A 144179-nucleotide genomic window follows, 5' to 3' on the forward strand; every position below is an offset into this window, starting at 1 on the left:
GCACATTTACTGGCACATAGGGGCACTTCCATTAACTTTTGAGGCTAGGCCTAAGGTACATATATTCATCACAAAAGTATACGTGGCTACATCATTTTATTTGATGTATGTATATTTGAAGCCAAGATTCCAACCCAGTGTGGTTGGTATCCACCATATGGACCTCCCTGGCACCACCAGGTGAAGTGTTCTGGAATGGAGAAATCAGAAGTCAATCTTACATCCGGAGACAACTAGAGTTGAAAGCACAATCTCATTTCATAATCCATTTATTCTTGTGTATGAGGCCCACCCTGGAACTGAGTCTCTTCTGACACAAGATGCAGGTAGTTGTCCAACCCTCCCCAGTGGGGGTTTGTGGGTAACATGTTGCTAAGTCCTGATGGGAACCACATGCAGAATGAATGGGGAGAGGTGCAGGTGGATGTGGCTGGAAGGGGGACAAAGTTCCCTTATATGCTTTCAGGCGCAACTGGTAAGAGACTTCTCAGAAGGGCAGAATATGAAGGGATACAAGCTAAACCTGAAGGAGAAGAGCACAAATGTACTACAATTGAGACCTAAATAAACTAATCAGCATTTTGTTTTGAATCCTCTTAGTAAAGAATTTACCTTATTAACATTGAGTACAAACACCAAATAGCAAGATAATATATGCAAGGAAACACTTATAAAGCAACACCCATGATAAATAGTAAAAGTAACACAAGCTAAGAAATAATGACCATTCAGTTCTTTTGAGTGGTCACTGCTAGTGAAATAATTTCTTTTTGTTTTTTAGTAAGATACTCGAGAACTGGTGATCTAGAATGCATCACAAAGCTTCATCATTAGAAAGTTATTGAATGTCTGCATGTTCACATTCTTGACACATCTTTAGGTGTCATAGTGTCTAATGTTTCTAAGTCATATGCATTTTTCAAAAGTGCTGTAATAAGCACTTGAGACCTATTGTCTTAAATTCTAGGCATTCATTGGTTTCCTACGTGACTTCTTTAGACTGGTTATCTATTTTAGGACCCCCTGTATTAAGAATCGATTTTGTTATTCCAGTATCTACTCTAGAATTTGAATTTTGAGTCGTTTCTATTACTTCTCATTGCAAAGTATATGATGACACACTCTTTTATACAAAGACCATTATCCAAATCCTTCCAAAATTGCCCTTTGTTTATAACATTGTCCATGGAGAACATCAAACATTGTTTATTGGCGTTTTTTTTTTTAAGTGGGATGTGTGAGTGTGCTAGTACGCAAGAACAGGGCGACAGATGTATAAGTGGATATGTGTACATTCAAAGATCTCATGCAGTAGTTTGCCTCTATGCTGGTTCCTCTAAAAGTCCTCTGTTAGGAAATTTCATGATGGTCCAGGAATTACGCTTAGAATGGGTGTTCTAGCTTCATCCAGGTGGCTTCCGTTAAGAACACCTTATAGTTAAGGACACCTTATAGTTAAGGACCATATTTTCTCCAGTTTTCATCTTGGACTTTGAATGAAATGTTGCACTCCACTAGTAGTTTTATGTTTTTAATTGTTTTTCTTTATTTCTAGCATAGGCATTTACCGTAGCATCACATTTTAATCCTAACTTTAAGTCACCGATTGATTTCCCCCTACCCGAGGCTGCGTAGCACAAGTGTCACCAGCACTTGGGTTTAGGTATCTGATCAGAGGTTTGCTACTGCAAGTGCGATTACACATCGTTAAAACATACCTACCTTTGGTAGATTTGTTTTGACGAATTGCATAACATAGGTGCAAATGTAATTCAGAAAAGCAAGGTGAGTACAAACACAATTGTCTACATCAATGTGTGAATGGGTAGTAGGAAGATGCAATATTTATTGTAACAGTTGCCTTGTAGTTCTTGTATCGGACCATCATGTTATGAATGAAAGGTTTCCAAAATCCAGGTCCCTCCATTGTTTATCCACAAAACGTTAATGAATTTACCATTAAGAGCTGCAGATGAAGTTGTGCTATCACATTCCCAATTAGGATGATCTATTATTACCACTTCGTAGGCGTTTTTGGGAGAAATCCAACATGTTCGGGTTATACTGAAAATCCATTAACAGCAAAGCTCCCCAGTTTGAGTGAGTAGCTCATCCAGTCAGGTTTTTTCTTTCACACTCAGAAACTTGTAGTCCTGAATGTATAATATTATGAATAGGACTACAAATCCCAAAATGCAAAGCAAAAGTCTGAACTGGAAGAGCATGGCTTGGAAAACTTAATTGTTCTGAATTAAGGATGCATTTGGGGAATTTTACAGTAATACGAATAGGCATAAAGTCTCACTGCCAAGTTTCCCTGTTCCAAGCCTGACTATTTAGTCCAATTCCCTTTTTGTCTTAGAATTGTGGTTCTTGTAGTCCTGGGTTTATACTGGGACACATAAGACTGCAAGTCCCAGAATTCTAAATAAAAAAGGGACTGGATTAACTAGTTACGCATGGACCTGTGAAACATGGAAGGTATGATAAAGTATGATCACTGCCCTCTTCATTCTCTTAGAGGTCCTCTTTTTTCCAAAGACATTTTGTCAAACAGAACTAGGAGAAAGTAGGTGTAAAGGGGGTTGGCCTTTAGCAAGGGCGGGCGGGACACATGCCGAGGGCACCAGTCTTCAGGTTATGCAAAAAGCAGTGCCCCTCTAACTTGGTTCCAGTGATGACATTTAGGTTGCTTTTAAAAGCTTTTTTTAATCAGCTGTGCAATTGTTTAACACCCCACCAATCCCCTTCCTTCACCTCCATCTTCTGCTCAACCCCCTGCCAAAATGGTCCAACAGCTCCCCGGTCCCCTACCAACAACTTGACACCAGTGCTGCAGAGCTAATAGGTTATTCAGGTGAGTTGGGGGAGAAGTAGAAATGTTTGTGTCCAGAGGTAAGTTACTGCCCTGATGTAATGAGCTGAGGCCTGACCAGACCCACAGACTGGTTGTGGTCTTAAACTTGCCCATGCCCATCTCACCGGGCTATGCATGCAATAGTCTGGCCCCACGCCAGATGTATCCACCACACTTACGCTCACAGGTGTGTACCAGGTTTCCCCCCTTGCGCAGCATACACATAGTGTTGCCCAACTTCCGGCAACACTACATCTGCTGCCTCGTTTTATTCACTGTGCAGCAGTCAGCCAGGGTGCCAACACTTCTTCTTGCCCAATTTGCTTTCTGAGTAAGGGACGTCTCTGCGTGTAACAGTAAAATGAACTACTGCACATCAGTGGAGTCAGGTGGTAGAGAGAGAGAGATGGGCACTACCCAGAGATACTACGAAACTGACTCCTGGCTGCGCAGACTCTATTTTAACCACACTGGCATCCCTGACCAAACCATAATGGCCTGCTTGCAAACTGGGACATGTTACCACTAACATAACACCACCTCTCCCTGGAGCCAGTGGGTTCACACCACTGGGCGAACTGGCAGTGGTGGACTTAGAGTTGTCATCCTTGAAATGTCCATGAACATTAAATTGAATCAAAGATTCTTCACAAAAAAGAACATTAATAAATGACTTACACAAATGTTCCAATAAAATCACCAGCATTAACCTGGTCTAAAACGTTTGTCTCTTAAACTCTCACCTCTAGGTCAGACTGTTCAACTGACCTGTGAGCAGGTGCCTGGAGCTCTCCAACAAATCGATGCCGGCAACGGACAGGTGTTCGGAGTGAATTCAAAAGATGACATTTACACCCTCTACAGTAACGGCTGGACACAGATCCCCGGTACTCTCAAGCACGTCACAGTGGGGCCTGCTGGAGTCTGGGGCGTTAACAGAAACAACAACATCTACAAACTAGTCGGCGGAGACTGGGTCCAAACTGATGGTAGGTGTAAGTCAAGGTTAATGCTATTGAATGAATTAATAAATTAAGATGGGTGGCTCTTTCGCGAATCCCCCATAACCTGCAAAGCCTTAAAGTGCTTTCTTGCACGAAGTGGAGCAGAATATGCAAAAAAAGGTAAGGTCCTAAACTTTTATGCAAAATGCTTCTCGAGCAACAAGAAAACAAGTTACTTACCTGTAACTGTAGTTCTCCAGTATTGGAAGCTTTCATAGATTCACATGCCTGAATCATTCCCTGTCATCGAGACGGCAGTCTCCGGTATATAAAAAAGCAATGCTTAGTTGCATAGCAAACTGAAAAGAGGCCTAGGCCCATTTCCCCATAACCTTTGTTATGTAAAAGAGACCAAACTTGTTCCTGAACGAATCAGAACCCCTCTCCCTCTAGAACACTCCTGAGAGAACCTTTTGCCCCTCAGATTTTTGTGGACTTGTGCCTTAGACACATTTTTGTGCTAAATCCAAGGTGAGCCTCTCAGGGGACAAGGGTGAGTCGCATGTGAATCTATGCAAGCTTCATATACTGGAGAACTACAGTTACAGGTAAGTAACATGTTTTCTTACTCCAGTATTGGAGCTTTCATTGATTCACATGCCTGAATCAGAATAGCGAGCAGTAAATCTAAGCGCATTTTTTGTTACCTAAGACCTGAAACTAGGCATTGTATGGAGTTTGATAATTGCAGTGTTCATATATAAACATATATATATATAGCAAAAAACTTCACAAATTGCATATAATACAGCATACAACAATAAAATGTGCATACATCACCAACAAAGGAAGTAGGGATTATAAAGAGGGCTTACCATCACTGGAAAAGGTTCCTTAGTACTGCTTATCCTACTGCCACATCCTTCTCAGCAGGTGCATCAAGGTAGTAATGTCTGGTGAAGGTATGCGCACTCTTCCAGGTAGCAGCTCTGCAGATATCCTGGATAGGTACTCCCGCAAATAAAGCAGTGGAGGTTGACACTGCTCTTGTAGAATGAGCACGAACACATGCATTCAAAGGCTTCCCCGCCACCTGATGACAATACTGTATTGCACTCGAAATCCATTGGGCAATCCCACTCTTGGACAAAGGAAACCCCTTCCTAGAGGCACTATAAGCAACAAACAGTTGGGAAGACTTGCGGAAAGGTCTTGTTCTTTGCAAGTAGAAATTCAGACAGTGTTGAACATCTAATGAATGAAGAGCTTTTACCGCTGCTGTTGACAGTTGAGGGAAAACCTCTTTAGGATAGCGGTTCATTCAGATGAAAATCTGTTGGCACTTTCGGAATGAACTTCAGATTAGTTCTGAGAACAACCCTGTTGTCTTTGAACTGCAGAAACGGTTCCTGTATCATGAGAGCCTGTATTTCCCCAACTCTTCTGGCTGAATTTTAGATACGCCCTGTAAATTGGTTCGAAGGACTGCCTCATCACTTGAGATTACTGTTGAGATAATGTTCAACTGCCAGAGAGGAAAAGTTCGAAATAATCTTGTCATAAATTGTTTGATAATTCTTTGAGACTACAGTAAAGGACCCGAGGAAGTTCTTCTATATCGAGAAATCGCGGACAGATGTACTTTAATAGAGCCATGGGCCAAGCCAGCTTTTGCCAACATTAATATATATGGAATAATTTCATGTGCCGCTGAGTTTAGAGGATGAATATTACGTTCTTGGCACCAAAAACAGAATCTCTTCCATTTCATCCTATATGTCCTATTTGTACTTTCCGCTCTGGCATTTGCAAGTATATCTCTGCATTCTGCAGAAATATCTAGGTTGAGAAATTTGCAGTATTCAGGAGCCAGGCCGCTAAGCGCAGGGATTTCGGGTCCGGATGAAGTACTTGTCCCCGTGACATTGTCAAGAGTGAAGGTATTGATTGCACACGAATCGGATGATCCTCCGACAGTAGGAACTTCTCTGTCAACCAGTGTTGCCTGGGCCACCACAGAGCTATCAATATTACTTTGCATGGTTATTTCTTTATCTTTGTGAGAATGCGTGGCAGGAGGGGGATCGGAGGAAAGGCGTAGGCAAAGACGCCTGACCATGCCATCAAAAACGCATACTCCCAAGATCCCCGTTGGTGATGCCAACTTGCGAAGAACCTTCAAAAACTAAAACAAAAAGCCAGTACTGAGACCTAATGCAATAAGGAACTTTTTCAACGACTAAAACAATGAATTTATAGTCGTGATTTGGATTTAACCCATCGAGATTTATTTTTATTTACAAACTTTCAAAGAAGACGAAATACAAGCTATTTAATAAATATGTGTGACACCTACAATAATTGAAAAAACAGAAGTGCACAAAAAATTGCCATATACTAAACTTGATTTAAGCAGCCTCTTTCATACTCGTTACCTGAATCATAACCTAACTCAACTCACACTCACATTGCCATTCAAACCTTCAAACTCCCAAAAACAGACATGCAACAAAACAAAAAATTGGATCCTATGTCGAAGAGTGGGACAATTTCAATTGTAAATAAAACAAGTTTTGCAGGAATAGGTCTGGTTTACAATGTCATCCTGCATCCCCAACACTAAAGATACACTTTGAAACAGACCATTAATAATACATATTCGTTTTGGCACAGGATACAACAAAAAGGTCGCTGGGGGTCGCGTAACTAGAAGAACCAGCATTTTTTGTTCTGAGCTGTCACCAACAGAGCCACTGTCGGAACTCCCCATTTGAAGAAGATGCTTTGCAATATGTCCTGGTTGATCTCCCACTCGTGGCAGGTCGACTTCTGTGTGCTGAGAGTGTCCGCTTTGACATTCTGATCTCCTGGAAGATGTTCTGCCTTTAGACATACTCCGTGTTGAACAGCCCACTTCCATATCTTTTGTGCTTACTGCGACAGGGAGAGTGATCTTGTACCTCCATGCTTGTTGAGATAATGCATCGCAGTTGTGTTGTCTGTTCTTACCAAAACAGATGCTCCTTGAATTCTTGGTAGGAAAGCCAGCAATGCCAAGCCTACCGCTTTGAGCTCCAGCAAGTTGATGTGAAGCTGTTGTTCCTGCAATTTCCACAGACCGCTGACCTGTAGGTCCTGAAGGAATGTCCTTCATCCTTCCAAAGATGCATCAGTGGCAATTACCAATGGAGCCGGTCAGGAAGGAAAGTCCCACCAAAATGTTCCTTTTGTGGGTCCACTATGTTACTGCTTGACCCATAGCTGGCGTGATCTCCACCTTGTTGTCAAAGGATCCCTCTGCCTGGTGCCATTGGCAATCCAGTTCTTCCTGTAATGGAAGCATTTTTAGTCGGCATAAATGAATGAGAGGTATGCAAGAGGTCATTGTCCCTAGTAGCGACTTGTACCTGCGTACTGAAAGGCACTTTTGTCTTGTGAAGTTCTTGGCAAGAGACATGAGACCCAGTTGCCTCTTTATGGAGGGAAATGCCTTGTTTACTGAGGTGTCCAGAATCACTCCGAGGAACGTGATCTCCCTTGAATGTTGAAGGGATGATTTATCTATATTCAAAGTCAGTCCCAGTTTGGCAAACAATTGTATGCATGCCGTAGTTGATACCTGGGTTGAAGTTTCTGATGGTGCTTTTACCAACCAGTCGTCCAGGTATGAAAGTACCTGGTGTCTTTGCTTCCTGAGCAAAGCTGCCACTGGCGCCAGACACTTTGTAAAAATTCACGGGGCTGATTTGAGGCCGAATGGTAGTACTTTGAACTGGTAGTGGTCTTCGGCTACTGCAAACCGAAGATATCGTCTGTGGGAAGGATGAATGGGAATGTGAAAATACGCATCTTGTAAGTCTAGAGTGGTCCTATGACCCCCTGGTTTTAAGAGCAGCAGGGTGTCTTGGAGGGTCACCAAAACATTCCGCTGCTTTTTGCCTCATAACTATTGTCTTCTGGGATGAGGTCCATGTATGGTGCCATATTGCAACACATCTGCCTGTCACATCTGCCCAGAGCGGCAAGGGCATTTGCTGCTTTAACCAGGAGAGCAGACATGGATGAAAACCTCTTTCCTGCATTGTCTAAGCGTCTCCCCTCTTTGCCAGGAGGTGCTGATATAGACGCAGAAGGATTCTTAGATTTCTGTTGCGCCGCTTGAGAAATCACGGAATCTGGCATAGGATGGCCCCGTAAACACGCTGGTGTGTTCAAAGGAGCTGTATATTTCTCCCTTAACCTTTTGAGCACAGGTGTAACTGTCGCCGGTGTCTTCATGACTTTTAAACCTTCTTCCCACACATGGATAACAATCGGGATAGCCTGAACTGAATTGAGTTATGGCTCTTTAAAATCATATAGGAACCACTCTGTTTGTGTTGTAGACATTGGAAGCTGGAACCTCTTCGCAGCTCTTTCTATTAAATTATGGAATCCGCTGATGTCCACCGGCAGAGACTCAGCAGGTACTGGTGAGGGAGATGCTCGTGATGGAATCATGTAATCATCCCATTCTTTGTTGGGATCCGTTATTTCTCCTTCCTCCTGGTCATTATCATCACTGGTGACAGGATCCTGGTGGTGTACTGTTTGAGGAGTTGTAGGTGTAACGTCTTGTAGTGACTCCCTGGAACGTGGATGCAAGACAGGGATTTCCTGAGAAGCTGGTGTCGGCAGAAATCTCTTTTTATAGTCTGCTAGCATAAACTGTATATCTATCATCATGGACGTTGCCATGCCAAACATCTCTTCCTGGTACCTTTGGTGATAGTGTTGCTGTGGAGGATATTAATACTCCCCGTAACCCTTCTCATAGTCATCATCTTGACATTTCACATGTAGTTGTGAGGAACTACTGGCATATCCAAAGGATCCGTCATCCTCCTCTTCCTCTGAATCCTGCTCTTCTAGTACGTGTGATGGCACCAGGGGAGTAATTTTGCTTGGGGAGGTGATTTCTGGTGTAATTCTTCTCTTCCTGACAATTTCCAGCTTTTTCTGGAGTTTCCCTCGTCGACAAGATCGCCGTCAACACCCCCATCGTTGATGCCGTCGACGACACCAGTCGTAGAGATTTATCCGTCGATGACGATATAGTCACCGTCGTCGATGCTCCCATTGACGACACTGTCGTCATCACCGTCGACAACGATCCCATCAGTGACATTGTGGTCATCACTGTTGCAGTCATAGTCGATACCGCCGTTGATGTAACCGGCGTCGACGATGACGTCGGCGGCGGTAAGGCAACTGTTATAGGCAATGATGGCGTCTTTGATATGAGCTTTACCTCAGTCTTTGTCGTCGACAACGATAGTTTCTTCGTCGACCATCTTGTCGATGATGCAGGTTTTTTAGATTTTACCTCAGGAGGCATAGAAAACGGCTTCCTGAAGGGTTCATTGACCTGAGGAGGTGATTTTGTCAGCTCAGATCTCGTCTTTTTCAGTGGTTTTTCTCCAGAAGCATGTCCTTTACTCTCCTTTTCCACAGAGGGAGGAGATTTGGAAGGACTGCACCCAGAAGACCCATGAGTGGTCTTTTATAGGGCCTTCTCAGGACGTTCTTCTTAGGAATGAGTATGAGGAGATTTTCTTCTCTTTTGAGTTCTCATAGATGTTGAGGAGGAAGCCTCATCACTATCACTGGAGATAACCTTCTTTCTGGCCTTTAGCTTTTGAAGCCATATCAAAAGGCTCCCTTCACGATCTCTCAGAGTCTGACTTAAAAAAGTCAGACATACCTTACAGTCTATGGCCTGGTGATCCGGGTATAGACAGTAAATTCAATCAGTATGAGGGTCATCAGTATAGAGCCTCTTCTTGGAACAAGTGGCACAGGCTCTAGATAAACCCTTCTTCACCTTTCCAGACATTCTCTAAGGAATGTATTCGAACACAGTCCAGAGTAGTAAACAATCCAGATGAATTTCTAAGAACAAAGTTCTTCAAAGAGGTTGAAAAAAGCAGAGTTTGAGCAGAGCTCAAAGGAGACTCCCTAGCACAACGTCTGGTAGAAAATCTGAGGGGAACAACGTTCTCTCAGGAGAGTTCTAGACGGTGGGGGGCTCTGATTGGTTCAGGAACAAGTTTGGTCTCTTTTACTTAACGAAGGTTATGGGTTTGCTATCCAACTAAGCATTGCTTTTTTATATACCAGAGACTCCCGCCTCGATAACGGGGAATGATTCAGGCATGTGAATCTATGAAAGCTCCATTACTGGAGTAATAAGGAAGGCAGTGAGAACTGACAAGAAATAAGAGGATATGGCCAGCACAGTGTGTAGTTCATGATGCAAGCCCCTTGTTTGAGCAACAATACATTTTAATTCTGTTCTATAACCCCTTCCCAGGACTAAGATATGCAGTGCTACCTACCCCTTTTACTTTCTCTGATTGATATCCCTACAGTAGTGACAATGCGTGCACCACTAACATACAAACTTGTCTGGAGTGAGCACTCTACTGAACCCCGCTCCATCACTAGCCTTGATTCATTGGCAGAGAATGACATGAAACAGACTTGCCATGTGGAATCACCCTGCAGTGGTTGGAGTCAGATTAGTGTAGACCCATCCAGCCTTTGGGTGCGGCAGGGTTCTGTCTTGCCTCTTCCCTTCCCACTGTGACTTTAAAAGGCCGCTTTCTGTTATCTTCAGCCCTTCTTCAAGCATGGCACAGGTTCTCCAATCTGTGCGTTACTCCGTCTCTATTGCTCCTGATGTTCTCAAAAACTCTGAAACTAAAAAAACTTTCCCACTTCAAGCACGATTCAATGAATCTTCTGCAGGCACAACCAATCAACCAGACCACGTGTGAACTGTGGAGTCTCCCCATGTTCCTCCTTTTTCTGGCACACCTGCTCTTTGCAGGCAGAGTACTTGGCATTGAAACATACTGAAAGTTCTTGCTGTAAGGAAGAGGTCCTTACACCCAGATTTTTCTGACATTGTTAAAGCTCCCCGGAGTACCAGAGCAGGCTTTCTCATATTTACACTGGGAGCAAGTCTTCTGCAAATAATGGAATTGATGTCACAGTGGAAAAGGTTCCATTAGCAACAGTCAAACGAGGCACATAAGCAGCGGTCTATAACTTATGCTTCCTCTTACCAGTAGGAATTTGGGAAGGTACTTACAAAAGTCTCTTCTGCCCACCCTTGTTCACTGTTTGTAATCAAACTGCAGCTACCTCAAAGGGAGTGGTCAGGCTCCTCCTACTGCCACTCCAGAACCATGGGGCTTAGCGAGACACCAAGAAATCCACCAGTTGTCTGCACCTGAATGTTTAATTGGCTCAGGGCACTCAGCCCTTCAATTTCTTAAAGTGCCCATTCTAGGAGCAGCCCCAAACCACTGGCTGAAAGGCCCCAAGCCTTCCTGACGGACATCTGACTGCTTCCACTCACTGGTACGATTTGCGGATATTTCACTGCATTGAAAAGACCAACAAGTGGGGAGGAGCAAGATGGCGGGTTGACGCCGCCGGGAAGACAGGTAACCTGAGCAGCTCCCGTAAACCCAGCTGTAAACCCCTATGGTTTGTTTAAATCTGCGGAATTAATGTGGCGGAACCGAGTCTGAATTGAGACTTAAGACTTTCCCACTTGGTATTACAGTAGCAAAGAAGAATACTTGCTGGCGTTCACTATTGGCGGCAGTACTCTCAGGCGGCTTCACAGACTTCGGCTGATCCGTTGACTGAGCTCGGTATTCAGCTGGAAGTCTTTGGCTTCGGATAGAGGAGACAAACTCAGGATGACCCAGCCGAAGGCACCAGCTCTGTTCAACGCACGCTGGAAGACAGCTACCTCCTGTTGTAACGGGGGAAACAGAGCGGACTTAGGACGCTGATGCCAGTGCAGGGTTGGCAACCGTGAGATCACGGGCTGATAACTCTAAGGTTGGTAAGCCCATACTCGAGCTAATTCAATCAAGAAAAGCTGCAGAGCTGTTCTCGTTAAATTTGCCTATTGAGAATGGTGGTAGTCAAGATATTGTGGGGATTCTGATGGGGGCTTTTCCTGACCAGCAAATATGTATGGAAGAAACTGCTGGGCAACAGAGAGGAGATAGGACCCCTACAGGAGGAAACACTCTAGTACAGGGGGAAAATGAATTAAATAAGGAAACTTTGGAACCGACTGATGGTGATATGTGCAGGACTATTCCTCTGATTAGTTTAGTAGTGGTAACTGAAGGTGGTGTTGGTAGCACGACTGTTACAGTTGGTACAACTGACCCAGTTAGTGAGAATAACACTGTTAATGTGGTTGATAGCTCTCAGTCTCAGCAACAGATCTTTGAACGGCAACAAGAAGGTGGTGATAATTGTCCGGCTAGGTCAGTCTCACTATCCATTAATAACTGCCCTGAAGTTCAAATAAACTCTCAATCCCCTTCAAACATGAGCTCATCGGAGGAAGGGGAGATACTTCAAAATGATGTAGGGGGAGGAAAAAAAGTAGAACTAAATACAAAAAAATAAACCAAAATCGGTGGTCAAGAAGAAGAATGCAATCACAAAATCTATGTATCCAAGGGGTAATAATAAGAAGACACCAACCAAATCTGACCAACAAGATAGTGTGTCACGCAATAAAGAGATACTTAATGATACCTCCCTCCGTCGGGTTCAAACAAAAGGTGGGGTGAAGTCTTTGGTCACTATTGTGGGAGATATGGGAAAAGACAGATATCGTCTCTACTGCCTCTACTGCCCCTACTACCTCTATGCAATCAGCATCATTTGATATCACGGAAGTCTCTGGAACTGATGTTGGGAACTCTGATTTAATGTCAACAGAGCAGTCCAGTTTTCAGTCAGAACCGTCATTGGCTTTAATCTTTCAATCTCTAAAAGATCAGAGACAAGAAGCTCAGGAGCACTACTCGCAACTCAGAACGGATAACCAAGGCATCCAACAGGCCTTACAGGCAGCAACACTTAAGGTCGACTCTCTTGTAAAAGACATTGTAGACCTCCAGCAGCGTGTGGCAGACACTGAGGAGGCTGTGTCACAGACAATCGAACAAACGCAGACTCACAACATTTCAATCAGAGCATTGCAGCTCAAGGTGGAGGATTTAGAGAATCGTCAATGCCAGCAGAACTTGAGACTATTTGGTGTTCCAGAGGAAAAAGAGAGCGCAGACCCCCGGGCATATTTGGTACTGCTCTTTCAGAAAGCTTTCCCAGATCTGGCTGACTGGGGCTGGGATAGCCAGATACAGCGGGCACATAGACACTCTCTTGGGCCTCAGAGACAAGGGTCTCAGTTTCCTAGGCCTCTGTTAATTTATTTTGGCAATTTTTTGTTGCGTCAGGCTGTATACCTAAGAGCCTGCCCAAACTCTCCTATAACAACTGATACTGTTACTTTTTTGTGTGATCAGATTTGTGTAAAGCTTCAATGGATAGGAGATGGCAAATGAGGCAGTTAATTGAACCTCTGAAATACTTAAATGCACAAGTGTTTTTCCAAGATCCAGCACGGTTGAAGGTTTTGAAAGGTGGTCAAATGCATTTTTTCTTCATTGTCGAAGAGGCTAAGGAGGCTATGAGAAGGGTGGGAAGAAATGAGTTGAAATGAACACTGATTAATGATTAGTCGGAGATTGTTACATTTTCACGGCTTCAGGCGCGGGGTTTTCGGGTGAGTGCGGTGTGTATAGGGGGACCTGTCTTCCTTTGGCTGCCTTTTTAGCAGCTTCTTTAAGGGGGTAATTTCTCTCCTAAGGTACGAGGGTGGGTTGGCGAGTAGGTTTTTGGAAGGGTTAAGGTGGGGGAAAATATGGAAAATAAAATCAACAAGACAGCTAAAGAAGAATTAAGAATGAATTTGTTTATATCAGAGGAGGAAAATGAATGGAAAAGAACAAATGTTAAAAGGTGGAAATGAAATATAATGGACTACATGAAAGAGGAAAAAAAACATTTTGATGATGGGTAGAATTAAGAGTATAATTTGGAATGTCGCAGGTCTAAATAGTAAACTTCAGAGGCAGCTGGTACGGGAAGAGTTAAAGAGACATAACCCTCAGTTTGCTCTGTTAACAGAAACACATCTTTCTTATAAGGATCGTAAACTAAAGATCGTAAACCTTTAGTACAATTGAGCTATGAAACTATTGTCTGTACTTCGCAGTCTTGCTCTATTAGAGGAGCGGCTATATTGAAGCAAAAATGATTTTTGTCTGTGATACAAAAAACCATGAGTGATCAGGCTTAGAGATGGGCAATTGCACAGGTTGAAATACGAGGTAAAAAGTATGTCATATGTGGTATATATGGCTCAAATGTAGATGAACCATTCATTTTTTATGCTCTAAATATGGAATTATTAAATTGGGAAGGAGAGAAGTTGATTATGGGGGATTTCAACTGTATTAGTAGACAGACCCCCGCCCACAGAATGTCTAAAACAAGAGCTGTGATAGTGGAGTTGGGCCGTTTACAGTTGGTGAAAGATCTGTGGAGATACTTATATCCTAACATTGCAGGATATACCTATTATTCATCTCCAGATAATTCTTATTCAACATTAGATATGGCGTGGGTTTCAAACTGGATCGCTACTACAGCTGATTTAATGACATACCCACGTATTACCTCTGATCACAATCCTCTTATGGTAATATTTCAGGCTATAGTAGGAGAAAAGATACGTAAACCTTTTACATTTCTAAAATATCTACTTACAGATGAGACATATACAGAAACTACTAGGAGGCCGCTTGAAGTTTTTTCCAGGAAAATATAGGATCAGCTACACCTATTATAATATTGGATACTTGGAAATGCAGTTATTCTAGGAACTACACTGCAATATGTACTACAGCAAAATAAAGAAAGCAAAACCGAACAGAAGAGGGTATCTTGACTATAAGACAGGCTGATATGGAGCATATTAATTTGGTCCGGTTTGGACTATCTAACCAGGATAAGCTATTATGAGAATTAATTGATTTGAGGGTGGCTGCCAAAAAGGTACTTAAGGAAAGAAAGGTCGCAAGATATAATAAGTATCGTGCTTCACAGTACGAGTTCGGTGAACATATGGGAAAAGTCATCGCTCACAAGGTAGCTGACGATCGGGCCAAAACTTATATTAAAGAGATAAAAGCGGCAAATGGGATTACGTACACAGAGCCGAAAGAGATTCTAGGACAATTTTCTGTTTTTTATCGGAAGTTATACACTCCCAATACTGTAACAAATGAGGAAGATATACAACAGTATCTTCAAAACATATATCTGCCATAGTTGAAAGAAGAAGATACTGTTACAATAGGCAATGATATTAGTAAGGAGGAAATATTGTTAGCAATATCAGCACTTCTCTCGGGAAAAGCAACAGGGAAAGACTCCTTACCTCTGGAGTTTTGCAAAATATTTAAAGAGCAGTTAATTGAACCATTTAGAGGGGTAATACAGTAATACAATACATTGGTAACCATGGTACAGTACCTGAATCTTGGAATTTGACACAAATAGTTTTTAAAAAAAAGAAAAATAAGCCTTCTAATGAGCGGGGCTCCTATAGGCTTATTTCACTTATTAATTCTGATGCAAAAATATTCGCCAACATTCTTGCTACCCGATTGGCACCAGGTATTTCATATCTTGTCTCAGTCCATCAACATGGTTTTATTCAAGGAAGGGAGACTACAGCTCATATAAACACTGCCATCTCTGCCATTGATCTGGATAAAAAAATGACATTCCATTAGGTATGTTGCTCTTAGACGCGGAAAAGGCATTGTTGATTGGAAGTTTTATGGGCTGTACTGGAAAAAATGGGAATTGGCAACATTTTTAAACAGTGGATTCAGGCTCTATATGGTAAACCACAAGCAAAATTAATATACTTGGGGATACAATCAGAAGTATTTTCAATCTTTCGTGGCACGCGACAGGGAAGTCCACTTTCTCCGCTTTTATTTGCCCTTTATATTGAAACGTTTATTTTTTCACTACAATCCAATCTTCAAATTATACCACTACGGCAGGGTGTAAGCTCATTAAGGGGAACTGCCTGTGCAGACAACATAGTGATTTTCACAACTGAACCAATAGGAGCAATGGAAGAAATTGAAAAAGAAGCAGCTGGGTTTGGAGTAGTAGCCGGTTATAAACTTAACACTCATAAAACTCAGACACTTTTACTCCTAAGGAGTCCATAAGGGGGGTATGCACTGTGGCTACGTATCTGGAGGTTAGATTATCTTCACAGATCAGTCAAATAGTCTCTCTGAACTATGATTCGTTGCTAAAGGAAATGGCAATTTTTGTTAAAAAAATGGCATAAACTTCCCATAGGCATCGTAGGCTGGGCTAATATCATCAAAATGAAAATACTTTTAGGTCCATCCCTCTGCGGGTCCCTAATAGTTTTTAAAAACAATTAGATGGTCTCTTTAGTAGTTTTATTTGGGGCTATAAGAGGGCACAGAGAGCAATGGATTTACTGAAATGTCCTTTCGATCAGGGTGGTATAGATTTCCAGATTTTAAGATGTATTTCTGGTCTGCTTTCGGAGTTTATTAGTTCCTAAATGCACCACCTTTTTTCATCAATTACTATTGGCAGAAAATAGCTCGATGTATCTGTATAAAACTACTGATCCAAATGATATCAAGCGTGTTAAATTTAAGACTTTACGGGACACTATCTCTATCTGGAAAGCTAGTTTGATCAGATGTGATTTATCATACTATCATGATAAACTTCCTTTGTGGGGGAACCCAATTTTTCCTGAGATTTTTCAGGACACTATACTTAAACGATGGGCTGATTTTGGTATTTTAACATTCAGGGATTTGTATGATTATGGTGGTTTTGCTTCATTTGAAAATTTGCAACTTTTGTTTAAGTTACCAAGGCATATGTTTTTTAAATATCTGCAAATCAAGGGTTATTTGTTGACACATTTAAAACTGACAAATTTAACTAAGTCGGAGATATGGGATATATTTATCAGGATAAAGTTAAATCCATGATCAGTTCTATGTACAAATTTTTCGCCTGCTTTAGAAAAGGGGATGGTAATAAATTAGCCGAGAAATGGAGTATAATATTGGGGGAGGAGGTTACGGCAAACAAGATAGAGCAAAGTCTAAGGGTAGTTAAGAAATCTGTACATGCTACCAATATACAAATGTAGCAGTTCGGTACTATCTGTACCCTTTATTACACACCTGGGCAAATAGTTAAATGGGCTGTTTTGGGGTCAGCTAGTACGCGAGTAAAATGCCCTATGTGTGATCTTTTTGCTGCAAATATAACACATATGTTTATAGAGTGTCCTAAACTTGATGACTTTTGGCAACAGTTAGGCCAAATCTGTTCTCAGAAGTTAGGGATAGATTTTTCCTCTACGGTGAGGGACATCATGTTGGGGCTTTAAACTTTTAATCATAGACAGAATCAACTATTACTGATTTTGTTGGTAATAGCTAGATTGGTGATTGCCCGAGTTTGGATCAGTCTGAACCCTCCAAATATCAGTGATTGGTGGATGTTGATGAAGGAAATATATGCAATGGAATACATTCTGGCGAATGCAAGGGGAACGCAATCTTTGAATAAATTAAAATCTATATGGGGATCTATATTATAATGTATGATAAGAATTAGGATCGAGGGTATTTGCAAATTCACTGCCTTTGGTTGTCTTTTTTTCTGTTAAAGTTCTTTTGTTTGTGATATCTGTAATCCTACCTGCGGCCTACTGTAAATGTTGACTTGTTGATGAACAAAGATATTTTAAAAAAAGAAAAGACAAACACGCTCTTGATACTAGTGTTTGCCCCACCGTGATTGCCTCTTGCTTTCATATTTTTTAGCGGGGAGTGCCCCCACCATACCCCTGCTCCCCTACAGGCATTTCTCCACCTACAACCGCATTACTATTTAACTAAGAGCTGCAGTGAAAATGGAAAAGTGTCAGTTGGCAAAAAAGAACGCTGCACGAAATCCGCAATCTATTCTATTATTCGAAATTTATAGAGAGCATGGTACCCAACAGGCCTACACAGCCCTGGTAACAGGCATTAACAAATAGTACTGCTTGCATGCCCTGAAAATAAAACAGGATAGTGTTATATAGTTCCTATAAAACCTATACAGGATCTGCACAGTCGGATAACATACACTGTAGGATTGGTGTCGGACTGATTCTGAACACCCCCACCGGGTATGTTGGCCTTTTGTATCAGCTAGCTCACAATGCCACTAGAATATCCTCTTACCAAGGAGAGAGTAGTTCTTGGCAACCATCGATCATGACAACCTTGATCCCTCGGGACCTTGGAAAAGCCATACTAGTTTATGCTCAGTCACTCGTGCTTACTTAGTCTGTCTTAGAGAGGTACACAGAATAAACATGCTGGGCATTTTCAAGAAGTATTTATTGAACAGTTGCCATTCTGGTGTAAAATACATGAGCTGCAACAACTGTTAAGCAGTAAAAGATATAAATGATTAGCAGTACTATGAAAGTAAATGGATGGTATAGCTCTACCATCTTGCAGTAATCATGAATATATACAAGTACATAAAATGCATGATAATAAAAATATGCGTACTCCTACGTAGCAGTACTATGAAAGTAAATGGATGGTATAGCTCTACCATCTTGCAGTAATCATGAATACATACAAGTACATAAAATACATAATAATAAAAAGATTCGTACTCCTACGATGTTTCCCTAACTAGATGTACCTAAGCGTACCTAGCATGTGAGTAGGTGTTTAGGCCAAGAATCCCTCTAGGATAGAGTCAACCCCATTACCTGAAGAGAGAGACTGTGGGACCCTGTCCTGGTCTTGAGTTGGACACCGCACGAGGGATGTCTGCATACAGGAACCTCAGCGTCTCTGGTCAGTGTGTCTGACGGGAAGTCCTGGTCTCCTCTCCCTATCTTAGCAAGATGTGATGTATATATACCCAAAGGTCTCCCCAGGGGTCTGACCTTGCTGTATTACTGTGTTGGCATAAGAATGACGTCGGACATGAACTTTATACACAGATATTATACAGGAGATGGTAGTCCTGCTATGCTTCCAAGACTTCGAACCAGGGAAAATCAGCGTTCTGAATGCAGTGTTGTATCTTGGTAAAAGGTCAGTCTCTGTAAACCGTTATAAGTGTAATGTAGGGAAGAATATAGGTGAAGGGTAATGAAGTATCCTGGGTCTATACTATGATACCTATATGGAATATAACAATAGAAAGGTTTTCAAAAGGCTTTCTGAAGCTAAGCTCTGACTGGTCTAGTCTAATATATGCTGAAAAAGCGTTCCAGAGCTTGTGTGACAGGATATGCAAAGGAACGTCCTGCGCATCTTGCACTCTTGATCCTTGGCACCTGCAGTAGTTTGATACCCTTCTTAGAGTATAAGGAGTCACCAGATGCTGAATAGCTGCAAACCTTTCTTATGAATGGCACAATGAATCGGTAACTAGTGTAAGTCTTCTAACGCTGGTGCAGCTGATTGGTGCTTAGAAATTTTGGAGAGAACCCGCACGCTAGGATTCTGGACTACCTGAAGTCATCTTGTCACTTATTTGGGGATGCCTGAGTAGAGGGAGTTCCTATAACAAAAGGGTGGAGAAGGGGGTACTGCATGAGGATATTTACGGAAACATATCAGACCAAATATTTCATTGGCCAGGTATTGATCAGGCACGGCACAGACTGTCTGTTGCAATAGTTTACAGAAATCCAGCTTCAGCAAGAATCATGAGCCAGGATTTGCTGCATGAATCCTGGAAGCTACAAGTAAAGGTAGAGACAGGGGTCAGCAAGGCAGAGGCTACCTTTGCATTGTTAAAGTGTCGTTATGGACAGGTCTTGCAAGGGGAAAAAGGGCCACTTTGGGAAAGGCACATCAGTAGGAACCTGAAGAGATCCAAAGGACTTACTCATGCAGCTGTTATTCGCACTGTGGACATCTTCCACTGAGTGTATGTTTACCAACTGATAAATGTAGTCATTTCCCTACAGCCATACCATGACGTTATCTGGGATAAGCTGCCTTTAAGGGACTATACTTGAAATACTTGGAGCTACTTAGCTCAGCAAACATTTCATGCTTCTTGTGTAATGGTGGCAAAATCTATCACAATGTTTTTGTTCAGCGGATCCTTCTGATTTTTTCTAGCCTATAGCGATCGGTCCAACACAGAGATTACCCTTTTAACAACCTCATATATATGAAATTTCTCCGAGTAGATCTCATGTTTTATTTAAAGTTGAACAGTATGACCCTGTGTTCAAACTCTTTGACGTGACCAAGTCTGTAAGTGAACACCTCAAGAAGTACAAGAACGTCATCAGACTTCTCAACATTTCCAGCAAACACAGACATGGATGTTCTGCAGTTAAAAGAATCACTAACATACCCACGTCTCTCAATCCATGTATGCTCTGACCTTCTTTGCTACATATTTTCTTGAGTTTTTTAATTTCACTATAAATTGTGCAACCCTCGCAATATCCCAACATATCTTTGTATTTATCAAATGTTTTTGGATTCATATCCGACGCTCTAAAGTTTACGTAGGTCTAGTGCTCCCATTATGGTTAATCATATATAACATTAATAGGCTTGTCAGACTTAACCAAAGGTGCTTTGCTTACTAAAATGTAACCGTTGTATGACAGAACCACGCATGCATTACAACACATTCCTTAACGATGCGGTCATTACAACGAGCGCGTCTTTACATCGCATGCCTTTACAACGCAAGCCTTTACAACACAAAAGTATTTAGGAGGTAAGTTTAAAGCTTTTTAATTTTAAAAAATATATACATAAAACAGCTTTATAGTTATCTGCAAAATACTTACATTTTCTTTAAAAAGACATACATATATATATACATGATCCCCGTATACATATACGTGCACAAGGTGCGGCTGCACCGAAACGCGTGGCTTTTGACAATTTTGTTGGAATAAATATACCACGCTGTAAGGATCTGGGCTCTAGCTTTGCTTCTTTCACGAAATTAGCACTTACAAATATATATACATATATATACATATATCTTCTATACTACTATTATAAAGAGAGAACACAAACCTTTTGGCAAGGTAAACTCGGGAACCACAGCGCCAATCCACACACCCAATACATTGTTGTAATCCTCAGGGTGTGCAGATGGACATGGGCTATAGAAAATTTAAAAAAATCGTAAATTTAAAAATATGACTTAAAAAAAAAGAAGTGCCCTGAAAGTAGCGCCGGCCGCGACGCTGACGGCCACGATGTAGCGCTGGCCGCAACGTACGTGATGACGAGGAGGAGCGGCGGTGAAATGAGGAGCTCGGGGAGGAGCGGCGGCTCAGGTAAGGCTCTGGGACACGGGGCGGGAGGGAGCAGGTGTGGGAGGTTGGCCCGGAACAACTGCGGTAAGGCTCAGGGTCTGGGGCAGCATTTCAGGCTTGCGTGCACTCCGCCCCGGCCCCCGCCCGCCACGACATTGTCCGGGACACAGACAATGTCGTGGCGGGCGGGGGCCGGGGCGGGAGTGCACGCAAGCCTGAAATGCTGCCCCCAGTCCCCTTCTGCCCCAGGCAACGCTGGGGCGGGCTGCTAGTATATATATATATATATATATATATATATATATATATATATATATATATATATATATATATTGTTTAAAACGCTCAACACTGGATGGCAATTCCACAAGCTCCTGGACGCCGCTGCAGCAAAGAACACGAGATCCAAAATTCAGGTGAGTTTTCTTATTTAATCGGCACCTTCGTCAGCATAACGTTTCGGCCTGCACAGAGGCCTTGGACACATGACACATGGAGAGCGCGATCTGAATTTAAAGTGCAAGTGCTCAAATTTTACATCATTCGATTGGACACAGACTAGTCTTCAAAAATTAATGTAGAAGACAGACTTAATTGCTACATCTCCCGGGATAATCCCCAATATTTATAACAATTCATTTAGTTAAAAGTGACTTGTGCATTTCCAATTGAAACCTGTTATGATTCATCTCATTTGTAATTATAAGACACGAAAAAAATGCCAGGTTAAACCGTCATTACCAAGAGATATTCTTCGGAATAGCACAAACTTATTAACTGGATAATCCAATTATTCAAATGATGGAAAAAACATTTACCATCACTAGTTTCTCACCAACCTATATGAACTTCATACGTTCACTAATCACTGTATATATATATATATGACCCAAACGTCGGTCAGCTAACCGTAAGAACAATGGGCACTCCTGGTAGTCTTTATTTTTCCAAGATTAACGCACTGACGCATTTCAGCACAAGCCTTTTTCAAAGTGCATATACTCCACCCATCATCACCAGTGTAGATACGTGTTTGACAGCAAGACAAAAAATACTGTTTTACATGAAAGATGTACTATAAAACCTCAAGTACACATTTAAAAACAATTCAAACTATAGATAAAAAGGCACAAATCCTTTTATCTATTTTCTAAACTTCATTTCTACCAACACTCTGCTGTGTCAATTCAACACCAGTCAGTGTCCACTTTACTGCCCTCATGACAAGAAAAATTCACAGTGTTTCCCTCTGGTCCAATTTTGCCAAACTTTGGAAGAAATATGTCACTTTCATCACAACTCTGCTCACATTCCATTTTATCTAAATTTGCCATATGTTAGCATTTAACAACCCTTCTAGGGTTCCACACTTTACCATCTTGTGTAACAACGCTGTTGGTAAATACTAATGACATTCATTACCTTCCCATACTTGGGCCCACCTTTGTGGAGTATACCAGGTTTGAGAATCGTCACCTAATCTCCCATTGGTTCTTTAAAATTCCATTTGACATCATACAATTTTTTATTCTTCTTCGGCTTCCATTTAACTCTCCTGCTCACACTATCCACATCATACTACGCCTGCTATTACCACAACTTTTCTTGAACCAAGATGGACACAACTTGGAAACAGGATCTCTTCCTTTAAGTAACTTGAATGGACTCACTTCCATAACGAAATGAGGTGTAATGCAATACATCCACAATTTCTCCCTTAGCACATTCCTCTATTAACAACCACTCTTACGTGCCTACACCACATACTCTCTTAAAACATAGTTGAATCTCTCTACTAATCCATTACTGTGAGGTTCCTGTTACGTGGTAGTGGCATGCTGTATTCCACACAGTTTGAGAAATCTTTCCATTTCTCTCGACTTAAGCTGGGTTCCATTATCCGTACTTAGCCGTAATTAAAACATCAGGACATCCTTCTCTAGCAACAGTCTCCTTAAAAAGCTCAATTACTACTTGGGCAGTGTTTGGCGCAATACATTTTACTACCAGTGACTTGGAGTGATAATCTATCATCACTCAAGCAAACCTAGCTTTTTGAGGTAAAGAAGAAAATGGACCAGACATTTCCAAGGCAATTTCAACCATGCAACTGGTTTCAAAGGTGCAGGATTAACCTTTAAGGTTTTCTCACCATTACTACGTTGATCACACTCTCTTACTACCCTGTCTGGCATCCTGTCCATACCTGGCCACCAAAAACACGTTCTGATAAGCTTCTTCATAGCCGACATATGAATATGCTTTTCATGAGCCAGACACAAAATCACTTTTCGCATATCAACTAGAGCAACACACTTACTTGATTGAATAATAATCCACCTTCCACATCCAACTCTCATGAAGCCTTCAAAAATGGTAATCACTCTATAGAAATCAACTCCTTAGGCCAACATTCCAAGACACACAGTTCCTTACCTGTTCCCATAATGTATCCCTCATTTCACTCTATGCTCACTTATCCTCTATAATGGCATAAAAAAGTCACAGCAACAACATCTTTCATAGTAGCAATCATGTCCACTTAACTCAAACTTATGTTAATATCCTCCAACCAGCAAGGTGGCCTTCATAAGCAATCAGCCATCACATTGCACTTCCCAGGAACAAATTCTGGTTTAAAATAATTCTCTTGTAGTCTTGAAGTTAATCTAGAAATGCGTGCAGGGGCGTTCCATCCCCCCACCAGGTGGTAATATGTTCACCAGCGGTTTGTGTTTCGCCCTTAATGTGGATAGACTTCCCCACATGTCATTTCTGAAATTTTCAATAGCCTATAGGAATGCCAACACCTTTTTTCAATCACTGCATACCTCCTCTGAGTTTCATTTAAGGTCCTGGATGCAAAAACTGCATTTCACTCTTTTTTACCATCCCTTTGTGATAACACAACCAACAATAAACGAACATTGGGAGGAGGGTCCTAGGGCTAGATTAACGACCCATCCAGACACGTGCCCAAATACTACGTTATGATAACAACAAAAGTGTCTGTCGGTCAAACGAAAAAAAGGGGGGGATTCAACTGTGTTTACTAGTGTGTAGTGCAATCAAGGCAGAATAACTGAGCAAATACTGCAAAATGTGCAACCAACATCACACAATTCCTGAATTTGTAAAAGGTGCCCATCAGTTCCCACACGGAACCGCCCTATTCATCATCTGGGCTCTCCATAACCCAGAAGAAAGTGTGGTCTATCACTAGTTATTATTGTGACAGACAGTCAACCCAAGATGGGTAAGAAGTTGTGTGGAGGGTGGGACCGGAAATGTTTGGTACATCAGGGTAACTGAATTGCAGTGCATAAATGTGTGGTGAAATTTAAGTGTATAGAATTAGGTAGAGATTGAGTAGAGATAAGCAATTTTAATGATTTCTCTCAACTCTCCCAACATTAATTTCTTCCAGGCGATTCTGCGCCTGTGCGGAAGTTTTATGTAGTGAGCGGGTTCATGACGAACCCCAGCCGTCATCAGCACACGAGCACTGTAGTGCATGACGGCTGGGGTTTGTCATCAGCATGGAAGGGGTTAAAAGCAAAATGATAAACTAGCAGATTTAACAAAATATCTGCAAGCTAGTAGGCTCAGCATGTTTCAGCATTTGTGGCTATGGATACGCCACTGCTTTCTTCAGGACCTAGATTTTAACAGCTACTGCAATAAAATAGAAAAATATCACCTGTGTAGTTTCAGGTTTTGCTCAATCTGCTCCAACGTGCTATTTGGTAGGAGGAAATAACATCGCCCCACCTGGCTGCAGCTCAGGTGTGTGGAGCACCGCTCTTTCCGTCGGTACATCGAGCGTCCCTCTGATTGCTCCGTTAATGAGTGCACGGGCTCGGGGGTTGGTGTAGAGAACCTTGATAAAATGGCGGAACAAGGGATCAAAACCCATCCTGTCCAGCACATCTTGCAGGTATTCCCAATTCACCATGTCAAAGGCCTTTTCAAAGTCTATGAAAAGGAGGGCCAGGTATGGGGTTAGCTGCTCCCGGCGTGCCAGGACTAGGTGGAGGCGACGAATGCAGTGGCGGGTACCTCTAGCCGGCATGAACCCGCATTGTTCAGGGTGGACCAGGTCCTGCAGGAGAGGTCGGAGTCTCTGAGCCAGAACGGTGGTGAAGAGCTTAATCTCCATGTTGATCAACAAGATTGGGCGGTAGTCCTCACAACTCAGAGACGTCGGCCGTGTCTTCGGAATAACCACTATCGTGGCCAAATCCGACTCAGGTGGGAATGTGCCCGTCTCTGCCACATGGCGGAAAAGATCCAACAGGTGTGGGGCCAAAGTATCCCGGAAGGCCGCATAGTATTCCTGCGGGTACCCGTCGGGCCCAGGTGTTTTACCGGGATGTAGGAGGGAGATGGCATCCTGGACCTCCTCCAGGGTGAAGGGGCGGTCCAGAGTATCCACAGTCTCCTGAGAGAGAGAAGGCAGCTGGGTACCAGTTTCGTCCATCAGAGCAGTCAAAGGAGCATCCGGGGGTCGCTCACCATAGAGCTGCGCATAGAAGGCAGCAAAAGTTTGGGCTGTGGCCGCAGAGGTCACTTGGGGGGTCCCATCGTTCGAACGGACCTCAGGAATAATACGCTTGACTTTGGTATAAGACACAATGTTATGGAGGAGATTTCTGTTTTTGTCTCCCCACCCATAGATGTGAGCAACCGACGGGCGCCAAAGCACTTTAGCCGATTCCAGTGAGATTCGGCGGATCTCCTCGCGGACCGCTGCCAGTCATCAGAGAGTTGGGCAGCCTCCAGCTGGAACGCTTGGGATTTCAGCCGTGCGAGTTGGCCATCTGCTCCGCACGCTTCGCGTGAACTAATCCTCTAGCCACACCACGGACAACAGCCTTGCCCGCCTCCCTGGTAAGGGAACCGATCCCGCATTGGTGGAAAAATAGTGATTGAGTTCCTGGCCGAGTGACTCCACTAACTCCGAGTCCTACAAGAACCAGGTGTTCAGCCACCAAACCGCTTGTGGACCCATCGGAGGAGCCCCCAGCCGGAGGGAGACAGGAGAGTGATCCGGGATACCTCTAGGCAGTATCGCGGCATCCGAGACCAGCTGACAATCGGCTGCCGGCAGCAGGAGAAGGTCAATGCGGGAGTGCGTATGGTGGGACACCGACGTATGGGTGTACTGATCGTCGCGGGGGTGCCAAACCCGCCAAGCGTCACAGAGACCCAGGGCCGAGGTTCAGCTTGACAGGGATTTAGCGGAGGTGAGGCGGGCCTCGGATGGGATCCCCGTCGTATCACGCATGGGCTGCAGAATAGCATTAAAATCCCCCCCAACCACCGTAAGACCCTGCGGAAGAGAATACATCATGTGTGTGAGGTGGCGAAGCATTGGAGGCAGAAGGGCAGGGGGAATATAAATGCTCAAGAGGTTCAGGGGGCGTCCCTCCATAGTACCCGAGACCACCACATATCGGCCCTGCACATCTGTCTCGGCGGCACCCAGGGTAAAAGGAAGGCCCTTCCTAAGTAAGATAGCCACCCCTCGGGAGCCCCTTGTGAAGCCGGAGTGCCAGACCCTGTCAAATCCGTAACGGGCAAGGAAGTTACACTGTGTACCCAGGAGGTGTGTCTCTTGAAGGAAGAGGATGTCCGGTGTGTGGCGATGGGCAGCGCGAAGGACAGCTGTGCTTTTGATGCGGGCCAGAAGGCCATTGACATTCCAGGAAAGGATGTGGATGTGTGGAATTTTAGTTTGTGAACTGAACATCATCTGCACCATCTTGCCCATTCCTCAGACTTACGTATGAACATACACGACAGCCATTTTAGGTACCATGGTCTCCCTGTTCACAATCGATCATCAGCGCACTTCCCTGACCCTGCAAGCATCCCCCATGCACCCTGGCTGCCCCCGCGCTCACATGCACAAGTCATGAACCCTCCTCTTCCGCATGACTCTGTCTTTAGGAATCACACCCCGCGCCTGACCAACACCTCCTTTCCTTCCATGAATACCCCTCTTTTGATAAACCCTTCCTCTATGCTCGATTGTCCACACCGATCCTTTCTTTCATGAATATCTCTCCTTTGATGACCCCTTCCTCTGAGCCCGATTGTCTGCACGGACCGCTGGTCATCCCTTGGCCTGAGGATACAGTTTATTGCCCACTACTGTATGCACTCGCCCCTCTTCAAAGGAGCTACTATTGATCATGACCTCCCCACCCCCTGAGATTCGATCAGGCGCACACATTCCAAAGGAATCGGCGGAACACTCAGCTGCGTGATAGCCCCCCTCCTATTGTATGGGGGGGTGAGGACCTCTACTGTAGCCACGTGTTGGAATAAGCCGGAACTGGGGGGGTGCCGGGGATGTCATTTTTCGTTACTTCACAATGTCTTTATTGTAATAAAGAGCGGTCACATGTCGTAAACCAGTGTATAAAAGGCCAGGCCTCAGAGAGGCTGCTAGAGAGCACCTCGAGACGATACCTTGTTGTCCGATCTGATGTGTTCTGCTCCGTCGGAATAAACTTGTTTCCTGTCTTCCTGTCTCCAGCGCCTGCCTCTTTATTTGATAAACTTCGTATGGTATTAGAGGCGTTTAACGCCGGGCAAAATTACTTAAGAAACATCGACTAAATCGCCTGACCATTTTCCTGACTTTCCTCAATTGGCGTCCCAAGTGTGGGGCCCATCAGCGACACGTGGATCCAGTGGGAGAGGTCCCGACGACAGAGTGAACGACTGCAACGATCGGGAGCGCTCCTGTCCGATAGACCCTCGTCTGACAGCCAATCATCCGAACTTCACTGGTTCCAAGCAGACCTCTCCCGAGTGGTCTACGGTCCTGACTGGGAACCATCAGGAGTGCCGCGGTAGCAGCAGAGAGTAGAGGACGATCGGGCGCTGGAAGCGGAAGACGAGAAACTGTCCATGCGGTCCGGGTAAGGTCGTGACACACGACAAATTGCGAATTGATTGATTGTTTGATTGATTGAAATACTAGTATTTGCTTTGTCGCTCTTTGAGATATTCGCTGCCTGCAAACGGGGAGGAATAGGAATATTCTATCTCCCTTTGCGGATAGTGAAGGGTAGGTAACGCGGACTTTTGTCCCCCATTATAATCTGCCGTACCTATTTTTCTCCACACTGATTGATTGTCCGAACATAGATTGTTTGGAGTATAGTTCTTTTGAGGTTCTCTGCTTGCAAATAACGTAGAATAGCAATATTCTGTCTAGTCTTTGCAAATAGTGAAAGATAGGTAGTGCGGACCTTTGTCCCCCGTTGTAATCTGTCATGCCTGTCATCTCCCCACTGATTGGTAGTTGGTACAACCCGGACCGCTTATTAGAGATGAACCATCCAGCTCCATTGGAAGGCACCCCTAATAAGGACATGTTCACTAAACAAGGACTAGTCGCTATAGCTTATAGTAAGTTATGGCATAAATATACAAAAAAGGACCCCGAAAGTCAGTGGCCACTGATAGGTTTTGTTGATGCTTATAAAATAAAAGCGCTAGAAGCAGCTGTTAGAATAAATAAGGCAACACCCACCATGCTCGATAGTATCGGCATGTGGCGCAAAGAAGCAGAGCAACAAAGGAAAAGAGAAGAAGCAAGAATAGGGAAAGAGTTACGAAAGGCAGCCCACCTGGCCGCTAAGGAACTAGACGAAGAAATAAGAAGGAGAGAGGAAGTTAGACAAACGCAAGAATCAGGGTCGACAGGCCAATGCCCTGTTAGGACCCCCTCTACGCTCTACCCGGAGATGCCCTCCAAACAACGGGCAAACGACGAGTTACTGCTAGGTCCTCCGATTATCTACATGCCCCCTCCTTATGCCCCCTGTCAGCCTCTAGCACAGCACCTACCAGTTCTGAGTGCGGGCGAGGGTGACTCTAGCGCTAGTGCCTCGGCTCTTACGGCCTTCGCACCAGCCACATTGGTAACAACATCAGATGAACTCGAGACTAGCAAGCAGCTAACGGCCAGACCAAATAGGTTGAGCAAAGACGAGCGGGATGGGATTGACAAGATAGCAAAGACACTGGTAGAACGGAAAGAGAGCGAAGAATATACGATGGATATGCACAATTCACATGCCGGTAGCCACAGACGGCATTTCATTTTACGGTTCAGCTACCACACCCTGAACGCATATGAGGATAGGTATCAAACTAAGGGTCCTGCTAAGCTGACGGCTCTATATAGAAAGGTCGATGTTGGAGATGGGACTGAACGCGATGTGACGGACCTCTTCATGCAAACGCTTGAAGTCTTCCGCCACCTCACGGAACAGAAACCAGAGGTTAAGATCACAGTCCCTGAAACGGCTGAGTCCCCATTAGAAGTAGCCAACACTATGATGCCTATCAGAGAAGCCACCCCCTACTGGGTTCCCCCAAGAGGTCAGGGAACAAACGACGATATCAACCACGCAGATGCAAAAGGAAGGGTTGTGTACAATTGGGTTTACCAACCCTGGGATCGACAAGATATTTTAACCTTTAGGCAAACCCTGCCTGATTTAAGGAAGAACCCGACAGCATTTTACACCGAATTAGGCACGGCCTTGGGCTCAACGATAATGACTCTAGCAGACATTGATTTGTTTTTCGGGTTATGTCTGCCGGCTGACGTGTAGAAGCAAATCCGGAAAGCCGAACACACAGATCTGTTCGGACATACCTGGAATCAACTCAGTGAGCTAGATAGACGACGAGAGCCTGGAAGGAAACCGATAAAAGACATACTGGAACTTCCGGACAAAATAGTTCAGAAGCTAAAAAACTTGGTCCCAGAGAAAAAGGTAGATTGGTCAATAGTCACGGCTTGCCGTCAGAAACCCCAGGAAGACGTATCAGAATACTTCTCCCGATTTGAAACGGTGTTCTCCGACTACAGTGGCCAAGACATGACCACCGCAACCGGACAACACCTATTTGTGCAAAACTACGTAAAGGGTCTGTCACGAGAGGTTTCCGAAAAGTTACAAACGAGCGAGAGTAGTTGGGGGGCCTCCAAACCCGCCGCTATCCTCCAAATGGCTCAGTACTACGAACACCAAAAGAATGAGAATGATAGGGCAACCGAGAGAAAGAAGAAAGATTTGAAAGAAAGGGTGATGATAGCCCAGATACAAGGGGTGGCAGTCGGGAAAGAACTACACAGGGGGAGCTACCAATCGATCGCCCCTAGAAATCCACCCCCAAAGGACCGCACACCCACTCCCTACTCTGGACGAAGGGACATAGAAGATAATCAGTGTGCATTTTGCAAAGGATTCGGGCATTGGAAGTCACAATGTCCGGCTCTTCTGGAACTAATTAAAAATAAAGAAACGAGGGACATGACGAATGGCCCCAGGACTAGAGGACAGGGACGGGGGTACACAAACGACACCAACAGCGACAGACCAGGAAGATCGAACACATTTGACCGTCCCGACAGAACCAGTACCAACTATCTGACAGTGAGAACACTCCCGACTTCGCATAGGACTGCCAGGGGCAAGGGAGGGATCCAGTCGAGCTCTGTGTTGACCAGCAAGGTCCTTACGTCACCGCTAAGGTCCTGGGTACAAAGTCTCCATTCTTGGTAGACACTGGAGCGACACGTAGTGTATTATCAAAGCGACTGATTCCAAGGGCACCCTTGTCTGGCTCACACATTACATCGATAGGTTTCGATGGAACGCCCTCCACTAATCCCCTGTCTGTACCTATCTCCTTTGACCTAGGAAACAACCCCACTGACACAACATTTCTGCTCTCCTCCAACTCTCCTGACGCCATTATGGGTATTGATTTACTAAAACATTTCCGAGCTACTATTAGGTGTTCCCCAGATGGAGTCCGAGTCATCCTGTACGACAACCCGAGCATGTCCAGATCCCGCCCCGCACGACATATGTACTCTATAACTGATGCTGACCTAACCTTGCTCGACACCCTACCCCTGTACCTATGGGCCAGAAACGACTCGGATGTAGGACGAATGATGATCGACCCTGTGCACATAACTGTTCGATCAGATGCAATACTCCCGAAACTCCCACAGTACCGGATATAGCCCGAAGGCGAGAAGGCATTGGTAGCAATTATTCAGTCCCTGGTAGATGCAGGAGTGGTAGAGGAAGTGGTTAGTAATGTCTGCAACAGCCCTATCCTACCCATTGTTAAGAAGCAAGGTGAGGGAGATGAGAAAGCGTACCGCTTCATCATCGACCTGCGAGAAGTCAACAAAGTGGTGGTGCCACAGTACCCCGTAGTCTCAGACATCACCACCATTCTGACCCTCATCCCGTCCACTGCCACCACCTTCACCGTTATTGATCTCAAGAATGCATTTTTCTCTATCCCCATCCATCCAGACAGCCGTTATCTCTTCGGCTTCACTTTAAAAAAACGTTCGTACCGATTTTGTAGAGCTCCCCAGGGCTACACTGAAAGTCCCAGCATTTACAGCCAGGCTCTCAAAAGACAGCTGGACGCCGTCCAGCTACCAGATGGAGTGGTGTTGATCCAATATGTCGATGATATATTTTTGGCGGCCGACACCACTCCACTTGCAATCACGGCCACTATCCAACTCTTGCACTTCCTTGTGGAGAATGGCCACAAAGTCTCCAAAAAGAAACTGCAGTTCTGCCAGCCTCAAGTGACATACCTAGGCCATCTCCTGTCCAAAGAAGGGAGGAAACTTACACCCGACCGAATCCAAACCATCCTAGACACCCCCATCCCAAAAACACAGAAGCAAGTCCGTTCATTGGTGGGCCTTACCTCATTTTGCCGACAATGGTTACCAAATTTCAGTCTCATTATAAAGCCCCTACTTTCCCTGTTGGCCAAAGATGTTTCCTTCCCACTCCCTTGGACCCCCGAATGCCAAGCGTCCTTTAAGGAGTTGCGGGATGCCCTTTGCTCAGCCCCCGTCCTAGGGACACCAGATTACTCCAAGCCCTTCTCCCTCTTCACTCACGAAAGGGAGGGATGCGCATTGTCTGTTCTAACTCAGCCCATCGGCTCCAAACAACGCCCTTGTGCCTACTTCTCTGCCACTCTTGACCCAGTCGCCAGAGCTTTACCTGCCTGCCTTCGAGCAGTAGCCGCCGCTGCTGTCTCTATCCGTCAGAGTGAGGGAATTGTACTTTCGAACTCTCTCACGGTGTTAGTACCCCACGCAGTTGACACCCTTTTGAACCAGACCAAGACCCAACACCTGACTAGTGCACGACTGACGGGGTACGAATTGACTCTACTTGCACCCCACATCACTCTGAAGAGATGCACAACTTTGAATCCTGCTACACTGTTGCCCTTGCCTGAAAATGACCCCGATGTGCCCCCTATACACGACTGTGTGACCCTCACGGACGAACAGACTAGGAGTAGAATTGACCTCCGAGACATTGCTTTTACAGACCCTGATGGAGAACTATGGGTAGACGGCTCTTGTATCAAACTCCCAGACGGCACCACTTCAGCTGCCTATGCGGTGACGACAGCCCGAACAGTAGTTGAAACAGCCCGCATCACGCAACGATCCGCACAGGCGGCAGAGCTAATTGCCCTCACACGAGCATGTATCATAGCAGCAGGAACCACGGCGAACATTTACACGGACAGCCAGTATGCCTTCGGGGTGGTTCATCATTTTGGGCTCTTGTGGAGGGAAAGGGGATTCCTGACGTCCCACGGCACGCCCATCCTTCACGGAGATCTAGTCTCCGCCCTGATTGGAGCAGTTCTCCTCCCCAAACGATTAGCAGTGATCAAATGCCAGGCACACAAGAAGGTGACGGACTTAGTTGGACAGGGAAACGCACAGGCCGACATCACTGCCCGAACCACAGCTGAGAATAGGACGACGACACGCATATATGTGACCAGGTCACAAGCAGAAAAATGGACTGACGCTAGGGAAACGATTAGGGACATCCAGTCGGCCAGCACACCTCACGAACTGACTGAATGGGCACGGGTGGGTCTGAAGGACGATGAAGGCTGCTGGCGGACAAAAGACACAAACAAATGGTTGCTGCCTGACTCATACTTGATTCCCATACTGACTATGGCACACTCCCCTGCACACATAGGTTCTGCCCCCATGATTGAACTCATTTCCAAAGTCTGGCACAACAACAAAATCCCCGACTCAGCCAAACGCCTGGTCCAGCAGTGTCTTATCTGCCTACAACACAACCCCGGGAAAGGAACTGTGGTACCCCGGGGAGGGTTTGGGATCCCGACCACCCCTTTGAGGTCCTCCAGATGGATTACATCCAGCTGGAGAGATGCCAAGGCCTGAAGTACGTATTAGTCATTGTATGCGCCTTCAGCAAATGGGTGGAAGCCTATCCAACCCGTGATTACACTGCCATGACTACTGCCAAAGTATTACTGAAAGAGTTTTTCCCTCGCTACGGCCTTTGTCAAATTTTATGGAGCGACAATGGCCCCCACTTCATAGCTGAAGTTATCCAACTAATCTTGAAGGGGCTGGGGGTAAAGCAAAGGTTACATGCGGTCTTCCACCCCCAATCCGCTGGCCTAGTTGAGCGACACAATGCTACACTAAAACTGAAACTGTCAAAAATAGTGGCCACCACAGGACTTAAGTGGCCAGATGCCCTCCCACTGGCATTGCTATCGATGCGCTCCACTCCCACTAAGCACCACTTGACCCCCTACGAGGTTGTGTTTGGGCGACCAATGAACCTCTGGACTTCCCCCAAACCGACCTCCATTCACGACGTCCCCGACGTCCTGCTGTCAGATTATTTGTGCAAATTAACTAAAACGTTGTCTGTCATTCATCAACAGGTGCAGCAGGCCATCCCCGATGCTTCCAGGGGTCCCGGTCACGATATCCAACCGGGAGATTATGTTTTAGTCCGGAATTTTCAACGGGCAAAGAGTCTGGAACCCCGGTGGACGGGCCCCTGGCAAGTACTGATCACCACTCGGACGGCTCTTCGAGTGGAGGGAAAAAGGCACTGGCTGCACGCACACCACTGCAAGAAGGTCTCCTCGACCCTGGCCACGACAGAAAACATCGACACCCAAGAGGAGCTCCTGAATAAAGACCGGCTGTAGGAAGGTTGACCCCTGACTATGGTTGCCCCCAACTTTTTGCCTGGTGTTTTGCTGGTTTTCTGACTTAGTTGACCTGGGGCCCTGCTATTCAGGACCCCAGGCCTACTGCTCTCTCTGTAAAATGGATTCCATGTACCTTAGGTACATATCTAAATTGGATACTGAGTCACCTTACCAGTCCCTGTACAGTGTACCTTAGGTACCCAGGGCATAGGTGTACCCAGGGCCTACCAGGGGCTGCAGCATGTATTATGCCACCCCTGGCTGGCCATCCAAATCTGACACAACTGGCTGCTTGACAGCTGGGGCAAGGTGGTGTAATCACCCTTTGCTTTAGATATAGTATACCTATATCTAACCCTAAAATGGACACACAGATCTCCTATCAGTCACTCCTATGGCAGGCCTTAACAATCCTGAAGGCAGAGTGCTTGGAATCGTGTGAGATGGTGCTCTGGCATGAGCTGAGCCTGTCTGCGGCTTTCGGGATCCATCCCTTAGCCGTTTCCATGATATCGCATACCATATACTCTTAAGTGCATTATAATCCTCGCGGTTATGTGCCAACTCTGGTATCGCTTTATCAAAACATGTCGAGTAAGGTGTCACACGAATTGGAATACTAACCCCTCGCCAATTCTGGCGACGGGGTTAGCATTCCACCCTTCTAGAGGGACACGACATGCCTGTAACCTATAACCCGGTTAAAAGTCAGACAGAGCCTTAGCATCCACAAAATGGATGCTGCCACCGAGACACAAGTCTGCCCTCCTGCTGCTGGGAGTCCTCCCAGAGCAGGAGATAAGGACAAAGGGTTTCCTGCCAGGGGCGGTGCCAGCACCGTCCCAGACAGGGTTTTGTGTATTGTAGGTAGGCAGGGCTTTAGAGGAAGGTGACTGCAAGTGGCACCCCGGTGCTCACTGTGCATAGGCCGGCTGGAACCAGTTCCAGGGGCACTCCAGCCCCTGGCCTGGGGAAAAGCCCGCCAAGGAAGTGGGTGTAACCACCCCCCTCCTGGTCCCACCCATAGGGCAGGACCTAGTCGCGTGCCAGCCCCCTTTTACAGGATAAAGGTAGAGACTGGCCCCCTTCCAAATCAGATCATCTTTGAATCCTGAAACTACTTTCTGCGAAAGGAACTCAAGACTTCTTCCTAAGATTTCTCCCTTGTGACTAAGGAGTAGTCACCCTGCATCCGCAGGCACCATCTAAGAACACTGCGGTCTGCTGCAAGTCCTTCCTCCGGAATCCGACTGCCCAGCTCGACGAGAACCGGCTTCCCTGGCACCTCTGACCTCTACCTGCATCATCAGTCACGCTGAGATTCGTGGGTGTGACGAGACCTCGAGGGACCGGCCATCTTCAAGACTGCACGACTTCTTTCCAGCAAGCCCGCCGAGTGAATTCCTGGTGAGTGCTTTGGGGTCCGAGAAGCCCCCACCCTGAGCAGCTCCAGCACCGAAGAGCAGCCCCCCAGCATCTCCACGATCTGCGTGGGGCCCTTCTGCTTTTTGCTGCTCACCGCGTTGTTTGGCTACTAGCCCGTTGGCTTGTGGCCTTCCTGACGACGCCCGACGACATTTCTGCTGCTGGTCTGGTTGCTCCAGACTGGCCCTTGCTCCCTTCCAGAAGAGGAGCACCCCGGACCCTCCTGGTCCACTCAAGACGCCATTTTGAGTCCACCGCGTGGGCTTGAATTAGCCAAGGCTTGTTGCCCAATCCTGGGTAACTTCGACGCCAACGACTTCATCCTTCGTGGGACAGCTCGCACCTCCATCCTGGTCGCCGACAACGCCTCCTGGTCCGAGAGACTGCAGAGCCCAGCAGCGCCCACTCACCTGACTGCGGTGACTTCGCCCGGTGCCATCCTGGTGCCCACTTAATCACTGGCTAGTGATTCAAGAACTTGGTCCCCTCTGCTTTCAGGTTTTCTTCTTCCTTGATCCAGGCTTGGATCCATCGAACTTTCCTTCACTGGTCGCCTGCCAGCAACTTCTTCCTTCCAGGCTCCTGGTCCGGCAACGAGATCCCCGACGTCTTTTCAGACCTATGCAGCTGCAGCCCCTGGGCTAGGTAACTTCGGCACTCCGGTGTCCCAGCATAGCCTCACTATCCAAGGGTCAGGATCCACTGTCTTTTTCTCCCTACCAGGTCGGGTTCGCCCGTGAACACTAACTTTGTGAATTCTAGCTTCCATAGACTTTGTCCCGCATCCCGCGTGAGAGTGCACACTCTGCACCCGAGTCCCCTGGGTCTCCTAGTAGTAATCTAACGATTCCCTAGTCCAGTCCTAGCGATTCCAAAGCCTATTAGTACTGTTACTTACCTGCTAGTAATTCGCATTCCACTTTTAAAGTATATGGTTTTCCGTGCCCCTCGGGCATTTGTGTATAACGTGCTAACTTAAAGTATTTTCGTAAGAGTTTTGTTGTGTGCTTAGCTCCCTGTCTCATAAAGAGCCAGGGTAGTCTTGTTATAAATAAATACACTGTTTATTTTCATAACAACTTGTGTGGTGTCCTTTCACTGGGTGTTCAAGGGGTAATGTGATGGTAAAACAGCTGGCTTAACACGCCCTCTAGAGTCTTAGCCTTAGACTGCTCGTATCCACGCTACTAGGATAGCTGGTCTATAAGGTTGACTTACAACCAATCATCAATAAGGGTTGTTTGGACTGATATATAGTGATCACTAGAATAGTGAGCACTGCACATCAGGCCAACTTCTCACATTGGTGAGCAGCGGTTGGGATTTGAGCTTGCTGTTGTTTTACCACACATATCCTAAGAATATCTTGTGAAAGATCACATAAGTACTAAAGGTACATATAACTTAGCTTAGAATACTCTGAGTTCTACTGAACCAGCTGTTGTAGCTCCTAGGGCCTAGCACACCCTAAACTACAACTCTAGCAAGGGATCAGTAGGCAAACATATAGTGTAGGTAAGTGCACCACTTACACCTCACTAGAAAAGCATGTCGACTCAGGGGGACTCTACTGAGACTCCCCTGGTCAGTGTTGACCCTCCACAGGTCACTTCAAGATATGCAGCTCTCAGTTTCCATGAGATGAGACAGATCTGTGTCTCCAGAAAACTGAAGCAGGGGTCTAACCCCACCACTTCCTTTCTGATAGGTCTCTTAGAGACATATGATGCCAGAAAGCTTTCTCAGTTACATGAGAACATGCCAGCCTTAGAGGGAACCTCTGGGGATCCAGATCTCCACAACACTGATTCAGCAGTTGAGGAGGAGGATCAGGAGGTACTCTCTGGGGATGAGGTAGACAAGGGTCTTGAGGTAGTCAGAAGGCTAACTAGGACCAACTTAGACTTACTTGGGCTAGGATCTGGGGGCCCCCCAGTACTGACCCGAAGTGGGCCTAACCTTGGAGTTAGGAGAGATAGATCTCTTTCTAGGGACTCCAATAGATCTCTGCACTCTAATGCCTCTTCTCAGGGGAGAAGGAATCCTCCACCGAGGAGATTTACTTCCCCTCAGAGAAAGGAGCATGAAGCTAGGATGAGACAAGCTGAACTGAGGATTGAAAGGGAAGAAATTGCCCTGGCCAAAGAGAAGCTTGCCCTGGCAAGAGAGCAGCAGATGAGTGGGCTAGCTCCCACTGGTGGCAGCAATCTCCCAAGAGATAGAGAGAAGGGTTTAGATACTAAACACCTGACTAAAATAGTGCCCCCCTTTAAGCAAGGGGATGATATCCAGAAATGGATGGCTGCTCTGGAGAGGGCCTGCACTGTGCAGTGCATTCCCCAGAGTCAGTGGGCAGCTATACTGTGGCTCTCCTTTGATGGTAAAGGTAGAGATAAGCTCCTCACTACAAGAGTAGAGGATGCTAACAATTACCAGGTCCTGAAAAATGCACTGGTTGATGGGTTTGGTTTAACCACTGAGCAGTACAGGTTGCTGTTCAGAGACACCCAGAAAACTCAGTCTCAGGACTGGTCTGACTTTGTTGATTGTGCCACTAAGGCTTTGGAAGGCTGGCTACTGGGTAGCAAGGTTACTGACTTCACAGGATTATATAATCTTATTATGAGAGAGCAAGTCTTAAATAATTGTCAGAACCAGTTATTACACCAGCACCTGGTAGACTCTGATCTGACCTCTCCACAAGAATTGGGTAAGAGGGCAGACAAATGGGTCAGAACCAGGATTAGGCCCAAGAACCAAGGTGGTGACCAGAAAAAGGAATCAACCAAGCCTCAAGAGAAGGGTGGGAATAAATCTCCAGATCAAACCACATCAGGGCCCCAAAAATCCTCTGAGGGGGGTGGGTCCCAGAATCCTTCTAATAACCAGAAGAAACCTTATTGTTATCCCTGTAAACAGGTGGGTCATTTGAAAACTGACAGCAGTTGCCCAAAGAATAACAATAAGGAGAACATACCCCCAAGTAACATTCCCAAACCTCCTGTTACTACTAGTAGTAATCCCCCAGGTGGTGGGAGTGCCCCCAAGAATTTGGGTGCATTTACTTTGGGAGTTCCTGGGGACTCTGGCCTAACCAGGTCCCCAAACTTAGATACTCTTGTCTGTGAGACTGGCATGGGGTTTGCCAACTTCACAACTTGTCCCAACACTTTGGGCAAGTACAGACAGGAGCCCCTCATCAATGGTATAAAAGTTGAGGCCTATAGAGATACAGGGGCTAGCATCACTATGGTGACTGAGAGTCTAGTCCCCTCAAGGCAACTTTTACCTGGTGCCACATACCAGGTGACCAATATTGATGGAGTACAGAGAGATCATCCCATGGCAGTGGTCAATCTCAGCTGGGGAGGTGTCACTGGCCACAAGAGAGTGGCAGTGTCACCAAACTTGCCTGTAGATTGCCTACTGGGGAATGATTTAGAGCTCTCAGCCTGGGCTGAAGTAGAGCAAGAAACCCATTCTAGAATGGTGAACATCCATGGTAAGGTTAGTGGGGCAGTGGTAGCCACAGCCCCAGTCCAAGATATCCTCCCTGAACAGGTCAGGAGGGTTGTGCCAGTCACAACCCAATCTCAGGCAACTTCCTTCCCAGAACAGGTTGTCAAGGCTGTGATGGTCACAGCCCACACCCAAACTGAGCCCCCTCCTGAAAAGGTTGGGAGAGTTGTGATGGCCACAGCTCAAACTCAGACAGATGATAGTGTTGTGAAGCCTGAAACTATGGATCACTCCACTCAGACAGAGAGCATTGAGGAGGAAGAGAAATCTCCCTCCCACCAGACTTTAGGAACAGATCAGCCTCCTCAGGGAACTGATCTGACCCCTTGTGAAGCAACTGCCACAGAGGTAGTCAGGCCTAGCCTGGCAGAACCCCTGATGTCAGTGGACCCTTCCAAGGTGGGACCCAGTCTGGAGCAGGTAACCTGCCCCTCTCTACCCTGCCTCAGTCAGCCCAGGGCTGTAGAGGTCAGGGAGGCCAGTGTTGGACCCCAAAGGGCCCCCTGTCCAAAAGAATTTCCCAATCAGCAGATTAAGGGCACTGAAGCTAGTAGTCCTAGCCAAGTGAAAATAAAACATACTCCTGAGGGATCCCCCTTAAAATTAGTTAGGGACCTCCCACAGATGGACACTGTTGGGCACAGCCAAACTTGGGACCTGAGGGCCCCAGACCTGACCTGTCCCTCCAGTAAGCCAAACAGAGGGACCCAACCTCCAGCTGTAGGTAGCCAGAGGTTGACCCTGAGAGCCCAAAACAACTCAGTCTTGGAAAGAAAGGCCTATATGGTGGAAAATGATTGGAGGAAGCTGAGCCCACAATTAGTGGAGCCTCACTTCAGTACTCCATTTCAGCACCAGCCTTTTTCTTTGACAAAACACACCACAGGTAGAGATTCCCTATGGTGGAGACCCTCAGACACCCTTAGGGTGAGGGATTGCTTAGTGGACCATGACATAGGGGGTAACCATGCCAGTGCTGGTACTTCCTTAAATGGCCACTTAGGCAATATAGGCTTACCTGGACAAGGATAGCCTTATCTCCTTTCGTTTGGGGGGGGGGTTATGTAGGAAGGTTGACCCCTGACTATGGTTGCCCCCAACTTTTTGCCTGGTGTTTTGCTGGTTTTCTGACTTAGTTGACCTGGGGCCCTGCTATTCAGGACCCCAGGCCTACTGCTCTCTCTGTAAAATGGATTCCATGTACCTTAGGTACATATCTAAATTGGATACTGAGTCACCTTACCAGTCCCTGTACAGTGTACCTTAGGTACCCAGGGCATAGGTGTACCCAGGGCCTACCAGGGGCTGCAGCATGTATTATGCCACCCCTGGCTGGCCATCCAAATCTGACACAACTGGCTGCTTGACAGCTGGGGCAAGGTGGTGTAATCACCCTTTGCTTTAGATATAGTATACCTATATCTAACCCTAAAATGGACACACAGATCTCCTATCAGTCACTCCTATGGCAGGCCTTAACAATCCTGAAGGCAGAGTGCTTGGAATCGTGTGAGATGGTGCTCTGGCATGAGCTGAGCCTGTCTGCGGCTTTCGGGATCCATCCCTTAGCCGTTTCCATGATATCGCATACCATATACTCTTAAGTGCATTATAATCCTCGCGGTTATGTGCCAACTCTGGTATCGCTTTATCAAAACATGTCGAGTAAGGTGTCACACGAATTGGAATACTAACCCCTCACCAATTCTGGCGACGGGGTTAGCATTCCACCCTTCTAGAGGGACACGACATGCCTGTAACCTATAACCCGGTTAAAAGTCAGACAGAGCCTTAGCATCCACAAAATGGATGCTGCCACCGAGACACAAGTCTGCCCTCCTGCTGCTGGGAGTCCTCCCAGAGCAGGAGATAAGGACAAAGGGTTTCCTGCCAGGGGCGGTGCCAGCACCGTCCCAGACAGGGTTTTGTGTATTGTAGGTAGGCAGGGCTTTAGAGGAAGGTGACTGCAAGTGGCACCCCGGTGCTCACTGTGCATAGGCCGGCTGGAACCAGTTCCAGGGGCACTCCAGCCCCTGGCCTGGGGAAAAGCCCGCCAAGGAAGTGGGTGTAACCACCCCCCTCCTGGTCCCACCCATAGGGCAGGACCTAGTCGCGTGCCAGCCCCCTTTTACAGGATAAAGGTAGAGACTGGCCCCCTTCCAAATCAGATCATCTTTGAATCCTGAAACTACTTTCTGCGAAAGGAACTCAAGACTTCTTCCTAAGATTTCTCCCTTGTGACTAAGGAGTAGTCACCCTGCATCCGCAGGCACCATCTAAGAACACTGCGGTCTGCTGCAAGTCCTTCCTCCGGAATCCGACTGCCCAGCTCGACGAGAACCGGCTTCCCTGGCACCTCTGACCTCTACCTGCATCATCAGTCACGCTGAGATTCGTGGGTGTGACGAGACCTCGAGGGACCGGCCATCTTCAAGACTGCACGACTTCTTTCCAGCAAGCCCGCCGAGTGAATTCCTGGTGAGTGCTTTGGGGTCCGAGAAGCCCCCACCCTGAGCAGCTCAAGCACCGAAGAGCAGCCCCCCAGCATCTCCACGATCTGCGTGGGGCCCTTCTGCTTTTTGCTGCTCACCGCGTTGTTTGGCTACTAGCCCGTTGGCTTGTGGCCTTCCTGACGACGCCCGACGACATTTCTGCTGCTGGTCTGGTTGCTCCAGACTGGCCCTTGCTCCCTTCCAGAAGAGGAGCACCCCGGACCCTCCTGGTCCACTCAAGACGCCATTTTGAGTCCACCGCGTGGGCTTGAATTAGCCAAGGCTTGTTGCCCAATCCTGGGTAACTTCGACGCCAACGACTTCATCCTTCGTGGGACAGCTCGCACCTCCATCCTGGTCGCCGACAACGCCTCCTGGTCCGAGAGACTGCAGAGCCCAGCAGCGCCCACTCACCTGACTGCGGTGACTTCGCCCGGTGCCATCCTGGTGCCCACTTAATCACTGGCTAGTGATTCAAGAACTTGGTCCCCTCTGCTTTCAGGTTTTCTTCTTCCTTGATCCAGGCTTGGATCCATCGAACTTTCCTTCACTGGTCGCCTGCCAGCAACTTCTTCCTTCCAGGCTCCTGGTCCGGCAACGAGATCCCCGACGTCTTTTCAGACCTATGCAGCTGCAGCCCCTGGGCTAGGTAACTTCGGCACTCCGGTGTCCCAGCATAGCCTCACTATCCAAGGGTCAGGATCCACTGTCTTTTTCTCCCTACCAGGTCGGGTTCGCCCGTGAACACTAACTTTGTGAATTCTAGCTTCCATAGACTTTGTCCCGCATCCCGCGTGAGAGTGCACACTCTGCACCCGAGTCCCCTGGGTCTCCTAGTAGTAATCTAACGATTCCCTAGTCCAGTCCTAGCGATTCCAAAGCCTATTAGTACTGTTACTTACCTGCTAGTAATTCGCATTCCACTTTTAAAGTATATGGTTTTCCGTGCCCCTCGGGCATTTGTGTATAACGTGCTAACTTAAAGTATTTTCGTAAGAGTTTTGTTTTGTGCTTAGCTCCCTGTCTCATAAAGAGCCAGGGTAGTCTTGTTATAAATAAATACACTGTTTATTTTCATAACAACTTGTGTGGTGTCCTTTCACTGGGTGTTCAAGTGGTAATGTGATGGTAAAACAGCTGGCTTAACACGCCCTCTAGAGTCTTAGCCTTAGACTGCTCGTATCCACGCTACTAGGATAGCTGGTCTATAAGGTTGACTTACAACCAATCATCAATAAGGGTTGTTTGGACTGATATATAGTGATCACTAGAATAGTGAGCACTGCACATCAGGCCAACTTCTCACACCGGCCATCACTGAACTGCTATCCTGATACCGAGGCACTTGAACTTGCAAAATTCCCTGATCCCACTGTGCCATCCCGGGAAGGGTATTTCCTGCGTCGAAAGGAGGGAGCTTCGGCTAAGTAGACCACGGACTAAGTTGAATCTCAGAACGGTGGCCTAAAACAACCAAGGGTTACCCGGAGAGAAGCTAAACAAAGTCTGTGGTTCTGCCCACTACCGAGCACCTTGAAGATGATGGAAGCGCCAGATAAGAAGATGATGGAAGCGCCAGATAAGAAGATGATGGACGCAACCGGAAATACCCACTACAGGAACCCAAAGGCTGACAATTTGCACAAATCAAAGACAATCGCCTTCTTCATTCTCTTTCTCCTTTGCCTCCTCCTCATGACTTCCTTCTGGATCTTGGAGGACAACACACCCGCTCATCAGATATTGCTGACCACTGCACAGCCAACCACCATGAAAGAGCATCACCTGATCTCCCTTTCGCCTCAGCTCCGAGAAAGGCGTAAGGAGTTCTGGAACAATTCCTTCGTGCAACTATTGCACCAGCACAACCTTGCTGCAAATGCCACAAACTGCTGGGTCTGCGGGTTGCTCCCGCATGCCACTGGACACTCCATCCCCTTCATCCTTTCTCCTTTCTCAGTTCACGGCTCCTGCCTCGCCTGGTTGATCCTCTTGCAGGAAAGCCACAAGGACAATGCCGCTTCTGGTCAAACAGTGTCACACTTCTACTATGGGTTCTGGCTGAACAAAACAGGAAGGACGTCTGCCCCCTTTTGTCCTGTGACCTCAGGTTCCTCCTTCCATATGAACATCCCTGCCAAAGAACGAGTTGAAATGCAAGTGCTCCACAATCCAGCTAGACCCACCTTCTCCCACCTGCGGAAGCGAACGGCTGCCACTCTGACTGTGGCCCTGTCTGTCATCAATGTCACAGGTCTCGTGTGCCTTAAAGGCCAGGGAACACAGCTGGTGGGTCACAGTTCCTGCCACATCACCAGAACATTGGTCTCAGTTGACCCCCCCTCCTTTGTTGCTTCTCCGAATATGTACTTTATTTGTGGCATCAAAGCTTACACTTGGCTTCTGAAAGGTTGGAGGGGTACGTGCTACATCGCCTTCATTCTTCCCCCCACGTATGTGGCCCCAGCCTACCATCACCGGCAAAAGCGCGCCGGAGACATTGGACAAGCCGACTCCACCGGAGCACAGTTCCTGGATGCGGTGAAGGGACTTGTTCCTCTGTGGGGCCCAATGGCAAATAGCCGCGCTATCCGACACCTGATTCAGGCAGTAGAAACAACCATTAACATCACGGCTGGCATCCTCGCTAACAACACGGCTGAGCTTCAGGCAGTCCGCCTGGTGGCTCTTCAAAACCGCCTTGTTCTAGATGTGGTTCTGGCCGACCGTGGAGGAGCATGCCGCATCATCGGCTCAAGCTGTTGCACCTACGTGCCAGATAACTCGCCTTCAGTCTACAAAGCAATCGAACACCTCCACAGACTATCCTCAGAGGTTCACCAGGAGCAAGAAGGATGGTCGCTTGGAAGCTGGTTTTGGGACACTTTGAAGGACTGGGGATGGAGGTTGTTTACATTTATACTGATACCAGTCGTGATACTGTGTGGGTGTTGCTTAGGTATTCAATGTTTGCCACCTTTGTGTTCACTCATTTCTAACTGTATGTGCCCTAAGACCTTGGACTTTAGAACTGAGCACATGAGTCCCCTCTATGAGATAGAAACACGTGGTCTTATGGGGATAGATCCGAATTGACAAGCTGGCGAGACATGTTAAAAGGGAGGACTGTGGAATTTTAGTTCGTGAACTGAACATCATCTGCGCCATCTTGCCCATTCCTCAGACTTACGTATGAACATACACGACAGCCATTTTAGGTACCATGGTCTCCCTGTTTACGATCGATCATCAGCGCACTTCCCTGACCCTGCAAGCATCCCCCATGCACCCTGGCTGCCCCGCGCTCACATGCACAAGTCATGAACCCTCCTCTTCCGCATGACTCTGTCTCTGGGAATCACACCCCGCGCCTGACCAACACCTCCTTTCCTTCCATGAATACCCCTCTTTTGATAAACCCTTCCTCTATGCTCGATTGTCCACACCGATCCTTTCTTTCATGAATATCTCTCCTTTGATGACCCCTTCCTCTGAGCCCGATTGTCTGCACGGACCGCTGGTCATCCCTTGGCCTGAGGATACAGTTTATTGCCCACTACTGTATGCACTCGCCCCTCTTCAAAGGAGCTACTATTGATCATGACCTCCCCACCCCCTGAGATTCGATCAGGCGCACACATTCCAAAGGAATCGGCGGAACACTCAGCTGCGTGATAGCCCCCCTCCTATTGTATGGGGGGGTGAGGACCTCTACTGTATCCACGTGTTGGAATAAGCCGGAACTGGGGGGGTGCCGGGGATGTCATTTTTCGTTACTTCACAATGTCTTTATTGTAATAAAGAGCGGTCACATGTCGTAAACCAGTGTATAAAAGGCCAGGCCTCAGAGAGGCTGCTAGAGAGCACCTCGAGACGATACCTTGTTGTCCGATCTGATGTGTTCTGCTCCGTCGGAATAAACTTGTTTCCTGTCTTCCTGTCTCCAGCGCCTGCCTCTTTATTTGATAAACTTCGTATGGTATTAGAGGCGTTTAACGCCGGGCAAAATTACTTAAGAAACATCGACTAAATCGCCTGACCATTTTCCTGACTTTCCTCAGATGGGCCTAGTGAGAGTGTATGTTATCAGAAGGGATGGGATGGGGAGGGACGGATTACCACGGGGGACCATTGCCGGCTGGAGGAGGATAGCCACTCAAATGTAGGCTCAGAGAGGGGGCACCGGAACTGATGATCTGTGCATCACTGACGAAGACCCAAAGAGAGGAGGGGGAACGACTGCCAGCAGCCATTTCCGGTGGTGGCCCGTAGGCGGCTAAAAATAACAAAGTAGTGAATGCAATGAGTTGTGTGGCTGCTGTGGACCTGCCCATGAGAGAAGGCGATTATGGAGAACTGCAACCAATAGCCCGTAGGCAGCACAAACAACGGCCCATAGGCGGCTAAAAATAACAAACTTGCGGGAGACAATGGTCCCCCCAACCCACACACCCCCAAATCCCCCCACCCTACACTTCTGAAGTGGAAGCATCTGTCACCCTGTACAGCCCCAACTTCCAACTACCCCACTAAAAGGCGATGCACTAATCTAAAACGGTTAGCAAGAAAAACAAACAAACAGGATCGTGGCTAAAGTGGATCCCCCTCCATGTATACGGATGAATGTCAACAGCTGAAAAAACAAAATGCAGAACTCGATAAGCTGCAGGTGAACACAATGAAGTAGTCTCGGCACTGCATTGGAAGGATGAACCTTCAATCGGGTCATCCAGTGGAGCCAGGTAGGACCCCGCTCCCAGGGTCAGGTGCAAACCCACGGTGGAAAGTCGAGACATGTGGAGTGCTAATTGTCCAGTGTGCAGCGTCAGCTACACTCCCTCCTCTCCACCAGAGCTATGGACCACGGGACTTCCAGACAAGTCTGAGTCCGATAAAACCTTTTGCAGAGTGACGTCCGGCCCGGGGATACTTCCCATATCAATCAAGGAGGAAGTTAGAGTTGAGGAAGAGGCGTCCTGATTTGTGGGCTGAGTCTGGGACCGCAGGTGTTGCACCCCCGGCGAATGGGAACCCCCTCCTCGACGGCTGCACTTTCTTCGAGATCTGGTACGGCGCCTCTGAGCCTTGGGCGCATCGTGAGTCAGCTGCACTAGCTGTCTCCGGGCAGGGGAGGTAACCACGCGAGGCAGGAGGGGACGCTCCTCCGTGACCCAGGTCCAAGCCGCCAGGGGGGTGTCAAAGAAGTATGTCTTATCCTGGAAGAACACCATGAGACTTGCGGGGAAGAGGAGGCCGTAGCGAAGTCTCATAGCCTTGAGTTTTTGCTTGACCTCGTCGTAGGACCAGCGAGTCTGAACCTCTCTGGAATAATCCGGGAATACCATGATTTTGGAGTTCTGTAATAGCAATGGACCCAATTCCCTAGCCTGTCCCAGAATTGCGTCCCTGTCCCGGAAGTTAAAGATTCGAAGGATGATGGGACGAGCTGTGCCCCAGGAGGGGGTTTAGGAGCAAGAGAGCGGTGAGCCCGTTCCACCGCGAACCAGGGGGAGAGTTTCTCTTTGGGCATCCAGGAGCGGACCCAGGCCTCAATGAAGGTGTCGGTGCGGTCCTTCTCCACCCCCTCCGGGAATCCCAGGAGGCACAGGTTGTTTCTTCGGGCCCTGTTTTCAGCGTCCTCGGCCCTGCGGTGTAACTCCGAAGCCTGCGTCTGAAGGCGGGCCACCTGGGACACGGTGGAGGGCACTCACGGCGTCCTCCACCGTGGAAATGCGGGATTCCGCTTCTGCAACACATGCTGTGGCATTCCGGAGGTCCTGCCGAATCAGGGCCACGTCCATCCTCACCTCCCTGATCCTACTTTCCACCGAGGCCTGGGACCTACTTATCGCCTGCAGGATAGTGGAGAGATCCCCCTCGGTGGCCCCAGGGGCAGGCGGAGGCCCAGTCTCTAGATCCTGGACGGACATGGTGAATTGATCCATCTTCGTTTGGGTCGGGGAGAGGGGGGTCTGAGTTTTGCGATTCCTGCCCATGGCTCCGAAGAGGGAGGGGGGGGACCAACGTGTGTGTGGCACCAGACATGATGGCCGATGCGGAGCGCAGTTCCTTGTCCTCAGACAGTGGAGAGATGCAGGCCCTCACAGCCGCGAGCCCGGGACAGGGCGAAGAGCCCTTGGGATTATGGTCGGTGTGATCCACAGCCCAGGTAGCAGTGAAGGTAGCGAGGGGGCTGCGCTGTGTCAAGAGTTCTGTGACTCACCTCCAAAAGCAGCAAGACAGTTACAGGATGGGCGCCCTGTTCCACTCAATGAAGGTATCAGCGCCGCACACCCCCAATCCGGCTGGCCCCAAGTCACACAACTGCAGGTAAGAGGGCACCCAGCTAGGGTGTCATGCAAGTGCGAGGGAGGGCGCGTAGATCGCACCCCAGTCTGCGCAGGGCTTCCAGTCACAGGAGGCAGGACGGCAGCAGCCACCCCGGGGAGGCGCAGGGTCAGCCAGGCCCTCCACCACCCCCAAGCAGAGGAGCAGGAGTCACTGCAGCATGGGGAGGTCAAGCTCCCCACAGACGTCCTCCCAACCGCACCAGCAGTTTCACACCAGCGACCAGGGGGGGAGGGGCGGGGACGCAGCAGCTCAGCCCACCACCCGACGAAGTGGCCGATCCCCCCCTCACACCGCAGCTAGGACAAATGAACAGGAGCCCCACTCACCGGCGCATCGTCAGAGGTCCAGCCCACAGGACGGGCATGGAAGAACACCTGTGGCCGGGCCGAGGTCAGGACAGGTCCCCGCCCATCACCGGGGAATTCAGAATGGCCAAAGTCCACCTGGCCCACACCTACGACAAAGCCAGCAGCTCATCGCGCCCCTGCGCCATTTTCTCAAGATGGCGTAGGGTGCGAAAGTTCATAACAACCAAGAAGAGAATGCCGCCTCCTGATGCAGCCCTTCACCAATCAGGATGGAGGATCAGATGACTGTAAGGCTCCTGCACCCTGGCTCCCTGGGACAGCCCGCTTCTCTGGGCATCACAGCTTGGGCAGCACACATGTGGGGCCTCAGCAGCCTCAATCAGGGTCCGGGGAGGCAGCACAAGGCCGAATCTCCTTTCTCAGGTCACCCCGCAGGGAAGGCGGGTTCCAGTGCAGCAGCGGCCAGGCAGGGCCCACAGTCAGCCCCCCAGGTCAGGTGTCACCTCCGCAGCGGAGCGGCGCTCACTCACCGCCACTTCCGGTGATTCCGGTGACACTCCCGCGGCGCAGTCAGCCCACCGGATCAGGCAGACTTGGCCTTCCCTCACCGCCTCCCCGGCAGCAGCGGCGCAGTTGGAGACCATATCTGCGCCACGGACAGTCCCGGGAGTCGGCCCGGCAGCCTCACATGGCCACCACTGCCCCGGGGGGACCAGCGCACCCATCCTCGCCGCGGGGCGCCTCCACCGCCTGCAGGGTTCGCCTCTGCTGCTCTCCGGGCCTGCCGATCCGGGGGCCTCCACAACAGTCCCAGACTCCATGGCGAGTCCGCCGGTCCCCAGATTAGCTTTCCACCGCCAGGTGAGTCATCGGCAGCATGTCAGGGGGGGGGTGCCGGTCCATTCGGGAGGGGAGTGCAGGGCCTAGGACGGGAAAGCAGGGGGGGCCGCCATTTTGAGTGAGCGGGGTCTCAGAGGGAGAGAGGCTCAGCGGAGGCAGCGGATGCACCGGGCAGTCCCCAGGGGGAATCGGAGTGCAGCAGGATAGATGAGGAGTCACTGTAAGTAGAAGCAAGGACCTGATGGCAGCTGTGAGTGGCGCATGACGGAGGGGATCCGTAGCACTCTTAGAGTGTGACCGCCATCTAGACGCCTCAAGCCGCGGCCCGTGTGCTTTTATTTATGTATTCATGTTAATCGCTCGTGAAGGGGCTGTGATTAACACGAATACTTAAACTAAAGCACACAATATGCCCCGCACTGCGCTTTACTCAAAAGAGTACAGCAAGTTTAAAAACACAGCACGCTGGAGGTTACACACGGATCTCAGTGACAGGAGCATCACATTAAACATAGCTCCATGGGCACTTAGCAGTGCTAAGGAGCAACCGACGGGCTCAGTAGTCAATCACAGTGCGATAGATACCGACATTAACAGCATCATTTATGTGCATGCCTGCCAAGGGCCACGAATCAGGCGTGGGACTAACGCATTTCAGTGTGGTGATCCACATCACCGCACTGAAATGGGAAGTCACGCATTTTAGGTATAGCGCTTGGCTCGGTAGTTAAGCCGTAGCGTTTCTATGCTGAATGAAACTAGCTGGAATGCCATCCCTGTAGGCAATAAAGTATTGTTTCCCCATCTAATTTCTTGCTAATGGTAGCAAACTTATTGTGGATCGCTGCATTTCTATTGCACCCCCACCACCCTGCAGGCTGGCATATGTGAATCTCCCTGCCCCATGGACCAATGCAGCAGCCTGTGAAGTTTAGCCTACTTCTGACTGGCACCTGTACATGCGCAAGACTTCTGACATGGCTGCAGTGCAGTGTGTAAATAGTAGGAACCCAATGTACTGGATTCAGAGACCTAGCTTGTGTGATGGTCACTGATCAGATTTTGTCAGTACAAACCAATGAGAAAGAAAAATGTCTTTCTAGTGTCACCTCACTCACCGGGGTTTCCCCACGGTGACATGCTTCATCATTGGGGCCATGCCAGTTCTCTACGAAAAGGGGCGTGCTGCGACTTTCGAATTACGCAGGAGCACTCAGTTGTGAAAGACTATGTGTGGTGTAAGTGAGATAGTGATGGAGTGGGTGTGAGTGATTAAAAATACTGTGCTAGTGGGCCTCAACTATTTTATTTAGCTCCTAGGTTGGTATATTAAAAGGGGTGTGACACTGCAATTCAACCTTTAATGAGGGCTAAATCAGTGTGCGGTCAACATGTTTCAAGCTCCCCAGGCTTTTCATCAGGACCATACAGGGACCAGCCATGTATTTACCACTCCTATGAGCCCCTATTTAGGGTGTGCACATTTTATAAAAAACATGCAACGCTTTTTACTCTAAAACATGCGTGTTATACATGCGTTTGTACTGATTCGTTACATATGTAATGGTGCCTATTAGCTCTGCATGGTCTCTGGTAGGGGGCAGGATCACCTTATGGAAACATTGTTCCTTCACGGTGAAACCGCACCGAATTACCTAGTCGTTACCCCTCCGGACCGCATCTACCAGAGACCATGCAGTGCTAATAGGCACCATTACATATGTAATGAATCAGTACAAACGTATGTATGACACGCATGTTTTAGAGTAAACAGCGTTGAATGTTTTTAATAAAATTTGCACACCCTAAATAGGGGCTCATAGGAGTGGTAAATATAGGGCTGGTCCCTGTATGGTCCTGATGAAAAGCCTGAGGAGCTTGTAACATGTTGACCGCTCACTGATTTAGCCCTCATTAAAGGTTGAATTGCAGTGTCACACCCCTTTTAATATACCAACCTAGGAGCTAAATAAAATTGTTGAGGCCCACTAGCACAGTATTTTTCATCACTCACACCCACTCCATCACTATCTCACTTACACCACACATAGTCTTTCCCAACTGAGTGCTTCTGCGTAGTTCGCTAGTCGCAGCACGCCCCTTTTCGTAGAGAACTGAGATGGCCCCAATGATGAAGCATGTCACCGTGGGGAAACCCCGGTGAGTGAGGGAACACTAGAAAGAACATTTTCTTTCTCATTGGTTTGTACTGACAAAATCTGATCAGTGACCATCACACAAGCTAGGTCTCTGAATCCAGAACATTGGGTTCCTACTATTTATGCTACATTACTTGGAGGCCGACCTAGCCTTGTTTATCCTCCTTCTCCCTCCCCTTTTTTTGCATTTGCAGTGCAGTGTGCACACCCAAAGGATGCGACCTGAGGCGACCGGAGGGCCGCACTATTCCCTCACTGCTAGGCCCCGCTTTAACTGAAGCTGCTAGCAGACGCCGCCTGGGGACCACTCCCACCACAATGTCCTGCAATGCATTGTAGGGCTGGGGTGCGCCCGGGGTGCATCCCCTAGCACTAACAGCACCAGAGTCTACCCCCCCTACCTGCTTGTAGTGCCCGTGGGCCTGCAACCACAAAGACACGATCATGGCGTGGGGAAGCATAAAGGCCTGTAAGGCTGGGGGGGGATCACAACATGCTAGGTGAAAATGCACCAAAAAATAGTCATAACCGTCTGATGAGCACGCTGGAGATACGTGGGAGCACTGAAGCTGACGAGATGCTCACTGACTGAGGCCAGCAGCATTGATAACCACTAGTGGAGTGGATGGGCCGGTAAGAGCGCTGCTTCTGTACAATAATAGCCTCATGCAGAGCCAGCTACAGATGGAATTTTCCAGCATCACTGGTGCTTTGCAGAGATTTGAGATCTTAGAGTTTCTGGCTGCTCAAATAGGTGTCATTTCTACTATTTATATGTCTCCCTCATCTTCATTGCTTGATGTTTGCTCATGAGACGGTGTCACTCACAGTTGTTTAATATCACTCAAAATTGCACAGAATTTATGAAAATGTCACTTATAGCAATCTGAAACCTTGGCAGCTATGTATGTTTTTGCGGCTCTACACCGCATTAAAGAAACGTGCACTGTTGCCTAACTGCAATGGGGGCTCACGGCTGCTGCTTCAAAAGCAGAAAGGATTTTGTTGACCTGGCACCCAGTCCTGCCAAGTATCACGCATCACGTGTGTGACACAAACGCATTTCAGTGTGGTGTTCCGCATCACCACACTGAAATACTTTGTCACACATTTTTAATGCCACTGAAACTGGCTACCACGCACCGGCTCTGCTGTTCCAGACGTGCTGTTAACTATCTCTCCAGGACTGCAGCAGCAGCAGGTTCATCTCTCTGGTCCAGCCTCCACTGACCACAGCACCTTGATGAGTCGAGGCTACAGCATGCATTATACAGGTCGGCAGTGCGAGCAGCGGCGTGCTCCACACCAGTGTTAATCGGCAGAGAGTGTGGGCTAAAAGACAGCTTGGTGCGCGGTGCCGCGGGCAGCCCGGAAATTAATTAATTAATGCAGCCAGGCTGGCATGCGGCTGAGGCTGCAAATGTAACATTGTATTACTGCAGCCAGCACTCTCAGTGACTCACTCAACCAGGGCTGAGGAGAGCACAATCATTTTTAACTGTTTATGAGCCACACTGCCAGTGCTTGCAAGCAGCCCCGCTTAATGAGTTCGTTCGGGTCTTAGCTGCCGGAGTCGAGTTTGGGGCCTGCAGCCTCTCATAAGCTTGTCTGTTGTACCGTGGCTCACTCTGCCAGTCTATTAACAGGTAAGGTAAATCCTAATTATTTTTTAATTTTAAAGTGTCATGAGCATACGTGCCGAGAGTCTGTTACAGCTCTGCTCACGCCCTGTCTCAGTGTCCAGTGCCCCGTGTGCCACCAGTTCGATCCTGACTGAGACTCGTGCCCGTCGGCCGTTCATTTCGGTATTGACCGGGACTCCCTGGCAGAAAGGGACACATCGGCATAGTATTGGGGAGCAGTGGTGGTGCCAGCTGATACCGCCCACCCACATTGAATCTCAGGTGACACAGGCCAAAGCACTGTTAGGTTACCCGGTGCAGGACAGAGTTTGCAGCTGTAAAGTGAATGCACACTACACAATTGCAGCAGACATTCAAGCACTGAGAGCAGCAGATCGCTCCTCCTGACCCCAGAGCTGCACAGCAAGGAAGCCTGTGCACTGGTTGGTGGAAGGGGTTGTTTCTGGACCGGCCACAATGAGAGAATATATAGCTAACTTGGCGCTGGATGGGTGGGCTGCCCGGAGCTTCAATGAAGCCTACACTGGCCTCAAGATTTTTGTCAGAGCAAGAAAGGTAGAGCTGAGACCCTGGCTATTTTCCCCCTGAGATGAGGTTGCAACTATCTCTGTTCTGCTACCAGTGCTTTCCAATCTTGAGGTGGCAAGTCAGGTCAGTGTTTTGTCTGTTTAAGGGCTTACCGAGCTAGGGCAGGACTGCAAATTTTTCGAATGAAAAAAAAAACCCTGCTGTAAGCTTAAAAGGACGGAACCTGACATGCAAAAGCTATGAGGACACTCTGAAACTGTGTTTGCTATGGTGTACGTCCTGATCTTCTACTGTTGCACTGACTTGCTATGCTATATAAAATTGCTTTTGGTGCCACAGTCACCTTGCTCAAATGGGTGTAATTTCTGATATTTATGTTTCCAGCATTTTCATTGCTTGGTTTTGCTTGCAAAGAAAGTATAAAAACACAGCGTTTATTTTCAAGTACACGCTGTGTTTTTAAACTTGCGGTACTCTTGTAAATAAAGTGCGGTGCGGGGCACATTGTGTGTCTTTGTCTAAGTATTAATGTTAATCACAGCTCGTGAGGGGCTGTGATTAACATGAATACTTAAACTAAAGCGCACAAAATGCCCTGCACCGCGCTTTCCTAACAGCCCCAAACCCCAAGCCAGACAGCCAGCCATACGTGCACTCCAGAGTCCAAACGCCACATCCAGGAAGTTTTTTGTGCCGCTCGCTTTTTTAAAGTGGCGGTGCAAACTCTCTCGGGATGTCCGGTGTGTGCGAGCGCTCCACACGTCAGTGCGCGCTCGCAGAAAGAGAGGTGCGCGCACGCACCTTAAAGGGAATAGTGGATATAACCTTCTTAGTGTTACAGTTGATATGATGGTGTGCTGTGTATGTACGACCCACATGATCAAAGTTCCTGCCGTCCATGTTAAGTTCACCAGCCTTGCACCGCCCACACTTAAAATGCCTTACAAGTGGAGGGAGATTCAGTTGTGAGCGAATGTCAGAGTTCTTCTTGGGTTTCAAAAAGGAACTCACCACATAATCACATATGTTTTTGTTCCTTCTGAAAGCAAAGAGAGGTTTCTTGTGTGTCATTCTCACTAGGCAAAGGAAAATGCTAACTGCAAGATCTGGGAAAGCTTAGACTGTAGGAGGTCCACATTGTTGTCCATGCACCAATCAACACAGTTACTATATCCTCCTGAGTAAGCAGACTTGGTGGAGGGGCCTTGCACTGACAATATGACGTGCACCATCTCTGGTGTCAGCTGAGAGGAGTTCATATGTACACACTCAGTCTACAGGCATGGAGGTGGAGGCCTCCGGTCTGACTGACAGCTTGAGTGGAAGACAAATGGAGACACGCAGAAGGTCTGCGTACAACACCCTCCTTTGCCAATCCAGGGCAATGAGAATGACTTACTCCAGGTCTTTGTGAATCTTCCTCAGAAAGGATCAAGGGTATGGGGTACCATGTAATGCAGCTAAAAGTTCCACCTCAACTAAAACACGTCCCTCAAGGCTCCTTTCAATGGATACTGGAGGGCACAGAACCTCTTGCAATGACAGTTTCATGAGGAGGCAAAAAGTCCACCTGAGGAGTGCCCTAATGGTCAAAGATGTTCTGGACTAAGCACCTGAAGACGATATAGGGGAGCTGAAGCAAGGTCTGGACTGACGACAACTACACCTGTTGTCTTTGGCCTGAGCCATAAACAGCTTGGCCTTACACTTAGGGTGCAGCTTCTGCAGGATTCACAGGAGCACAAGTCATGGTCTGATGAAAGGCACCAGAGTCAATTTGAGGGGGTGTGGAAAATTAGTGCGTTTTGGTGAACATTATCTGCGCCATCTTGCCTCTTCCCCTGATGCCACACTTTTGTCGTGCGCGCCCGCCATTTTAAAATGCCCCGATCAGAACAAACCCTTTTGCATGCCGCTGGCCCCTGACATAGCCCTTTGCCTTCGCTAAGCCTGCACGCTGACCAACCCCCTGCTTGCACCTGCCTTGAGTCATAAACCCCTCTTCGGCGCTGCTCTGCCCCAGGCCCTCATCCTGTTCCCAGCGCGACACCTCCCTGCTTTCCTTTCATGATCTCCGGCCCTTAGATGCAAACCCCCTTTTTCCCCGTGTGCCCGTTTTGTCCTCCCCGTTCCCAAGCCGACACCCAGCTCTGCCGATACCATTCCTTGCCCCTCCCCGTACAATAGGAAGCTTCCCCCATCAAAGGATCCCCGGGTTGATCAAAGCCCCCACTCCATGAGATCCGATCAAACCCCCCACATTCCGTGAATCGGCGGAATATCCAGCTGCGTGATACTCATCACCTGTTATGACTAGGGTGGGGATTTCAACTGTAAATGTGTGTGGGAACGGGCCCCAAAGGGGGATTCCGGGTATGTCTTTCCGTATATCAAAGCTTTGTCACATGTATGTAAACTGTAATAAAAACCATAAACACTGTATATAAGAGGCCAGGCCTCAGGAATACAGTTAGAGCACCTCAGAACGATACCTTCTGTCCGTTTCGTTGTGTTCTCCTCCGGAGAGAATAAAGAAAACCTTGTTTCCTGCTTTCCAGTCTCCAGCGCCTGCCTCTTCATTTGATTTAATAACTAGAGGGTCACAGAGGCAATACCGCCGGGCAAATATCGATTGTCCCCGACCCGATTGAACTTTTTACAATTGGCGTCCCAAGCGTGGGGCCCATCAGCGACTCGTGGATCCAGTGGGAGAGGTCCCGACGACAGAGTGAACGACTGCAACGATCGGGAGAGCTCTTGCCCAATAGACCCTCGTCTGGCAGCCGATCATCCGAACTTCACTAGTTCCGAACAGACCTCTCTCGAGTGATCTACGGTCCTGACTGGGAACCATCAGGAGTGCCGTGAGAGATACGAGAAAAAGAGGACGATCGGGCGCTGGATTCGGAAGACAAGAAACTGTCCACATGGTCCGGGTAAGGTCGTGTTGCCACGACAAGTTGCGAAAAAAAATTTTTTTGCTTGCTTGATTGTTCAAAATACTAGTATTGCTCTGTTTATTTTTATTTAGAGATTCACTGTCTGCAAACGGAGAAACAACAGGCTCCCTCTCCCTTTGCAAGCAGTGGAGGATAGGTAGGGTAGCAGCCGTGCTTGTTCTTTTTCTCCCCCACTCAATAATTGCTTGAAACTGAACTGTTGTTCACAAAACTATTGTTTCCTGGAGATTCCCTGTCTGCAAGCAGGGAAGAGACCACCCTTTTTGCAGATAGTGAAAAGGGTAGGTAACGCAGATCTTTGCGGTCCTACTCATTCTCCCCATTGTTATTTGTTGGTCTTTTGGTTTTTGATCCATGAGGTATTCACTACCTGCAAACAACGTAGAATAGAAATATTCTGTCTAGTCTTTGCACCTAGTGATAAGATAGGCAGTGCTGACTTTTAGTCCCTCGTTACGAGCCGTCATGTCTGTCTTCTCCCCACTGATAAATAGCCTGTTTAGCCCGGACCGGGTGCTAGAGGTGGACCATATAGCTCCACTAGAAGGCACCCCTAATAAGGACATGTTCATAAACTATGGGTTAGTCACCATAGCTTATAATAAATTATGGCACAGGTATACCGAAGATAGCCAAGACAAACAGTGGCCACTGGCAGGATCCTTTGACCTTGATAAAATAGAAACGTTAGAAATAGCCCTTCGAAATAATAAGACGACGCCAATTATGCTTGACAGTCTCGGTATGTGGCGCAGAGAGGCTACGAAACGACAGAGAAAAGACGAGGATAAACCAAGTAGGGAAATATACCGACAGGACAACCCCAGGACACCGCTACCCACAACTTATCCCCCGACACTATGCAAAGGACGACCAGACTTAGGGTCAGACCAATGCGCTTTTTGTAGGTATGTCGGACACTGGAAAGCCCAATGCCCGACTCTACTGAGCGTGAGTAAAGGCAAAGGGCCGACAAGAACGACAGACCGACAGTACGAGAAAAGGCGCGAGACAGAGAAGAACCCGACTTACATAGACAGACCAGACAGAACCACCACGTTTGATTATGCCCGATGGCACAGATTTCGCCAGGAAAATCTCAGCGGCATGCTCAAGTTCTCCTAGGTCGGGCAATGTCAAGACGGGAACCCAGCCTCGTTTAAAATTCACAGACGGAAAGAGATAATTATGACCAATAACTGTTTTTATATTTGTCTTGGGTCTTTGTATGTCGTACTTGTACTGTCCCCCGTCTGAGTTCGTGTGTATGTAATGTACAAATCTGCGTCATCCCTCTACACGTGTTTCCGTGTTACTCAACCCCTGTTAGCAGAAACTTAGCATAAAAGCAACCTGGAAAGAAAGAAATGATAAAACAAAATCCGTAGACCATTAATAAACTTGAACTTTTAATTTAACACAACAAACAAGGAATAATAACGATAAACTGTAGAAAATGCCGACAGCATCTCCGCAGCCTTGAAGATCATACAAAGGTCCCCGGCGGAACCTTCGGCCTTTGCAGGTTTCCGGTAAGGGACGGCTGCCTTGATCGCCAACGAAACAAACATGACATTGCCACACCTTCTGTTAGCGTGAATTCTAGAACTGCCGAAAAGGACTCTGGTCCAAACTGCCAGTAATGGAAACATTTCCCCCTGATGCTGCTTCCGGACTGTGCCGGCCCCGCCCAAAATGGCGCTGGTATCAATCGGAACTTACGAACACCTCGTGGTGTTCCTTCGCACTAATATAAACTTGATGTTCTGAGATTTTTGTGATCCTTTGTACACTTGGCTAGAAAAGACAAGGAGAGCTCACTCGACGAACAGTATGAAAGAATCCCCATTACAAATGCTGATTACAAATGTACACTGTATTATATTTTTATAACCGATGTAAACCTCATTTACGACGCACACGTACGGTATGCATATAGGAAATCTGATTACAACTATTATGATTATGCTTCTAAATTATGAAAATATATGCCCCCGAACCCCCAGCCAATTAATAGACGTTTTAGTCTCTTACAAATGAATGAGTAAAACTTTCCGATGTTTTTGTTGTTGCAAACGACACCCCCCACTGTACGCACTTTAGCCATTGGCACGACCGGCCAAATACGACCGCACCCTCATAATCCATATGCTGAAATGATTTTGCAAAATAAAGTCTTTGAAACTATGGACGGGTATTGCATGCTTTATTTTATAAAAAAATGTGGGATCGGTGGGAAAGTTTTTTCTGTGCACCCTACTCTGCTCTCTCTTTAAGGTTAAAAGAAGATGGTTGCCCAGCCCTGGAGGACGGATCGGATCGACAACACGACACCCCGCCTTCAAAAGTACGCGACTGACTCATGAACTCTCGCGTAGAGGAAGACCTTGACTTCCAAGGATGGGTAAAACGAATGGTGTAAATGAGGGAATGTAAAAGGAGGGTGAAATGAAATAATGTAAATATTATAAAGTACAACGTTCCAAAGTAGCAGGGACCCAAGAACCGAAGAACTTTAGAACGCCACGGCGTTGAAAGAGGTTTAAGGATCCCGATAGTGAGATATACCCTTTGACTAGATACCTCGCACTAGGCACCTCTGGTTTCCTTTTTATGTTTCCCCGCACACGCCCTACATGAACACACTACCCCCCCCCCCTCGACTCCGGAAACCATATCCCCGGGGACCCTGCCCCAAGGAGGAAAGACGAGTAAGAGGTAAGTAAAGGACTTATGAATCCATGTATTTGAATGCGCGCGAATGCTGTCTCCCCCCCCCCCTTTTTTTCCTCCCTCTGCAGGTTACATCAGAGATTACAGCCAAGGTGTGGCGAAGATCTGAGACCTTGCCATGTCTAAATACACGAAACGGACTAGCGCCGCAGGGTGGTGTCTAAGCACGCCTGCAAACTACTCACGTATCGAACAGACCCGGAAAATTAGCACAACTTGATAGAAAGTGATCACCCTTAAACCAGACCGGACGAATGAACCCATGTCACGTATGATGCGAAACTGTGAGGGAATGTGTGTGTGCGTGACTGAGGCGTTGACCCAACTGGTCAAAGGACCGAGAATGCGAGAAAGTGCGACAAAATGGTACCTCCTTTTTCCTTCTTTCCCTTTCTCAAAGCACGTCCCCTCTACCCTGTCTAATGCTCAAACTGCATGATTACAAGATTCTAACGCGGACTCGTGAATACCCTTTACTGTGTAATGCCCTAAATAGCCTTTCTTGAATACACTGCCACCCTCTCTGTTGCACGTGTACTATTTAGCCTGCCGTTGCACTCTCTCTCTCTCTCTCTCTCTCTCTCTCTCTCTCTCTCTCTCTCTCTCTCTCTCTCTCTCTCTCTCTCTCTCTCTCTCTCTCTCTCTCTCTCTCACTCTCTCTCTCTCTCTCTCTCTATTTTTTTCACTACCACTCTTCCGAGTGGTTAGCCCCGAAATTGGCAGATTGCCACCCCTAGCACACCACCTAATTGGCTCCAAATACCGTCAGTATTTGCACAAACGCTCGTCTTTAATACAATCACCCTGAGGCCGCGTCATTACCTCTCCTTTTCCGCTAGAAGTCAATGAACCCAGGTTGGGCCGTAAGGGAAAGGACAGGTAAGACGACAGAGGTTCCCTAATCTGACCCGAAATAAGGGAACTACATGTCAACGGCTCCTATAGTATAAAACAAGGACCTCAGAATACGCGACCCTCCCCTCCCCGAATTGTCGCAATACCCAAACCAGAAAAACGATCACCCCCGTTACCTCCCCTGTCTATGTCCCTGGTCGTTTCCCATAAAACCCCTGTCCTTCCTAGTTAAGTAACCGGGCTGTAAAAGGTTACGTAGGATCCAGAATGATGTTTCACAAGGTTAACAGATTAGCCCAAGGTAAAGAAATAACCGAAATGAACCCCGTAGTAGTTGAAAAGCAGGATGCACCGATAGAAAGGAAATGTTTAGCCATGTTCGTCTCTCAGCAAAATACCTGTGTAGTACCATGTTGACGACTCACTGTACCCTTTTGTAAATGTAAAACTCTAGAGAACGGCATATCTTTGCCAGATTTGTCTCCCGAAGGTGGGTTACCATCAGATGAACTGTCATGCCTGTAATAAATAATTATGAAGGAAAGTCATAGTAAATCCAACAGGTCCGCCACCGGTCATTCATATGCCAGTTGTGAACATTAAATATAACGGACATTTTCATTCTTTGCCTGGAGCTGGGAGAGAAATAGACTTTTTGATTATCTTCATCTGCAAATTTTCTAAAGACTGTCTTTTCAAACTTGTTTAAGGGTACTGCTGTTGGAGGAGATAAGGACCGGATGTGGGAGCACGAGGCCTGACTGCAGACTAAGGAACACCTGCGACATTAGCCAAGGCGAGACCACGACTGAAAAGAGCTGCAGGACGAGGCACTGTTTTCGACGGCATGAAAGGAAAGGGGCGACCTGATGCCCCTGCTCGACGTCCAGTGCCTGTCGACAAGTCCCCGCTCTCTGAGTTCCGTCACACGCCCGCCTATTTGAAGTCTCTCGTTCCCCTAGTTTGTTCCCAATTTGGCCTTGCTCCATCCCCCTTTTTCCTCTGACCTACCCTATGGACTGTTTTGAACGCTCTTCTTCCATCGGAACTTTCTGACAATCACCTCAAAGGACACAGGGCGAAAAGGACCTTACCGACCAGAAACGCGAGGAAAGGGTCGTGCCCTGCAACGCAGAACTTAGAACAGAGCTGGACTCGTAGCTCCACCGCCGGTGCTCAACAGTGCCAACGAAAGACCACAAAGAACAATGAGAACTCGTAAAACTTCGAACATTTGACATCCACAATCACCGTTTTTGCTATGCCTCATTTCTCTCCCAGCCGCCATTGTATTGATCCTGCTCCAATCCAAATCTGAAATATGTAATAACCTGCCAGTTCACGTTATGATATGTACTTGCTGCTCGCTACAGAACCGTTTTTTGTATTACATTCCTATGACTTTCCTGCTGAACAAGTTTATCAAAGTTTATCAAATAGACCCGCCTCCTGAAAACTAGAAATGTTAAAATGTATTGTTTACAACTCTTTCCACCTAGGGTTCTTACCGTTTTCTCTCTCATGCTCACCACAGTAGAACCGAATAGAAAATGAACCAGCAAGATGTCTTGAATATGTTAAAGGGAGGACTGTGGAAAATTAGTGCGTTTTGGTGAACATTATCTGCGCCATCTTGCCTCTTCCCCTGATGCCACACTTTTGTCGTGCGCGCCCGCCATTTTAAAATGCCCCGATCAGAACAAACCCTTTTGCATGCCGCTGGCCCCTGACATAGCCCTTTGCCTTCGCTAAGCCTGCACGCTGACCAACCCCCTGCTTGCACCTGCCTTGAGTCATAAACCCCTCTTCGGCGCTGCTCTGCCCCAGGCCCTCATCCTGTTCCCAGCGCGACACCTCCCTGCTTTCCTTTCATGATCTCCGGCCCTTAGATGCAAACCCCCTTTTTCCCCGTGTGCCCGTTTTGTCCTCCCCGTTCCCAAGCCGACACCCAGCTCTGCCGATACCATTCCTTGCCCCTCCCCGTACAATAGGAAGCTTCCCCCATCAAAGGATCCCCGGGTTGATCAAAGCCCCCACTCCATGAGATCCGATCAAACCCCCCACATTCCGTGAATCGGCGGAATATCCAGCTGCGTGATACTCATCACCTGTTATGACTAGGGTGGGGATTTCAACTGTAAATGTGTGTGGGAACGGGCCCCAAAGGGGGATTCCGGGTATGTCTTTCCGTATATCAAAGCTTTGTCACATGTATGTAAACTGTAATAAAAACCATAAACACTGTATATAAGAGGCCAGGCCTCAGGAATACAGTTAGAGCACCTCAGAACGATACCTTCTGTCCGTTTCGTTGTGTTCTCCTCCGGAGAGAATAAAGAAAACCTTGTTTCCTGCTTTCCAGTCTCCAGCGCCTGCCTCTTCATTTGATTTAATAACTAGAGGGTCACAGAGGCAATACCGCCGGGCAAATATCGATTGTCCCCGACCCGATTGAACTTTTTACAGGGGGTTCAGTAATTGATATCTGTACCCTCCCCGTCTCTGTAGGGCTTACAACTCAAGTGCTTGGACATAGTACTGCAAATATTTTTCTCTGTGAAGAAAACTTGATTAGTGAGTTCCTGATCCTCGTGGAAGGCGCTGAAAAAAGGTAACTGATGTTTTGTGCCGGGGTGGACGCTATATGGCTGCTATTTCTGGCATTGACACAAAGCCAGCCTCACCTGCTGGTGATGGTAGACCTTTAAAGTTCCAGAAGGGGAGACAACCTTTACAACGCAACTTTTACTACGCAGTGCCATTACGACGCAACTTTAACAACGCAAACCATTACAACGCATTTCGCTGGGGGGCACTCTAGGATAGGGAATAGGTGTAATTTACTATCCAACACCTTCCCAACTATCCACGGGGACTGGAGTTGGAATAGTAAATTAAACTATTCACTATCCAGCGCCCCAAAGCACTATGCGTTGTAATGGTATGCGTTGTAAAAGTTGCGTCGTAATGGCATGCGTTGTGAAAGTATGCGTTGTGATGTCATACATCCTTCCAGAAGCAGTCTAGCGCTTGGAAAATTCTACAGGTGAGGAATCCGCAGGTAGACACATCAATCAGAAATTATATATATATATATGTGTGTGTCTGTATAGATGTTTATGTAAGAATATTAAACTATGTTTACAACAACATACATTTCCACTCAAAACCAAGTTAAAAAATGTTGGTTACAAAACATAAGGAAACTATGAAAATTGGACACTTGTGTCTTACTGTGCAAATATTAACGTCCTCAAAAACTGTTCGAGACCTCACTCCTGTCAAAGATGACATGATAAATGTCATCATCTGTGGCAAACACTGTTGACATCACTTCTCAATGTGCGACTACACTCAACACCTGTGCACTCAGATACTGGTGTCCATGACCTTCAGCAGTGAGCAACAGGAGATGGGCTCATGGCCTGGCCAACCCACTGAGCAGCCAACTACAGCTGCACATGGTCTTTTGCCATAAACGATGGAATTGACCATAGGGCTTGGCCTATGGCTAGACCTTGCAGCATACCCGGTGTGTGGCTAACATACCATTGTGCATGGTGAAAGGCCATGTGCAGTGTAGTTTGCTACAGATCCTGCGCTCTGCTCTGAACCTGTCCTGCTGCCAACCTCGGGTATTCGCAGCCTTTGGCTGTAACCAGTTCCTGCAGGCAACCTTCTATTTGGCCAACCACACCTGCACACTGCCTTTGATTTACGCAGCAGTGTTTGTCCACAGGGTGCGGTCAATCCACTGTGCAACCTTACGCTGTGTAACGAGGGTTAGCAGCAACTGGCCCTGTGCCAGACCTTTTCCACTTCAACCAGATGGATATGCCCTGTGGTTACATTGACTTAAAAATCAGCATTCACAAATTTAATACAAATAATGTACAGGATCTGTGAATTCCAAGAGAAAACCGTTTTTTATTTTACTTTTATGAGCAGGATTTGCCCGCATCAATCTCCAAAGCATCCTCCTTTGGGTGAGGAGATGCTACTATGCTCCCCGTATCCATCAAGGCACTTTTTTCAGGCTGCAATTTCAGTGTCTGCCATCCAGTAATGGATGTGGCAATACATATGTTTACTTGCAGTCAGCCAATCGAAGTGTCAGGATTTGCGCATCCTCTGTAGTACAAAGAGAAACATTTTCCCTCATCCAATCAGTTAAGTTTAATTTTCAAAATTAGCACCAGTCAAATTCTCTGAGGATTCTGATCTGAGGCGAGACCTCAAATTAATGAGCCAGATACAGCTCTGAGCCCCAATCACTCTTTTATAACACAAAATATCCAAAAACTAGTAAACAGATTAAACCCGTAACAAAAAACTGCTGTCAATCAGTTTTCGAATTTAAAATGTTTAAACATGTATTTATGGCTATGCTTCAGTTGTTTTTGAGATCCAATATCAGAGCCAATAATTAAAACATTTAAGTTCACAGTGAAACTCCACACTGCCGAAGGACCACTCAGTGCATCCAGTGAACAAATCTTACAGCCAAATGATCAAATATAGTTTCATGGATTGTAAAGTAATTAGAAGACAAATAGCATTGGTTAAAAAGTCGAATAAACTCCAAATAAATCTTCAGTTTAAGGGACAGTATTGTTATGAATCAAAGCTCAAAAAACACTGAAATGCACCAGAAAGGGAACTATAACTCATCCTCTCCTCTCACCCAATTCACTGATCATGACCTGACATATGACAGATAATGCTGGCCATGGCTGAACGCCATGCCAACTCATTCCAGGAGGGTACAGTACAGGGCCTGGCTAAAGGGCGTGCCCTTCATGCAAAAGTGTCTGGGACACTCATGATGAAATTGCTGGGGGGGGGGGCGGGGGTTGATCTCTTTTTATTACCTGTCCAAGCCACTGGGTGCCCATTTACCAAATTTAACATGAACAGAGGGAACATGGCTGGCCATTACGGCCCTCATATGAGTGGCCCGGGAAACTGGCTATTTTTTCCCTACCTCTGAAATTAACATTATCTGCATTAAATGGCCATTTGTAGTGAAGGCATTTGGGGCTTGCTGTTACTCTTTCAGAATCTTTTCGAAATATGCAGTCTTGGCCAGCATTATTCATGTGGGGGGTGGAGGCTAGCACGGGGAGGGGGTACATTTAATAATTAATAAAAAAAACGCACCTGCCTGTCGGCCGGGTCCTGCATTATCTCAGCTCCTGCTCCGGTTCCTGCTCTGCTGCCTCCGGCAGGAACAGGTAGCAGGCAGCCTCTCTCCCCTCCCCTAAGCCAATCACAACGGATTGGTGGGCACGCCGGCAAGCCAGGGACTCATGAGGAGGCTATTTTCGCAGTGTAGGCTGCATTGCAGCCTCCATGGAGAAAGGGCAGAGTGCGCATGACTGGTTTGGGCGGCCCCAGAAGGCCAACCAAACCAGTCATGCTCACTTGGGGGTTGGCACACCATTTCTCCCCTGCCCAGCCCTGTTCACAGTGCAGCCCCATCAACCAAACCCTTCTACTTTCTCGAAGTGCAAGAAGCAGAAACATAAAATGGTAGTTATTACCATTTTATGTTTCTGCTTTTCGCACTGCGAGAAAGCAATGGGGCGACACTCTGCCCTAGTGGAGGAGCCGCCACTGGTGATGGAAAACATCTGCACTCCAAATTCTTATTACGGACTCTGATCTTTGTATATTTGTGCATTTGTAATTTTTGTTTCCGAGGATTGTTAGTAAATATCAGATTTTAGAAAATAATCTAAGATTCTGAATGGTTTGAGATATGTTATTTGCAGATTCCCACCATATATCTGAGGCCCTACTTGAACGCGATTTTTATGCCATTTGATCTTGATAAATAAAAAGTTTTGTAACGTAACCCACATTGCAGAAACAGATTCCAAGGCAGTATGTTGCAAATCTACACAAATACTGGCCAATGGGGACCAAAGCACACTTTGGAGGAGAGGAAAATGTCCTCAAAGGTTGGAGGGGGAAAGGAAGTCAGCCAGTCCATTCTTTCTCTGGCAGAGAGGTAGGAATGCCATTGCACTAGCAAAATAGTCTAACATTGTCACCCACCTCAAATGCATTCCAAATTGATGCAGTCAATGTTTAGTTGGGGAGGGAGGGGTGCGTCCACCTAAACCTCAGTTGCCCTCACATATTTTGTTCTTCATTTTACTTCCAGGGCTTCTAAAGCAGATTGACGCAGGTGGAGACCAGTTTATCTCTGGTGCTAACATGAATGATGACATTTTTTGCCTTCACGACCAAGCAACAATGTCCACCAATGATGGGTCGACTCTTCCCTGGTCCCATATTGATGGGAAGCTTAAGTACTACAGCTGTGGCCCTCTGGGCTGCTGGGGAGTGAACTCTGTTGATGACATCTTCTATCGATTTTCTGTAACACCAAGTTCCTGCAGTGGTTCCAGTTGGCAGCACGTGGAAGGCAAGCCCTCCATGATTGAAGTGGGCAGTGATGGCTCTGTGTACGGTGTGAACAGCGTGGGGGATGCATTTCGCAGGTATGACAAGAAACATCTTCCAAGATCTGTTATTGCAATTGTTTTTCTCCCCCAAAAAGCTCAAACTTTAAGTGTTTACTCTTGAGATTGTGCCTTTAAAAGCTGAAAGTAAAGTCCAGTGCTGTATTGCTCACTGCAGCAGTACTCAGGCCTCACTTCTGCAGTGCAAAAACATGCTCAGTCCCAGTGCAGACACTGCAAGAAAGGTGGCAGGCGCTGGTCAATTAGGTTGGAATTAGAAATTGAGCAATAATTGGCAGTGCTGATTTGAGTACAAACTGCTCTTGAATCTTTTCGTGTAAATGACCAATACAGTAGTGTAGCAGCACAAAAACATCATGGAAACCTCACATCTCCTGAGACTTTCATGGCTACCACACTTCTCCATGAGACTTCCCAGGGTCCTTGCGGGTGCTCTGCAGGGAATAAGCATCATGTCCGTGTGGCACACATCTTACTACACATGTTCACATTCTCATAAATGAATGTAACAAGAGAAGTGTGGTCAATAAATACAATAAGTTAGAGGCTCAGATGTAATGAGAGATATTCTTTGGCCTTTCCTGTTCCGTGCTATCAAAATGCGCCTCTCAAAGTAAAAACTTCTTGCTAAAAACAGTACCTGGTTTTCCACTCTTTCTCTGTGACAGTGTTGCTCTCAGACCTACATATTAAGTATCACTTTGTAAAATAAATTTCTGTGAGCAGACCAGACAGACCGGGACTTGGTCTAATCTAAACATATTAGTTATCAATGATATGCAATACTGATTCCGCCTCACTAGTCTACACTGTAGATTTAGAGGTGATTATTTGATTACATTTATGGCTCTCCTTGTGAAACATAGTATGAAAATCCATTATTTACTAGTCTAGCCCTAGAAAGAGTGCCTCTCCTTTCTTTTAGATGACACGGAAAGCTTCAAAATGGTTTTCACTTTTTCCACCTGTCAGACATGGGGGCCGATTCCGATTCGGTAAAATCCAGTCCGAATCGCCGTACGGAGCATTTTTCCCGTTCAATGCATACGCAGAACAGTACCTGTATGTACGATGTAGTACGATGTGTCCTCAATGCTGTTCTCCGTACGAATCGTACAAAAGCCCGTACGATGCAGGAAACCGTACGGATCGCACTCGGAACACGCAGTGCGCGATGTTCACACGGATCGTAGCATCTTTTTACGACCCAGCAAGTACGATTCATGTGGACACCACTCCGTACGACTCTTTTTTTACGGGAGCTGAAAACGTCCGGAAAAGATGATTTCGCATCGTAATGCGTATGGAACGGACCCCCCGGGTACAGTGCGTACACCCCATGATTGCAGGGTACGGTGCGTACACCCCTGGATTTCCGGGGTACGGTGCGTATGTCCCCATGCGTATGCCCCATGGATGTCGGTGTACGGTGCCTAGGGGTATGGTCTGTACCCCCCAAGGACGTAGGTGTACGGTGCGTACACCCCTTGAATTCAGGGTTTCGGTGCGTATGTTATTTTGTGGCTCTCCATACGAATTGCCTATACGCGTCCCCGGTCCGGATCGTACTTGGCCTGTCGTACGGCATGTTTACGAATCGTATGGTTCACTGTGCGGGTGTATGTCGTACGGATTTTCACTTGTTTTTCGTACGGTTCGCAAGGATTCGGACGGAGCTTTGACCTACAAATCGTACTACGCGATTCGGACGGATTACTACGATTCATACGGAAACGGCTACGAATACGATTCGTCGTACGGATTAGTTTCCCGAATCGGAATCGACCCCTTAGTGTTTTACAGGGCTGTTGTCTGTCACACTTAGGAGTGTTGGCTACTAGGTTTGCCCCAATGCCTGGATGACAATTCTTGCACATCTGAAGAATGGGTTCCACTTTGAAATAAAAGCCAACTACGTCATACAAATAGGCTGCAGCTTAATCATTACGTATTTTCACTGCTCACTTTGGGATACTAGGTTGGCTTCAATACAGAATCTTATATTATTAATTTTTATTAAGTAACATTCTTTATTGTTTGATAATAAAAATAATTACAAATAAAACAGTGATGCCATGTGTAGAAACCAGTTCATTAATGATATGGAATTTAAATATGTCAGTTAAATAGAGCCATTAGAATTTCCATAACCGTTACTCACTATGCAACGAAACACAAATTGCTTCATTAGTTACATACCATACTGGGACATTAATACCACATATGCACACCTTTATCTCAGCGGTAGACCCATGACCACAATAAGCGTACCATGTGGTTATTGAATTGATTGTACCAAAAGACAGTTTAACTAAACTGTACTCAGAATAAGTAAATGACTGCCCATAGGACCATAGTATGTATTATTACTTTACAAAACAAATGTTAAATATTTTTACTACACTCCATGTCAATTTATATAGATTTTAAAATCAGAATTCATCTAGAAGGATGAACTTAGTAGATTGGCCAGTCAAACAAATTGATCTTCTAGATAGACAGAGAATTATGGCTTGACGACATGTTCTCACTCCATGTTCTATAAATAGTGGTTTCAGCAAAGTTTCCGTAAATGGAGTAATTGAGGGCAGGCACACACAGTGTGCAGTACAGATTCTTTAGAGAAACTGCAAAGTCTGCAACTGTTTACTGACCGTTGTTGAATCCATTTAGGGGTGCCGTCTGTGTTGGATATCTGCCAAATCTTAACTTAAGAAATAAGTCCCTTTTATACGGTTGCAGATGAGCCTGTAGATAGGGTTGGAACTCAAGTTTCTCAAATGTATTAATAATGTTCCAGGATTGTTTTATTGCTGCTAAGGTCTCTTTGTCCTGCATTAAAGATAATACATTTGTTGATCTGTTTTAGGCGATGCCTAATCAAGGCTTTACTTACATCCAGTTATTCAAAAGGCTGAAGAGTAAAAGTATGTAAGCGCTCTGTTACATAAATCCTCCAAACATTTATATAATCATATTTTGTAAGTTCTAGCCAACACAAATTGGAAGGGTGCCATGGTCGGATAAAAACAAAGAATATCAACTTTAAAAAAATGCAGATTGTCTCAACACATTTTGCCACTTTTTGGCTGGTCAGGCCAAATTCCATTCAGGTTTCTAAATGACCGATGTTTCTAGGAACCTTAAAAGTAGATTTAAAAGCTTTAATTTCAAATCAAATCAAATCAAATCAAATCAAAAAAGCTTTATTCGGTACATTATACATGACCATAAAAGCATCCTAAAAACATTAATAAAAACATGTTACTTACACTTCCTCACAATTATTCATAGAAATTCAGTCCATTTTTAGTTATTAATCTAAGGAAATCAATGTAGTAAAGGTTCATTAAGATCTTTTAAAATCATTAGTCTTAAAAAACTTCTCAAAAGTGCATATAGTACGTTCAATTCCATATATAATACATTTGGGATAAAGGGCATTATGACTCCAACTTCAATCATCATAATATTCATAAGTTAATGCCTCTGAATAGGAGTAGGTCTTTCTTTTCTTAATAGACATTTGTGTAAAGTTGCAAGCAGCATTCATGGTGTTATCATTCTCCAAGCTACAGATAAAGTTGAAAGCTTGTTTATAATAATACAATTTATTTGCAAAAAAAAGAGGTTTCAAAACAAGTTTGCGACTGTCCCTATAAAAATTACAAAATAATAAAAAATGCAGCGTGGATTGAGGGGATTTTCCATCACAAGGGCAATTTGTAAAATATGGTACCTTTTCCTGGAGCCCGTAGATAGGGTTGGAGATCAAGTTTCTCAAATGTATTAATAATGTTCCAGGCATGTTTTTTTGCTGCTAAGGTCTCTTTGTCCTGCATAAAAGAAAATACATTTGTTGATCTGTTTTAGGCGATGCCTAATCAGGGCTTTACTTACATCCAGTTATTCAAAAGGCTGAAGAGTAAAAGTATGTAAGCTCTCTGTAAAATAAATCCTCCAAACATTTGTATAATCATATTTTGTAAGTTCTAGCCAACACAGATTGCCAGGGTGCCCTGGTCGGATAAAAACAAAGAATATAAACTTTTAAAAAATGCGATTGTCTCAACACATTTTGCCACATTTTGGCTGGTCAGGCCAAATTCCATTCAGGTTTCTGCATGACCGATGTTTCTCGGAACCTTAAAGGTAGATTTAAAAGCTTTAATTTGTAATTCATCCAAGAGTTTGGAGTCCTTGCTGTAGGAGAGTAGGGTCTGCTATCCTATGGTCACCCCAAATTTTTGATTTTTGCTTCACTGGTTTATAACTTAATGTGGCTGTGGGCCTGCTAATCAGACCCACAGACTGCTGTTCTCTCTCTAAATTGTAACCCATGTACTTTAGGTGCATAACGAAATTGGAACTGGTTCACCTTATTGGCCCCTGTAACAGTGTACCCAGGTACCCAGGGCATAGGTGCTTCCAAGGCCTACCAGGGGCTGCAGCATGTATTGTGCCACCCCTGGCCTGGCCTCCATATTTGACACAACTGGCTGATCACTCAGCTGGGGTAAGTCGGTGTAACCACCCCTTACTTAGGTGTAGTATGCCTATACCTAACCTAAAATGGACACATATGTTCCTATCAGCCACTCCTATGGAAGGCCTCATCAATCCTGGAGGCAGAGTGCTTGGAAATATGTGAGATGGTGCTCTGGCATGAGCTGAGCCTGTCTGCAGCTTTCGGAACCATGTCCTTTAGCTGTTCCATGATATTGCCATACCATATACTCTTAAGTGCATTATAATCCTCGCGGTTAAATGCTATCTTAGGTTTGGCTTTATCAAAACATGTCGAGTAAGGTGTCATACGAATTGGAATACTACCCCCTCGCCAGTTCTGGCGACGGGGGTAGCATTCCACCCTTCTAGAGGGACACGACATGTACCTAACCTGAACCCCAGTTAAAGTTAAACAGAGCCTTAGCATCTCAAAATGGATGCTGCCACCACAGACACAAGTCTGACCTCCTGCTGCTGGGAGTCCTTCCAGCGAGGGCAGCTTGGACAAAGGGTTTCCTGCCTGGGGAGGTGCTAGCACCACTCCAGACAGGATTTTGTGTATTGGGTAGGACAGGGCTGAATAGAATCAGACATGCCTGGGGCACACAAGGTGTCCCTGTGCATAGGCCAGTTCAAACCGGTGCTGGGGCTTTCCAGCCCCAGTCCTGGCGCGAAACTGGACAAAGAAAAGGGGGTGTAACCACCCCCCTTCCTGGTTCCACCCAGAGGAGGGACCTAGTAGGTGATCCGGCCCCCCAGATTCGAATAAGAGTGGGAGCTGTGTCCTGAGACTTCAGATCATCCTGAATCAACTTGAAATACAGAAGAAGACTGGACTTCGACATTCTGCTGCTCAGAAGACGGAAGAGAATCTCCCTTGTGGCCAAGGAGTGACCACCCTGTGAACACAGGCACCAACCAGCAACTCGACGTCTGCTTTGCTGCCGCCTCCCGCCGGAGCCCGAGCCCAGAGCCTGACAAGACCCAGACTCCCAGACTTTTCACAGCCCGATCCACAGTCCCTGCAAAGAAGGGACCTGTGGAGGCACCGAGAGACGTGGGACCGGACCTCTTGGAAGACCCCCCAAACGCTGACTGCGCAGCATCAGAGGCACCCTCGATGCTGTGCTTTGGGGTTTGAGAAGCCCCAACCTCGAGCAGCCCTTGCACCGACGATCAGCCCCCCAGCATCTCCACGGTCTGCGTGGAGCCCTTTTGCATCGTGCCACTCGACGCGCCTAACCGTCCACTTGCCACGCGGCTAGTGGCCATCTTGGCGACAAAACCTACAACTTTTACTGCAGGTCTGGTTGCTCCAGACTTGCCCTTGCTCCTGTAAAAAGGAGCCCCTGCTCTGACCTTGCTGGTCCGAGTAACAAGCCTTTTTCGATTCCTGCGTGGCTTGCATTAGCCAAGGCCTGTTTGCTTCAATCAAGTTGCCGACACCGCCAACAGCGAGAAGCCTGCGTGGGACAGCTCGTGACCGACTCCTGGACGTCTTCGACCCCTCGTGTCCACGTGGCTGCAGAGAGAAGCTACACCTCGACGCCTGTTTGCACCCGACATCGCCTGGTTCCACTCTGGTTCCACGGTAGTCACTGGCTAGTGACTTTGAACATTGTCCCCTCTGCTTTCAGGTCTTCACCTCTTCAGATCCACCCTTGGATCCGCCGGAACTCTTCACATCGAGCCGCCTGCAGCATCTTCAGCTCCAAGCACCATCGACCTGCGTGACGAAACCCGACACTACTTCGACCCTATGCACCCGCTTCCTGTGGGTGAGGTAACTCAGCTCCGCCGGTGTTCCCACACTGGTACACACCTCTAGTGTCTGTGTCTGAAGTTTCATCCTTCTAGGTCACTCGGAAGGTTCCTTTCTAACTAACTTTGTAATTTTTACGCACCATAGACTTTGCATTGGTGAGTGCGTGCACTTTAAACACTGCACCGAGTCCCGCGGGCCTTTCCCGACTTCTTCACTGTTAGTCCCGAACAGCTCCAGCGATTCCCCAGGCCCTAGGCCTCTTCACTTTCCCCATAGTGGTTCTTATACCACTATTTTAGTATATGGTTTAGGTGGCCCCTAGGGCTCATCCAAAATTGTGCAACTTTTGTATATTTTAACTGTGTTTTGTTTTAACGCATTTGCTTCTGTGCTCATAAAGAGTATCAGGGATATTTGTAGTAATAAATCCATATATATTTTCAATATATATCTGTGTGGCGTCCTTTCATTTGGTATTCAAGGGATTGTGTATGGTAAAACAGCTTGCTTCACATGCCTTTACAGAGTTTAGCCTAAGACTGCTTAGTCCATGCTACCCCTAGGATAGCTTGTCTATAAGGTTGACTTTACAACCTGCACCATAAGGGTTGCTTGGCATGGTACAAGGTGATCACTAGAACTAGTGAGCATCATATACCAGGCCAACTTCTCACACTTGCCACGAAAGCTTACTGATCCATAAGCCAAAGAAGGAATCGGCTGTGCCTTCATGATCTTTACTAAGTGTTCATAGCTGGGGAATAGAAGCTTATCATGCAGAGTTCTAAAAGCAAATGTAAGTGAACTTGTTTTGCCTTTAAATTATAAAAATAATGTTTAAAAGACACTCTATCATCAAATTTAATTCCTAGATACTTATAATACTTTACCGATTCAACCACTGTTCCACTAACAATCCACTCTCATGTTCGTGATTTAGATTGGCCTATTGACTTGATTTTTGGTTTTCTTTATATTCATTTGTAATTGGTTTAAAATGATATAATTATTAAAAGATGTTATGAGCTGTTGTAAAACTATTGGCGTATGACTTAGTAGTATTGTTAGCATATTGTAAAAATTTTATGTTGCAGCCTGAAAGATTAGGGAAATGAGCATTAATATTTTGTAGATGGAGAGGTAGATCAGCCTTAATGAATACAAAAAGACATGGTGCTAGTACACAGCCTTGATTTAAACCGATTGATGTTTCAAAACGATGTGTCAAATGGCTGCAGTCCCCCAATTTTACCGCGACCCAGGTGTTTGTATATAGGAGAATTATCATATCTAGTAATTTCTGCGGTACTCCCCATGCTGCCAACTTTCACCATATCAAGTTACGAGGGACAGTATCGAAAGCACCACTCAGATCGACAAAGCAAATGTATAACTTATGGTTTTTATATATTGTCCTCTCTGCCATCAGTGTGAAGGATAGCAGATTTGTAATTGTTAACTGTCCACTTCAGAATCCTGATTGATGCACTGGTATAATTATAATATTTGATGATGTTGCCCATTCTTCGAGGTCTTAAGCAGATAATATGCAAAGGCCTTCGTATTCACATTTGCTATAAGATGTGGGTCCCTTGCTCACTTTGCCACTGGATTCAAGCTAGCCTGGCTGATAACGGCTCATTAGCCAGAAACCAGTCCCAAGATGCTTGTTTCCGGTCCAGGGAAGACATGGCTTGGCAGTTCGGGCTGGACTGTTCCCATGAGGCACAGGGTCAGACTGATTTGCATATGGTCATGTCTGAACTGGGGTGGTGGAGTGAGCTAAAGAATGATGATGAATTAAATCCAGATCAGTTGATTGGGCGTGAGTGTTTGATTTGCTCAAATGCTCCGTCCATCATCCCCTTTTGTATCGCTTTGTTCGCCTTAAGTTGGCAGGGTATGCCCAGTTGTGGGTCCCTTGCTCACTTTGCCACTGGATTCAAGCTAGCCTGGCTGATGACGGCTGATTAGCCAGAAACCGGTCCCAGGATGCTTGTTTCCGGTCCAGGGAAGACATGGCTTGGCAGGTCGGGCTGGACTGTTCCCATGAGGCACAGGGTCAGACTGATTTGCATATGGCCATGTCTGAACTGGGGTGGTGGAGTGAGATAAAGAATGATGATGGATTAAACCCAGATCAGTTGACTGGGGGTGAGTGTTTGATTTGCTCAAACGCTCTGTCCTTCATCCTCTTTTGTATCGCTTTGTTCGCCCTAAGTTGGCAGGGTTTGCCCAGACGTGGGTCCCTTTCTCACTTTGCCACTGGATTCAAGCTAGCCTGGCTGATGACTGCTGATTAGCCAGAAACTGTTCCCAGGATGCTTGTTTCTGGTCCAGGGAAGACATGGCTTGGCAGTTCATGCTGGACTGTTCCCATGAGGCATCGGGTCAGACTGATTTGCATATGGCCATGTCTGAACTGGGGTGGTGGAGTGAGCTAAATAATGATGATGGATTAAACCCAGATCAGTTGACTGGCGGTGAGTGTTGGATCTGCTCAAATGCTCCATCCATCATCCCCTTTTGTATTGATAAGACTATAGTTAGCTGGATTATCTGGAGTGTCATTCTTATATATAGGATGTAAAATACTCCATTGCCATGATTCTAGAGCTGCTTTTGTTGCTACTACCTCTCCGAATAACAGAGTCAATACTCTTGCCAACAGTTCAGGGTTTGCTTTAAAAACTGCATTGGCGATGCCGTTAGGGGTGGGTGGTCCTTTTGACCTAATTCCGTCTATCATTTCCTCATTTATTATGCCTATTAGTTAATAGCCTTTCTTTATAAGGCCTTTCACTCCCCATAGGGTGATAGTTTATGTCACATGAGGTGGTTATCATGTTCTACTGGAAAGATTTTTCTGAGCGTTTTTCAGTGCAGGCCCCATACAGACCAAATACCCCAACTTGATTCTGAAATATTTACACTATATGCCCTACTGCAACTGTTCTGCAAATCATTAATGGTTCTCCAAAAGGCTTGAATATTGTTTGTTTTGCAAGCATAATGTAGTCTTGACCATATTTCCTAATGGTAAGGTCTTTTGGCCTTCCAGTTCTCCTGTTTGTATGTCCTCCTCAAAAGTTCAAAGAATGCTTTCTGTCATGACTGCAGTTTGGGTTTGTTTGCTTATATACTGCCCTTACTACTTTGTTGAGAACCTTCTTTTGTAAATAGAGCTTATGTGAGTACCTCCTATTATAAGTGGATTTAATGGGGTTTCCCCTAGCTGAGGCTGGAAATGTGTCTTATTAAGGATGAACATAAATAAGACCACGTATCTGTCATTGATTTTCCATTTTGAAATTCATAGTGGGCCTAGCCTGTTTGACTCTCCACAAATTTCAGTTTTTCCGGTTGATTTGTTGATTGCATATCAGCCTTTTCAAATTAAAAGCAGTCAGCATTTGTTTAAAATTATTGGACTTTGGTTGATAATGTGCTGCTAGCACCAGTTTAATGATTTGAGGATTATGATTGCTTTACAATCTCGGAATGACATCATATCCATCAATTCCAGACACCAAGTCCTTTGAAATGATAGTGTAATCAAGTATAGAATGGTGCTTTATTTTTTTTAAATTGGCACACTTTTTGAAATATGCAGTCAGTGTTCTTGCAATATCACTAGCCATATTTTTGCAATTGTGCACAGCACAACTGTATTATGTCACTATTTGAATTATCTGAAGAATTTCTAATGACCTTGTGCATATTAAGGTCTCCTGAGATAATTAGAATGGCTGTTGGATATTGTTGTGTTAGAGTTTTAATTATTTCCCAAAGAAAGTAATCTGGGTTGTTTTGATCAATGTCTTTGTACTCTGGTGTATATTGAATAGAATAATTGACATCTGTAAATGAATTTTGATACATAAAAGCCATGGCAATTGAAGATCGATTTCTTGAGGCTTGGCATCTAGTTCTAGTGATAAAAAAATTTAAAACCCAACTTTTTCTCGACCACACGAAGAAAAACGTGTTGAAAGAATGAAGAATTCTTGAAAGTAAATAATGGCAGTAAGGTCATTTTTCCAAGTTATCTGGAACTTTAAAATTGCATAGTTCTGTAAAAGGTCTGTTGCATCTCGATCTTCCAGTAATCGTGTAAGGCCATGTACATTCCAGGAACAGAATCTTCAGATTTAGGTATATTTCCACAGAGGAGCCCAAGGCGCTTGTGTAAAATTCTAGAATTACTTGTCTTAAAATATTCTGCCTGGTTTGTCAGACTACCTTACCTTGTACCTTAGGTATGGCTTGTGGATTGACATCCTTCTTTGGTTCTCTTAAGAGATAGTGTAGTATTAAATGGGAAAACATCAATGTTACATTGGACCAATAATTCACTATTTTTCCCCATCCTCCCCTTAGAGGAAACGGAGGGGCTGCAGTATAATAGAGGCAGGCTTGACTGCTAAGGTTGTGTACCATGTACGAGAAATTGAAATAGAATTGGATCTGCTGTCCATTCCGATGACCACACCTGCAATGTTTCTATTTACTATTATTATTTTTGTGACATTGTTGGGACCTCCTGCATCCACTTTTTATTTTTAATTAAGTGGGGGCTCTCCTTTTTATTTGTAATGAAGGGGTCTCTCATTCTCTCCACTGCTATTTGTTTTCCATCTGGTTTATATCTGCATGGTGCTGTGGATGAACTGGTGATAAAAAGTCAGCAAGACTTGGAGGACCAAGAGTGGCATTCTAGTTTGGTATTATTTTCCCAATTCTCCTTGGCTTTGTCGCCACTATTTCTGGTTTGCTTCCCAAATACCAGCTAAGAGAAAATCTGTGGATGCTTGATGAAAGCTGGAGGTAGAGAACAGTATTTTGCATAAACGTTGATTTGCCAAAATACCATGGTTAGTGGAACGGATGTCATACACCCTTGTCTTGTGGTGACATCATAGGGTTGACTCTTTCTCCAATCTTTTACCGCTCAACCGCATCCTATTTGAGGGGTCAGGGGAAAAAGAAAGTGCGATAACTGTAGAAATGAAATGGATCCCGGTTTACTTTTGTTCCTACTGGTGCATTTGTGCCCCACTCTGGAGACCAGGGTTAACAAGTGCAGTGCCAGGTCTACCAAAAGGCAAATAGCACCTGCTTCCCTTAGATATTCTGAGTTTACCTCCATGATTGTTCCAATTTTCCCAAATTTCTCTCTGCAAATGTGGAAGTCAAAAGTAAAGTACATGGAATCAGAATTGACTCATTTATTCTCATTTTTGTCTAGTAAAAAAACCAGGAGACGTTTTGGCTCTACGTTGACGCATTAAATAACAAAAATGTTGTAAGCAACAAAATGTTTTAAATTTGTACACAACTTATATGTAGACCCAGGCTCCATGGTTTGCCATGGTGTAGCTGATATGTTGAAGGGATCAGGCCTGGACAATGAAGAGGTGGCAACTGGGTCTACAATATTCAATCAAGACTCCTTATCTAAAGTCATTAATGCGATGAGAACCAATGGGCCCCAGGTCCTAACAGGCTGCCAAGCGCACTATTTAAGTCTGATGCAGAGTTCTGGCTGTCCGCCCCACTCACCTGTATGTGGACTATTTCCAAAGTGCAAAGGTCCCATAATCCTGGAAGGGATCTATCCTTCATCCAAATCATAAAAAGGGGTGACATGTCAACACAGTAAGCTACAGGCTAATTGCGTTGCTGTATGTAAAAGCTAAAACATACGCAAATATTTTACTCCATGAACTTAAGACATGGGTGGCTGAAACTAACAACATACCCTTCTACCAAACTGGTTTTAGACCACATTCTTCCTCCACTGACAATATAGTCACAGTGTCATATCTGACACACAGCGCTTTCATTCTTTCACAGCCGACACTGTTTGAGTGCTTTGTGGATTATTCCGCTGCTTTAATCTGTCAGGCTTGGGTATACATGACAGCCTACTTAGTGCTGTTATTGCATTGTACTCTGGCACGTGGGTCTGTGTCCAGTCTATAACTCAGGGACTAAGCCAATTTCTACCACACGGGGCCTAAAGCAAGGGTGCATCCTGGATCCAATGCTGTTTAAACTTTACACACCACAGACAGAGGTCTTTCACTAACAAGGGCAAACTCAATCCAACAAAGATCAACTCCATTAGGCTTCTAATGATTCAATATGCAGATGATATGCTTACACTAGCTCACAAAACAATTGGTCTGCAGCGTGCTCTCAATGAGCTTTATTCTTAGAACACAGCGAACAAACTGGTGGCGAACCCAGATAAAACAAAGGTGAAGATTCTCAACAGGTATAAAAATAAGAGGAACCCAGGATGCAGGCCTGGCAACCAATGGATTACAGCAAACATCTAACTACAATTACTTTGGTGTCTGGTTTATGGATACAGACTCTCCACTATAAACAGATTAACAGGAAGTCCCAGGCATTACCTATGCCTTATGCAAATGATATCACCAGTTTCGCTCCCTAACAGCAGAGGCCATACTGAAAGTTACTCAGGCGAAACTGCTACCTAACCTCTGATATGGTCAACATACCTACCCAGGGGGATTTATTTTTAGCACTGAACAAGGCACAGTGCCATGCTTGTAGGAGGCTGCTTCATTTTCCAAAATATCCTTGATGCGCGCTACTTCGCTTAGAGTTTGGCATGCATGGCTAAGATATTGAAAGCAAGGCTGCCTGCCTTAAGTATTACTACGCAACACAACGAGTAAACCAAACTCCTTAAAAAAGGTTCTCCAAGTGCTTTATACTGCCTCTTCTACTCCATGGTCCTCATACCTTAGAAAGGCAGCTTCTGATCTAGATGGCAATTTGGAAACACTGATACCCCTAAACGCTCTTTACTCTAGCATACATGCTATTTCGAGGAAACAGACTGCATTCACTCAAAGAGAGACAATTTGGCAACTGCCCTCTCTAGTATCTATACTGCTCCCATTTTAAAATCATAGGAGGACACGAACCTGCATCCATATTTAAAGTCGGCATTAACCAAGGAAACCAGGCACTGCATCCTCAGAGCACGACTCATGGTTCTCTGAATTAATGAATTTCATCCAGACTAGACCGGTACACCGGGGAGCATGCCCTGTAGATTCTGGGAGTACAAAAAATTATCCATGTTAAACTTATTATGCTGCTGTCTGGAGTTTTTATCTGATGTTCAGGTCAAATGGGGTCTCCACCTTTAAGGAGACGCTGGAATGTTGCATGACCACTTCTGTGCCTATGCATCTTGCTCGCTTCAGCAAATTTGTCAAAATAGGTCTTTATTGACACCTGGAAGCGAAGGATCTGACTGTGTTTGCCTCTGCCACTGTCGAAGCACTAATGTCAGAAAGTCTTATTATTTGCTCTGCAATGTTCATGATTTTATATCTTGGTTTAACCTCAGATTGATTTTAAATTTTCCATGATTTTCTGTGATTAATTGTATTGATTCTTATTAATTAACACTAATACACTTCCTTCAATACAACTAATAATGAATAACATGATAAAAATCACAACCACACCGATTTAAACATTAAAACCCATATTAGGTTAACATTTTTTACAATTATCACTTATAATGACAAAATCTGTATATTTCTCAGGTCTTCTCAAATCCGTAGCGTCTTCTATTCTTGTCCTTTCATTGTGGAACTGTCTCAAGAAAACCTCTTGATTACCACCTTTGCATTTTACCACTCTGTTTCTAAAGATCTTTACTATCCTCAAAGGTTTGCGGAACTTAGAAGACCTACTAGAGCTTTGACTCCCACTAAATGTCCAACATCTGCATTGGATTTTCCAACAGCTTTCTTATGATCCTCATATTCATTACTCACTTTCAACTTTTCTACTTCTCTCACTCTTCACCCTCACTCCCATTTTCCACATTCTTACTAATATTAGTTGATGCAGAACAAAGCATGGAGTTAGTGTTTCTGGATCCATGGTACTATGAGGTGTGACCTTCAATCCATTTCATACCTTCCACTTTCCAACTTTTCCCACTATACTAAATGGTTTGTTTAAATGTTTTGTGCAACCTCTTCACCCTGCCTTAGACTTCTGGATGGCATTAAGAGCATGCCAAGTTTCCATCTTATTGGCATCATACAAAATTCCCCCAACATTCCACATTATGCATTCCTCCAGAGAATGTGGAATGTTAATACTCTGGAAATACCACACCATGCTGTAGATGCTCTTATATAGCTGGGCAGTGATATGTGTTGCCATGCATTTAGAGTCTGGGTCAGGCATTCACATGCAGCCAGCACGTCCCAAGCCTAGTCCCTGAATCTGTTACCTTACCCTAAAGCAGAGTGTTAGACATTTCAGCCTTGGGGTGGTCTTCCCTCAAACATTTTGCCTATTCCTCTCCTATTTGTTTTTGTGTCCCTGGGACCCTGTGCACTTTACTACTGCTATCCTGTGCTAAAGTGCCCTTCCCTAAAACATGATAAAATGGGCTTACACCTATTGGCAAATTAGTCCCCAGTAAAGTGATATACCATATACAGAGTGCTGGTAAACTAAATGCTAGCAGTGGGCCTGTAGCATTCATTGTTCTACCTACTTAAGTAGCCCATTAAACATGTCTCAGGCCTGCCATTGCAGCATGTGTGCAGTTTTTAACTTCCATTTCGACTTGGCAAACATAACCAATTGCCAAGCATAAGCCTCCCTTTTTATTATATTTAAGTCACCCCTAAGGTAGGCTCTAGAGAGCCACAAGGCCCGGGTGGATTGTAATTAAAAAGTGGACATGTACTTTTACATTTTACATGTCCTGGTAGGAGAAAACTCACAAATTCATTTTTCACTACTTTGAAGCCTACCTATCCTATAGGATAATGTTGGGTTACCTTATAACACTTAAAAAGTGATAACTTGGGGAGGAGGAGCTACGCGTCGAGCAAGATGGCCGCTTAGGACCTCGGCTCTGCGTTACCTGCCTTCCAGCTCCAATATCTTGCACAGCATCCTGGCATCGGAGCCCACCCTCTGATAGGGGAAGTGCGTCGGGGCTCCCGACACCGACTCTGGCCCCGCTGTGACACCGGGGGCCAGAGAAACATTGATGGGAAATTACGGCCTGGGGTGCGGCCGGGACCAGGAGCTTGAGTGGGCTGGTGGCCGTGACTCAGTGAATCAACAGCGAGCCCGGAAACCGGAAGTCGCCAGTCTGGCCTGCTGGAAACAAGCCGAGGTGCTGTGAACTTATTTCGGGGGCGGAGCTGTGTGGCGGACTTGCGAGGCACCTGCTTTGAGGCCCCCACCTTCTCTATCGCAGCCCCTGGACGAGCATTGATCATCCTGCGGCGGAGCCCCAAGGACTGGAGGTGAGGCGGCGGGTCGGACGGGCGGGGTGCTGGGGGCTTGCGGAGGACTCTTGGTTTACCCCACCACCTGGTGGCGTGGGCACCGTGAGAGGCTGGGGCTGACCCCCAGAACCGTGGTGCTGGGGGAGATCCTGCTCAAACAGATATTCTGTCTCGGGCTGCCGTGGTTCAATTGCCTCCGTTGTGGTGTGGGGGCTACTGGACGATCTGCCTACTGAACGACTGTGGAGGGGGCCCAGGAAGTAGGGCCACACCCTTTGTCTGAAGTAAATCCTGCCGTGGACTGGTGTGCACCTGTCCATACCTGTGGCTGGGGTGCACACTGTGAATCATCTGTGTTGCGGCATTGGGGGGAAGAGGCGGTGCTGGGGGTCCCCCGGGCATGCACCCCCTGGTCTGCTGTGTTGTCTGGCTGCCACCGCCATTGGCCCCCGCTTGCATTGTACACCCCATGGGGGGTCTGATTGGGTCTCCGGTCTGTTGGCCCTTCGGTGTGGGCAGTGTTTACCTCTGGGGCCACGGTGAGTCCGGCCTGTCGTGAGGGCCGTGTAGCCGGGGGTGGGCCTGACTCACACCCGTGGACTTGCCCCTCTGGGACTGTAAGATGTTTTGTCTCCTGGGCTGTTTGGTCACAGAGGCCAGACCTGTCAGTGACGTCATACGGCGTAGCGGTGGAGACAGTGACAAGTGTGGTGGGCCCGGCCTGGGTCGTTGGATTCCCTTACAAGAGCTGGGTAGCGAGCTTTCGCTTTGAGGATTTCCCAAATGGCGGCCAAACCAGACACTGACAGGCATCTCCCTAGATCCTCTAGAGGTCCGAAACATGTGCAATCCAATTGGCTGGACCGCTACACCATATCTAAAGGCTCGCCTATAGACTCAAAGTGATCCCAGTCGAGGGGGATGACCCTTTAGGAACACCGACAGAGCTGACGCTGCTGGATGTGATGGCAGCTATCAAAGGTGTCCAATCTTCACGGGGATAGAAGATGGAATCACTGGATAATAAGCTTGATACGGTCACGATCGAGGCAAACCTCATTTGAGCGGACCTCACGAAGGCAAGCGAAAAAGTAAAATCGTTAGATATAAAGACTGCTAGTTTGATAGATGATGTCGCTCTTCTCCAGCAGGAGGTGCGTGACCTCAAGGCCTCCCGGGCTCTGACCAACAAGAAGTTGGATGATTTTGAAGGGAGGGTGCGGCGCAATAATATTCGGATCCTTGGGGTCCCGGAGAAAGCGGAGAACCCGGCCCCGGACCTGTTAGTCGAGGACATCATACTTAACTACCTCAAGCCAAAGGTTTTGAGTAATGTCTTCAATTGAGTGGGCGCATAGGGTCCTTGAAGGTCGGCCTAGGCCTGGGGCGCCGCCTCGCCCGATGATTGCAAGGGTCATGAACTTCAGGGACAGAGATGTTATATTGCAGGCGGCACGCTCGGGAGACCCCCTCCGCTACGAGAACGCCACCCTCTCCTTCTTCCCTGACTTCACACAGCTGGTGCAGAAGCAACGTCAAGGCTTTCATGCAGTCAAGAAGAAACTTAGAGACAGGGGCTTGAGATATGCAATAATGTTCCCGGTGCATCTGAGGGGGAAGCTGATGGAAGAGTCTGGTTCTTCAATAATCCGGAAGTGCTATCGGACTGGAATGACACCCATCCATTGACTGCACCGGAGGGAGGCGACCATGTGGGAGAAGAAGAGCAGCAGAGGGAGAACTGATGGAGGCAGAAGTAACAGTGGGACTCTTGTGTACTGCCGGGTAGAAGGGTTAGACCCACAGGCGTTTTTTATCCTGTCTTAGAATTGGGACAAAGTCAGGCCTGTGGATTATTCCGGGTGTGGGTGCTGGAGTTGGCTGTGGACCTGGAGGGGGCGGGTTATCGACTCGCCTCCTCGTAACTACTTTTAGTTAGTTGTAGAGTTAGAGTGTCGGGCGACAGGCACACTGCCAGTTGGGGATGGTCGTAAGCCATGAGCAGTGGTGCAGGGAGGGGGGAGGGGTCTGGGGTTGGCGGGGCTCCGGGCGGTCGGAGCCACGCCGATTTTGGGTTCAGTGGATTGTTTGCTGAATTGTTTGCATTGTGTATTTTTTTTATTCCTTTTTTCTCACATCAGGAGACAATGCTTTAACTGTACTGCTTCCATACCAGTTAAATGTCAAATGTTAGATGGGGATCGGGGATGACTGTGCTTAGTTGGAATGTTAATGGCCAAGGGGACAGAATTAAGAGGGGAATGGTGAGTCAGTTGGTCAGAAGGCACTCCCCAGACGTGGTGCTATTACAGGAGACACATCTCATTGGAAATCTTTGCATGGCTCTACACAGAGGGGGTTATAAATTGGTAGCGCATGCTGGATTCACCACTGGGTCGAGAGGAGTTGGTGTCTTGATTAAAAAGTCCTTTCCCTTAACAATTCAGGCCACATGGTCTGACCAGCGAGGTCGATACATCGGCGTATTGGGGCAGTGGGAGTGGAGAACGGTCACCTTCATCTCCATTTGACTAGGCCTAACGGCTAGGGCGCTCGACCTCGGTTCGAGTCTCGGTAACGACGCCAAAAAACCTCCTGTGATTCTGGGCAAATCACTTAATCTCCCCGTGCCTAAAATGAATGTGTGTCCTCATGTAACGTAACTGGTGCTATGTAAAGCGCTCTGATACCTGATTCAGTTCGGGTCTAGTTCCCGCTATATAAAACTCTGCAAAAAAAAACAACAAAAAAAAAATGTATGTCCTGCCCGGCCTCCAATCTGACACGTTTCGAGATTTGGGTTCTATCTTCCTGACTCTTCCGTTGGGCCTTCTTGTGATGGGGGGGGACTTTAACGCGGTGGTGGTGGGAAGGTGCACCGGCACCCAGCCTGAGTTCTGAGACCAGTGCAGAGGTGGCTCCTTGACTTCTTAGAAACAATGGGGCTGGTGGACGGTTGGAGGGTTCGTAATCCAAGTGGAGTGCACTATACTCACGTGTCCGCCGCACACAGTATCCTGTCTAGGATAGACTACGTTTTGGTGCCAGCTGCCCAGGCAAATGCTATCCGGGAGGCTCGCCACCTGGGGAGTGGGATCTCAGACCACTCTCGGGTTTGGCTCCGGCTGGAGTTCGATCAGTTTGATGTAGGCAGGGTTGCCCCTATTCATGCTTGGCACCTGAGGGACCCCAACACCAAGAAAGAAGTTGTTAAAATCACGGACAGGTACTTCCAGGAAAATGCAGGTATGGTGGACTCGGCACAGACTCTGTGGGAGGCATATAAGACAGTCATTCGGGGAGAGGCCTTATTCTTGGTTGCGGGGAAGAAAAAAGAGCGGCAGGCGGAGATGGAGAGGGTAGAGGGGGAAGTGTTAAGATTGGAGGCGGAGGTGTCTAGGGCAGTGACCACGGAGGTGTTACATCGGCTTAAATTGCAGCTGGATGAGTATAAAAGACTTGCTAGGGACAAGGCTAGAGCGCAGAACTACGAGACTCAAAGCAGGGTTTACGAGCATGGAGATAAGGCCGGTAAACTGATAGCATGGCTAGAAACGGGTGAGTGGGCATCGCGGTTGGCATCAGAAATACAGGGGGAGGATTCCAGCATGCTTACTGATCCACAGGCCCTTGCAGATAGGTTTGCGGAATACTATAGCGGGGTGTATACCTCGGCTGGCAAGAATATGGAGGCGTAGAATAGCGCAATGATAAAAGACATCCAAATGCCCCTGTTGTCGGATGATAACCGGGAATATTTAGAATCCCCACTCACAGACGATGAGGTGGCGCAGGCAATCAGAGGAGTGCACTCCGGGATGGCCACGGCCCAAACGGAATTCCCATAGAACTATACAAACTTAGTTCCAATAAGCTTGCTCCATTTCTACGCTCCATATTCACAGAATGCAGAGAGGGGGACAGCTCCCATACGATCAACGGGTGGCAAATGTAGTGGTCATTCATAAAGCGGGGAAGCCTAAGACACTATGCTCCACATACAGACCTATTTCGTTGCTGAACGCTGAGCCCAAAATATTGGCGAAGTTGCTGGCAACGTGATTGGCAAAGGTTATCACTACCTTGATACATCCGGATAAGTCCGGCTTCATGCCGCACCGGAATACAGCCCTTCATGTACGGCGGTTACACGAGGTGCTAGGTAGGACCCCGACGATCCAGGAGCCGGGGGTTTGGTATCTTTGGATGCCACCATGGCATTCGGCAGGGTTGAGTGGCCATATTTATTTGCAGTATTGGGGAAGCTTGGTTTTGGTCTGGGGTTTGTGAGTTGGATACGCCTCCTCTATGCCCAGCCTCTGGCGAGGGTAGTTGTGAATAATCAGAAGTCTGCTGACTTTCTCCTTGGCAACGGCACGAGTGAGGGTTATCTCCTGTCCCCGCTCTTGTTTGCCTTGTCCTTGGAGCCCCTGGCGGCGTGGGTTCAGTGGGACCGTGCGATCTGCGGCTTACTGTGGACATTGGAATGAGAGGACAAAATTTAATTATATGCTGATGAGATCCTGCTTTACCTCACCAATCCGTGGGGATCTCTTATATGTTTTTTAGACATGCTTGCCATTTTTGGGAGGTACTCTGGCTTTGCTATAAACTGGTCAAAGTCAGTGCTCTTCGTTCTTAGGGGTGACCCACTGGTTCTTCCACAGAATTGCCCGATACAGATTGAGCTGATCGGGTTTAGATACCTTTTCATTTACGTTACCCTTGACCCGAAACTACGATATGCTAACAATCTCGGCACCCCTTTGAGTAGATGTAAAGGTGATGTGGCGCGCTGGATGGCCCTTCTCGATTCTTTTACGCGCTCCAGAACTCGATGGATTTGGTACCCACATCCTACTTTAGGGAGATAGAGGCCCTCCAGAGGCAGCTTCTTTGGGACGGCAGGCCCCGTATAGCGTTCTCCAAACTCACTCTCCCCTGGTATGACGGGTGAATAGGCCTGCTGGAGCTAAGGAAATACTACTGGGTCTCCCAGTTGGCTGGGGTGAATCATGCAATATACGGGCCCCCGGGGACCCAGGGTATGCTATGGACCGCTGGCAGGTTCCGGGCGGCAATTTCACTAGAGCGCTCTATGCTGTACCTCGTTGGTTTCCCCTCGCGGGACCAACGGCACATGCCGATCAGGTGTGGCACGCGGCAAATAGGCACCTTAAGTAGGAAGGGAGCCTCACACTGGCCACCCCGCTGTCGAACTCGGAGAAGTTGGGGAGCCTATGGAAATCTAAGAGATTTGACAAGTGGGATCTCATCGGGATTATGCAGATTAAAGATGTATGGGAGAAAGGCACAGTCCTCACCTTCAGTTCACTTCAGCAACAATACCATCTCAAGGATCGTGAACATTACCATTACCTCCAGATCAGACATGCCCTACTTGCGAATATCCACAAGGGCACATCGCTTCCCGACACCTCCCCTCTCGACGGCCACCTCCCTGATAAAGCAATTTCACTAATATACAAGAAGCTTATTAATCATATGGAGGATCCGCTGGTCCTATTAAGAATGCACTGGGGTGATGATGAGTTAGAGTTGGATGATGAGGACTGGCGGGAGGTGGTTTCCTCTCCACGGATGGTAGGGATACAGATGAGGCTTCGATTAGTACAACTAAAGATTCTCCATGGGTCATATGTCAAGGGGCCTCATCTGGTCCGTATGGGTCGCTCGGAGGGCGGGGAGTGTAGGAGGGGGTGCGGGGAGCTTCAAACGTTCATGCATATAATGTGGCATTGTTCTGGGCTACAGGCATACTGGGAGAAGATTCACGATAAGCTACTAGAAGTGCTGAGTGTGGAGATACGGCCAGAGGTGCGCAGGTGTATTCTGAACGTTTGGGAACCCACGGATCTGACTGCATATAGGAAGCAATGGGTTACGTTGGCCTGCATGATAGCCAAGCGGAATGATGCCCAGTTGTGGGGAGCCAGCCAGCCGCCTCGGGTCGAGAAGTGGGCGGAGGACCTGGATTGGTGCATGTTCAGGGAGGGGTCGGTATATGGAGCTAGGGGGTGTCCAGCAAAGTGGGGAAGGTCTGGGAGGTCTGCAATCAATATCGCGGAGATATTTGTGTGCCCCCGATGTGTTCTGAGGAAGTGGAGACACAAGCGTCCCCTTGATCCTTTACCTACATTCTGTGTTCATTATTTTGAATGTATGGAAATTTACTTATGTAACTTTCAAGAACTGCTAATGTCACCTGATGTGCTTTTCTTTGTTGTTTTGTTCATAAAAATAATTTTTTGAAAAGTAATAGCTTTTGTTTGGGAACAGGTAGAAATGTCATGTGTTGTGCGTAGATAATTGTTATTTAAAATCAATGTAATGGTAAAGTCAGATTTTAAGTAACAATTCTGAAAATGCCACTTTTAGAAAGTTGGCATTTTCATGTTCTACCATCGGCATAGTTGGCCCTTGTGTATTCCTTCCAGTCACACAATAGAAGGTTCAGTATGTTGGCAGAATAGGCCACCGAATGCAGGATGGGGGGCTGAGCTGTGCACAGCCCTACTTGCACTTTAAAGACACTGTCTCAGCTCACACACAAATAATTTCACACTAGCCTATTGTTACTGCAGACCCACTGGGACCAAGGCAGGGAGGCAGAAAATTCCAGACACTTGAGTAGGGGTGTGGTAAATAAATAAATAATACCTCTATTTTTGAATGAATATATGAATAACAGATAGCTCAATAAATAAGAGTCAAGATTCGAGGTAGTAGGAGTTTGCAGGTTTAATACAGCATAAAGGACAGGAACAGGACAACCTGCACGGACAAGATCTGGGATGGCTAGCTAGCACAACTTTAATAACAGTGCACAAGTATATATACTAAAACAATTGCATTACAGTGAATTACAGTAGGCGGAGCAGTGGGTGTGGTCAATAGCAGTCGCGAAAGATAAGGGTGAAAGTGGGTGTAACAAGAGGCGTATACATAGACATGTGATGTAAACGTAACAGAGTATGTCATAAATGGGGCGGAAACATGGAGGGGGCTACCTAAGGAGCCGGGACCTCTAACCTAATGGTGCGCGCAAACTGACAATGACGTGTTACTAGGAGAAGCTGGGGGCTATGAACTCTGCGCTAGGAGTAGAGACTGAAGTCTGGAGAGTCAGGGCGACATGTACCTAAACCCTATCTAGTATCTGATGTTTAGAGAACATGTTGATAGAATCCAAAAGTTATCGGGGTAAAGGCTAACAGACTCTAAGACTGGAGCATGCATTATTCTACATGTAGTGCGTTGAAGAATATTAAATGACCATTAAATGCAGTATTTCTCTTACATGGAGACGTAAAGGCTAGACAATGACGGAAACTATTGATGCGATTCAGTAGCTTAGGAATGCAGAGAAGGAGGGCTGAACTGATAACTAGAATCATAACATACTCTTGGCAGACTCGTAGGCAGAGCCAGGCCGAGCCGGGCACTGCGAGGCAGGAAGTAAGTGAAGGGTCAGGAATACAGGTGGGGGCTGTATCGCTCCTCAGCGAGGGCTCAGGAGACAGGAGCTGAATCTGGTGTCCGGGCCCTTTTGAGGCCTAGAAACGGGGACTTTTCAATGAAATAACGTGCACACTGAGAAACGTGGCAACGCAACTTTACATAGGCCTAATACTCGTAGCTTTCACGAGAACTGGAAACTGGCATACTAGTGATGGACACAACTGTAATTGCGTCTTTAATCAAACATGGGGAATACATATGCATATTAATCATGCACACATAACATAAGATGGAGGACACGTAGGGACACAGAACATGGCAAAATTTACTTTTCCACATTCCCTCCTTGTCACTACGTTTCCATCAGGAAACATCAATATTCATGATACCATCTATCATTTCATACAGTATCATTTGCTCGTCTCGAATTGTCTTGGAACTGGATTTAGAACGGGACTTGGGACTAGGAATACAAGAGGTAGCACAAATGCCGCAAATCGCAGGGCCACATTGTAAACAGAGGCAGCAACTGAATATGATCGCTACTGCAATACCCAGAAATGACAATACTTTCCATCCCCAGGCAGAAATTGTATTCCAGAACCAACCGGACCATGTCCAGGTGCCTGGATTTTGGTGTAACATATGGGCAATATTATGGAGTCTGGTAATAGCTGAATAAACAGACGGTGCGTTATTAGGAATGAAAATGCAGCAACTAGATCCGATGACTCTACATGCCCCGCCCCTATCGGCCAGTATGACGTCAAGGACGAGACGATTCTGGAGCACGACAATTCTCATAAAGGATTGTTCTTCGGTTAAGTTACCTAGAGCAGAAGTAGTCTCAATCACTACTGCTTCAAGTGTTCTGGTTAATCTACGTATCAGTTTACTATTTACAACAGTACCTAAGTAGGGGAAGACACCTTTATTGATATCTATGTATTGCTCTAGAGCAGTTTCAGTATAATCGACAATCGGGAGGTCTCTCTTGTGTCTCGTATGTACTAGGTGGGAATTCCTATGATAGTCAGGTGGGGCTAGAAAAACTGGTGGCAGTAGGAAGGCAATGTAACAGGTTCCCTCCCAATCGAGGGGCAGACGAACATATGCGGTCTGACCACAAACAAAATAAGAATGACGTGAAGCTTTGAAAATAGATTTCCTACTGTCACTATACTTGACAATAGTAGTACAATCACTATGGCCTACATGTACGGAACCATTATTTCGGACACATAATTCGCCTTTTACTGGTAATACTGACATAGCAGGTAAGTCTGGAGTAGAATCAGACTGAACATTCAGGACCATGAAATTCGAAGAATAATTACCCAAGTTATAAACTTCATTTTCTAGGTCTAACCCTGTTCTGTGGGGAAGACCTTGCTTGTCTGGAAAACATGTACTGTTCAGAAAAGACATATCTGTTGAGGATGACGTTAACGTGGACCATGCTCCACACGAACCATTATGGGAAAATGGATAAGGAAACAGTGGCAGAACTCCCTTCGGTGTCTGGAAAGGGGGGAGTCGACCACACACCCAACAATTAGTGGCATTGCTGGTCTGGTGTGAATAATGTAACATGCGGATAAAGGAATTATTACGCATAGCAAGACGATATGAGAGTTCATGAGGAGGCAGATCACTAAACGTGTGCTCTACTGTAACATTAGCAGACTTATTTACATGAGAAACTGGAAAACACAAATAAAATGCATAACATGTGCAGGTAATCATAAGGCTGAGATATAGCAGAAAACATAAAATAATAGTGCAACTTTTAGAGTTCTCACTAACTCTCTCTCTGTGGGGGTCTATTATATACATGTCAGAAACCGGTCTAACCGTTTCACCTAGGGGAGGACTTAGACAATCAAACTGGCTGACTTATTTTACTAGACCTTAATTTAAGCTTATACTCCTGCTGCGGAGTTTTTTCTAACGGGGAGGAATCTGTATCATTGTCTTTTGCGGGACAGTCCTTAAGAATAGTACTTTGGCAGTCTTTACAATCCTCGGAAATGTTCTTGGAAACAGGTTTTAGTCCAAAAAATCTTTTCACATGTGACAGGTGGACCCAGCCCTTCCTGCCTTCCAACTTGACGGCAGTACGGGTGGCCAGGAGGACCTGTTTGGGCTCCTTCCAGCGGGGCTCCAGCGGACTTGAACGATCAAAATTCCGGACAAGAACCATGCATCCGGGAACGATTTCATGCGGTGCCACCTCGGTATTGTCTGGAAATGCGGCGGCAACCTGTGAACGACAAGAGTGTAGGGCAGACATCAAGGAAGCTAGGTAATCTGTCAGCATATTACTTGAAACATCGGTAATACTTCGGGGTCTAGGTGTACCACACATGTTAGGGGGGCGGCCGAATACGACCTCGTACGGGGACAGACCTGATCTGGAATGTGCGACCATGCGCATATAAAACAAAGCGACTGGCAGAGCTACTAACCAGTCCACACCTTTCTCTTTACATATTTTGGCGATGCGGATTTTCAGGGTCTGATTATGTCTCTCTACGAGACCGGCTGCTTCAGGATGGCGTACACAATGAAACTTCCACTGGTACCCTAACAGAAGGGAGACATGTTTCATGAGCTCAGATGAGAATGGTTGGCCGTTGTCAGAATATACGACTCTAGGGAGTCCATAACGGGGGAAGAATTCACGAACCAACTGCTTGGCAGTGGTCGCGGCTGTGTAATCTGGGACTGGATATGCTTCTGTCCACCTGGACAAAGCGCATACAACTACAAGGACATACTTGAAACCTCGACATCGCTCCATCTGAATATAATCCATCTGGAGGACTTCAAAAGGGTGGTCAGGGGGCTGGAATCCACCTTGTTCCACCGGGACACTTTTACCTGGATTGAACTGGTAACATATCATACAGGTACGGACCTTCTGCTTGGCTGCAGCTCGTAAATGCTTGTTGGACCAAATGTTCTGGATACTATCTAACATAGCTTTTTCTCCTAAATGTGCTGGACTATGTGCGGTATTGATAATGACTTGAACCATAGAGTCGGGGAGAAACCATGTGGCTTTTCCCTTCGTTACCCATCCCTGGTCTGTCTGGACCCCTCCTTGTTCGGACCATTTCTTGATTTCATCGGGAGTAGCATGTAACTGGATATCTATGACATCTTGAGTGGGGTCCTTAACTGTCATACAGGTAGTCAGATCTGGAGTGTGTGTCGGTGTCTTATTAACTGGAATGTCTGGTGTCTGAGCTGTAAGCTTGGCTGTGCGATCTGCTAGATCATTACCTTGAGAAATAGTGTCAGTAACTTTCGTATGTGCTTTGCACTTCATGATAGCAATAGATGTCGGTAAGTGTATGGCATCTAACAGAGCTTGAATAAGGAGACCATGCTGAATCTTGGTTCCATGAGAAGTCATGAAACCTCTCTCCTGCCAGAGCACTCCAAAGTCGTGTACGACTCCAAATGCGTAACGTGAATCTGTGTAAATATTAACTTTCAGGTTCTTGGCACGTATGCAGGCTTGAGTCAGAGCAACTAGCTCCGCTGCTTGAGCAGACAGGGTGTCAATACGATGTGTCTCTATAACTTCAGTGTCTGTAGTCACTGCATACGCGGCTACTAGTTCTCCTGTACTTGTTCTCATACATGAACCATCCACATAAAGTGTCAGGTCGGGATCTGGTAATGGAATATCTGTCAGATCTTGTCTTGGCTTAGTCATAGTATTAACTACTTCCACACAGTCATGTGTGGCAGGATTTGAAGTAACTGACGGTAACAGGGTAGCAGGATTTAAAACGTTGCAGCGTCTGATTTCTATGTGTGGCTGGAACAGTGTCAATTCATAACCTGTTAAACGTGCAATTGTCAAGTGCTGAGTCTGTGTTCGGTTTAAAAGAACTTCCACGGAGTGTGGGACTTGTACTGTCAAGGAATGTCCTAATACTATGGAATCACTTTGTCTGATAGCTAGTGCTGTGGCTGCAACTGACTTGAGGCACGCAGGCAGAGCCTGGGCTACAGGATCTAATGTGCTCGAAAAATAAGCACAGGGCTTGTATTGTCCTGCTTGATCTTGTGTAAGAACAGATAATGCTGTACCTTCGCGTTCAGTGAGGAAAAGTGTAAAAGGCTTACTGTAGTTCGGTGTAGCTAGAACTGGAGCTTGGCATAAGGCTTTCTTTAATTCATTGAAACTAAGTGTATGTTCAGATGTCCAAGGGAGGACAGTCGATACGGCTGCCTCCTGTGTCGTTAACTGTATCAGTGGCTTGGCTAGAAATGCATACTGAGGAATCCATTGTCTACAATAAGAAGTAAGGCCGATAAAAGCACGCACCTCCTTCTGGGTCTTGGGCTGAGGAAGACTCGCTATTAACTGGATACGGTCAGATGTCAACTGCCTACCCCTCTTGGACAGTAAGTGGCCTAAATAGATCACTTGCTGGACACAGAATTGAAGCTTCGAAGGGGACACCTTGTGCCCCATCTCGGCTAAGAAATACAAGACTGTAAGGGATGCTCGCTCGCAAGCACGTTCAGAACGGGCTGTGATCAGTAGATCATCGACATACTGGAGCAGGGCAGTGTCAGTTGGCATGTGAATGTTGTCTAGTTGTCTCTTAAGTGCTTGACTGTAAATACTTGGACTTTCTGTGAAACCTTGAGGAGCTCGTGTGAATTTATAGCTCCTTCCATTTAAACAAAATCCGAAAAGAAACTGGCTGTCTGGATGAATGGGGACACTGAAAAATGCGTTCTTGAGGTCTATGACTGTAAAAAATGTGGCTTCAGAATCAATGGCTGTCAATAGGGAAGAGATATCTGGGACAACTGGGTACTGGGGAATAATACATTTATTGAGTTCTCGAAGATCAATCACTAATCGATATACTGGGGGTGCATTTGGATCAGTACGTTTCATGACTGGAATGATCGGAGAATTACATACATTGGAGTTAGTTTCTACAACTACTCCTTGAGCAATGAGCTCGTCAATAATTTTGGATAAGGCTGTTACAGCCTCAGGTGGCAATCTGTACTGTCTGATTCGTGGTAACACTACACCTGGCTTAAGAGTCACACGATGGGGTGTGATTTGCATATAACCTACATCAGTTGGACCTTGTGCCCATAGATGCTGCGGAACATTAGACAATCTCGGATCAAAATCTCGTAATACATAGTGACCCTTGAAGTCACGTAAGAACAATCGTATTCCCTCTGGGGAGCAGCAAATAACTGCACCTAATTCTTTCAGTGTTTTAATACCTAACAAATTTTCTGGGCATGACTTCGTAAGTAACAGATCAGTAGTGCGGGACAATGGACCTACTTCTAGAGTAACTGGCTTAGATATCTCGTTTACAATAGGCTTTCCTGAAAATCCAAGGGAAACATTTCTAGAGCCTGAGAGCGGAGCCCCTGGAACTTCGGCGTGACTTATAGTGGTCCTACTTGCCCCTGTATCAATCAGAAACTTTCTGTCTTTCCCTAATACTTGACTATGAACATAGGGACCCTCTTGATCTACAGGTATCTCGATGAGAGGCAAGCCTACCTCCCTCTCTAGGCTGTTTCATGAGTACGGCTGATACTCTGGATACTCGGACTGTGCATACTGGTACATCTGTTGTGTAACATGCTGTGTTGCAGCAATAGGCTGCGGTGCTGGAACTGTCTGTTGTGCATTCTGTGGCTGAGAAGTCTGTGAAACTTGTTCTTGTCTAGGCGGACGTGGTCTTTCTTTAGTTTTACCGGTAGCTATGTTGTGTTTCAGAACTGCACACTCGTTTATATAGTGACCTGGCTGTTTACAATAATTGCAGGTCCCTTTAACGGGAACTGCAGGATGACTGGCTTGATTCGGACCCCTCTTCTGACTGTCTTGAGGGACAGATTGTGCAACTAGTACTTTCATTTTCGTGTCTTTCATACGTTTTCTCTCATGATCTTGCTCTTCTCTGATTCTATTCTGGTGATACTGAAGCATCTGTAACATTTGGGACGGGGTATTAGCTTGCCAGGTACTTTCGACTTTCAAAACTCGGTTCTTAACTTGTGGACTTGAATTCTCGACTAATTTAGTAACAAAGAGATGAGGGTATGACTCGCTACTTGTCTTGAGGCCACTGTTAATACTAAAGCATTTCTCGAATCTAGAATAAAAATCACTAGTGTCTTCATCTTGTTTCTGTTTACAGGCTGAGATTGCATCCCAGTCTTCCTTTTTAGTGGCTAATAATCTGGGCAAAACTTGTATTAATAGTTCAGGTAATTCTCTACATTTCTCTCCTAGACCGGTACCTGGTACTCGTATCTTATCTTCAGCTTCTAGAACTGCCCAATCGATCTTTTTCTCTCCCACCTCCCATTCTTTTTCCTTGAGTTTTTCATATACCCCTGCGGGCAACAGGACTTTTAACATTTTAATTATATCTGGATACGTGTATTCTCCCATACGGAGCATGTCTTTTAATTCTCGGTGGAACCCTGCTGGATCTTTGTCATGACAGGGAATTAATTTCTTCATCTCTAAGAGTTCCATCTTTGTAATCGGAGTGTACACAAACACTCGTTGCATTTCACCATCCGCTGTCCTGACTGGATGTACTTCTCGTAACGGATTCTGTCTATCTATATAAAAGGGTTTACTTTCTGGAGGTGAGACATGAACAAAATGCGGGTTCAAAAACGTTCTATATTTGTGGCGCTGTTCTAGGATGACACTAATTAAATCGGTACCTAGACCTTTCCATCTATACTGGAGTAACTCGTTCAGGACATCGTGTAACGGACCTGGATCAGAATGTTGACCCTCATACAGAGTAATGAGGTGCTGGATCATATACATACCCACCAGTCGTTGCTCGGCTGGGGGCAGTTTCAGAAACATTTGTGCCACTATTTCATCTGGAAAAGTGGTAGAATCAGTAGTCCATCGGACTGCTGATCGGGCTAGTTCTTGTTCATGCATAGTACTTAACTCACGGTAACCGATTCGTGATTTCAGAATGTGATCGGTAGCTTGAAATACTTGTTCTAGAGAACCTTGTTCTGGTGCTGGATGAGGAACAGTTTTCTTGTGCTCTAGGCGTAAATGGCGGTCTGGAAATCTAGATTTTCCTACATACGCTATTCTGGCGGGATTCTCGTCGTCTACCTCTTCAGTAGAGTCATTTTCTTTCTCGTTTACTAGTGCTTCTTTGCGTTTCTCGTGTAACCTTATTATTTCTTTACGAATTTTCTTGTACATACTCTCTATACTACTGATAGTTCTGTGCTTACCCTCGGCTATATTATCACTCCACCTTGTCAGGATTCTCATTTCGGCCGGATCTTTAGTCGGGGAATCTTGTTCTCTTATTAAACAATTAATCAGAAACTTTAATAGCATGAGTTGGATCTCAGCTTTCCTTTGAGACATGGCTTCGCCAATACTTTCTGGATCATCCCCTGTACGGATGAAACGATATATTCTGTCTAGATCTCCTTTCATATCCGGTAGGGTGTCCAAATACCCGGTCACCCGTCTTACACGGATGGAATATATTACTGTACTATCATCACCTGCGACTGGATCATAGCGGCATTCAGTGAGAGCTCGTCGGATATCTGCAACGGACTTATATTTGGGCGTACGCTGTAACGCACATTCATGTAACTCGGCCAACGTTCTACGTTGGTGTGGTGGCGGGGTACCAGGAGGACCTCCTCCTGCGGCCCCTAAACTGGAATCGTCGACTGATACTCTTCGTGCTGGCAGAGTGGGAAATTGTAATGTAGGCTGGACCGGGGGTACCGTAGCAGGTACTCCGGTGACTGGAGGAGCAGGATTTACATTATTTACAGGGACTGGCGGAACAGGATTCGCATATTCTGGGACTGTGTCGTCCAAATAGGATGAGATAAAAATATCAGCTGCGGTCGGTTTGTGACGTAGCTTGATCGGAACTAGTGGTGGCGGAAAATTACTGGATGCCTCCGGGGTCGCTTTTGGCAAGCCCTCGGCAAGAAGAGGATACATACCCTTAATGAGGGCATTCCTCTGTCTGTCTGACTGTTCGGTTTTAACTCGTTCACCTATCTCGATTAATTCCTTTTCTTGGGCTCGTTCTAAGGATTCTCTACTTAGTTCTGACTTTCTGATTTCTTTTTCGGTTCTTTTATGAGATTCTTTGCGCCATAACTCGATGGCATCTTTCTGTGACTGTCTGGCTTTCTTTTTCCATAATGCTTCTTCTACTCGCATGATGCACTCGGCATCCCACGTACCTGATACGGGCCATCTATACTTTTCTTCTAACTCTTTGGTGTACTCCACCCATAAATCTAGATATAATATGGCACTTATGCCATGCTTCTGATACATAAAATGACCTGGACTGTCCCTAGGCGGGACAGGAACTGCTGCTTCTAGCAGACCTTTTCTGGTTTTTAACTGACGTAATTTCGAGAATAAAGGCATGACTGAACTGTAATCTAGACCCAATACAATACACAATGAACACGATAATTACTCCACTCTCATACCACGACATTAAAAATACATGAAGAACATTTAAAATAACAGTTCGAACAGAATACTACCTGGAATACTGAAAACAGAATACATGAATCTTCTCGAGAACAGAACTGACTAGAACAGAAACTAGATGCACTGCTAAAACAGTGCGAAACTTACCGGTCTCATAAAGAGACACGTCAGGACCCGCATCCACCGAAGTGGACACTTCGTTTTGGGTCTGTGTACCACCAAAACCCACGGACCAGAGTCAATTAGATTGACCCTGTCTAGATACTACCCCAGCAACGGTACTCACCGGGCAGCAAGAACGGAAGGCCTCGGACTGGACTGGACTGCTTCGACGCCGGACGGACGAACTTCGGACTTCTGTTACGGGTGGGCCTCCGGATACCTCGGACCTTGGACTCTCGGCTTGGGCTCTGGTCGGGACTCGCCGCGTTCCTCCACCGCCTCGTCTGGATGCTGGACCGCCACCTCCGTCTCCTCCGTGGGCCTGAGGGATACTTGAAGCAGAAATATCTGCACGTGCACGGTATGGTTCCGTCACGGCTGCAGAGGGTCAGGGGGCCGGCGTGGCTTCACCGGCGCGTGGGGAAAGGGCAAGTACCTGTTCGGGCGCCATTATGTGGTCAATAAATAAATAATACCTCTATTTTTGAATGAATATATGAATAACAGATAGCTCAATAAATAAGAGTCAAGATTCGAGGTAGTAGGAGTTTGCAGGTTTAATACAGCATAAAGGACAGGAACAGGACAACCTGCACGGACAAGATCTGGGATGGCTAGCTAGCACAACTTTAATAACAGTGCACAAGTATATATACTAAAACAATTGCATTACAGTGAATTACAGTAGGCGGAGCAGTGGGTGTGGTCAATAGCAGTCGCGAAAGATAAGGGTGAAAGTGGGTGTAACAAGAGGCGTATACATAGACATGTGATGTAAACGTAACAGAGTATGTCATAAATGGGGCGGAAACATGGAGGGGGCTACCTAAGGAGCCGGGACCTCTAACCTAATGGTGCGCGCAAACTGACAATGACGTGTTACTAGGAGAAGCTGGGGGCTATGAACTCTGCGCTAGGAGTAGAGACTGAAGTCTGGAGAGTCAGGGGCGACATGTACCTAAACCCTATCTAGTATCTGATGTTTAGAGAACATGTTGATAGAATCCAAAAGTTTTCGGGGTAAAGGCTAACAGACTCTAAGACTGGAGCATGCATTATTCTACATGTAGTGCGTTGAAGAATATTAAATGACCATTAAATGCAGTATTTCTCTTACATGGAGACGTAAAGGCTAGACAATGACGGAAACTATTGATGCGATTCAGTAGCTTAGGAATGCAGAGAAGGAGGGCTGAACTGATAACTAGAATCATAACATACTCTTGGCAGACTCGTAGGCAGAGCCAGGCCGAGCCGGGCACTGCGAGGCAGGAAGTAAGTGAAGGGTCAGGAATACAGGTGGGGGCTGTATCGCTCCTCAGCGAGGGCTCAGGAGACAGGAGCTGAATCTGGTGTCCGGGCCCTTTTGAGGCCTAGAAACGGGGACTTTTCAATGAAATAACGTGCACACTGAGAAACGTGGCAACGCAACTTTACATAGGCCTAATACTCGTAGCTTTCACGAGAACTGGAAACTGGCATACTAGTGATGGACACAACTGTAATTGCGTCTTTAATCAAACATGGGGAATACATATGCATATTAATCATGCACACATAACATAAGATGGAGGACACGTAGGGACACAGAACATGGCAAAATTTACTTTTCCACAGGGGGAAAACTCCAGAAGTTTTTTTCACTTCAAAGCTACCATCAAGTATAACAAGCATTTACAATGCAACGGTTTCGCCTTTGGAGAAGTTTACATTGCCAATAGTTTAACCTCTCGCAAATGTGAGAACTATTGTACCCTACGGACGACCTCAGCAGACAGCAATTACTACCACACACACACAGACACACACACAGACCCAGCCCCACACACCCAGAGCCAGCCACACCCAAAGCCCCCCCCCCCCCCCACACACACACACACACACACTGGAGCAGTCACACACACACACTGGAGCAGTCACACACACTGGAGCAGTCACACACACTGGAGCAGTCACACACACACACACACTGGAGCAGTCACACACACACACACTGGAGCAGTCACACACACACACACTGGAGCAGTCACACACACACACACACACACTGGAGCAGTCACATACACACACACACACACACATACACACTCTGGAGCAGTCACATACACACGCACATACTCTGGAGCAGTCACATACACACACACACCCAGGAGCAGTCACACACACACACCCCCAGGAGCAGTCACACACACACACACCCAGGAGCAGTCACACACACACACACACACACCCAGGAGCAGTCACACACACACACACCCAGGAGCAGTCACACACACACACACCCAGGAGCAGTCACACACACACACAGGCGAAACCTAAAAACCTCCCGCCCATGCTCATTACTTGATAAACAGTACCACCGCCGCCCTCCTACTTGCATTGACAGAATATCACGATACATTTTTTCATACCATGTTACATGTATCCCCAAGTTTTGGTTCATCCACATGAATCTCGTGAACCTACCAGGCACTTTAAGAGAACGTATTTACACCGGACACCAGGGTTGGGGGGAGATTCATTTCTATTTAAAGGAGTCCGGAGCACCTACCCAGCAGTATTTCTTCCTCCTGTGACCGCCTGTTTACACCCCGAGGCTCGTGCTACGGTGAGAACACAGGGCAGCACATAGTATTAAACATAGGCAGTGCACACTTCAAAAACGCCAGAATAAGGGACACCGGGCCTTTAAATTCATACCAGTTTCTTGCACGTTTCTATATACAATTCCATACAAGTAAGGCAAGAAAATGCCCACGCATGGGAATTTTGAAAGTCTGGTTTGATTACAAACGCATCTAAGTGCTGCACATAAAAATAACGTTTCAGTAAGACTCGGAAAACAACGAGGGGACCAGGAGATCTGAAAAACAGGCATGTTAAACGTGAATAAAAACAGAATGCACAAGTTCCAATAGCTTTACCATCTAAGACTGGCCAAAAGACAGTCACCCGAGAAATCCCCAGAGAGACCTGCTTCAAAGGAGGATGAAAACACAGCACAGCAGCGAGGGAAGCGGGCAACACTCCCACTGGGGGAGGCAGCCTCTGGAGTAAAAAAAAAGTGAGGACAAATTCAGATGCTATGTTTTCAAGTCGTTTGAAAACTGATACTAAAAGGTCCTGTCGTGCATTTTCTGAGCACCAGAATTTCCCTTAAACCTGCTACCAACACTAGCCTCCCCGTTACAGAAATGTGCTTTGAGGGGAAAAAACGAACAAACAAAACATTTTGCACTGCCCGCACATCCGAACACCGAATCAACTTCTTACATTAGAAAGCAAAAAGCACAAAAGGTAAGGCAGTTTTAGACAGCTCCGAGCAACTCTCTCCATAAACGTGAATCAGACTGGAGACCACTGTTTTGCAAGTGTCCAGCAACAACTGTCCGTGGGTGAAAAACTGTCCATTGAATAGGTGCAACCAGTTCGCCGCACATAAACCGCATGTGCTGCTTTAAGACTTCCACCCAAACGAAACCTACAAACTAAAGATGGTCTTAATTAACAAGAATCACCAATTACAAACACATTTCTTAGATTGGAAGTTACCATTAGTTTGTCATTTCCCATGTTCTTGTGTAGTGCTACCCATGTTAGTACACTCCTCCTTTGCATCACCAGAGGTACAGGCGAAAACAAAGACACGGACAGCGGGCTGGAGGGGGCGAAAAGAAAGACACGGACAGCGGGCGGGAGGGGGGCAAATCAATCAAAGGTTGGGAGGTGCACTACTAGGATAATCAGTAGTTTAGGCTTAAGTTTGGTAGGTGGGTAGGGTGCTCTCCCAGGTGGCGTCACCGTCCAATGACGCTGAGAGGTACAAAGGAGTTGTGTGCACGCATTAATGTGAGTGCATCCCTGGATGGAGGCACACCGTGGGGTTCTAAACAGTTAGACTCCAATCAAGTTTATGATTGTTTCTTTGCATTTTATTTCATGAAGAAAAAGTTTTTTTGATATTCACATCATATCAGGTTCATTTAATGTTCACAAGCGTCTTGCATGTGGGTTAATTAATTCCACTCCCTATGCATTTCAGGCGGAGCCCTTTATCAAGGGGTATCTACAAGGGATGAAGAAGAATGGGATATCCATTACTATGACGTAAATGGAGGGTATGTGCATTCAAGGTTTACTGACAGTGAGGTGCCTAAAATCAAAACAAATGTGAGGACGATGCAAACGAGTGATATGTGCTAAGAAGTGATGGTGAAAAACACAGGATAGTGAACACCGGGTACAGGGTGATATCCGTTTTAGTTGGCGGTGAGTGAAGTGCTCAAAGACATAAATCGAAACGTAAGTAAAGCGTCAGAAAATAAAGCGACCATGTGAAAATACAAAGCTACCATGCAAAATAACCAAACGTGTGGGTTAATAGTAGCGGTGTTTAATAAAGAAGCTGCTAGATGAACACTCACGGTGTAGGCTCGAAACGGGCCAGCTTTAACGTGATTCTAAAAAAACGGGATGGAGATCGACTTTAACAAAGTGCACTAATGGAGCGGAGCTCCTTAGCGTAGCCGTGAATGTTAACTCGAGGTTTCACTTACATGAAGTAGAAAACGTTGTTCGCTAGAATTCGGGGTACGAGAAGGTGAAGAGTGATTCCCCTGGAAGGTTAGGTGACGAGCCGATCGCCGGTAATATATTTAATAAACTCGCATGTGATAGGTTAGGGTGTGCGCAATAAAAAAGAAAGATGGACTAACGAGAAAAAGTTGCGGCGGAGGTAAAAATATACGACGGACTAAGTGGCTAGAGTGGTGAGATGGATAGGTGGGTAACAGTGACATTGCATGTAAAGATAAGGAAAATAAAAATAAGAAGGGAGGATAATAGGAAATAAGGTAATAGAATAAAGAATTCATAAATTAAGGGTAAACCAAAAGACAATGGGATAAAAAGGTGTATGAACAGGGCTTAGCAGGGGGGTGAAAAACACACGGGCAGCGGGCGGGAGGGGGGTGAAAAAGACACTGACAGCGGGCGGGAGGGGGGTGAAAAACACACGGACAGCGGGCGGGAGGGGGCAAAGACACGGACAGCGGGCGGGAGGTGAAAAAGACACGGACAGCGGGCGGGAGGGGGCAAAGACACTGACAGCGGGTGGGAGGGGGGTGAAAAACACACGGACAGCAGGCGGGAGGGGGCAAAGACACGGACAGCGGGCGGGAGATGAAAAAGACACGGACAGCGGGCGGGAGGGGGCAAAGACACTGACAGCGGGCGGGAGGGGGGTGAAAAACACACGGACAGCGGGCGGGAGGGGGCAAAGACACGGACAGCGGGCGGGAGGTGAAAAAGACACGGACAGCGGGCGGGAGGGGGCAAAGACACGGACAGCGGGCGGGAGGGGTGTGAAAAAGACACGGACAGCGGGCGGGAGGGGGCAAAGACACGGACAGCGGGCGGGAGGGGGCAAAGACACGGACAGCAGGCGGGAGGGGGCACAACTTACCTCATAAAGGAGAGAACAAACAAACAAGTCAGGTCCCGGGCCGGCAGCCAATCACAGAGCGGCCCGGGGAATTACGTCACGGGGGTGTCCCGGCCGGCAGATTCGGGGGCGTGTTTTTCGCCCTCTCCCCTTCCCATTGGCTGGAAGGTAAAATTCGAGCCAATGGGAAGAGGAGAGGGCGGTACTTAATAAAAGACACAAACGCCCCCGAATCGCGTTTTCACGAGGAAAGCGTGATTGACAGCCACTCTCTTCCAATGGCTAGCCTCCATTTATGGAGCTAGCCAATGGAAGAAGGGGAGTGTTCAAGTCCCCCATATTGTAAACAATAGCTTTCGCCTGGGCGGGGCACTGCTTCGCAGTGCTCCGGCCAGGTCGAAACCTACAAATCGGACCCTCAGACCCACTCTTCAGTTCACTTCTGGACCTGCAAAAGGACCCTCAGAGGATGGTCCTGCTGCCTGTGGCCTGCTGTGTACTTCAGAGGGCTGCCCTGCTGCACAATGAGAACTGCCTTGCCACCTAAAGACTGCCCTGTGTGCTTAGAGGACTGCTTGAAACCTTTTTGCAAACCGGAGAATCGTTCCCTGTGTCCCTTGCTGGCTGCTATCTAAGTGCGGGCACAAAGACACCTGGACTCACCTGCACTACGCCCTGGTGGGACTCGTAGTCCCAGGGTGCATCGTTTCGCCCCGGCCACGGCTTGAGAGCCTAATTGACCACAACTGCTGTTACTGGGGAAGGCGCTGCCATCGCGCTTGAAGCGCCGTCTTCCCCCATGCAGCGCGGGGCCCTTTGAAACCTTTTTGCAAACCGGAGAATCGTTCCCTGTGTCCCTTGCTGGCTGCTATCTAAGTGCGGGCACAAAGACACCTGACTCACCTGCACTACGCCCTGGTGGGACTCGTAGTCACAGGGTGCATCGTTTCGCCCCGGCCATGGCCTGAGAACCTAATTGACCACAGCTGCTGTTACTGGGGGAGGCGCTGCCATCGCGCTTAAAGCGCCGCCTTCCCCCACGCAGCGCGGGGCCCTTTGAAACCTTTTTGCAAACCGGAGAATCGTTCCCTGTGTCCCTTGCTGGCTGCTATCTAAGTGCGGGCACAAAGACACCTGGACTCACCTGCACTACGCCCTGGTGGGACTCGTAGTCCCAGGGTGCATCGTTTCGCCCCGGCCACGGCCTGAGAGCCTAATTGACCACAGCTGCTGTTACTGGGGGAGGCGCTGCCATCGCGCTTAAAGCGCCGCCTTCCCCCACGCAGCGCGGGGCCCTTTGAAACCTTTTTGCAAACCGGAGAATCGTTCCCTGTGTCCCTTGCTGGCTGCTATCTAAGTGCGGGCACAAAGACACCTGGACTCACCTGCACTACGCCCTGGTGGGACTTGTAGTCCCAGGGTGCATCGTTTCGCCCCGGCCACGGCCTGAGAGCCTAATTGACCACAGCTGCTGTTACTGGGGGAGGCGCTGCCATCGCGCTTAAAGCGCCGCCTTCCCCCACGCAACGCGGGACGTGCGCGGGCGGCGCCGGGAGAAGCCCGGGACAAGGGCAGGACAGTCTTAGACAGTCCTAGACTGGCCGGGACTGGACTGGGCCGGTTACTTTGCCCGTGCCTCCACTAATGATATTGGACTGAAGTAAGACTTTACCATCTACTACTTAAAAACTGTTTTGTTTGAATTGAGCGCGCTTATATCTGGTCATTATTAGCTTGTGTTGTAACGCAAAGTTCATTAGCGCTTGCGATCATGCCTAAGAAAAATGTCCATGAAGCTTCAGAGACGCTCAATACCATGGATAATTACATGGTCCAAGTGGTAAATAAAATAAATACCAAACCAAGACAATCATTAGGCCTGAGCCAATCCCCTGTTCTTCATTTAGAAAGCCCCTCTACCAGCGTGGAAATGTCTGTTATACCATCGCAAGACCTTAGTATGAATGTCCCAGACACCAACCTCATTGATACAGAAAATCAAGATCATAGCGTAGATTTGCTGGTTGATGTGGAGTCAAATCTGGGGTCTGATCTCGAACATCAGGAGGAATTCATAGCAGAGGAACCCCCATCCCCAGTGCCTGTGATTAGGGCAGTGAGAACCTGCAGAAAAATTCAGTCCAAATGGGGGGGACACGGACAGGGAGGAAAGTGACTGTTTCCCCACCGAAGTCGAAGGGGAAAAAAAAGGAGCAGGAGGAAGATAACCTTAGACAAATCATAGATGATGATCTGTTTAACAGGATAGCAGATATGATAGATCTTAAGATTAAAACCATCATTAAGCCACTGATTGGAAAAATTGATAAGTTAACTGCAGAAGTGAAAAAGATGGGAGGGATGCAATGCAAGCTATCAGAAGAATTGGAGAAAGTAGTAACCAGTGCCATCAATCCAGTAGATACGATGGAGGGTAATAACGGGGGTAATACAATAGTTGATGAAGGATTGTTAGAGACCATTCCGCCTGCTCAGACACCATTAGTTACATTTAGCCAGGTAGTATCGAGTGAGGTGCCTACATCTCCATCTATTGCACCATTACCATTACCACCACTCCCTAGGGATGAGCATTCGCATTTCATTATGGAAGCATCACCATTGGTATTGGTATTAGCTAATGTACCTACCTTACCCCCTCGTCAGATAGAATCGAACTCATCCCTGACAAGTAAGTCGTTACACTGGTTGACAAGTAACATGCAGATGACCCATTATGGGAAAGAACAGCTGGCAGAGGAAATTGTTATGGCGAGGAGGATGACATGGATAGGGAACAAGCAAAAGAAGTTTAAGGGGGACTGCTTAGTTTTAAATTTTTCAAACGCAGCCGTGCTTCCAAATGTCCTGTCAAATATATCCCCCCCCCCAAAGAAGGAGTGGATCGATAATCCCTCTTACCTTAAAATTCTTTTATAGCGAACAGCAACATGCACTTCAGCCAAATATCCCAAGAGCAGGATGGTCTACAAGAAGTAATGTACGGGGAAAGGTTCCTAGATTTATACATAATGATTATGGCAGTGGCCCAGTAAATAGTTTTGGTATATGGCCAGGTGATCATCAAAATGCGCCTTTTGCTAGGACGCCTAGAACACACTGGAATACAGAGAGCAGGTGGGGGCCTGGTTTATCGCCTGACAATCGTGGGGGTTGTGGAAATGGCGCAGGAGCTTGGCCAGATGTTGAGTTTTCCCAACGCGCCCCAACACCCCACTACCTAGGTGGAATACAGTAACAAATGGATGGGGACTGGGGGCCCCAAGCCATGATTGGGGATTTGGTACAGCGAACAGGTTTGGAGTTTTGGCAAACCTGAATGATTGCGATTGACGCATAGGGGGTCCAAATATGTCAACTAATGGAGTAAGGGCATCACTCTTAATAAGTAATAAGAAAGCTAGGGACAAAGGATTAAGAACTGGTAAAATAACGAATGAGAATATAAGTCTGGTAGGGCGCAAAGCGCAAGCTGTCCTGGAGAGGGAACTTGTACCTGACCTTATCCCGGCTGAGACTGCCAATGATTCTTTTACGGAGCATGGCAGTATTAATGAAAAAGAAACTACCCATGAGCTGATAAATGCAGCAGAATTAGGGGGTAACTTACCTGCAATTGGAAGCCCCCCTTGGCGAGCAGAAGAAGTAGCACTTTTGACTGATTCTGCAGCACAGCGAATTGTAGAAACCTGCAAGATATTAAGCTGGAATGTAGCAGGTCTCAACTCCAAACGTAATGATAAGGAGTGGTTAAGCTTTGTCGTTAGATACAATATTATTGCTTTCCAGGAAACCTGGGATACAAATGATAACTCTTGGTGGGACGGGTACACTAGCTTCGCCAAGCCAGCTATCTCTAGCCGTTCTGGCAGAGCTAAGGGAGGCCTGTTAATGTTATTCTCTGGTTTTCATCCTTTCTTTCTGACAGGACTTTTCAAATCTTTTCTAACACTTTCACTTCTAATATCTATCATTCCCCTCATGGTGTTCCCCAGGGTTCTATTCTTAGCCCCCTCCTCTTCAATCTTTATGTTGTTCCGTTAGCCCATGTTGCACAGTCTTCTGGCCTTAACCTCTTCACGTATGCTGACGATTCTCAGATTGTGTTTTCTTTAACTCAAGCAGACCCTTCTTCTCCTTCCTCCCTGCAAACTGGTCTTAGTGACATCTCTCGCTGGATGAGCGGAAATTTTCTAAAGCTTAACAGCGATAAGACGGAGGTGCTCGTCTTTGGCAACAAGCCTGACCTTTGGAGTCCGAGACACTGGCCATCAACGATGGGCGTTCTACCCATTCCATCGGAACGTGCTAGAAACCTAGGGGTCCTCATTGACAGGGATCTGTCGTTGAAAGACCAGGTCAATAAAGTCTCAGCCACCTGTTTTACTATTCTTAGATGGCTGAGAAAGATCTTTTGGTTTCTGCCATCTGACACACAAAGATCTGTTGTGACGGCCCTGGTGACCTCAAGACTGGATTACAGTAATGTGCTCTATCTTGGGGCCACCAAGGCGATCCTGCATCGTCTCCAATTAGTTCAGAATGCTGCCGCCCGGCTCCTGTGTGGATGCCGGAAATATGATCCAATCGCGGAACGTATTAAGCAACTTCATTGGCTTAATATTGACAACCGAGTAAAATTTAAGGCACTATGCTTTATGCATAAGATTAAAATTGAGGTTGCTCCCATCTATCTTCAAGCACTCGTCAAGCCCTATGTACCTACACGCTCACTTCGTTCTTCCTCCCAACATCTGTTCTGCGTACCTAGGTTCAGGCTTTCCAGAGTGGGAGGCCGTTCCTTTGCTGTATTGGGACCTAAACTGTGGAACTCCCTTCCTGTGGACTTACGAATGGAGCAGTGCCATCTCCGTTTTCGAAAGGCCTTAAAGACCTGGCTGTTTGCCCAATAACCCCTTTTCTTCAGGATTAACCATGTTGTTGTTGTCAATTAGCGCCGGGAAACCCTTACGGGTAGCTGTCGCGCTCTATAAGATTAATAATAAAATAAATAAAATTCTCTTTAGAACTGAAGGGCTCCCTAAAACAGATTATTACTGTCTCAAACAATATTCTTATTGTAGAGAGAGTGATTAATCCTGTTAGGAGAACTCTATACATTAACTTTTATAACTCAGGGAATAGGGACAATACTGGTAGTAATATTGCCATTTTAGATACTATACTAAGGTCAGGCAGTCAGTATACACAGCTTGACATAGAGTATATTTTATTAGGAGATTTTAACATTCATCCTTGCATGTTTGCATGCAGTCTAAATAACAAGGATTGCGAAGAACTCGAGGGACCTCATTTTGAGCACACCTCAGAAGGAGAGGAGTTAGAAGAGCTTTTGGCAAATTTTAATCTGTATGAACCAGAGGGCGACAGAAGTATAGCTACATTCACTGGCACAAACCCAGGCACCATAATTGATTACATCTTTATCTCACAAGGTATCTTAAACCAGGTGCTCTTTTATCGCACCTTGTCATCTCACCAGAGCGACCATAACCCTGTCCAACTTGAGGTAGCCTGGGGAGATTATATGGGGCCATACCCGGGGAAAGTGAGTACGGCTAATACTTTGCGTACTGCTGATCAGGGGAGAAGAGTCAAGTGGGCCAAAGTGGTCCCAGAAAATTTTATGCAGAGGTTTTCCGGAAAATAAAGAAACAGGTAGAGGTGTGTCAGAACCCTTGTGCTTTGGGCTGCGAAATTATAGGGGCCTTTGAGCTGATCTGTGGTCAGGTGTCCCAAGACCTCCTGGCGAAGCCAGTGAGAGGAGCACCGAGAAAGATGCGCTGGTTTGACAGCGCGTGCTCCAATGCTCATAGGTCCTTGATGTTAGCCTTGAAAAAAGTTCCAAGGGTTAAGGGCGAGATTGTTGGATTAAGGAAAATCTACAAGTCAGCCATTAAAATAAGAAAAGATAGCATCAAACGGGAAGCTTGGGAAAATCTCCTATCCGCGGCTGTTCTGAAAGATAGCCGAAAATTCTGGGAAACAATCAAACAACCACTTTTCTCTGACCAAGTAAATGAGGGTATGGATTGTGTCATCTCAGATGACAAGTGGTTGTCCCATTTTAAAAACGTATATGGGGAGAATGATCAGGTAACTCAAGATTTTTCACTGGTCACCCTAGACTCCACACCAATACGCTTTTATAGTACAGAAGTGGAGAAAGCTATTCTGGCCACATCCAAACACAAGGCGCCTGGCCCTGACGGGGTGCCAGCTGACTTCTTTTTACACTCCCCGAAGTTGTGGGCAGAGGTTTTGTCTAATGTCTTTACCGCTGTTAATAGTAACCCTACACCATCCTCCTGGGACATTTCTACTATTGTCCCTATTTTTAAAAAGGGTCAGCTGGACGATCCCGGGTGTTATAGGCCCATATCCCTCCTAGACTCGTCAGTGAAGATTCTAGGTAGAGTCCTCTTAGCCAGGTTGAGGGAAAATGTCGAGAACTGTGAGGGTTTATCTGAGATCCAGTATGGGTTTAGAGAAAGGAAAGGTACAATTGAACAATGCTCTAACCTACACTTGCTGATCTCAAAGTATACGGTGGCTAAGGAGGGGTCCCTATTTCTTGCATTTATGGACCTCTACTTGGCCTTCGATTTGGTGAATAGGACTAAGTTATGAATGACATTGCTGAGTATGGGGATTGACGAGGCACTAGTAAGATTTATGGCCTCTCTACATCAAGAGCTGTTTGCGGCTGTGCGGGTTACTAACGAGGGTAGGTGTACGTCCCTCTTTAAATCCCTGAAGGGGTTAAGGCAGGGATGTATTTTGGCCCCCCTGCTGTTCACCATTTATATCAACGGGTTGGGTGCACATTTGGAGGAGAAGGAAGCAGATGTTCCGCGTGCAGGAGCTGTTAAGATACCAGCGCTCCTGTACGCGGACACCGCCGTGCTAATTGCGCGCACGGGTGTCGGCCTCCAACGTCTCTTAAATGCTTTTGGTGCATTCATGGAACAGCTTGACCTAAAAATAAATGCTAGTAAGTCGCACACCATGGTGGTGGGACGAGAAAGCAGTAAGAGGAGATCTAAAACCTTCACTTGTAGAGGGGACATGGTTTCGAGGGTCCCCACTTTCCCCTATCTAGGGGTCCTGTTTGACCAGAAAGGAACTTGGCTTCCTCAAGTGAGGGTGAAGAGGTTAGCGGTTATTAGATCATCAGCTGCGCTCATTGGCTTTGCGGGTAGGTTGGGTGCTAGGCCAATGGAAGCTCTATTAAAAATTTACAAGAGTAAATCGGTCGCCATCGCATCATATGGTTCACCACTCTGGGGCTATTTTAATGTGGAACCAATCCAGAGAGCTGAGAATAAATTTATACGAACACTTCTCTCTCTGCCACAGTCAACACCAACCTACTCTATACACATGGAGGTGGGTTTAGACTTTCTCACGGATGGGCTGAACATGGCTCCACTGATCTTTTGGTTAAAGACGTGGCTCAATGAAGATCTACCATTGAACCATAAGATTATGTTTGACGTCTTATCCTTAGATCATTTTAAAAAAATCCCTTGGCTGGCTTATCTGGCGAAGGCATTTTCAGACCTGGGGAGACCTGAACTTTTCACTGCCCCCCAAGATATCAAAGCTCGAGATATTGACCTGGTCAAAAAACACTTTATGGAGAGGGCGAGAGCATCACGAGAGGAAAGGGAGCTCGTGAAACCCTCAGTTAGGGGTCATTATTTACTTGTTAACTCATTCTCCTTAGCACCGTACCTTGGTTTTGTTACAATCCCATTCCACAGGTTTCTTTTAACCAAGTTTAGATTTAATTTGTTACATTTTTATTTAGGGTCTTTTAAAACATGGGAAAACCCGGAGCTAGCTCCACCCTGCAGCTGTGACCATTTTTCATTTCAAGACACTATGCATTTTGTTATGTTTTGTGGGTTTTATTTAGAGCCGAGGAAAAAATACCTGGTACCAGTTTTGAAGGAGGCGGGTTTCACACAGGTGAGACCCGCCCTGCTCTATCTGCAATCATTGATTAACCCACGCATTACCTTTTGTATGGCGAACTTTTTGGTTGCAGCAGCTAGGACAAAAAAGCATATTTACTAGCCCCATTGTTACCCCTTCTTTAATCTTTAATTTTTAATTTTTTGTAGGCCTAGCTTCGTGTTAATGTATTAATGTATTAATGTAACTGATGGAATGGTTATATTTTAATGTGTATGAAACGTTCCACAATTCCCTGTATGAAATGTTTTTTAATTTCTTTGTATGACTTTTAATTAAGTCGAATAAAGATAATTTGACTGACTGACTGCTTGAGATCTGCGTTCCTGCTTGAATGCAAGACTTTCATAGTGACTCCAAGGTCTAGTTGGCTGGCCTCAGGTACAGGGAAGGCTCCAAAGATCTTAAGCTCACACGTGGACCAGCCCTAATTGAGTCATGTCACTCCAAGTTGTGCTCCCTCCAGTCCTGGACTCTTGACAGTGGTGCTAAAGGTGCCCAGATAGCCCACATCCGAAACCTAGGATTATCTGCCAAACCATGCACTGACAACTGGGAGATGACCAGGATTACCCGCTCGTAGATCCACCCAAGGTGCATTTCTGGTTGGCCTGAATTAGCTCCTGCTACATTCTTCTCCTCAGCAGAAAGTCCTGTTCAGCGCTTCTTGCAAAATAGGTATCCAGCCACTTGGAGCGCTTTTAGCTTCATTCCTCTGGAGATTTTCCCTTTCTATAAAAGTGGCAACGTCCGAACATAAAACTTTCACTGCAACTTCATCCAGCAGGTTCCCAACAATGGTTCCCCCTTCTCAGACAGCCCCTGATGCCTTGTCCAGCTGAACTTTACCTTCTCAGACATTTTTCTTGAAAAATTATTCAAAGTCCTAACGTAAGTAGAGACAAAGCCCAGAGCCCAGTCCACGTTGTGTATCCGAACAGCTCACCATTACGGTCAGCCATAAATTTCGACTTTGCCCTGGTCTTGAGAGACTAGATATCTGGGGTTCGCACTTTGATCTTTTAAGTGCTATTTTTTACTTTAAACTTTAAAAATGCATAACTCTGTTTCTACTGATTAGATTGTTTTCATTTTGGTGCATGTTAGAAGCGGCTGTCTCTAGTTGGCAGAGGTATACACTTCTGACAAATAGGGACACACCTTTTCTAGTCAGGGCAAGGGGATCACACACTTAGATAACCCCTGCTCACCCCCTTGGTAGCTTGGCAAAGCAGACAGGCTTATCTCAGAGGCAGTGCGTTAAGCATTTATGACCACATACAGTAATAAAGTGAATACACTACAAATGGACACGACACAGTAGTATTATAAAAATAAGGATTTTTATATAAGGCTTAGCACAAGACCAAATAACGACAAAATATACCACAATCTTAATAAATACTCTGGGAAGGAAAAATAATAGTTCAAGCGTAGTTTCTTCTTAGCACACAGTCTTTAGTATCAAAAGCAACTCTTCTTCTCTAAAACACAGTTCTTGGCAACAATGTAACCCACACGGGAGTCACACGACGTCGAGGCAAAGTTAGTCCAAAGGTTCGGCGTCGACCGCGAGGAGCGCTACGTCGAGCCCGGAGTCGCACAGACCCCAACAACACAGTACCTTGGAAAAGTGAAGCACTCGATGATCAGCGGCGTCGAGATGTCCGGCGTCGCGTCTTCGGCGTCGATCGGGCCTCGGAGTCGGGGGCGATCTGCAGCGGCGTCGACCGAAGTCAGGCAGGAGCAGCGCTCACGAGATGAAGCAGGATACGGCGTCGTCGATGTCGATGTTGCAAGAGTGAGCAACGCTCACGGCGTCGAGAGGGCTCGAAGTCGATCAGCAGCGGTGCAGACACGAGGTCACTTGGAGCTGGAGCCGAACTCACTACTCACTGGCGTTGTTGCTGGCGTCGATCGGGCCCGGCGGCCGGTGTCGAGGAAGCGGGACACTGGAGCCGTTACTCACGATGTCGAGCTGGATTCGGCGTCGTCCGTCGGCGTCGAGATTGCTGGATTCTTTCAGAGGTGCTGGATTCACAAGTTCCAGCAAACAGCACTTTAAGCAGATGAAGTCCTTTAGCCCTGTGACTTCAACAGGAGACTGGCACTCTTCCAGCCCTTGGAGATTTTCTTAGCAAAGATTGAGAGTACACACACAGTTCCTCTCTCCTGGTTCCTTGGCAAAAATAAAGAAGCAATGCAGGATTCCCCCAACAAACAGCACTCTGGCAGAAGGGGTAGGCAGTCCTTAGATCAGCAGGCTTCTTGTCCTTGGTTCAGGTTTCCTTGTCAGAAGTGATCTAAATTCTTGGTTCAGGGGTCCTTCTCTTATACCCCTTTTTGGCTTTGATCCCTTTGTCCATGCAGGGGAATTTCCCCCCATCTTGGGTTTGTTGTGGGTGTTGCCAGGCCGAAGCACCTGGCCTATTCACTGTGCAGGGCAGAGTCTTCAGCCGCCCAGCAGGAGCGGAGCCAGCATTGTCACTGGCAGGGGCAGGGCCAGCAGTTGCCCGGCAGGAGGTGGGCCAGGAAAGTCCCAGGCAGGCACAGAGCCATCAGTCGCCTGGCAGGGGGGCGGAGCCAGCATTGTATCAGGCAGGGCAGGCTATCAGGAGCTACTCTTCCCCTACTCTCAATGCAAATGCCCCACTCATCCCACACTGACTCATTCAGACCTCTGGAGCCACCCAGCTCCTGTCACACGCACACCAGAACCAGCAGAGACCGGTAGACAGTTAGACAAGAAAATAGCTACTTTCTAAAAGTGCTATTTTCAAACACGGAGTCCAAAAACCATCCACCCAAACGGATGCGTTATTAGACCCTGAGTTCAGGGATACCAAACTCGACATTGCACCATGCTCCCCGAGCCCGCTAGGATTATAGCATTAATAATCCTGGCAGCCCATTCTAACTGATGGAGAGCAGGTAACCTTACAATAGTGAAAAACGAATATGGCTGTAATTCACTATTAGGACATGCCAACCTTGTCAGGCTTGTCCTACCTTATGCTTACAATGCACCCTGCCCGTGGGCCTACCATAGGGGTGACTAACATGAAGTTAAGGGAAGGTTTTAGGGACTGGCAAGTAGGTGTACTTGCGCAGTCTGCGTGACAGTACCAGACTGCACGTGGTCTAGCAATGGTAGACCTTCAGACATACTTTTACTAGGTCGCTCTTGTGGGTGGCACAACACGTGCTGCAGGCCCACTAGCAGCATTTGTATTTACAAGCCCTGGCACTCCTGGTGCACTCTACTAGGGACTGACAGTAAACCAAATAAGCCAAACATGGAATTCAATCAATACAGCAATTTCAAATAGGGAGCACTTGCACTGTGGCACTGATCAGCAGTGGCACAGTGCCCAAAGCATTTACCAGCAAAAACATCGTAAACAGAGGAGGCAAACAGAAAAAATGGAGGAGAGACTCATGCCAATGATGCCAGGTCTAACAGTGCAAATAATTGATTAAAATTAACTCTATTTCTCTAAATTAGAGTGTGATTTTTCTTGAGTTGCGTTTACACTTTGTTACTCTTTAAGTGCTGCATAAATACTTTACACATTGCCTCTAAGTTAAGCATGACTTCTTTTGTACCAAGCTATCAGAGGGTTAAGCACGAGTTAATTTAGGGATTTTTTGTAGTTCACCCTGACAAGCATTGTGGCTGTTGCTTGAGTAGGGTGTCACCCCCTCAACTAACAACCCAATATGTCACACTGGGACAATTGTTAGTCATGACTGTGAGACTCAGGACAACAAGTTACATGGTTTAAAACCAGCAACTGGTCACCCTAAACAACTGGTCACCCTAAATCCTGCCTTTTGAAAGCTAGCTCTAAATGTCCCAACCAAATCAAATCTTACTCTCGGAAGGGTGAATTTTATTTCCAACTGGTATTGGTTACCTTGAAAATGGTGCACATTTTAGAACATTTCTGGACCACAGAATTTACACTACACCAGTAAAAATGCTCTGGAATCGCCTAAATGACATAGGAGATAAAGCAGGGAAACTACTAGAATGGCTCAATAGAAAGGATATGGAAACCAGATTGATGAGATCCATTGAGGATGTACAGGATGGGATATACGCTGACGATGATCAAATAGCAAGGGCCTTTGCTTATTATAGAAAGTTGTATGAGTATCCACCCCTTAGCATCACACCCAAAATCAAAGAATATCTGAACGCAATATATACCCTAGAACCGATAGACTGGACTTGGAGGGGTACCTGTCTATTAATGAAGTGAAGGAAGCCATCTCTAAATTACGATCTGTGAAGACCCAGGACTAAATGGTCTACCAGCTGAATTCTATAAGAGATGCACAGACCTGTTGAGTTCACATTTGCGGAATCTCTTTCAGGATGCATATATTGAGGGCATGCTTCCGCTAGACCTACGCCTAGCCACAATTATACCAATACACAAAGAAGGTAAACCAAAAGACTGATGTGAATCCTATCGCCCGATCTCCCTCCTCAATATTGAGGTAAAAATACCTGCAAACATTCTGTCCACAAGACTATGCCCTGTTATAACAACATTAGTCCAATGTGATCAATCACGATTTGTGCCCGGCCAAGAGACTAGATGGAACATCTGTAGGACCCATAAATTGATGATGGCAGCCAGGGATCGAGACACTTCATATACTTCAACCCCTTGACGCAGAGAAAGAGTTTGAAACTGTGCACTCGCCATTTATAGAGGCCTCTTTGCCCAAGTTTGGGCTGGGACCAAAGTTGAGGAAATGGGTGGTGCTATTACATAACTCCCCCAGGGCGACAGTGAGTGTGAATGAATGAACTTCACAAGATTTTCCCATTGGACGTAGGACAAGGCAGTGCTGCCCCCTATCCCCGCTACTCTTTGCACTGGCAGTAGAGATCCTGGCCTGCCGGATCAGACAATGCTAGGAGATACAGGGATTTAGGGGGATACTGACGAAGAGAAAATATCCCTCTACGTGGACGATATTCTCTTATTGATAACACGTCCAGACACTACAAATTCCACCCTCTTCCACACAATAGACACATATGGACAACACGCTGGATATAAGGTTAATTGGCACAAATCACAGATTAATAGCCCACGCCCAATGACAGAATGGCCTCCGCTTCTGAGAGATCTACAGGTGGCGACTAATGGGTTCACATATCTGGGCATATTTCTCACCAATGTTGGCGACAGCATATGTCGCCAATGCAATTTTCAACGAATATTGACTAAATTCAAAGAGGTTGCCCAAAGTTGGGAGAGTCTGCCCCTCATGATAATGTGCCGGGCGATGATGTTTAAACAATTCCTCCACACACTACAGAACGCTTGCCACCACTCCCACGCATGATATTTCGATAGATAGACGATGAAATGCGCTTGTTTTTGTGGCTGGGGAACCAATACAATGGAGGACTGGCATTGCCGGATGTGGAAGCCTACTACTGGGCTGAGAATCCCACTCCTATTAATGATTGGATACATGCAGCAGGCGATCACCCGACATGTCGGCTGGAACGAGGAACAATGACCCCATGCACAGTCCTCCACTATCTCTATGGAGGGAAGGGAGTCAGGGGGCTGCTATCAGCCACACAAACCACTCAGGAGGCATGGGGACAGCATCCAAAACAATGGGATGGTCTCACAAACTTACTAAGGCGACCCCACTATGGAAATGAAACTCGCTAAAGGAGAAGGGTAAAATAATGGGATTCAGGTGATGGGACAACATAGGGATCTCAACGTTAGGGGATATTATAGACCAAGATACCCTTAAAACCTTCCCTGCTCCATGCAACAAATTCACACTACAAACACCCCAATTCTTCAAATATGCCCAACTAAGACACGCATGGTTAATGGAGGGTATAAATGGGGCAAACCTACCAGAATGTGCATCACTAGAGGGAAGGCTACTCCAAGAACAACTCATACTTAAGGCAGTCTCAGTTACATACACAACCCTAAATAACAACATGCAGGACAATCTAGACAAACTTAGGAATACATGGGAAGAGGATCTGGGGGACATAGAATATGTGGATTGGGAGGCCCTTTGATGCACCCCAGAAAGGTGGCCATCAAGACACGACTACGCCTTATCAAATATAAAATTCTTCACAGAGCCTACTACGACAGGGTCAGACTAAACAGGATTGGGAGGGCTGACAACCGGAACGGCCTTAGATGTGGACAAGAGGACAAGACTGGGTAAACAAGTACTGCACAATATTGGACTGCCCAGTCATACAGATAAACTGGAATGAGATCGTAGGAGAAAAGTAATGCAGGCGACCATTTCTATGGATCCGAAACTTATTCTGTTAGGGATTCCAAGCGACGTGGACATTGACAGACTGCAGCTGATTCTCAGCACATTAGAAATGGTGCTAGCGAAAAGAGATATAGCAAGGCGCCCGACCCCGCTGACAATACACGATTGGAAGGCAAGAATGGGCCTATACATGGCAGCAGAAAGGGTCACATACAAGGGTAGAGGCTGCCCAAGAAAGTTCAACAAGATATAGGACAGGTGGAGGAAATATTATGGGCTCGAGCTACTGGATAAAGGCAAACAGACGATATACACCTAAGGGGTAGGACAGATATCACCACACGATCGGCTCAGGGATGATGTGATACCCAAAACTATGATAAAATAATGAAAAAATGTAACTTAGGTATGGGACATGAATGAGATAATACTGAGATACTGCAAATATGCTGTACAGAATATGTATTGAGATTATATACACTCTAAGGACCACAGGGAGTTGTGGGGGGGGCACCTATGACTATGTACAACAACTGTTATGTCTTAGACTGCTGGTTTCTTTTATTCCACCTATGGAGTTGAAAATCAATTAAAAAATAACGATTCAAAAGAATACTTTAATTTGTGATTTAGGGAAAGGACAAACTCTCAGTATTTTGGCTCACATTGCAGTAATGGGTGAATTTTAATGTGTGATACGCTGAATGACCAAGGATGCTTGTATCTGACAGCACCCACCTCCACTGCATTTTAAGTGCACTGAAGTCAAAGTGCCTTCAGATATTTCAGCACTCACGGTGCACAATGAAAATTTTATTTTAGTGTGTCAGTTCTCTTTACTGGACTAAAGCAAAAATTTCACTGATGGGTATCTACCCTCTACAAAAAGATGCTATCTCGGAGCTTTCAATATTTTCAAATCAGAATCTGTGTCAGCTGAAAATCTGCAATAAAATCCCTCTCAAATTTGTTTTAGGAATGGTATAAGTGCAAGCAACCCGATTGGAACATCTTGGACCCAGCTTCAGTACAAAACCCATACGTTCAGACACCTGTCACAGGACCTGGACTTGCTGTGGGTACTCACCTGGGACCAGATGATCCTGAGATGCCAACTGTAAAGCAGAAGAGCGGGCACCAGCTCAACCATGGCAGATCTGTCTCAGGCACAAAATGGATCACTGCCCTCTCCTGATCATCTCTTTAATTGAGCATCTTCTACTATTGTGCATTCTCACACACTGTGTTACTGCTGTTCCTTAGCCTCTCCCTATTTCTTTGCATCTATTGTACTATAAAAGGCTGTTTTTAACATAGAAGCTCACTTTTTTTCTCTCTCCTTTTTACACCTATTTTTCTTTACCATAGTCTTTGATTTACCAAAACACCAGGGGTGGAGAATGTGACATCACCCACTATTAAAATCAAAAGAGTGTACCCTTTTACCACAATTACTCCAACAATAACTTCCTGTTTATTGCTGAGAGACTAGTGGAAAGACACACAAATGGATAATACAGAAAGTTAATAGGGCTCATCCAAATCCCTTTTATCTTCCTTTCCTGTCACTGCCTTAATAATCAGTTCAGTCTAGAGATTTCAAATGCAGTGTCAGGAGTACCAATACTAATCTCCTAGGGTCTGACCATCCTGCTTAATGTTTAACAGGTGGGAAAAATCTGACGTGTGAGTAATGTACCCATGTTTTGAGGGTCAATTTCAGTGCAGTTGTTACATACATAATACCCGTTAACTGTTGGCCGAAAAAGATTCCATTTCCTTGTCCAAATACCATGGTGAGTGCCTGCAGGGTTCATTCAGAATCCCTCTAAATCAGGCCCAGTCCATCCATATCCTCAAATATGTGTGTGGGCAACACTTTGCTGTATATATTGGGCATTCAATCCTCATGAAGTGACCCATACCCTTCCTCCAACCCTCGAGTGAGGAGTGTGATTTACCTTTTTAATTTTGAGCAATTTCCCTGTTTGCAGCCACGAGAGCAATTTTCACCTGTGTGTGTAAAATGGCCATCCTTGGGTCCTGCGGGATACGCCCTCAGCCCAAGATGTCACATACCTTTGAAAGTACCCACTCTCAGGAGGATGGGGCCAAGACCCTACTACTCGACACTATAGGTAGTAGGACCCCTCAGAACTCTAAACAATGCAGGCAGCATGAAGAGGCCACAACCCCTCTCGCCATAACTGTATCTCATATAGTATGTGCCGTGAAGATATTTCAACAACTGAATAAGTTGGAATTGTTCTGCCACCCCTACCTCTCTTCAGTGATGATCTGTGAGAGGTCCCAGGTCAGCCTCCCATGCATCCCATACCTAGGGGAAAGAATCAGATATGTTATTCACCAGTGACCAAATAATTTAAATGATTTTATGCTCTCAGAGATCATCCACCAGTATTTTACCCTTCAGTTGATTGAAATCTAGCAGCCCGAGCGGTCCCCCACATAAGGCATCAGGGGGTGACACAACTGGAGGTATCTCAAAATTAACTATGGTAGCGGTCTAACTCCACCTGAACATGGCAAAGGACTTCAAGGTCGCTCCCTGCATGACACCACCTAGCTTTGTTATCCCGTTCATATTCCATTGCCGGTGTCCCTTGAGTTGAGCACCTGGGGGAGTTGGGCTGTTATCCCCGAAAGTCTCTCCCACAAACTTAGCAACTTCATCGGATCATGCAAAGTCTTTATTACCACCTTCATGGCCAGGGGAAGAGTAAACATAGTCGTCCCACCCTGGAGGAGGTGTAATAATTGAACTCTATGCATCGCCCCCGATTGGGAGCGAAAGTCGGGTTGGTCATCCACCATTTGTTAAGAATCACTAGGTAGGCAACTTTGCAATAAGAAACTATATCAGCTGTTGCTATGCCCCCATCATAAGTGGATTTGTAGCATTTATGTAAGGCAAATCTGACTACGCCCACCCTGCATACATTATACGTGGAGAAGTTATAATGTAGCGCAGGGGTTTACGAAGTGTCGCATCTACCTAGATAAAGGCTTTCACGTAGCTAGTAACAAACTGGTGCAGCAGTTTACACAACAACTGACCAAGTAATACAGATATTCACAGAATTTGGTCACTAGCCAATATATTTAGTGAGACACTATAAATTACTCAAGTAAACAATAAATCTCTCTGCTACTAAATCCTCTATCCAGATATTTATGTATCCACTGAATCTTCAATGCAGATTGGTGTATATATAATACATATTTAAATAACAAACCAAACCACATTCACTGGATGATGTCATGAGTGTTGTCATCAGTGATGTCATTTGAGATGTCATCAGTGATGTCACTGACCATGTCATGAATGATGTAATATGTCACATCATCACCAGTGGATTGCGGGTGCGAGAGTTACAGTTAGTAGAACTAACTATAACCAAGGAATTTCAAATTTATTTTATGAGTGAAATGTCCAGCTAACTAGAACATCCCTGAAACCTATGGTTTTTTCAATTAATTTCTAAGGTTTTTTAAATGATAATTCCTAACTATAACCTGCTTGAAACCTATGGTTTTTTCAGTGAATTTCAAAGGTTTTTTAAATGATAATTCCTAACTATAACCTGCCTGAATCCTATGTTTTTTTGAGTGAATTTTAAAGGTTTTTTAAATGACAATTCCTAATTACAATGTTTATCCCTTCCCCATACTTTCAACAAGAAGCCAAATCTGTAATGCTACCTAAAAAACAGGCAATAGTTCCACTTACTACTAACAAATTAACATCAACATTTAAGTAGTGTAAGAACGTCCACTATGTACTACGTAAATTACATCCAACGTATACCCATATTTAAAGAGTAAGTAAGTAATATGTTTATTGTGCAGTTAATTAAAACCATTACAAAAAATAATTGAGCATCGTTTATGAGCAATAAAATGTTAATTTAAAATAAGTTTATGACCACAGTTAAAAAGCACACGTTAAGATCAAGAAGCGGGTCCACTCCCCCAACCTTGATGACCCGTAGTATTGATTCTTCATTTTTATCAGTTGAGGTTAACAGCATTTCATGAGGCAGTGATAAGTGCATGTTTGTAGTGCGTGGTCCCATCTCAACATTCATTGGTTTGTACAAGGGTAAATAACCTTTTGATATTTTCTTTTGGGGCTTATATGTGCAACAGATGCTTAAAAATTGTATGCTTAAAAACATAGTTACAGATGTGAGCACAAAGGATTGACGGGTCGTCGCCATCTCTGTTCCAGTACAGCTTCATCGATGATCCGATGATAACTGTTTTAATCGGAGATCTGCTGCAGTTAAAAATGTTACCAAGCAGCAGCTTAATTGAATGTCTTCGCCTGAGAAGCTTGCAAGCACTGCTTGTCGGCACAACCGTATTTGTTTTTTGTTAAAAATGGGTCTAAGAAGTGACCGGCGTTCCCGCATCAGCTCAGGGCTGATAGTTATGCTATGGACTATGTCCTCCTCTCCTTCCCGGCACAGGCGGCACGTTGCTGGCTTCGGCAGGCGCAGCCAAGGTGGCAGATGGTATGCTATTGGTGATAATCCTAACCTAAATTTCAGAAACTTCTCTTTGGTGGCTTTAGAGAAGTTAGCGAGTAGATAAGCTTGAGGAGACGCTTTACTGTAAGATTGAATAGTGAGCCAGCCATGTGAGCGCTCCGTCAAGGCGGCTTTGTCTTGTATAATGGACTCTTTTTTAACAATGTTGTTGTACACACTTTTTTTGAAGGTTGCCTTAGTCCCCGACGTTGCCCAGAGTTGCCTTAACCCCAGCTGGTCAAGTGCAGTGTCCAAGAAGTGTCTGGCTGGGCAGGTTTCCGTAGTTTCTACTTCTCTCCACAAGTAGAAGTTTAGTGTTTCTGGCTGCCCCTTTTTGATCTTGAACCAGGTTTTAACAAAAGCTCCTTTTCTAGCTAGCTCCTGTCTTTGTATCCCAAATTCGAGCCGCATTTGCGCAGGAGATGTATATACAGGCAACCCACATATTATTCTCAGCGCTCTGGCGATGATGCCATTTAGTGTTTCCACGCCCCTCCCTCTCATGGCTTCGCTTCCATATGTGATTGATGCAATACGTGTGGCCTGTATCACCTTGGTCAGAGGGCGAAAGCTTGGCCCAGCAGTTGTATTTTTCAAGTTTCTTAGTGCAATCGCTGTTGTTAATCCCCTCTTTTTTATTGCCTCGCATTGTGCTTTGTAGTTGCCTTTGCTATCAATCATGACTCCCAGATATTTATATTCTCGTGCGACTTCAAACTTAACTTTTGCCAGGTGCCAGTTATACTTTGTTTTTATTTTCCGATGATTTACACACATGACTTTTGTTTTATCTTGGTTAATGCTTAGTCTATTGTTGTCTCAGTATTGAAGTGTATTATCCAGCAGGCGTTGTGGTCCTATGGGTGTTCTGCTGATGAGTACTAAGTCGTCTGCGTATAGAATGTTAGATAACTGATGACCTCCTAACTTCGGGGCATGCACATTAATTCCATTGAGTTGGACTGAAAGCTCGGCCATAAATAAATTAAAGAGTGTCGGGGCAAGTACGCACCCTTGTTTTAGTCCTGAAGTTGTATTGATCTTTTTTGATAAGTGGTCTCCTGCCCCCAACTTTACTTGTACCCAGGTGTTGCTATGCAGAAGGATTAGTTGTCTCAGGAGTAATGGTGGGATACCTAACGTTTTTAGTTTTTGCCACAGAATATTTCTGTTTATATGATCAAATGTTGAGCTGTAATCAATGAAACAGATGTATAAAGGCTGTTTGATTACAAGTGCAGTATAAATCATTAGTGAGAGGGCAGAGATGTTAGTAGCAGTGCCCATGTCTCTACAAAAACCAGTTTGATTATACGGTATTGCTTTGATTTCTGTGGCCCATGTTGCTAATTCTTGTAAAAGAACCCCGGCATAATATTTGGCCTCATTGTCCAGAAGAGCTACCAGCCGATAGCTCTTTGGGTCGCTCCTGTTACCTTTTTTGTAAATGGGTGAGATTATTGAGCCCCTCCACGATGATGGTATTATTGATGTCTGTAGAATTTTATCAAAGATCGGTGTTAGAACTATAGACCAAAATTCAGGATCTTGTTTGAATAGTATAGGTGGGTTCCCATTTGGGCCAGGAGCTCCCTCTCGCCTACCCTTTAAAATTCTCTTGTAAACTTGTTTTTTTGTGAATGTGAGGTTCTGACCGTGTTCTTTATTGAGGTGTCGCTGGTGCAGGTGGGATTCCGTGCTGGGAGCGTGATTATTAAAGCCAATTTGGGAAGTCTGTTTTTTGTTAAAGTGGGATTCGAGGCAACTTATCCAAGCTTCTTCAGTGACATTGGAGTTGATGTACTGACCTTGTGGGTTAGATAGGGCATTAATCTTTTTCCAAAACTGTGCACTGTTGTTGCTTTCGATATCGTACTGAAGTGCAGCCCAAAGAGATTCCTCGGCTTCCTTTTTATCTTGCCATATACGTTTTTTACGGGTAGCTTTTAACTGCCGCAATTCTTGCAGTGCTGAGTGATCGTTCTTCAGCCTCCGCAGTGTGTAGTTTATCCGTACTTTTAGCTGTTTTATATTGATGTTGTTACGTAGGATGGGGCCTGACCGTAGGTCTTGATAGGACTTTATTCTCCTACTTCGAGAATGGCCCTTTAAATCTCCGTAGCTATTACGTAGGGCGTTTGTGAATACCTCCCAGCCTGCAATTATGTCGGAGCTGGCTGTTTTCTATTTTTCCCAGAGTTGTTTTGCTGAAGAGAGGAGTCCCTCGGGATCATTGGTTCTACATTTAATCTTCTTTCATTGTTGGTAGATTCTGAGCAGATTGTGTTTGCTACGGGCAGTTTACATAATGATTGATCTTCTATCGTGATTTCTTGGGGTAAGTGGTCACTGAAATCTACGCTTCCAATGCAATAGTTTTTTACTCCTGTGAACATATGGCGAGAGCAGAATGTATAGTCAATTGTGGACCTTGTTGATGCATTGTTAAATGTTGCTGTTTGTGGACGATCTCCAGGAAATCTGCCGTTTAATGCTCATGAGCCCAATTGCTCTAAGAACGACAAAAGATTTTTCGAGGTGTGGTGATGTCTTGGGACATTTCCTCCCATGCAAATGGATCCTCCTCTGAGTTGATGGCAACAACTCATTTCCTCAGCATGTTTAGGTTGAAGTCCCCTGTAATTATCCAGTTATTTGTTTTCTCCTCTGTTATAATTTTCACCAGCTCCTCATTTAATTGTTGACTCCCTTTGTTTTTGTAATGTGGGTGCAGATAGAGGTTCACAAGTATTATATCTTTTCTTGTCTTCCCCTGTAAAGTAATTCGGATTACTTGTATCTCGTTTGGTGGCGCTAGGTTGTATGGTAAAGGTTCTACTGCGTAGATACTATTTATAGAGCTGTATGTAGCTAAACCTCCCTTTTTGTGTCTGAATTTAGCGTTTCTAATTGCCGGAAGGTGAAGCATGTTGAAGTCATGCAGTGCCGTCGGTGCTTCACTCCATGTTTCTTGGAGTGAAATTATGTCACCTTTTTGCAGGTAAGATTGCAGTTCCAGGTCCGAGGTCTTATCTCCCAGCCCATTGATGTTCCTGAAGCAGATTTTCAATGAGTTTTTAAGTGGGAGTGCATGCTTCTGAGAATGTCACGGTCTTTCAGTTTTGATGTTTATTGTGCTGATAATCGTGCTCCACTCAGGTATTGATCTGCTTCTGTCCACATATGCCCTAAGTGCAATGTGTTCTCTGCTACCCCTGTGCTCTGTGCTGTTGCTAAGCGCCCCTCGCAATACTGAGGATAATCGTGGGCTTGGTTGTCCAAAGCCGAGGTTTTCTTCCCGGTGCTTAGGTTCGGCCAACAAGGGGTCAGGAAACCTTGGTTTTCTAGTGGCTGGAGTTTGATGCCCTAATCGTTGAACCTATTTTGTTCCTTTAGTATTCTCTCAGCTAGGTCTGGTGTAGCCCAGACTGTTTTCGTTGACTCTGCGCATGGTGTAAAATTACTTTATTTGATCTAATTTAAATCATAAAAAGAGCGGCTTAAACGCTAAAGCACATAAACACATAACACAAAAAATTCATGAGCTAAGTACAAAGTGGTTGATACATTTGTCATTTAAAATTTCTAATAAAAAAGTTTTTTTTTTTTTTTAAATAATAAAACAAAGGTGAAACAATGCAATTGGTGCCTTTGGACTTATAGGAGTCATTCTGGCTATGACATATCTAATTCTTATGCTGGTTTCGGGGTAATTGTCTAAACTTTTTCACAATACTTGCTTAGCCAGTTCATATTCTGTATCTCTCTTTTCTAGTTCGTTTGCAGCTAAACTCAAAAACTGTAATGCTTTACATGCCAGTTGCACAGTTGATCCTCCTAAACATTTTATTACAGCAGATCTACAGGTCCTTATCTGCTCTTTTTTCATTATTGGCCACAAAAGTTCTTTCCTTTTAGATGATAAGGCCGGGCAAGTACAGAGTAAGAGCACTGATTCGTCTCCTTGTCCGCAGAGGCGGCAGTCAGTTGAGGGACAGGTGCGTTTTCATTTTGGAATTAGATCTTTATTTGGGTACACTCCTAGTCTCAGTAAGATCAGTTGCTTTTTCATTCAATTTGCAAAATGTTCCAAAAGGTATGATTGGGGCTTTAACATTTTATATGTTGGCAACACGATCCATGCATTAATTTTCGTAGTCAATAAAGCTTTATCCTGTTCTTGAGACATTTGATTAACTGTTTTGTTGACTATTTGTTTAAACTCCGGATAGGATGGTATTGTGTGCCATGCTTCCTCTAACTTTAAGGCCTCAATCGATTGCTTTAAGAATGAATAAACTGAATTACTCAATTTGGATTGCTTTTCGACTTCCAGCCAACAATAGTGTGCCAGAGAGTCATCCTCGGCTGCCCGCATTCTCCAATAATATTTACCCAGTGCTCCTTGTCTTGACATGATCTGGTTTTTTAACCCAAATTCAAGTCTGATCCGGGCTTGAGAAATGTGGCGCGGAATGTTAAACACATTTTTGAAGAGACTGGTTTAGGCGGTGTACAGGGATGTTGCGTCCTTTGTATTTAGGAGTTCTGAACCGTATTTAATTGAAGGTAAAAATTTTGATTCTGCGCATGGGTGATCAGGCGATTCTTTGAATTCAACTGACTCCAGGTCAGTGGTTTTTATGTTTTTTAAAGTGTTGATGGACCTTAGTAAACGCAAAATGTTGCCTCTGTTTAATATGTCAACCCGTCCCTTTGATATATATTCTGGGTAAAACATAATTGTAGTTGTTGAACCACACTGCCCTGTTTGTGAGTCCTGAGTGTTCTCTGTCGCTGTGGAGACCTCTGTTAATAGTGATGGCCTCCGCATTGGTATAGTCAGACCGAAAAACTGGCTGTTGTTTGCTGCGGCTTTCTCCGGGCTTGGCACTGTTGTTTTAGTCATCTCTCCCTCCCTGCAAGTGTTCTTTGTGAGGCTGTTTTTTCCCCTACTGTCTCCAGCAGTCCAGTGGTTGATAATGTTGTAGTTATCAATGGTTCCGCTATCATGCTCCTGCTCTTGGTCACCAGTTTTCGTACTGGACCATCAGTAATTGAGTCATTGGCAATTGTGCGCACAGTGATTTCCAGTGCTTTATACTGGGTTGGGCTCTTTTCCTTTTCTCGACCTGGGACCGCATTTGCTTATTTCCTACAAGGATAGATTAATTGATCATCCGTTGGTTCGACCCGGGGACTGTATGTTTCATCCTTACTCTGTGGCAGTTCCTGAATGGATTTTTGGTTCCTCCCCTTCCTCCTTTGTTTTCTCCGCTGTTTAGACGATAACTGTGCACCGTCTATCGGTTCCTGATTTTCCGGGGATTTGCTGGGTTGAGTGATCTTACTCGTCAGGGTTGCTGTTGTTCCTTCGGCTAATGCACCGTTATTTAGCCCTGATATGGGTAATTCCTCCTCCTCAGGAGCCTGCCTCCCATCTGCTGTCTTGGCCACACTTGTAGTTAGCTGAACCTGGGCCTTGGGGCCCTGGACTTTTCTTGGCTTTGTTGTTTGCTGACTACTAATGCTGGTGTGGGCCACGCCAGGCACTGTTTGGGCTGGCACTGCTTTCCTAATATCGGCAAGGAGGTTGTCCAGTGCTGATGGTAATGTTGCTAGCTTGTCCACAATTGTTATACAGGTGCAGATAGCCTGTGCAAATTTTGTCTCTGATTGAGCCCTCTTGATCAGGTTGTTAAGGTCTGCCAACTTGTCGTCTATGCCAGCGACATAAATGGAGAGTGTGTTGAGGACTGACAGCTGGAGGTCCATCTTGTCTGAATGGTACTGCAGTGCATTCACAGACATTTGCATTGTTTGCAATAAAGTGCACCAGATGTCGTCTTTGCTTTGTCTTTTAGCTTTTTCGATGTGGGATATTGGAGAACTGTTGTTTCTTCTTTCTGGCTTGCCTCCAGAGGCAGTGGGATAAGACGCTACCAATTCCTACCATTCTTCAGGAGTAAGATATGATGACTCAGGTTCAGTTCCGTGAGACATTATGGATTCTACTGGTGCTTGATTCGTGTTACAGACAGGTTGAGCTAGTTGAGCTGCGACAGAGAGAGAGGCGAGACCATGTTGAGTGTTAGACTTTTCCTGGCCATCTTGTGCTGATGATTCCTCGATGTTGGTATTTTTTGGTATATTGAAGGAGTCTTCACTGTCTCCTTTGCTCATGTTAGCCATGCTTGTGTTCACTTTGCAAGTCTCCTTGTGCTTATGTGACCCCAGTCTTTCCGGTGAGTCCAGCTCCAAGGTGCCCAAGGTGAGGCGATTTTCGTTGCGGTTATCCTCCATATTGGCATTTAATAGCGTGTCCAGTCGCTGTAGGGGACCGTGAGAAGCTATGCTGAGCTCCTGGTTTCCGTGAGTTTCCGCATCTCCTTCCTGTACCTGTGGGGACATTTTGTCTAAGGGTCCATCCTTGACGTGCTTGTCAAAGGGGGAAACATCCATAACAACGCGGGCATTACCCCGCACTGCTATTACAACGCTGCTATTACAACGCAAGTCGTTACAACGACTTGCGCTGGAGGGCGCTGTAGGATAGGGAATAGTTTCATTTTCTATCCAACACATTCCCTACTGTCAACGTGGGCTGGAGTTGGAATAGAAAATTAAACTATTCCACTATCCAGCACCCCCCAATGCAAGTCGTTGTAACGACTTGCGTTGTAAAAACTGCGATGTAATGGCATGCAGGGTAAAAGCCCGTGTTGTAATGCCGTACAACCTGTCAAAGGTGCAGTTATATTTATAGGAGATGCGGTTATTAGTCATAGCCCCCTTTTTTTTCTCCGTGCCTTCCTCTCTGCCCTTTGCTATGGAGGCTCTGTGGCTAGCTGCCTGACCGGGCATGTTTTGCTTGCGCTCATTGTCTATTGCAATAGTTATAGGGAAGGAAGTCTCCAGTTGACTCAGGACAACGTGTCCCAGGTGATCGTTTTTCTCAGATCCCTTGGGTTTTGTCTTCTTAGTTATGGCTGGTGTGACTTCTCCCTCTTTAGGGCTCACGTCTCTTCTACCATAGCTTTTGCCGGTGACTGCTGAGCTTCTGCAGTCTGGCCCCCACTGCTGCCATTGCTGTTGTTATACCAACTGATGTTCCATTTGATGTGCATGTAGAGGTTGGAGTGGCTTGGGGGGATTAGTTACTTTACTGCTGTTTATACACAGTACCGGTCCGGCATCTTTTAGGAATGAAAACTTTGTGTAAATTTTGGGTTGGTAACATGGCTTGGTCAGGATTGGGTCGCTGCATGTACTGCTTGCTTTCCCGCTTGTCAAGGATTCGGAGTTGGTAAGGAGCGGAGAAATTAAATTGAAGTCTTTGCTTTTTATCCTCGCGTCTGCTTCGGCGCCTCCCTTATTTAATGACTGCTTGGCTGCTCTCCTCATCCTTTTGGAAGGGTTTGCTGGTGCCTGCTGCCTTGTCTTTCCGGACCGCATTATTGCGTGCAAGATGCTGAGAGCTATAAGCTATTAGCTATTAGATTGAGGAAGCTTGAGGAAGCTGTCTTGATTGTCTGTTAGCTGTCTATTGTGGCCACAGTTTTTCCTGGTGTCGAGTTTTTTTCAATGCTAGTGACAAACCACTCACTTCCTACTCACTCCTGCTCCCGCTCGTTCTTAAGCCTCTCTGGGTGGTCCTCGTTGCTGTGCCAAACAGGGAGGAGGAGAAGCGCGCAGCTGGAGAGGCACCAAAACTCCTAGCAGCTTCTCCAGGGGTACTTCCAGTGACTCCTGCTCCTGCCGCTGCAGGTGACCCAGCTGCTGTATGGAGGCTTACGGCATATTTAAAGAGGAATATGTGATAGAGGTACTAATTATAAACTTCCAACACCCAACAAAATCACAACACTTAGCGCCACGACCACATGAACAACCACTCCTGACCGCTCCCTCTCTACCACCTCAGACGCAGCGCAAAACAGGACAACGGACCTTCCCAAAATAATATATCTCCTCAACAGCACACTAGCTCAATGTTCAGAGATGTGTCAATCAACTCTGTATAAGAGAAGAAATTCGCACATCAACAATAATGTACACAATGCTAATACTTCCGGTGACACACTATAGAAACCCAAAACTTTTCTGTGTATAGATATACCATTAATACATGTAGTATACTACACAGTGGATGCAACCATATTATCTCAGACACTGGGGAATATTTCGGTCATGGAGCTGTGTTGTCCCCCCCCCCCCCTTGAAGCAGAAGCGGAGTGGGCTGGTCCAATGTATGCAACGTCAGCGTAAGCCTATACATAATTAGCCTACACCTTGGGCGTGGTTCACTTCTGCAAAGACAACAGACTCCGCCACAGCGAAGATCCGCACCCTGCCACATGGCTGCTGTCATGACCACGTGCCTCCTCGATACAGGCCCATTGCAAACTCAGCGCCACAGCACCACAGACTTATGTCTGTATCGACTACTGTCTTCGATCTACACTGCAGATAGCAGGGTTCACAACTTGAATTTAGATTTGGATCTACGCTATGCACAGCATTGAAGTTATCCTTCATTTATGTAAGGCAGAGAGAATTCTAGTCGATGTCCACAGACTTTGTTAAAATAAGTGATACAAATTTGTCGTCGATATCTGTGCTGAGTACTGCCTTCGATCTACAGTGCGGTCAGTAGAGTTGACAACTTGATACCAGTTGCGCATCAGCACTACAGAGAACATTGAATTCAGTCTCGATTTATTTAAAGCAGAGACAATTGTACTATGTCCTCAGATTTTGTTAAAATATGAACAGTAGGAAATTCAGCCTTCATTTATTTAATGCAGAGACAATTCTACTATATGTCTTCAGATTTTGCGTAAATAAGTGACAAAAAGCTTTCCTCCATGTCTGTGTCAACAACTGCCTTCAATCTACACTATGGACAGCAGGGTTCACAACTTGAATTCAGCTTTCCATCTACACTACGGACCACATTCAAGTTAGCCTTGCTTTATGTAAGGCAGAGACAATTTTGTTAATGGATGCCGCCAAAAACATTTCTCAATGTCTGTACTAAGTTCTGCCTTTAAATCTACAATGCGATCAACAGAGTTTACCACTTGATACCAGAAGAGCATCAGCACTACAAACAACATTAAATTCGTTGTCGATTTATTTAAGGCAGAGACAATTTTACTGTGTCCTCAAATTTTGTTAATGTATGTGACAAAAAATCATTTGGTGATATCTGTGCTGAGGACTGCCTTCGATCTCCAGTGCGGTCAGCAGAGTTCACAACTTCAAATCAGCTTTGAATCTATTCTACAGACAGCATGAAATTTAGCCTTGATTTATTTAAGGTAAAGATAATTGTACTTCATGTCCTCACATTTTAGTAAAGGATATGACAAAAAGATTTTCTTGATGTTTGTGATGACTGCTGCCTTCGATCTATATTGTGAGTGCTCACGATTCAGGTGGAATGGCGATTTCACATGACGCATTCCAGTAGGCAAGACACATTGTACCAGTGCGACCCGCCCGAACCACAAATCATTGCAGGCTGCACACACGCTGAGCTCTTCAGGTACCACTAACTCACTGCACCACAAGTTATCTCCCCCTGGCCTTATTAAGGCAGAATTCACTAGGCAAAAAACATTGCTCCCTCTGCGGCCTGCCCGGACCACGCATCATCGCAGGTTACGTACACAAAGCTACTACCAACTCAGTGCACCATAATTCATCGCCACGTGACCGTATTGAGTCAGATGTTTTATTTGGAAGAAAGCATATCATAGTTTTTGGAGATCTACTGCAACTCACTCCCATGAAAGGACAACCAGTATTTATGTGAAAACTTGATTTTAAAGACTTTGCTACCAGTCCGTCCTGCTCGGAGCACACATCATCACAGGCTCCACAGAACTTTGTTGCTTCAGGTGCCACTAACTCTGTGCACCACTTATCATTGCTGGCTGCACATACACTAAATTACCAATACTGTGCAGCTCTAATCAATGCCACGTGGTCGTGGGCTCTTGCTAACCGCTGCCTTCTCCCTACACTGCGGTCATCAGAGCTCACAACTAATTACACTGTTGATATTTGCAGAGTACAATACCAAACTAAGTATAACATTTATTAAAACCTATACAATATGCCTTTATTATGCTTCCTTTAAGAACTTCTTTTATATCACAAATAGATTTAGTTGAATAATAAAATTCACGCTGCAAGTGCAAAGGCACGTTTCATCACAGGTTGTGTACACCCTCAGTCCCAAAGGTACTACTAACTCAGTGCACCATAATTCATCGCCACATGGCCGTATTCAGGCAGAATTCTACTGATTCTTCATTTATTATTTATAAAGTGCAGTACCAATCAAAGTAACGTCCCTCAAACCTACACCACGTGGCCTTACAAAGGCAGAATTCACAAGACAAAAAAACCTTACTATCAGTACGACCTGCCCAGACCACACATCATCACAGGCTCCACAGAAACTTGTTGTTTCAGGTACCACTAACTCAGTGCAAACCAAATTAAGTATAACACCTATCAAACCCTACACAATATCCCTTTAGTATGCTTCCTTCAAAAATGTATTTTATATCACTTATAGATTTAGTTGAATAATAAAATGTAAGCTACATAAATGTTCTATCTTTCATTTCAATCATGACTGCAGATAATGCAGTCCACCCTAAGAGCTACTCTGCGGGCAGCAGGGTTTACAACTTGAATTCAGCTTTGCATCTACACTATAGACAGTAGGGAATTCGACCTTGATTAATTTAATGCAGAGACTATTATACTGTATGTATTTAGATTTTGTTAAAATAAGTGAAAAGTATTGTTCTATAACTGTACTGACTACTGGCTTCGATGTACGCTGCAGACAGTAGGATTCACAACTTAAATCTACCTTTCGATCTACACAACAGACAGAATTAAATTCAGCCTTAATTTATTTAAAGCAGAGACAAAAAATAGTGCTGTTGCACTGCTAGTATGTGCAAGCACCTTCAATCGCTGCATCCTGTGAACTATGGTCACAAAGAATGTAGAATATTGCGCCAAAATGTACCTCCACCACCGGCAATACTAAGTACCACTGGGGTATCACCTTCAACATCTCCACCAGACATACGTCTCCAATTTGGGAAAGTTAGAATGCACTGCGTGAAGTGGAATCGTTTAATTTGTTATGGGGAGCAATCAGTACACCTAGTTTGCACAGCAATTGAAAACGATCAATGCTAGTTCTCCCTCTCAAAGTTCATATAATCCAGTATGCAAGAGTGAATGGTTTGAGTGCAACCTGCTCAGACCACACATCATCGCAAGGGGAGCACATGGAAAACACCAGACGTACCACTAACTCAGTACACCATAATTAATTGCCACATGCCTTTCTTAAGGAAAAATTCAATACTCAGAACTCATTTTTATCAGTGCGATCTGCCTGAACCACGCATCATCGCAGACTCCACACAAACCACTCCTACCTCAGTTCACCACAACTCATGAACCCTTTACGATAGAATCTTCTCTGTATTATTTCACATATAGTGCTCCTACCTTTGTACAGCAGAACTCATAAACCGTTTATGATTGAATATCTGTGTATAATATCATGATTACTATTCTACTTGTTACCAACAGCAACGTAATGAAATGGAGTTGAGCGCATGTGCCTGTACCCACTTCAACTATCTATCTGTGTCTATGTATTTTAAAAAAATATATATTTTAATGTCCTCATACCACCGTAAGCATCTACAATCGTAACATGTTAGACCCCATTGATCCTGGGCACCCTGGTCCATGTTCCTGCATTCGCTACAGGCCGCCAGGCCTGCTTCTTTGTACGAGGCTTGGTGTAATCCTTGGACAATCTTATATCAACCATAGTGCCTTCCCCCAGCACACCAAGGGCGCCCAAATGTTGCCTTCTGTACAGTCAAGCCTTGCCATTGCAAATGCTGCCCGGAGCCACTTCTCATATTCAGGCGCAGCTGGATCTTTCCATAGGATGCATAACTCCCTTCGGGCCAACAGAATCAGATTTAAAAAGAGGCCAGTCTGTGTTCTAGATAGGCAGTTTTCCAATAGAGAATTTAAACCAAAAATAACCAGTGCTGGGTCTAAGTTAACTGTGCATTCAAATATACCCGTCAGTGCCAGTTCCACATTCTGCCAGTACCTTTTTAGGTGAGAACATTCATAAAACATATGCAGATCATCTGCCTTAAGCATACCACATTTGGGGCACCAGGGGGTTGGGTTACTGACAAACTTAGCAATTTTATAGGGGGTGTAATATATCCTATTGATAGTAAAAAAGTGGTTTTTCTTCAAAGAAGCTGATTTTACGAACTTATAGAGGTTTATAGTAGATGGGAGATAAAACTCTACAGCTCCATTTTGTAATATTGATGTTCTCCAAACCTGAAAAGGTGGGGGGAGTTCGATGTCTTCTCTATCTAGTAGGCTCCTGTACCATATCCCGACTTCCTTTTTCAAGGGGGTGGGGATTTGGAATTTAGACTCTATTTCCCGGTTTACGCCCATATTATTCTTTTCTGCAATATAACATGAGCTTAGTTGTAGAAATTTAAATCGTGAGAAGGAGTCTCCGATCTTTGCTCTTAAGACCTCCCAGGGGAGAATCCCTTCTGCAGAGATTAATTCAGACCATATGGCGATGCCAGCAGATTTAATCGGCACCGCCAGACTATCCTTTAGACAGTCAGGAAGAAGCACAGGAGAGTCCCAGATTGGGGCGAAGTCTGAGTAATATTTTATACCGCACCTGGTTTTCAGATTCTGCCATGAATTAAGTGCCGCCCGGATCACCTTGAGAAGGACTTTCTTGAAAAACCTTCTAGCTCCAAATTTGTACAGAAAGCCATCTCCACCCCCCTCATGTATTGCCATAGCCTTCAGGATCCTCCCCCAATTATTATCGCTAGGACTGGACACGAGACTACGGATGTTTTTAAACTGAAAAGAAAGGCAATAGCATAAAATGTCCGGTAATGCAAGCCCCCCCCTTAAGTAGTCTCCTCTTAAGCTTCTTCCAGGATAGTCTGGAGCATTTATTGGCCCATATAAAGCTACCGATCTTACTCTGGATTTTCCCAAGAAGCTTAGAGGGGAATTCGAGAGGGATTGCGCTGAAAAGGTATGTTAACTTAGGTAGGATTACCATCTTAACTATATTTATTCGGCCATATATTGTGAGTTGAAGGTTTCTCCATCTAAGGATCAGTTGGTCAATTTCCTTTGTTACTCTATTTAGATTTGAGAGGCGGATACTCAGCAAATCTTGCTCTATCATAATTCCCATGTATTTAAATCCAGGTCTCCCTCGTCTATCCCAACCATCGACCCCCCAGCACATTATCTCGGTCTTAAGGGAGTTGACTTCATAGCCAGAGAATCTTCCGAAATCGCTTAAGAAGTGCTCGATCATTGGGAAGACCTCAGCGGGGTTGCTAGTATAGACAAGCAGGTCATCCGCGCAAAGAGCGAGTTTAATATTAAGATCTTGAACTCGGAAGGGGGTAATGTGGGGGTCTAGCCTGAGCATTTGCGCCAATGGTTCTATGTAAATATTAAATAATAGGGGTGAAATAGGGCACCCCTGTCGGGTACCTCTCCTTATTTCAAACCTAGGTGTTAATTTTCCATTTAGGAGAATAGGAGCTGATGTGCCACCATAACAATTTATTAATAAACGTATAAACAGTGGACCGTATCCCATAACCTTAAGGTTTTCCCAGAGGAAAGTCCACCAAAGCGGTCGAACGCCTTAGCAGCGTCATATGCTGCCACTGCAAGCGGTTCTGACCTTGCTACTGCTAAATCAATGCAGCCTATTAGTTGTAATGTCTGTTCTTGTATAAACCTACCCGGCGTAAACCCCTTCTGCTCAACCCCTATTACCTGTGGTATCACCTTGACCAATCTCCCCGCCAAAATGCTAGTAAAGATCTTATAATCTGCGTTTAGCAGGGAGATTGGTCTATAGGAGTCTGCCTTCAGTGGGTTCTTACCGGGCTTTAATATAAGAACAATTGTTGCTTCCTTCCAGGACGGGGGCATTTCCCCCCCCCCCTATATAGATGTGATTAAATTGCTCAAGAAGTCTGGATATAATTACCTCATCGAGGATCTTATAGACTTCCCCTGGAAGTGCATCTGTCCCCGCTGCTTTTTTTTATTTTTGATCTTGGCCAGATGTAGTTTTATCTCTTCCTCTGTTATAGGTCTTTCAAGTGTCACTTGACTGTCATTATGGAGTCTCGGCAGGTCTTTATTATTAAGCCACGCTTGGATGCAGTCAGTGTCAGGGACTGTCTCCTCTTGATATAACTCTGAAAACAGAGAAACCAGGCATTGCTGCATGTCTTCATGCTTACTCGATGTTGAGCCTAGGTCATCTATTATTAGTTTATTAATGTTGTTATTTACCCTCTCAGCTTTTAACTTCCAGGCTAGAGTAGCACTCGCTCTCTCTCCATATTCATAATGCTCCATTCTGTGGGCATTCCATTTAGCTTTTACTTTTTCCTCCAACTTAGCTCCATACTATGAGCGGATTTGTTCTAAATCTTTTGGAGTAGAAGGGAGGATCTCAGGTTGACAGTGCAGCCTAATGTTCTCCAATCTAGATATCTCTAATTCCATATTATGGAATTCTAACCTATTCTTCTTGTTTTTAAAAGAAACAAAGCTATGAAGTACCCCACGAATATAGGCCTTAAAAGCCTCCCATACCACATCGGGGGTTGTTGACCCTACGTTGTCTAAAAAAAAATTAGTGGTTGATTCTTTGATGTTAATGATCAGCTCCGGGTCAGCCAATATACTTCTATTTAACGTCCAACGGGGGGGATTTTACTTTGCTAACTACAAGTGTAAATGTTATAGGTGCATGGTCAGAGAGGATAGATGGCTGAACAAGAATATCCTCTATGTTTTCTACTCCCACTGCGTCTGTTAAAATGTAATCTATTGTGGAGGAATGGCCATGTTTTTTACTGAAGTAGGTAAACCTTGGTCCTGTTCCTCCCTTAGCTTCCCAGACATCCACCAAGCCGAGGTCATGAATCATATTAATCATTGTTCTCCTAGAGCGCGGTGCTACTACATATTTACTATAGTTAGACCTATCTCAGGCGGGGTCTAGAAGAACATTAAAATCGCCTCCTATTATTATTGGAGTTGTAACTTCTGTTAGTTTGGCTTGTATTTTGAGGAGACTACCAGGATCATCTATGTTTGGACCATAGTAGGAAACTATAGTTATGTCTCTCCCCCCGAGATTTGCCTGCACCAAGATCCACCTACCAGAGCCATCCGTTGATACATTTTTGATGGTATTGAAAGCACCTTTCCTTATTAGAACCGCCACCCCTTTGTTATGTGTCGAATTTAAGGAGCAAATGGAATGCTTATCCATTTATATCTACCGAAGACTTCTTTGGTTTCTACGTGGCTTAAATGGGTTTCCTGAATAAGAAATACCTGGGCGGCTGACTGCTCGAGATATTTCAAAATCAGGCGCTGTCTTCTACTACACCGCAGACCATTGACGTTCCACGATAGAAACTTTAGCCTTTCTTCAGCCATTTTGTCTATAGTACTCCATTTCCCAGCTTAAATTGATAGTCCAGACTAACATGCTTGTTTTTAGCAGAACTAGGTTTAAGGACAATTTTTTTGGGTTTTTTCCCACGGCAACCCCACCCGTGCCACACCCTCCTTACCCCCTTCCCCACCCCCCTGTGACCCCTCTATCCCTCTACCCCCCTGGGGAACCCTCCCTTTCTTCTTGGGCATGTGCCCTTTGGTGGAGCCCCGATTAATGTGTAGCTATTCAAAGAAAAAGTGATACTAATTTAGTTTTGCCCTCAATTTATCAATATCAAAAAGGTTTTTTTTTCCCCTGTTCAGATCCGCGTCTTAGTAGCATATAATTCATTCTTTACTGACAACCTCACCCCCTCTCTATACTGGTCGCCTCCTCCTCCTGCTCCCCCCCTCTTTTTGATCTTGTCTATTAGGAGATCCACCTCCTCTACGTGGTGCATATTGTACATGTGATTATCCCACATGATACGGAGGGAGGCAGGGAATCTGAGTTGTGTTTTGGCTCCCAGCTGGTTCAGTATGGCCATCCTTTTGCCCAGTTCCCACTGTCTTATGGCGGTCCGATGGGATACATCCGACCGGATAGAAAATGTAAATGGGGTGGGAGTCAGGTTGCTTTTCAGTTGGCCGGACTTTAATGCAAGCGACAGGATCTTCTCTTTGAGAGAGTACGTTAGAAAATGTACTAGTATTTTCCTCGGACGATCCCTCCCTGGAGTTCTTCTGTAGGGATCTCGGTGGACCCTTTGTATGTCCATTTTTAAATCCAGCACTTCCTCCTCTGGTGAGATTAATGACCTTAAAAGGGAAACCACAAAGCTTTTTATATCGCTCCCCTCAATATCCTCCGGAACATTGAGTATCTTTAGATTCTTTTTTCTGGAGTGATTCTCCAATCTCTCTATTTCATCATATAGTTCTTGATTTTGCAAAGTCAGCTTTTTAATCGAAATAGAGGAGGAGTTTATGCTTTCCTTGTTTTTAATCTGAAAAAACAAGGGTGGCTGGGCCCAACGGGAAGGAGGGTAGGCAGGGCCACAATACTATAATGAGAAAAATGTTTGCCTATGCCTCCAGCTTTTGAATCAACCACCATTTAGTTGAGGATAAACCACACTTTATTAGTTTATCCTGACATTGATTTATGTCGTTGATTTGTACACAGTTTGAAAAAAGTTATATTCATTCCATCAAAACAGACATCAGATAACTATCAACTTCATGTCTGGCCATATACAAAAAAGGCAATTTTTGTGCATATATACAAATGTGCAATAGGAAATCAATAAAGAATTTTTAACAAAACCACATTTACCCGTGAATGCATAGTCATGACATGGACAAGTGTATTATAAAAAAACATTGCATGGAAAAAGGATCACAAACATAGGGAGAGAAAATAAAGAAAGAACATTTTTTTCTTTTCTTTTCAAATTATTTTTTACAAAGTCAACTCCCTACTCCTGAACCAATATACACGTTAAAATTCAGGAACCAATGCCCATTTGTGCATCAAGCATATAAGTCTAAGTGTCAAAAAATGATGTCGAAGATGCCGACGCGTTTCGAGTCCTGTTACACAATTTACAGGAATCTCATCAGGGCGGTGTAATTCTAGTCCATGGGAACTTCCAGTGTTCAAGTGTAGCCCAAAGTTGCTCCTATTTTTGTGGAAGATCGTCTATGCCGAATGGTCTGAACTGCGAGGTTGCTGACCGATCGGCAATTGTGCCGGCGTCAGAGGGTCAATCAAATTTTATGATTCATTGTCTGCTAACCGGCACGCACAGAAAGTGGGTCCACTTTCTGTGCGTGCCGGTTAGCAGACAGACTGAGGAGCAGCGTTCAACGCTCGCCTTTGAGCAGTGAGAAAACGGAAAAACGACAAAACGAAGGATCAGTTGTTTACGGAGAAGAAATTTTTTCCGCTTTTCTGAAGCCATTTAGAAAAACACAATGAATCATAAAATTTGATTGACCCTCTGACGCCGGCACAATTGCCGATCGGTCAGCAACCTCGCAGTTCAGACCATTCGGCATAGACGATCTTCCACAAAAATAGGAGCAACTTTGGGCTACACTTGAACACTGGAAGTTCCCATGGACTAGAATTACACCGCCCTGATGAGATTCCTGTAAATTGTGTAACAGGACTCGAAACGCGTCGGCATCTTCGACATCATTTTTTGACACTTAGACTTATATGCTTGATGCACAAATGGGCATTGGTTCCTGAATTTTAACGTGTATATTGGTTCAGGAGTAGGGAGTTGACTTTGTAAAAAATAATTTGAAAAGAAAAGAAAAAAATGTTCTTTCTTTATTTTCTCTCCCTATGTTTGTGATCCTTTTTCCATGCAATGTTTTTTTTTTATAATACAATTGTCCATGTCATGATTATGCATTCACGGGTAAATGTGGTTTTGTTAAAAATTCTTTATTGATTTCCTATTGCACATTTGTATATATGCACAAAAATTGCCTTTTTTGTATATGGCCAGACATGAAGTTGATAGTTATCTGATGTCTGTTTTGATGGAATGAATATAACTTTTTTCAAACTGTGTACAAATCAACGACATAAATCAATGTCAGGATAAACTAATAAAGTGTGGTTTATCCTCAACTAAATGGTGGTTGATTCAAAAGCTGGAGGCATAGGCAAACATTTTTCTCATTATTCCTTGTTTTTAGGCACTTCGGCTTCAAGCGCATCCGTTCTCTTTGAAACCGCTTCTACCTTTTGTGACAAGAGGTCGCAGGAAGCTCGAATCGCCTCCTGATTGGCTTCGGAAGTGGAAAATCTCCTACTAATGTCATCAAATCTCTTTCCGATATCCTCTCGTATGCTCAGCAAAATATCAGCCAGTGAACCGGGGGTGGATGTAAGAATTGGAGGCTGGGGTGAAGAGGATGCCGCAGGATTTTCGGACATATCGTGGACCACGAGATCCTTCGAGTGATCAAAGGCCTCAAAGAGCTCAGGACGTACTCCGGAGTATTGAATTGTAGGGCTTTCCATATGTTGTACTTTCCCTTGAATTCTGGTTACCTTTGGCCTAGCGCCCTCCTCTATTAAAATACCAGGTTTACCAAGTGTACCAGGTGGATTTTCTATATCTAGGTCTCTTATATCAAGGGCTGAAAAGCTATTAGAGAGCTCAATTGATGGGTGAACTTCTACGTACTCCTCCTGTGGGTAAGGCAAAGGTGAAGGGGCCTCCAGCAGGGGTTCCAGGGCAGTATCAGTTATGCCAATAGCGCCAATAGTGCCAGTGGTAGTGGCTGTAGGGTTAGATAGAGGCGAGACCCCTGCCCCCTTTACTCTTCCCCACCGATCAGTGGCCTCTTGCGAATGTGAGACAGCGGGAGAAGTCAGAACCGTTGATGACGCAGGGGCTGTAGTAGGGGGCTGAGGGGTATTCGAGGGTAATACATCTTTGGTAGCCATATCCCGCTTAGATAAAGAGGATGTTGAGGTAGAGGAAGAAGAGACAGTGCCACAGATTTTATAGTAGGATTTTGGCGATGGGGTTATTTTAGAGTTAATTATCATGCTAGTCTTTCTCTGCCTTTTGTTCTTCCGCTACCCCCCTCCAGAAGAGTCTAGTGGGTCCCCTTGTGGGTCTATATTCTGCTTTGTATGCTTTATACCTGCTTTCACAGCCACTACCTGTGGTACTTCTCATGATGGTGCGAGCTGTACGGAGGAACTAACCAGGGCTCTATTCCGAAGGGTGTAGCGCCCCACCCTTGCTTTATTTCCATCTAACTTAGTATCAGACTTAAACTTTGTCAGACGATTTGCAGATTCGGTCCATTCTGCCACCTCAGCCTCCTCCCTGTTCTCCATACACAGCGGGCTATTTAAGTCCCCTCCGCAGTTACTCAGGCTATCGCTACTGTCGATTGCAGAAAGCGCTTTTAGCAATTCGTATGGCGCCAGACACCGCGTATCTTTCCAGTCCCCGCTCTCGCTCTCACTCGCTTTCCCCCCCCCCACTCCTACCTTGCAGCTGTAAATATTTAGGATAGGGGCGCGGGAAGGGAGAGGTGGAGCTGCTGCTGCTGTACTGTTATGTCCATGTTGTTAAAGGGGCCAGGAAAACTCGCACCGCCCCGCCAAACACGCAGGGGCTAAGCCGCTTCCACCTCTTCGCTGCATCCAATATCCTGCAGCCCAGCAGCTCCCCGGTTGACCATGCGGGTGGAGAGGCGGAGAGAGGCGCGATTGTACACACCATCGAGGTCTCACTCTTTCTCCCGCCCGCACCTCTCTCTGCCCCTCTCCAACGATGAAAAAGAAGCGTTTTTGCCAAAATCAAAGGTGGAGGGTGAAGTGCAAAAAGGAAACACAGGAACACAGGAGCACTCAGCTGAGCGTAGAGAGGCCGGTCCACCGACACCGCCGCGTAGGGAACATCAGCAAAGTGCGCGCGCACCACACATCATCGGGACTCCTCCTACGGCCGTTAGCTTCCGGCCGTCATGCTCCCCTCCATCTGTGTCTATGTATATAATATGTTTGTAAAATTTAGCTCCTGCGCCCTACCACATTATATTGTGCTGTAAACAACAAATAACTTCGATAATATAACTTTTTTTCGTTCATTCTACAAATACGAACGTACAAAGTGGATCATTACAATACTGCAAAGAAACTACATAATCAATTTATAAGTGTGTGCTATTTATTATTTTTTTTTTTTTTTTTTAGCATATTTATATAGCTCGAAGTAGACCCAAAAATATATCAGCAATTTACATGAGCACCGTATTTACAGTACATTTTCAGGAAGGCGTAGCTTACATTATTACTCTACAATAACATGATGTGGACGCAACTCCCAGCCTCGAACACTCATTTTCAGCACCAAGTTCGACAGTATATCCGAATGACCACATACGTATATATTAGCTGCCCATAAAGTGCCAAAAACTACATCCTAAAGCTTTCATAGCCCTGTATTACTACAGCTACAACACTCCACTGAATGTACAACAAACATTCATATTCGCAGAAATACGTCATGTCCACCATCTTTTATGTTTGCAACTTTGGATGAATGTAGGATCAGTGATTTCCCGTACCTTCCATGTTGGCCATGATGTGGGACTTCACAGACATAATGACACATTTACGTGTAAGACCCGGGTGACAGCAGCACTACAACACGGACACCCGAATCACTTGAGACGCTCCTGTGGAGTAGTGTTCCCCCAAGGCCTTCGACTGCTCCAGAATGGAGACCACGGAACCCCCTCTCAAAATATAAAAAGCCCCGGAGGGTGCTAATCCCCGGGACTTAGATGGACCTTAGAGCTCCCTCACCCATTTATTTTGTAGCATCGAGGAATGACGGTCCCTAGGCTACAGGGCCCCTCTGAACCCCCATCAAATGTAATATTTTAGAGCCCGGGATTTGACCATTCCAGGTAGCTATTTTTTAAAGAAGCACAGGAGCCCGCGCTTCCTTTTTATTTATTTTTTTACGGCGGATCCATGCACCCAACGCACATTTCTCTTTTTTTATATGTATTTTTGGGCAGCCCTAGGGGTCCTTGTGGGACCCCCTGAGCGTGTCTAGAGGGTCAAAATATTTCTTACCTGCCCTCTTTATACATTTTGAACACTTTTTCCACTCATTTCTAGATCCTCGCTTCTACCGAGGCACAAAATGGCTGCCAACACTTCCTGGTTTCGAATGTTGACAACCACTTAACAGCCAATTAGCATTCAGCGCTTGATAGGGACGGTGCGCTTAGTGTGCGCGCAAGATACGCGCATCCACCGAGGCTATAGATATATTTGTACTTGTAATTTCCTCAGAAACTACTGAACGTATGTACACTATTTAAGCAAAAGTCACAAGTCTGAATCGAGGACAACCTCTTTGGCAAATTTGGTATACTTCCGTTCAACCG

The 144179-nt window shown here is 45.9% G+C and overlaps 1 protein-coding gene across 1 annotated transcript; it reads left to right on the forward strand.

Moving 5' to 3' along the window:
- Positions 1–366: 366 nt before the first annotated feature.
- Positions 367–119192, forward strand: LOC144752642 (fish-egg lectin-like). The gene is made up of 4 exons (XM_078640522.1): positions 367–475; positions 3607–3846; positions 66217–66556; positions 119048–119192. The coding sequence occupies exons 1-4, from the start codon at positions 367–369 to the stop codon at positions 119190–119192; spliced, it is 834 nt and encodes a 277-aa protein (XP_078496648.1).
- The last annotated feature ends 24987 nt before the right edge of the window (positions 119193–144179 follow it).

This window comes from Lissotriton helveticus, chromosome 5_1, assembly GCF_964261635.1.
Source record: "Lissotriton helveticus chromosome 5_1, aLisHel1.1, whole genome shotgun sequence".
Lineage (NCBI taxonomy): Eukaryota > Metazoa > Chordata > Amphibia > Caudata > Salamandridae > Lissotriton > Lissotriton helveticus.

Bases quoted from the DNA above. Each gene is read 5' to 3' on its own strand.
- LOC144752642 (XM_078640522.1), top strand. From the start codon at position 367: ATGTTGCTAAGTCCTGATGGGAACCACATGCAGAATGAATGGGGAGAG. The intron at 476-3,606 runs GTAAGAGACTTC...TCTCACCTCTAG, and splicing joins TATGCTTTCAGGCGCAACTG to GTCAGACTGTTCAACTGACC. The intron at 3,847-66,216 runs GTAGGTGTAAGT...TTTTACTTCCAG, and splicing joins AGACTGGGTCCAAACTGATG to GGCTTCTAAAGCAGATTGAC.